Source organism: Condylostylus longicornis, unplaced genomic scaffold (assembly GCF_029603195.1).
Source record: "Condylostylus longicornis isolate FDR11 unplaced genomic scaffold, ASM2960319v2 ptg000018l, whole genome shotgun sequence".
Lineage (NCBI taxonomy): Eukaryota > Metazoa > Arthropoda > Insecta > Diptera > Dolichopodidae > Condylostylus > Condylostylus longicornis.
Genome location: NW_026577987.1, coordinates 3,199,868 through 3,344,046, shown reverse-complemented (window position 1 = coordinate 3,344,046; position 144,179 = coordinate 3,199,868). Strand labels below are relative to the sequence as shown.

Sequence of the window (144,179 nt, the reverse complement as noted above, 5' to 3'; positions counted from 1 at the left end):
ACATTTTGATAGAAATTTTACGATGGAGGTGAGATTTCGTTAAAGTTAAAATATAATTGGTACTTGGTGAAAAGGCAGACATTTTGAAAAAAAAAATTAGTAATATATGTACATACACAAGTATATATGTATATCAAAAATAAAATTCTGGATTAAAAATAATTTTTACATTATATATTTTGAATAAATATTAAAATTATTATGAAATGAATTGAATTAACTTGGAAATAAAAAAAAAGTGAATTATCATAAATAATTTATGTTCCCACGTATGTGTGTACGTAAATTGTGGCTACACCACATCACTTATGTATGAATGTATGTATATATGTGTGTATGGATATGTGTATGTATGTATGTATGTATGTATTTATGTTACAGTTGTGTAAATGTTCATATCCAGTACAATATAAATTTATACGTAGCTTTGCCACATAATAGTTTGTTTGAACGATTGGTTTCGTCTGAGTCATTTTTAATATTGATTTCATAGCTTTACCAGTAAAGTAATAACAAATATTTGTTTATAAAATTGGCAAAATAATTATTTTTTATAATTTCAATTGGGTATGTATGTACATATGTGTATATTAGAATGTGGCTTCAAAAAATACGTATGCATAGAAATGGAAGTTCCCGTTTTCATTTAAAATTTATATGTAAGAAAAAAATTGTATTTGTAAATCTTAAAAGCAAAACAAAACTTTGCTTTGCTCTAAAATTTTAATTTTAGTTCTCGATACCTTTTAATTATTGTTATTTATCCGGGAGATATTAATTATTTTTGAAAAAAGAATGCCTTATAATGAACAATTTGTATTTGTATAAAATTAATGGTGCCTGGCCTAATTTGTTCAAAAAATTATTTTTAATAACGAAAAAAAATCAATATAAATACATACCTAATTTCTTCTGTTAAATCAAAATAAAATATTCAAAAAATTAATTTACTATATTAAATTTTTTTTTAGTGTTAAGGATTGTGTGTAAATAACTAGATATTACGGACACTTATAATCGCTACCCTTGTAAAATTTATAAAAATTAAATTATTGGAAAAGGAGATGGATAATTCAGAAATCGACGTTAATGCTATGAAACAAAAGATTGCCGAGGAATATCTTTCGAGCTTGGCCGATTTAAATGTTAATAGCAAGCCATTAATTAATATGTTAACAATATTGGCAGAAGAAAATATTGAACATGCGGAAGTTATTGTAAAAGTCGTTGAACAACATATCGCAAAGGTTTTTATTAAAAATATTATATATTCTTTTAAAATAAATGTTGAATTAACGAAACTCAGTTAATTTTGTTACAATTTCTTAAAGTTAAAAAAAATAATAGTAATTTGTAGAAATTATCTATAAACGAAAAATTAAGGTTTCCCAACTCGAAGCTTCTGTTATGTCAATTATTAAAATGTTACTTTATTAGTTTTATTACAAAAATAAATTGCTAAATCATAAGTAGATATATGTATAATGTAGAAAGATTCTTTGAATGAATCAATAAAATATAAAAAAGTGGTTCACACATGCTATACGATACAGGTATAAATTGTTACCGTATTTTTTACACACTTCACATGAAGTTATTGGCTATTTAAACATTTTGCATTTTCCAGAATAAAATAAATATTGCATTTTGATATTATATGCTAAATTCATTGTATTATTGAATAATATTCTTTCGCATCATGTTATACTTCTTAGAGGGTATATTTTATGGTCACATGCTATGCAAAAAAATTTCGGATTTTTGTCTTGCAAAATTTATAAAAATCAAATTGTTTGTTTTTACATATGTTTCTATTAAGCATTTTACAAAAGCATAATAACTTTCAGCTTAAATTTTTTATTAAATATGTACCTGCTGAAGTTTTACTTACCTTAAAAGTAAATTATATTAAGAGTTATGTAATTTAGAACATTCAATTTACCATAAAATTTTCTATGATGTAGGTATGTAGAATAACCCTAAAATTTCTTTGAAAAAAAAACTTGGTTCTATTAACTATGTTTACCTTTTAGTGTGGAAAGCATTTTTCAAATACATTTTGAAAATTGGTGAATTTATTTTTATTATTTTTTTTCATTTCAAAATGACGAATTGTAGTCAGAAAAATTTCTTAGTTTCCCTAAAGGAAACTTAGTCGAAAAGGTAAAGGCCATATTTGGAAGACTTGAAATTCTAAACTTAGGAAGTTGAAACAAATCATTTGATACTGGTTTGATCCGAAGAAATATAATTTGGTTCTCTGAAAATATAAATATAATTCTAAAGTTTTTATAACGCATATTGTGTTAATTTTTAAAATTTTCTACATATAAATATGCATAGTATTTAAAAAATTAATGCAAAATAAAGAACATTTTGTTTTATTAATTAATAGTTTAAAATTTATTGCTTTCATAAGGAAACAAAATTAAAAATTTTATTTATGAGAAAAATTTTAATGTAAGAAAACAAAATTATTTCTTTCTGTAATCCATTTTCTCGAAACATACAATAGGTAAATCCGGATATAAAATTACCAGTTCTTTATTTAATTGATTCGATAGTTAAGAATGTTGGCGGTCAATATATACAGCTATTCAGCCAATGTATTGTAAACATTTTCGTGGGAGTTTTCGATAAGGTAATACAATTTTTTATTTTAATGATATATTAAAAATGGATTAAAAAATATTGATTATAATTTAGGTGAAAGAAAACGTTCGAGAAAAAATGTATACTCTGCGTCAAACTTGGGTAGAAGTATTTCCACCACAAAAATTATATACTTTAGATGTTAAAGTGAAGTGCATTGATCAAAATTGGCCAATTACAGCAAAAGTTCCAACACCTTCTATTCACGTTAATCCAAAATTTTTAGCAAAAGAGGTATTTATTCTTAAATATTTCCATACATTTATTCTTCAATACTCAATATTGTTAATATTTCAGCCTTTTTAGTCACATATTTATTTTTAATGCATGCTTTAATCATTATTTATTTAGTAAGAAAACTGTTAGTTTTCTACTACTCAATATTGCTATAAAAAGTTATTCAGATTTTCTTTACTTAATTCGTAAAACAAATACAATACTTTTGCCACTTTTTTTTTGTTTTTAAATACAATATTTTGCTAATTCTCTATTTGTTTTTAATATTCTGTTTAGAGTACTGATTCGTCTGAAATGCAGGCAAAACTATTAGCAAAACAACGAGAATTATTAGAACTTCAAAATCGAAAATTAGAAATGGAACTAGAAGCAACAAGATTGTGTTTAAAAGCTCAAGAACAAAAGATGCAATCAGAAAGAACTACAGAAACTTCTTTAATATCTCCACCAGCACCAACAGCACTCGGTGGAATAAATACAGAAAAAGCCATTTCTCTACAGACTCCACAAATTAATGTTCACGTTAATAAAAATTATCCATTTAATCAAATAAGAGGCAATATAAAAAAAAATCCAGCTCAAAATGTAATTTACTGCTAAATGTATAAATTCCACCTAACCGTCTATTTTTTATAATTCTAGATGTTTCCTGCAGCTTCGAACGCTTCAGCTAACAAACCTCGAGTGGCTCCTGTAAATTCTGCCATGTTAAGCGCTTTAAGTCGAAGAGATCCACGTTTGGCGCGTCAGCAGCAACAAATTCAACAAGATCACAATATAAGTAATGATATTCCAGAATCCGTTATATCAACGCCCATTTTGCAACAAAAGATTGATTCTGTTAAACGAAGTGACGAAGACTCAACTTCATCTGGGCAAAAGAAATCTGAGAGCCGAAGCTTTGATGAGCGGAATAGTAACAAATCAAGACCAAAAAGTGATGCACCTACGTCTAATAAAGATCGTCGTTCACCAACTTCAAGAGAAAAGGGATTAAAGAATTCAGAAAAATCTAAAGGTCTGCCTTTAAGTAGAAGTGAAAGAAAAGATAAAGATCGTCATAAAGATAAAGATAAGAAATTTTTAGATAAAAAGCTGAAAGACTTGAGTGACGAAAAATTGAAGTCAAAAGATGAAAAATATCTTAAAGATACTAATACTGCAGTCTTAACAACTGATGTTCCATTACCACCTAAAGTTGTTGAGTTATCCTTTAACGAACGTGTTAGTACAAAACGATCTCCATCAAGAAATTCAGGAAATCATAAATCATCTCCTTTAAAAGAACTTAAAGCTAAAGAAATTAAATTTCATAATAAAAGTCCAAGTCCAAGTAAGGAAAAAGCAAAATTAGAAAAAGAGCAACCGGAAAAAAAAATAAAATTAATAAGCACAGTAAATGCAACAGCAACCACATTGTCAACAACCATGTCGACTAGTACTTCACCTGCAAGTACTGAAACTACAGCGTCATCATCAACCGTCACTTCAAATATAATAAAAGAGAAATTGCCTAAAATACCAAAATTAGAGCAGAGTAAGGACACTTATTTAATAAGATTTACTTATCCAAAGCAAGTAGTGCACATTTGGTATCTATGTAAACTTGTTTTCGGAATCCTTAGCGGTGATTGTTTTAGTCTTATACTTTTGAACTATTTATCAGGCACTGCAAGTTTTTATAATTATTTATATTATAACGTCGGTTTTGTGACTTGATAAAAATTTTAATGACAAGTAGTTATTTTAAGACCTTTTTTTATTTCAATTTTAAAAATGAAATTTTTAAAATATGAAAAAAAAAGAAATTAAATTAAGAATTCAAATGCAGTTCTTCGAATGGTAAGCTATTTCATTAAAAAAAGTAATGATAATCACATTTTAATCAGATTTGTGAACAAAAAATGGAGGAGAACAGATATACACTAATAAAAAGAATTTTTTTTTAAATATTAAGATTTGAAAAGAAATAAAATAATTATTTACAAATTGATTGTCTTTAAATATCTATTTATCTGTATAATTTGCAATATCGCTGTTTCGATATTTTATTTATATTTTATAAAAATTATTCGCAATTTCTAAAGAATTTTTCCATTAAACATGTGATAAGTTTTGTAGCTGAAAAATAGTAATTATATTTAGTTTTGAAATTAATAAAGAATAAATTTTATTACAATTTAATTAGTTACAAAATTATTAGTTTATTAGATATTTAAATTGAATATTTCTAACTGATTTTCCACTTAAATTCTATTGCTTTGAAAAAAAAAAATTATTCAAATTACAATTGTTGGTAATTATTCTATCCCTTAACTTTTCTAAATAAATTTAATTTCAAGCCAGTACTTTGAAACTAAATAAATAAAAAATTTCTTCGTTTTATTTAGGCAAGAGTTTTTTATTTAATCTCATACTTCGTTTTAAATCAATTTTTGCAACTATTTCAACACTTATATAAAAATTCAGAAAAATTTAAAGCAAAACTTTATATTTGAAAATTTTTTTATTTAAGAAATGTAATGCTAAATTCCATTTCTCAAAAATTAATCTAAGAGTGTAATATTTAGAACTTTTCAACAATCTTGAAAGCAATTGTGTGTTACCTAGATTTGCAGCTGATTATAGTGTAACGTAAAGGACAGTTTTAAGATGTGCACGATGTATTGATTATAAGGGGGTATGGAACCTCTGTTAAGCATTTGATGACTCGAGAAGAACTTTCAGTTTTTTAAAATTAAAATTAAAAAAGTTTAATATGTAAATATAACATAATTTCATATTATAGGAAAGTTTAATTCAAATTTTCCAATTCACTAAACTCTTAGAAAAATAATAAATAATTTTTAAATTTTTAAAAAAAATTAAAAAACATAAAGTTGCAATATTTTTAATAAATGGTGCGGTTAATAAAAAAGAAAAACGTAAAAAAATAAAAGAAAAAAATTAAGTAGCTGTGAATTAAAAATTGTTAAAAAAACAGATGAAACAGAAAATAAAATCAAATGAAAAAATTAAATAATAAAGTAAAATAATATTAATGTAATAAAAAATTAACTGTTAACATAATATTAACTATGCAAAAATAAAAAAAAAAACAATTAATATTACAGACATATTAGATAATAAAATTTTTTTTTGTTGAAAAGCTGAATTACCATTCTAACAGACTTTTTTATATTGCTATTCAACTGCCAAAAGTTGTTTGTTTTAAGAAGTATAATTTTTATGACTAATTTATAAAAATTATTATAAAATTTATATTAATAACATCTTGCTAGGTTTCCTAAAAAAAATTTGCACCTTTTTTTTTTTATTTTAATTTTTCGACTGTTTATAATGAAATGCATTTAAAACTTTATTTACATTAGAAATAAATTGGTTATGAAAAATGGTGCAATATAAAAATTGATTTATCAATAGTTTATTTTTAAATTTATTCAAATTATTTATTCCTGAAGAGTTAAAATCAGTATTAGAGTGTTCAATATTATTTTCTTATGTAGTTAGTGTTTTGACCGCTTTTTAAGTAATTGATAATAAAATCAGATATGATTATTGTAAGAGAAAAATTAAAGCAAGTAATCAGAAACACTAAAAATATTTGAGTTAATTATCCTCAAGTCTTGCGAAACTTTATTGAAAATCCGAAAAATTAACTGTTCTAATTTAAAGTTTTTCATAGTTGTAACCAAATGGCACATCGCCGACAAAGCTGCCCGAGGCCTTAAAAAAATGATGACTTAGCAATTATTCAATAAAAAATTAAAAAAACATTCTTGTTGTTTTATTTTAAATAATTTAACATATTAAAAGTCTTTAAACTGAATTTGTTTAAAAAAATATGCAAAAGTTCTGTTTTGGTTAGATGTGCTGTACTACTTGCAAGAAATATGAAAAATTCTTTTTTTTTTTTAACCTTAATTGTAATTTTTTAATTTTATGTTAAAAAAAATAAAACACAAGAAATGAAAAGTAAAATATATTCAAAGAAAAAAAGAAAAAAAAAATTTTTCAATGTGTGTTTTTGTATGTTTAAAAAAATGTTTGATTCTTTCAATTTACACTTTTTTTTGTTCGTTTCTTCATTTGAATATTATTTTTTTGGTTTTTTATTTGTTTTTTTTGTCTATGAAAAAAATTTTTTGTGTTATATTATGAGCAGATAAAGATGATGGACTACCGGTACCTTTACATAATTCGAGCAAAGATGTTGATCTTAGAAATATAACAAAAATGGATATTGACATCAGTCCGATTAATAATAATGAAATAATTGATAAAATTACTAAGTCTGATGAAATGGGTCAAGAAAATTTGGTTGAAATTCATCCTAATGTGATTAAAAAACGGCCATCTTGTGATGAATTTTCGTTAGGGGAACCAATAGTAAAAAAAAGCAAAGTGGAGGAAATTGATGAAAAAATTGACATGTAAGTAATAATTATAAAATTTTCAATAAATCGATTTCGGAGTATAAATTTAATTTTGTTGGTTTTAGACTTTTTGGAACAGAAGATGTTGATTTAAGAAAGTTACCTGCACCTGAAGTGTCGCCACCGCCACCACCAGTAATATCTAACGAAAGTGAAAATTGGGCTAAAGTAAAGGTAAAAGTTTCTATAGATATTCATTACATAATTTGTTAACCATTTCTTTTGAACATTTTCAGGGTATAAAACAAGTAGTCTCATCACTATCTACTTCATTGGAGAAATTTTCAAATAAATCTTCACTAGATGACGTGCGAGCCAAATTAGCGAAAGCAGCTAAAAATAATAATTATTCTTTTGGTAAATACATTTTACTACCTTGCATTAATTATCAATTTGAAAAGGTTGTTAATTTAATTTTCTCTAAAGGTAAGGGAACTAAAAAAACAATAAAAAAACCTATTGTTGAAGAATTTAACGAAGATTCTCAAGATGGTGCTTCTGAAAATATTCGCACCATTATTAATCAGGCACAAGAATTGCTTGAATCAAAAAGCATCAGTTCCGATCAATATAACACGCTTGTTAAAACGGCAATGCAAATAAATGAAACTAATAAATTGAAAGAAGCTCAAAGGCGTGAATCTTTAACGTTACAAAATGATAAAGAGAATAAAAATGATGATACTAAATTAAAACTTTCAAATTTATCTCCAAAAGAGCAGCGAAAGAAACTTCCCAAAATACCAAAAACAACAGACTCAAAGCAAATTGCTTCTGATACAAAAGCATTAGAAACTAAAAAATCAGAAGTAACACAAGAATTTAAAGATATTGTTTCAAAACATAAAAATTCACCGTTAGAAAAGTCAGATGAAAAAGACAAAGACACATCAGGAAATATTTCGACGCGTCGCAGGAGAAAAGAGTCAAAATGGTCAGCTATGACACCTTGGGAAATTCAGCAACAAAAACAGCAAAATTGGATGATGCAACAACAGCAACCAGGTGGTATACCACCACCTCCATTTCCACCGAAATTGCTTGCTATACCACCAGTTCCAACGGCTGGTTTGCAAGGAACTCACAATCAATGGCAAAACCCACCATCAATAATTTTTGGTGGTAATGCTATACAACCAATAGCTGCGGCTTCTGTACAAAATTTAAACAATAATTCTAGTTTAGTTAACCCCGGAAACGCAATTTCTGGTCCCGCATTTAGCAATTCAGTTAATAATCCACAAGATGATATAGTACGTACCATTCCTATTGATGGCGTATCCAAAGAGATAAGAATTTATGACGATGTTGCTATCGTTTTTATGGATTGGGATCAACCAAGAGAAATAGGGTTTCAGAATGGTCAACGAAGAATAATTATCGATAATCAGGATCCCATAGCATTAAATTTTAACGAAGATTTCGTAAATATAACTATAAGTGGTATGTTTTTCCATTACACCTATATTTTTTTTAATTGCAAATTTTTTAATAAAAATTTTAGTTTGTAAATAGACCGTTAAGTTCCTTGAATTAATTAAACGACAGTCTGCCGTAATTTTATCGTATTTCTTTGTGTAATTCTAAACATTTTGAATAATTATTGCAAAGAACAAAAAATAGACTAAAATTCATGTTTGTTTTTATGTAACTTTCTTACGGTTCTGACCTTATTAAATTCTGTTGTAGATGTAAAAATAATTTTTGTTTAGAAAAAATCAAACAATGTTCTTTTTTCCCAAAATTTTTAGGTTCTATACATCGTATAAAATATGGTTTTCCATCAAGAGAATTATATATAGACGCTAATTGGTATGAATGCTATTTCGGGGGACCACCTTTTACTATCCCATTAGATGGAAAATTTCACGTGTTGCAAATAGAGGGACCACCTCCTCAAGTACACATTGGTCCCATTAGGCAGGATTTAGTAGTTGGAAAAATAAATTTAGTAATTGATGCGCATGTTGTTATCCCAGTTTTTCTGGATTCCAGGGTTCAAAGTTTTGAATTGTATAATAAAAAACATGTTATACAGTTTGCTGACGCTCTATCTACTGCTCTAATTGATAACGAACCAATTGAAGTTGAATATGGTGGTTTACCGAAAAGTTTTGATATGAATGGCGAAAAGCATTTTATTCGTTTTACAACATTGCCAAATGGCATTTTACCTGGAAAAGTTAATATAAAAAATATGATTCATGTAAAATCAAAGGAAATTGCAGTTGATAGTATAAAACCTGATCTTGACGTTAAAACTACAACAATTGCAGCTTTACCACACAATTTACCACCAATCGGGGCTGCCCCTTTGCCATTAGATATTTCAGTGAAGGTAACAGAAACAACAAATCATGGAACTGAAACAGCTCTTAGTTCAACCGCTTTAATCAATTTAAATTCAAATACGGCAACATCATTAGAAACAGTTCCTGGAGTAAATTCTTTTCCTATATCAAACCAAACAGCACTGCCAAATGAACAAACTACCGCAATTGATTCAACTCCCGCACCGGTTTTGCCATCTCCTTTAAACATAGATGAACTGTTTCAAAAGTTAATAGCATCTGGAATTCTAAATAAAGAATCTAAACCGGATGAAGCGAAAAAAGAAGAAGAGAAAGAGGCAAATAAAATTGTTCCAATTGATTTAAAGAAGTCTGAATCAATCAAAACACGCCAAGCTGGCGTCGTAAATACATTATTTAGCGGAATGCAGTGCAGTAGTTGTGGTCTGAGATTTCCTCCGGAGCAAACAATGAAGTACAGTCAACACTTGGATTGGCACTTTAGACAAAATCGACGTGAGAGAGATTCAAATCGGAAAGCTCATTCGAGAAAATGGTACTATGATCTCAGTGACTGGTTGCAATACGAAGAAATTGAGGATTTAGAAGATCGCGAAAAGAATTGGTTTGAAACCCAACAAGTCGAATTAGAAACTGATGAGAATTCAAATCAAAAATGTCCGTCTCCACAACCCAGTTGCCGCGCTGAGTCAGATGATGTTGATAGAGGCTGTGAAATTTGTTTAGAAAAATTTGAGCATTTCTATAACGAAGAATTAGAAGAGTGGCATTTGAAATCAGCTATCAAGGTTGATGATCTTTTTTATCATCCTATATGTTACAAAGACTTACAGGTAAATAAAATGAAAAATAAATAATAAGTGTCATTGAAAATTTATTTAAACATGCCAAATACAGTTATTAACATAAATATTTGTAGGATGCTATTGCAAAGGAAGCAAAAGAGTCTAGCGTTGCAAAGGAAAAATCTGAAGAAAAAGAAATTGAAGAAACAGAATGCATTGAAATCGATGACAGCGTCGTAATGGTAAAGCAGGAAAAACTCGAGGACAATGGTAAGTTAAATTTTTTGTTTTTAAATTTATTTAAGAAATTGTGGAAAGGCAAGTGCAACAATAACTGGTGTAAGAAAAAGACAAACAGTTAGTCCACAGAAATTTCATGGTATTACGAAATGCTTTGTGTGAAAAAACATTTAAGAGGAAAACAAGCATGAGTCAATAATATTCAAATTTAGTACAATGCGGTCAACAATTTTCAGAGTAGGGATATAATAATAATTTTTTTAGTATGAAACTTGGAAGTTCTTTTTTTAAACCTTAAATGGTAAACTTTTTTTATTTGTTAAAATTTGAAAATTGGAAAATTTATAACTACACCTATCCCTATATGTTATGTTTTGTGTTATAATTACACTTGTCCCTAGTGTTACATGTGTCTACGTTCACCAAACTTGGATGATCATCGAAAACGTCTGCAGAATTGATGTACATTGGTGGTAGTACATTCTTTAATAACCTTTTTTTGAAAATTATAAAAAATAATCGCATAAAAAATAATCTTTTTTGAATGTACATATGCTTTGTCCTTACAGTTCAGACTAAAATTAAAACGTGTTCTTTTTTGTATCTCTACTTTTATGCCTGTCACAGGATTGTAATCTCTTTTAGTGTAAGAATTCTATTGGTATTGGTAGAAAAGTCTTTCTGTGTATTCAAAATAAAAGTGTTTGAAAAATGGCAAGTTATATATTAGAGATTCAGTGATTTTGAATTGTCGTTTTCTAATAAATTCCAAATTTTCATATGAATTCAAAATTAAATCAGAAATTGGTTACTTGTGCAATCAATACGATGATTTTAGTATGATATTATAATATAGGCTCTTAGACATTTATATTTTATATTGCGATTTTCATTTCTGTTTGTTTTAGTATTTTGTATGTAATAAAACAATGAAACCATTTTGGAATTTACGCGTTTTAGCTCTTTTTAGAGAAAATTATGTCTTTATTACATTGCTGAGAACAAGTTTTGATGAAGAAAGTAGCTTTCGAAAAGCATAACCTGGAAATGCTAAATATTCTTTTACCTTATGAGAACACTTCTTATTAGAATATTTTTTTCGTAACTACGTTGTACGTTCTCTCGTTTATTTTGGAATATCTTCTTTTGGTGTGGAAATTTTGCTACTTTATACGATATATTTGATCAAGAACTATAATGTAATAATATAAATACTTAATCCCAATCTATTCGATTAGACGCACATTACTATTTTGCTATTATTTTTGATAATTTATTAAATAATGCAATTTTTTTGGTGATGTAGGTAAAAAACAGTCTGAAATCGAAGAAGACGACGATGATGTGATTGTTTTACCTAATGAAGAACCAAGTATCACAGAGATTCCAGATGATGACGATGATGAAATAATTGTATCTGTAAATGAAGACTCTGCTAAAGAAAAAAATAACCAAACTTCTACAGAAAGCGAAAAATCTAGTCAAATTGAAGTTCCATTAACAAATGAATCAATTGTTACTTCTTCTGAAACAGTACCTAATACCGGAAATAAAGTTTTAGGAAATATTTCTATGGAAGATGATATACTTATAGAAGAACCGCAAATTCCTTTTCAAGATTTGGATACTTATGTAGAAAAAGATTTGAGTCATTTAAATGAAGAATCTACTCAGTCTTCATTTGCCAATATCAAAATAAAAGAGGAACCAAAAGATGATGACGAAGATGCGATTATCGAAGAAGATGATGTTTTTGAAGATGTCGGAACAGTAGAAATAATTAACGATTCTATAGGTAATTTACATTTACAATGTTGCCAAATCAATTTAAATTTATTTATTTCTTTTAATTTTAATTATTTTTTATTAACTTATAGATTCGCCTCTAATAACGACACCAATCCTTGATGTTGAGGAGGAATTGAGCGATAGTAACAATACAATTACTACATTGGGCAATGATGTGTCTTCCTCTGTAAATGTATCAATAGATGGTAATATTAGAATTAATAATGTACCATCCCAAAATATAGGTGTAAATAAAATTAAAATAAATATTACTAAAAATATTGTAAATTCTAGTAATAACTCTAATTTAAATAATGTTAGTTTAAATGAAAATAATAGTAGTGAAATAGATACAAATAAAATTGATAAGATAGAATTGCAACATCAACAAAGGCAACAAAATTCACAAATTTCAACAATTCCTGTCATAACAACAAATCAAAATTTTAATAGGCGCGAGTTCAGTGTTTATAATAATAATATATCAACAATGTCACAAAGTTCAACAGCTACAACAACAATAACAAATGCCGCAAGTTCAATCAACGTAATTAGTAATAATCTAAGTAATAATAATAATAAAATTACCAGTAGTAGTAGTAGTATTAGTAATAGTAATCAAACAATTTCACTTTTAAATAAATTAAATACATCAACTCCCACGTCGAGTCTTCTTTCAAACTCGACTACTTTAATAAGTATTCCAACAACGGACATTGAACCAACTAGTACTGAAAATAATAAAAACGATGAAAATCAGAATGAGACACCAAAAATGGAATTTAAAGTTAAACCAGAATTGCAAAATGTAGAATTTAAAACTGTAGAGAAACTTGAAAAAGGTTATGAGACATCCGGATTATGTTCCATTATGTAAATTATTAAAAGTGAAATTGAATAGTTTAATCGAATTTCTATAACATTAAAAAAACATTTGGTAGCTCAATTTTGGATATGAATTTATTTGAAAGTAAATCTTGTATAAATTTGAATATATGTATATATCTTGAGTTATGCATTTTTAGGATCGGTTTACCCCATTTTAAATCTAAATTTTGAAATATATCCTTTTTATTTAAACCAATATAAAAATTTAAGATTGTTGTTTTCCGTAAGTTTTCAATTTTAAAAAAAAGAGCAGATTAATTTACATTTAATCATGAAATTGTGATAAAATATTTTATGCGAAATAATAAAAATTTTTACGAAATACCTTTTCTTAATTAAAGGTTGAATTTGTAAAAAAAAACAATAAAATCATTTGAAGTAAAACAAAAATTTATTTGCGTTTAAGTTTTTTATTTTTATATTTTAACTTTGCTACAACTTAAAATTTTATTTAAGCAAAGAAATTTATGATTTTTGCAATATAATAAAGCTACATTTTAAAAAAAAAAATTAATTCGTTTTCTTTAGTCACAAAATATGGTATACTAATATAAAGTATAATACGATTAGTAGTAGATATTTAAAAATCTGAATTAACATTTCTGAAGTTGGCAAATATTAGATATGTTTTTTTACTGCGAGTTTGAGAGAAAATTTTAAATGAACCATCAAATATAACTTAAGTAACTAATTTGTAAACAATTAATTGTATTACACGTTTTAACTATTTCATATTTATCATCAATATCCTCTACGATATTTCTATTTAAAATATGGTAGAGGATATTGACTTTTACTAGAAAGAGCTACTTTACGTGTGCAGATTCTCTTTTTTGTGCAAATCATTTGTTACAATGATTTAATTCAATATCTCAGTATTTACTGGGTAATTTTTAGACAATAAAGTGATTTTATGTCCTTTATTGATAAATATAATCAATTCTTTTTTTAAGAACATTAACTTGAACATTTTTTTAGCAGTTGGAAATGCGATCAAGGATGTGAGTGCGTAGAAAAGAGAATTCGTCTTTCTTAAAACTATCCAAAATAAGGGCAATACTGTGAGCAATAAGGGAATTCTCGAAAATTTAAATTTTGAAAAAAATCACGTAGAAAAATTTAAGAAATGAAGGTACGAAAAATCTAAAAAAGTAAACAACTCATTTCCTGTAGATTTGTAATGGTGCAAAAAATAACGGTAAAAGAAATTTTGTATAGTAAAACCCTTTTCAGAACATCAGGATTGGCGAGAAATTTTTGCATATTTTATGCTATTATACAGGAAGTTACTACACAATAGCTAGTTTTACTTTACATTTTTATTTCAATATCTAATTGAACTTAGTGCTAAACATTACTTTAAAATTAAATTATTTTCACTCAACTTTAAAGTACAATTTACATTTTACAACTATGGGGATATCTTGGAAAATTAATAACATCGCGAATATTTTTTATTCCAGTTATAAGTTGTAAAAATCGTTCGAGACCCAAGCCGAATCCTCCTGTTGGAATGCTTCCATATTTTCTTAATTCCAAATACCATTCTAAGCCAACAGGCAGGCGCTCTTTTAAGGTTTCATAATCATTTTCTCTTAAGCTTCCTCCAACCAACTCACCTACTTTTGGCATTAAAAGATCCACACCAGATACCTTAAAATATACATATTTCAATAATTTCTTTTTGATATTCTTAAATTACAAGTTTATGTCACAATACCTTGAAGGGATCATTGTCTACAATTCTCATGTAAAAGGGTTTCATTGTTTTGGGCCAATTAATAATAAATATGGGACTCTGCATAAGCTCGACTAGCAATAATTCTTGTTCTTTGGACAAACCTCCTTCTGGGTCTAATTCTGTTTTGAATTTTTCCCTGTTCTCTGCCAAAATTCTCAAAGTTTCGCTATAATCCATAATTTTAAAATCTTGTTCTAAATATTTTAATTGCTCATTGATATTGTTCAAACCAAGAGCTGACCTGCAATTTAGAATATCTTCTTCACATATACTAGTAAGTCTTTCTGTAACAGTTTTTATCATTTTTTCAATAAAATTAGTTAAGATCTCAATATGATCGCAAAATGCCAATTCTGCTTCAAACATATAAAATTCAGATAAGTGAAGCGGTGATTTTGAATTTTCTGCTCTAAAAGCTGGCGTTAAAGTGTAAGTATCTCCTAGACCATGACACATAGCCTCCAAATGAAGTTGACCAGAAACTGATAGAAAAGTTTTTTTGTCAAAATAGCTTTCTTCAATTGGTATTCCTTGTTTTTTCATATTTTCTAATAAAGTACGACAATTTGGTTTAACTAAAAAAATCTGTAAGATTTTGCGATATTCTTAAAGGACTTGAAAACCTTAATCAATATACAATACGTACTTCTCCACCTCCCTCACAATCATTTGTTGTTAAAATCGGTGTACTGATTTGAATAAAATCATTTTCATACATGAAATCATGAATTATTTTGATAAAATGATGACGAATCCGAAATACTGATCTCATAAAATTAACGTGAGTCCGTATATGAAGGTAACTTCTTACGTACTCAGGATCAGGAACTTGTTTTGGGGTAAATGGATAAACCCCGTCCGAAATATTGCAATTTCCTAAAATTTTTACACTTGATGCTTTTAATTCCAGTTCATTTTTGGGATTTATCTGCAGTAACCCCTGCGCTTCTATAGATTGGCCAACATGTAGTTTCTTTTCCGACTTGGGAATAATGACTTGAAACTTTTTACATGTTGAACCGTCATCAATATCAAAAAATATATCTTTTTTCATTTTGCGAATATTTTGTACCCACCCCTAAAATTTGCGAAGTATCTGTTTAAAAAAAGTATATAAAATATAAATGCTCATAGCTACCTTTACGGTTAAGTTACTTCCTACTTTATCTAAACTTATGTGTTTTATTTTAATTTTATTATCAGTTTCCTGCAAGTCTTTTACGTTTTCGATTCGACAAGAGAAGTACCTAAGACATCTACCAGTTTTGTTAAAAAAATTTAAATGCCGTATGAGTGTATTATACATTTTAAATTTTTAATCAAATGAAATCAAATAAAGTTGGGCTTAAATTTGAAAAATTTATTTATATTTACATAATTAGGATAGTTATAAATTAATAAAAAAAACAAAACAGCTGTTATTTGTTTGTGTTATATCATTCACAATATCAATTTTTATTATAGTACTCATTGTGAATGAGGTTAAGATTATAATTTAAAAAATTTTTCCAGCGGAGGTTTTTGAAATTATATTTATGATGTGAAATGTTTCTAAATGTAATTTAGAACGCACACAGGGAACGGGATCGAGTGTAATTGAATAGTGCGTTATTAGTAACGCAATCGATTTAAGTTTGCGGAATAGTTTAGTTGCGCAACGAATTTACAATCAAGCAGTAAGTAATTGAATAAAAAAAAAACATGTCAGCTCTTATTTCCCAATTTTTTGGGATGACGTTTTTGTTATCTTACAAATTATTTTGAAACGACTGAAAAATACTTCATAGAATGCTTACATGTCAAATGAAAAACATGAAACGACTTGAAAAATGATCGAAGTAATTTTTTTTTTTTGGAGAATTCGAAACAAGTTACCTCGGGTTGAAAAAAAATTTGTTGTTGTGTCACTCAGCAATGTATTGTTAGTCATTTATTCTCAGACTACTCGTTTCCGTATTACAGCTGTTTAAACATGAAATTTTAGAAAATAAAAAACTCAAAAATGTTCCAAAAACGTTAAATATTGCAAAATGTTTTTTTTTTGATGGAAATTAAATTAATTTTCAGTGATTAGTAATTAATTTAATAATAAATAAAATTTTTAAAAAATTTGTCATCTACTCAGTAACATTGTTATTTACTGAGTGTTATTTTGAGTAATCGCAATGTGGAAGTTATAGTGATTACACGAAATTGCACATATTGGTTTCTGAAATAACGATTTTATTTTAGAAATTACTCGAAATTAATAAGAATATCTAAAATACATAATTGGTGAATGAATTAGAAATACTAAAGAAAGAAGCATCTTAAAAAACAACGGAGCCAAATTTTTTCTAGTGGTCTCTTTCTTTGCTCCGAGCATTGTCAAAGCCGTAATACATATTTATTTTATTTTCTTGTTTGGCCTCTACTATAAAATATATTGTTATTCGTAAGATCAGTTGAAAATTTTTTTTAAAGTAAAAACTAAAAAATATTTCAAAATATTTTTCATTTGAGATATATGTAAAAAAAATCAAATTTAAACAAAACTCATAATTTTTTTTTCTCTTTGAATAAATTTATTTTATAAATTGCAAATAACTAAAAATATTTTAATATCGCAGTATTTTATTGCCCTCGAACATCATAATATAAAATATTTTGTTAAAAATTTTTTTATTTTATTAGTTTTGTTTGACATTATAATTTTTAATAAATTTTAATTAATATCATGGTTATTACACACTGAAGTAGACGGTATGTTGCCGTATTCTTGCTTATACATTAATTGAGCTTCACATACTAAAAAAAATATATTTTTTTCAACATTAATATTTTATTTTACTTACTGAATTCCAAGACATCTGGACGTTTTCATAGACTTTTTTGCTGACCAAAATTTCGCTCTATAAAGGGAAATATATTTCATTTCCTCATTTCACCATTTCTAAGAAAACTGTGATTATACAAAAAAAAACAGATCAATTTAAAATATTTGTTTGTATGCTAAATTCTATTAAACACAAACTTATTTTTCCTAAAAAAAATCCGGTCCTGGTGAAACTAAGTCATCCGAAGTAATTTTAATTTAAAACAAAACAAAAACAAATGTTTTCTTTGCAAAAGTAAACACTTAATAAAATTACAAATTATGAATTAATCAAAGCATTGAATATTTGAAGTAAATTAATTGAATAAATATTTCTTTTAATTTTATTTTAAATTTCTTTTATTGTAACAAAAGTATTTGTTTTTACAAATGGGAGTAACAATTTGGATCTAAAAATTTTTTGATTTTCAACTAATTTTATTCTTTTTTTCACTTGTTATATTGTTGTTATAAGTTTTTATAAAATAATAATCTTTTTTTAACACTTATTATTAAATATTTTGTTATGTTTTTTTTACAAACTGCACTAATTTTGTAAATAAAATAACAAAATCTTCGCGGCGTACTTTTCTAAGGAGAAGAAACAACATTTGGCGTTTAATGTTAATTTCAATTTGACGATGCTTGGAGCAAAGAAAGAGACTTACCTGAAGTGGATTCACTATGTTTTTTTTTTAAAGATACGATTTTTTAGGGAGTGTAAGCGAAATATGCTCTTTCCTTTAGTATATGTAATTCGTTATAATTGGTTAATATACTCTTCCTTTCCCTTCTACCTGAATTCTTTCTTTCTTCCGCTGTCATTTTTATAATATTCCCTATTGATCTAATATTTAATGATTTAATAAAAAAAATCTATAATTTTTATACTTAAAATTCAACTTAAATTAGAATCAAAATTTAACTAAAACGCAGAAGTGAATTTTAGAATAGTTTAGAATAGTAACATTTTAGAATAGTCATTTATTTATATTGCATCTGTTATATATTTTAAATAATATAAGTGTGCTCTCATATACTTTCAAATGTCCTCATCACACTGAGTTCTCAAACGAAAAATCATTACTTTTAACTTCTAAAAATAAATTAAAAAGTCATATTGCATAATTTTGAAAAAAAATTTACAAATTTTATTAGAGAGAGTACTAATATTTATATGTAATTTCTAACTGGTTATAAGTATATAAACAAATGGATAAAGTATACATCATACAATAAATTTAAAATTACAATTTTTATTTTAAAATTATAATACGAGATTTCTTATTAATAAGTATATTTATATGTACGATTGAAATATTTACTGTTGATTTTGCCTGTTAAACAAAAAAATAAAAATAAGTCAAGCTTTTTACAAAATAATATTTTTGTTCTTTGAAAATAAAAACAAAGAAGCAAATATTGCTCAACAAGTTTTTTAATTTTTAAGAATCTATAATATTATGGTAAGAGAAACCAAGTTGTGATTGGATTCATGGATATCAATGTGAAATATAGTAAATAAAAATTTAGCAGATTCTTTATAAACAATATTTTACGAGAATATGAAATATGAAAATATAATAAAAGAAAATAAGTGATCAGATTGATTGTGTATCTTCTATTTCACTCAGATTTTTTAGTTAACTTCCGTTTTTTTGATTGGATTTTCTCATTTTTTGTCAAAATTTCAGACAAGATAACAGGATCGTGGCAAAACTAGATATTTTTTGTGGTAAAAAACAAATTACGCATTAGGATAAATTTCTTTATTACAAAAAATTACATTACACGGAATATTTGATATTTATTCACTTCTATCTCACCCAGTGAGTAAAAAGTTTAAAAGTTGAGATACACAATCAAGTCCTGTATCTTACGTTATTTATTGAGACATTTATTAACTTTTATTTTCGTTATTTATTTCTCTATTTTGTGTTCGTTTTCTTTTAAAATTGCGAGGGTCGATTCCCATTTTATGTCTTTTATTTACACAGTACAAATTTTATTTTTTGTTTACATTGTTTTTTTTTTTTTAATTTTATTTTTTCAAATACACACCCTCATTATAATTATGCTTTATTAAAGTATTATTAACTAATATTTAAAGTTTTCAAACCTAATATATATATATGATTTTTTGTAATATACATAAGTATGTACATGTATCCAAATACAATAATAATATACGTAAATAGTCGAACAAAATATTTAACTAGTATTTTTATAAGCAAATTCCCTTAGTAGCAACAAAAACAGCCTCGTTCAGGCTTTCATCAAATATGAATACTTGTGGGATAATATCAAACAATATTTAAAAAACCAAAAATTCGAAATTATTGGTGATAAAAAGAAAAAGTTATCAAATTTTGATGAATTTTGTGGGCTATTCTTTTTAAATAAAAACTTTGAATTTAATATTTTTGATAGTAATAATATTATTTAATATTAAGTATTTTATTTCTAATATGTTAAAATTATATTTACAATATTAATTTTGTATTATGTAATTAATTTACAGATTATATTTAATTTTTTCTTCAATTTAATTATAGTATCAAATATTTTTATAAATATGAATATTTTTTTCTATTTTTAAGATAAATAAATTTTTTATTATACATTTTACGAATATAATGAACATAAACAATTTATTGAAAATATAAAAGCTAACAAATATTACATTGAAATAATTAAACTGTTGCAACTTTAAAACAGAAATTTATTTTAAATCCTATGTATTTTTTTGAAAATTATTTAGTTTTCTTATAATTTAAAATTTTAACTTTAATGTATTTCAATTTACTTTATAAAGAATACCAACATAGAAAAATTTTCTACCCGTTATATGAAAATTTAAGTGAAGTTTTAAAAAAAAAACAATAATATATTATTTTATTTTTAAAATAATTGTATGACGCATTACCCACATATTATTATGTACATTAGTGCTTGAGAAATTTGGTTCTGTTGTTGTTAGGACGAGTGTTCCGAATTCCTGTTGTGTTCCTAATTTTCTGCCAACAGTCAAATACTATTATTTCTTATATTGTTTATAAGATTTCGGAACACTTCGGCAATTGTTCTAATTTTACGTGTAATAATGTTTACGCATACAAGCACGGGAACACTTTATTACTAAACTTATTTTAACTTGAAGTAAAAGAAAATGTTCATATCTAAATAATTTCATGTGTAAATTATACTTTTGGCTGACAATAATTTTACAATAGAAATCGCCATCCTAAAAATACATAAGATTAGTTTATATGGAAATCTTGACAATTTGTTGTCAAAATATATGATTCATGTTTGTTGCAAAAATGAAGTTTTTCTTAAAATTGATGTTCTTTGATAATTCACTATAATAAAACTTACGTAATAATTGAAATTTTTAAAGTTTTAGAGATTTTTTCTGCATCTCATACATTTTCAATCAACATTTCAAATTACATTTAAAAAGTAATTAAAATTGTTAAAATCATTATTCTTTTCAATGCAATAAATCACGTTTTTATAAAATGTCTGATGTACTCACGCATTTATGCACATATATTATATATGTACATCAATATACGAGAACATTAAATTTTCCCTTTCAACATTTCTTTGTATGAGGACGTTGTACACGACATATGTATGTGTAATGTATTCAATTGAGATTCAATTATGCAGAATAAGGTCCCTAAAATTTATGCTTTCCTTGCCTTTAAAGTTTATATTTATTTAATATACATACATATGTATATTGAATTTGATTAACAGGAAATTGTATTATAAAAATAATTTTTAAAATTTTAAAATAAATAATTTTTTAATTTTTGAAAAAAAATTTTTTTGTTGAACTGTAAAAAAAATACCCGTACAATTTAAAATATAAAATTTGTTATTATAAACGTTCAGTCAAACATGTTAAACTAATTTTAAGTAGTTTGTGTCCACAGTTGCAACTTTTTATGTGAGAATTTCGCAAAAATTTTTAATATTATTTTGTAAATTTCTTATTATTTTTCTGTTAATATGTAAGTTAGTATAAAGTGAAAAACTATTTTATTATGTTTTACATTCTAATATTTATATTACTATTAATTACATAACTACTATTTATGTAAAGGTATGCTTTATTTAAAATTTATGTTTTTTTTTTTTTTATTTTCTTTGGCTACTATGTGGTTACGTTTTATATAAAATTTTAAATAATAACATCAATGTTTTTTTTTTATTTATTTATTTTACATTTATTTATTAAATTTTACCCCTGTATTGAATTTTGTATGTTTCGGTTGAAATTTTTTCTTATTATTATTGAGTTTTTTCCCTCTCTATATAATATGTAGGTGTAATGAAAAATTTGTAAGTTTTTTTTATTCTATTCTCCTATACGAAATGTTATTTAAGTATTTCTTGAGTGAAAAACTCTTTATTTATGAAAATAATAAATTTAATTATGTAAAATAATAAATTGTAATTTTAAATAAATTAAAAAGAATTGTATTGTAGGAAAAATTAAAAAAAAATATATTTATGCAATATTGATCGAATGTCGAATAGAATGAGTACTACGTAAATAATGTTTTGCTACATATTGTCTTTGAACAAAAAGATTTATTGAAAAAATTTGTTTTTGTTATTTTAATGCTGAGCTTAAACAGCAATTATCTGAGTTTATACAGTAAGTTTAACAGCATAAAGCATTTTGCATTTGATCTTTTATAATATGATCCTTAGTCTTGTGCTGAGAAGAAAAAGTTTAAAATCAAATTTAATCCTTTTTTTTTAAAGTTTTATTATAGAACAAATTAGATTTTGTTCCTTGCTGTTATGAAACTGGTACGTGAACTACAATTAAATGTTTATATCTTAGATTTTTTCTTAACATTTTTCTAAAAAAGGAAGTGTGCTTTTGGAAAAATATGGTTTTTTTTGTCTAAATCATCTATTTTTTTAAATATTTTAAATAAAATATAAACTTCAAATTGTCACTTTATGAAAATTTTTGTATAATAGATGCGTTGTGTTGCAATGAAATTTTTCCTTGGGATTTTAAGAACATTTTTCAGAACATTTAAGTCATGTATTGTGAATGTTTAGCAAACTGCAAAACTATTTCAATTACATTAAAAAAAATTATTTAAATAAAAAAATATGATAAAAACTCAATGTATTCAATTCTTATTTGAAATTTTCTCCATATGTTTATACTCGTATGTGCGTAATATATAATATATAATGTTATAAGCGCTTAATGATTTTTAAAAATAAAAAAGGTTCAAAACCTATCGAATTCTTGCCAAAGGGCAAACATTTAATGAAATAAACAAGAGCACTGAAAAAAAATAACAAATACAAATAAATTGTATTCAACAATTTTATACTAATACAAAAAAAATGGCGTTTCAAATAATTGAAAACTAAATTAAAATAAAATTAAAATTAGAAAAATAAAACTAATTTAATAAATTTTTATAATAGTTTATTCACATACATATTATAAACTTAAAAGATAATTAAGTTTTAATAAACTTAATAAGTATGTACATAATTATTATTATATTTATCCTTGTGAAAATAAAAAAAAATTAAAAAAAAAATAATAATACAAACAAAATACAAACAAAAATAATGTGCACAAGATTACAATTAAAATTTAATTGAATTTAAAAAAAAACTAAAGTGAAAGCACCATTAAGATTTCAAATTCTGTTTTTTAACTTTTTATTTGTAAAAAGGGTTGAAAATTGTGTTGATAAATCAGGTAAATCTCACTATAAATTAGTTGTAGAATTGAACAATTTTTTTCTCTTTGATACGACTTTTTGCACTTTTTCCAACTGCAAAGTTCTTGTAATACGATAATAATTTAGCAGTTATAGATCATAAGTGGATAAGCTAATAAATTCCGTATTAATGCGATTTTTAAGTGAAGGTTAGCTTGATTAAATTTATAAGTACTTTTACAGTGCATATTATGAATCATGTTACATCAAAGATTTGTAAGAATAACGGCATTAATTAAAATATTTTACAAAATGTAAAATAACTTTATTAAATATTTTTTAATTATGTAATAAAAAGACATTAATTAAATAAAATAAATCAATGGTTTTAAACTTATTAAACAAATTAATTCACAAATACTTGTATTTAGAATAGAAAATATGGAAGGAAAAAAATTTATTAAATTAATATTTAGTAATTGAAAAAAATTTTATGAATTTTAAATGTTGCTTGTGTACATTTATAAAAAGCCATGCACAATGTTACCTATGACATATTTAATTTGAATAATTAACAAAAAAATTTTGATTCAAGTTGATTTCATACTTTTTTATAATGATAACGAAAATATAATAAGAAATTCATTAACATTTCCAACCAAAAGAATTTTTATTGAAAATAAATGTTTATATGTATGTATATACATTTGTACATATACAGTACATATGTACATATATGTAGATGTATACATATTCATATTTTGTATTATTGTTTATACTAACAAAACCTTTATTTTTTTTTTGAAATTTGATCTAATTATACTATTTACTTTATTATAATAATAATTAAATTTTTACAAATATTTTTATTACAGAGCTCTAATTCTCAGCCAACTTTATAGTTTTTTGTTGTTTTATTTTTTTTTTGTATTTTTTTTTTTTTGAGAAATTATTTTACTTGTAAATATTTTATACAATAACTTTTTACATCTATTACTATAAATATATTAGATTATAATCTAAATTTAATAATTATTATATTGAATTTACTTAATGATTATTTTTAAACTATAATTGCATAATAATTAATTATACATATATAAAAAAACATACATACATAAATTGAGTAACAAATCTGAGAATTAGAATTAAAAAAAAACATTTATATAATTAAAAAAAATTGTATATAATTTAAAAATAAAAATTATGGAAGAAATAAATATTGCAATTAAAATATATTTTTTTTTTGTTTTTATTGCGAGTGAGTATATAACACATTTTTACTTATGCATTTTTTTTATTGTTATACATGTCACAGTCTAATACTTCTTACTTAAACTCAAACTTACTTATTTTTTAATTTAACATTCTCAAATAATTCTTGATGTTTGGTATATTCAAAGATTCTCTTTTATAAGATTGATTTCGAACACATTTAGAGAATTTAAGTTTTGTAGAAGTTTTACTGAATTTATGTAAATACAATATATACTTTTAATTATATGAAATTAAATATAATATATAGGAAACAAATTAATAAATCTCTTTACATCTTATACAAGGTAAATTAATTATTTGCTTTAATTAATTACAAATTTATTTTATTTTATTACTTATTTAATAATATTTCGTTGTTTTGAACATATAATAAATAAAAAAGGACTCTACTAATACAATACATGTTAATTAATTTTGATTTGATATAAAAATTTTGTACACATCCATACATATAATATAATGGGTATATTATGCATCAATGTATGTGTGTATTATATTGTAAGTAAAAAAAAAACAACTTAAAAATACTATTATTATTTTTTTTTTAAATATTATTAATTATTGCAACCATTAATTTTTTATATTCTATATTATTTTTTATTATTATAAATTAGTTAAAATAATAAAATTATCTAAATTAAAAACTAGCCTCATTTATTGTACGAAATTTAGCTCGTTTAGCTCTTCTCATTTTACGTGCCTTAAAGAACGTATGATGAGGCATACGAAGCTGCTGATGTTGTTGTAAATGTTGATGATGCGGATGTTGTTGTTGATGAGATATTTGGTGATTTGTTATAAAATTTCCTAATTTAATGCGATTATTATTATTCATGTTATTATTGTTACTATTGTTGTTATTGTTGTTATTATTAATGTTGTTATTATTAATACTATTATTGTTATTGTTGTTATTAATATTATTATTTGTGTTTATGTTGTTTGATTGAATTGGCATCAAGATTGGATTTGTAATCCAATCTCGCCAAAAATTTCAATCTTGCCCATTCGGCTGCATCAGTAATTCCCGTCTATCTAAATCACGATTTAATGCTAATGGTTGTGGAAAATCATCTTCTAATGATTGCTTAGAACGATCCGATTTACAATCTTCATCCATATTTAAATGTAATGCGGCAGCAGCTGCAGCAGCTGCAGCAGCCGCAGCCGATGATGATGAAGATGAAGATGATGGCGGATGTCTTTCGGGTGGTAATAAATTTAACATTCCAAGGGGTAATCCAGGAAAACCGCCACCAAAATCTGGATAAAATCCAGGTGGAAACGGGTTGAATAATGGATTTGCACCTTGTAATAAATCAGCTTCATTTTGTAAATTTCTATGTATTGAATTTTCTAATTCATTTAATTCCTTTGATCTACTATCATTTAAATGATGATGATTTTTATTGTTTTTGCTGCTACTGCCACCAGAATTATTACCACTACTATTATTAATTCCCATTTGTAAAAGTTCAATAGGTGGTCCAGAAATACAGTCTTTTCTTAATTGTTCTAGTTTTAAACTTTTTCCATATTTCCCTCGTACATACATTAAAAGCGAATTGTAAGGAATTCCAAATATTCTTGAAGCTTGACTTGTTGTCATTTTTTTATTCCATACATGTTGCAATGCCTCTGTTAATTCAGCATTTGTCCATGAACGTGGTGGGCCACCTCGTGGAGCAGAATGTTGACCTTTGGGCCGGGGCACTATAAATTAAAAAAGAAAAAATTGCTATTTATTGTTATTTGAAAAGCAATTTTAAAAATTTCTTTATAAGCTAGTGAATTTCTTTAATTGTTAGTTCAGTTAAAAAAAACCTTTGTTAGAACAACCTTTGAAAACATACTGAATTAAACAAAGGACGATGATGTTTTTCGATAAAATGCAAATCAACTACGTGCTGAAAGTAAAGTGCTTAAACTTTTTAATTGAATAATTATTTTTTCTTTATCAGAATTTCTTTTTTATCAAAAATTATTTGTCAACAGATGGAAAATTTTGTTTATGGAAGCCGAAAAAATAAACTTGAAAATAAATTCAGCGTTTTCACACATTTTGCCGTTAAATTGCTAGAGCCAATTTCAAATTTCAACTTGTCATCTGATTCTCAACTTATGCAAGTAAATTATATGTTAAATATGTGTATACTTTATGTAAATGTATATTGTTTGTACACTGAAGATAGAGATAAGAACTCATTTTATTGTTTAAATCAAAACATCTCGACTCATGGAAAAGGAATAAAAGAAAACACTGACTAATTCAAGAGTTGATAAGTCGATATTTCTATTTGATTTTACGATAATGTTATAAAGCTCATTGCAACAATCATCTACATAGTTGTTTTCCCTTTCCTCCCAACAAATCTACTTTTTAAACATACAAATAATATATTTAGTATTTTGAGTATGTATATACTTGTATGTTTATATTGGTGTGCATGTTAGGATTGAAAAGAAAATTATTTTGTCTGTAATATTACACAGTGAATTCATGATAAATTGAACGTTTTGTGTAAAATAGTTCGAATTAGTAGCTCATAATTGAATAAGCCCAGTATATTTTAACCGGAGGTTATGAGAAGCTTTCTGAAGGTAAACAGAAAGAGAAAAGTGATAAATTTGCCGTTATACAAGTAATTATGATTTATCATTGATTTAAGCAATTTGATATTATAATCCGAAATATGGTAATGTTATTATCCATTTTATTATTGTTATTCTATTATATTGCTATTTTAATTCTATAATGCTCATAAACATGTTATTGACGAATGGTGAGCGTTTTACATTTATTTTGAATAATAGGCTTGAAAAGTAAAAATCGGTTTAATGTACTTATTAATATAATAATTTTGCAAGAATTGGAAATTGAGAAATTAACTTTCTATATTGCTAGGCTTAACAAACTGAGTCTGTGCTTTTACAAAACAAAGCTTAGCATTGTAAGCTAAATATTTTTGTTGAATATAGGATGATTAGACTTTAAGGCTGAAGAAATAAATTTGAAATATATTTCGATCTAAAGTTTTGTAAAGCTGCATTGCCTTCTCTAACAAAAGGAAACATTTTTGAAAAAAATATCATACTTATTTTATTATTTAAAATAAAATTCTTATATAATAATTACTGCATTTAGGAAAGCAGCAAAAATTCAATAATAAAATAATGGTCGAATTCGATTGCGGATTAAATTAGTCAAGAAAATATATTATGTTTTAGATATACATGTCTGTAATAAGATATATACGTTATTTGCTGCAAACTTTTTGTTTTTATTAAATTGTGAAAAAAACCTATACGATTTCTGAAAAATTAAAATTGCCGAAACTCAATTTTGACTCCTGAAGCTTACCATATAATAGAAAAGTAATTACTAAAATTTAACAAAAAAAAATTAGTAGAGTTAAATAAAATTTTTCCACAGTGTTATTAGAAAAAGTAGTACTAAAAAGAAGTTCAGTAGCGAAATTGAAAAGATTTAATTGGGCGTAGCAACCATGACGACCTTTGCAACAGACAACAGTTTCAGAATTTCGACAAAACTTGCTTAATCGTATTAAAGTTTTCGCTTTTGAAATTGAATTAGTTTGACAGGGCTGCTATAAATTTAATTTCAAAAAATGGTACAGAAAACCTAAAATCATGGTACCACAGAAAAAAAAATGGTACAATTTTGTGTAGTCTGCAGCAATTAAATAATTCAAATCAATATTTTATTTATAAAAATTTTATATTAATTAATTTTGGTTCTTTTCCACATTTTCAAATAAAAGTTTGACCCATTTAATTTGCTAAAATATTGTACTATATATCCATGTAGATTATTTCACGTTGTGGTACCACCAATCACTGTCATAGATTTCACAAATATCATAAATATCTGTATCGTGTTTGTTGTTTTATTATTTGTATACTTAACTTTTCATCATTTATTTGAGGAAAAATGTTTTTAAGAAAAATATCGACAGCCAAGAATTTTTAATTTCCATTAAAAAATTGTACATTTTAATTTAAAAAATAGTAAATTTAGCGTACCATGAAAAGTAAAAATTTTTTATAGTACAAGAGTTTAAAAAATGGTATAACGTAAGTACCATGTAAATGAGAGTCACTCGTAAATGATAGGTTTGGTAGCACTGCTGTATGCCGTAGAAATGATTTAATGCATGTGAACGATATTTATAAGAAAATCACACCCACTTTAATTCATTTTATTTATATGGTGAAATACTTATATAATAGGCAACGTTATACTTTTATCTACTACACTTTATATCATATTATGAGTTCTTATGGGATGGAAAGAAATCGTATAGGATTTTTTATATTGTTAAGAATTGATACAACTGTTTTCAATGCTGTTCTATCCTTTTTTATAGCTAAAATATTTAGATAAATGTTTATTATTTTTTTTTGCCCTTATTTAATATATGTGCATATACGAGTTTTTATGTTTTGAGAAAACCTTTACAACATATTATCTTTAAGGTAATTTTTCAACAATAATGTGTCTTGTTTAAGGAAAAAAGAAAAATAACAAAATGTTTAAGTAATGAACAAATAAAAGCAATACACAACGACAACGACAGCGACAGTAACAAACAGCAATAAAACTTTGTTTTTGGCAAGGTCTCGTTTTGTTGTACATGGTTTTTGTTTATGTTGGCTTTTTTTTTTGCTAGAGCTTATGACGTTTAGGTGGCAGTAAATAAATAGATCGTTTTTTTTTGTTTTTATGTTTAATTTTTGTATTTTTGTAATTTCAGTTTTCTTTCACATCACGATTTTTATGTCGATTTTAGTGGCAGCAAAATTTTAAGTATTTTTTCTTCTTATTTTCCTAATTCTTTTTGTTTAAATTTATTTTATTTAAATTTTGATTCCTTGCAAATACATGTACATATATGTATGTATGTATATAAATTGTTCTTTAATTTAATAATTGTGATAGGGAAATTAGGATTATGATGTTTAAACGCGTTTGTATTTTGCTTTTTTTGTTTAAATAAATTGCTTAATTTTTGAAGATTAAGTTTCATATTGCACATGATTTTATATTCTAAGGCAAAAACGTATTTTGAAATAATATATTTGTGCTAAAATTTCTGTTAAATAAATGTAAAAATTTTTAATATAATTGAATATAGAAGGTTTTCATTTAAAGGTAATTGTTCTGGCTGACTTAATTACATATTCATCAAATGAACAATTAAAAGTAATGAGAAGAAAAAATTGGTTAAATGAATTCGATACCTGATGGATTTTGCGAATTAAAATAATTTTAAAACGAAATATTTACGGATATGTTCTTTAGAAGAATTTTAGATCAAAAAATGGTAATTGTTTCGGAATCCGTAGAATGCAGTTCCATAATCTATATGTTAATACAACATGCACTAAATGCTGATTTAAAGAGTGTGATTAATATAAAAATTGTTATAATGGATTTATAACCATATATTTCTCGATTATTCTATTCTCTTAAAGCTTGCTCTAAGAGAATAGAATCAAAAGATTGAAAAATATCAAACTAGCTTACAATTAGAATAAATTTTTAAGTTGTAATTTGAAAATGATTTAAATAGAATAATTATATTTAAAATAATAGAATTCGGTAGAATTTCTTTTTGTCCGTGATAATAATGTTTTGATTACTTGTTAGGGGTTGTTTGAAATTATTTACGTGGGTATTTAGAAGTCAGCACAAAAAAAGGCTCCACATAATACAATGAAATAAATAACATGGAAATTTGAATAATGGGAACAACTAAAAAAAGTCAAAGTTGGTCATGACAGAAAAAGACTTTCAAAATAACATTTTTCAAGCAGCTCAAGTTATAATGTAAATACAACGTTTCTACTAACAATTAGTTAGTTTTTGTTAATGAATTTTAATTCTAATAAAACTACATCAATGTTTTATCAGCTGGAAACCAAAATCACGGTATAATTAAATAATAAATAAAATAGAGTTCTTATTTTCAGTATGATAAGTGTTCTTATCATACTGAAACATTAGCGCTGGTATAAAATTTAATAACGTTGGGTCCAATAAACCAATGGTTTGTAGTGTAGCACTTTTCCCCTCAATAAGTGAAAATACTGCTTTGCAATGAAAAACAATCTATGTATACCTACAACACTATTAAAACTGTTTTCTTTCATATATGAAACTATTTCTAGGATTGCATATATTTAGAATGAGAGATTTACACAGTCTTTGAAATAAAGCAAAAATTAATTTTAAGAGAGGTTAATATAATACTCGATTTTAAGAGTTAGTTGCTTAGTGTGTTAAGAAAAATAATTTTATTTTTTAATGTCATGGAATTTATCGTTAGCTTTCTGCGTTTATAGAAATTTGAAAAAGCTTACGGTTTCGGAAATATAAGGCGTCAAAAATTCAAATTTTACAAATTTTAAGAGGCGATAACTCGAGAGGGGGTGGAGATGGAAAAAAAGAAATGAACCATTTGTTAGTGCCTAAAAGCTACTAAAATTTCAGGCTCTCACAACATAGAGTCTAGAAGAAAAACAACATCAAATTTTGAAAAAAAACGAGCACTAAAGAGGAGCACTTACCAATTCAACCAATCTCTCAATATAGGTTAACAAGTTAAAAAGTTTACGATTTTGTTTCAATTTCAAGTTTTATTCAATTATTTTGTTTCAATGTATAGGTACAATTAACTTGTCTTAAGTAAATAAAAAGAAATAAACTGACAATACTTTTTTTACCATTTAAATTCAGAATATTATATGATATGTGCATAAAATGACTGAAACAAAATTCTTTCAACAAAGTTTCCACATTTTTAATTGAGTTTTAAATTGTTACTAAAGCAAATAAGATAAGAATTCATTATTCTTTTAAGTTGTAATATAAACTTTACCCAAAAATTTAAGCTTAAATTCGAATACACCATTAGTTTACATTTTATATTTATATCAAGAGGTGTGCTTAATAATATGTCAGCATTATGAAATAGACGTATTCATTTGAATTTATTAACTATTAAAATTATTTTATGTAATTTTTAAAAATTCCTTTCATATAATACAATTATATAAAATGAAAACAAAATTAAAAAATTAGTTGGTCAAACCGGTAGGTTGTAAAGCAGCACATTTTCCCTTAATAAATAGATCTATGCTTTCCTATACGAAAGAAGAAATATTTCGTTTCCTTTCAGTGTTGAAGTTCTCAGTAAATTAAAAGAATTTGCTTTCTAAAAGCTTTTAGAGCTACAACTTCAGATGAATAGAGGAACAAGAGAAATAATATGATCTGGAAAATTTAGGCTTTCTTGAAGGAAGTTGATAAATGAAAAATTTTGATAAATGGACGGGCAGACAGAATCAAATCATAAATGTGCTTTTTTTTTCAAATATTTTGTAAAAAGATAAAACAAATTGTTTGAGCTTTGAGATTGAATCATTAACTGATTTTAAAAAGTTGATAACCTTTTGTTATTCAGGTGGAGTCTCAATTTAGATCGCGATTGTGTAAGTATGTGATTGAATTGATTTCACTTCGTTTCATAGATTTTAATATTATCTTAATGTTATTGTATTTTCACATATTTTGATTTTTCATTATATGTTCATATAACAATATAATAATGATACACATTGTTACGTGTTATATATATATGTATCTATTTACATGAATATAAAATAAAGGCGTTTATATTTTAACGTATGCAAATTTCAATTTGTATACCATTTGTATGTTCTAATATGCATTTATCTTTGTAAATGTAAAAGAAATTATGTTTTATGTATAGTTCGTGGGATCAACTATGCATATAGAATCTATATTTTTTTAACGAATTTCATTATTGTCTGTATTATTTACATGGAAACAGTGGTTTTTGATAATTGCTCTTCGCTTGTATGAATGAAACGCTTTTCTGGAGAAATATTCCGTTACAAGACTGAAATATCAGAGGTTTAATGACCAAAAACCTGCATTAATTTTCACACATATATAAGAATATTGTAGCCATTAATTTGGATACATGCTCTCCTTCTAAATATCTTTTTAAAGGTATTTACATTACAAACATTTCCTAACACTGTTAACTTCCATAGTTTAAATGAAGAAGTAGTTCAGAAGTAGCGCATAATTGTTCCGAGAAAGTTGTTTTTTTTTTAATATAGAAATTGTAGATTATAGATTGTACTAATTAGGTATTAACGCACCGCAACCAGCTTATGAGACACATTCCACCCCTTCCATGTGCACGACTCACCCCTACAACATCCCTCACGATCGACTCCCTGGCTAACTCGAATAACTAGGAACTCCGCTGTAGTAAGTAATTATTTCCCCATTATTTCCCTTCTCTGTGGAGGAATAGATTGTGATTTTTAAACAGTTCCCTGGAATATGCACTAAGGTCTCCTTATTCTGCAAATACATCAATTTCTAGTTCCACATATGGAAATTATGAACAGTCTTTTCTTCCATCTTTTTACCAACCGCATTCCATACAATAAGGTAAGTTATGTGATGGCAACAAATTTTGCATATCGGGCTTTCGATGGCAATGCACTTCTTCATGGTAGGGAAGTGTAAATAAGCTATTTTTAGCAACCTTGTAGGTCTGTTGGTTTGTGTGTACACGCGTATCTCTAGTACGGCTTAACCGATTTTGATGAAATTTTATATATGTAAGTTTATTTTGCCTATGCCACGGATTGATCAACTTTTGGGATATATCAGACCTCTGAACTGCACGTTTTTGCGTTCCTGTTTTGTATTTTTGATCATTTTGAAGAAAATATTCAACAGATTTACTTGAAATTTCATATCATTTTTATTCGACCGTACGCGAAAACTACTAACTTTTAGAAAAAATTAGGTGTCAGAAACTGGACGTTTACTACAGGCCAAATATACATTTTTGCGGCTACCCGATTTCATTGAAATTTAATATTTAAATTCAAGGTGTTAAAACAATGAATGTGTAAATCTTTTTGAAAGGTCAGAACACGGAAACTGATCTGGGGGCCGATTTTACATTTTTAACCATAGCTACGGAACGAATTGATAGAATTGAAATTTAATATTTGAGTTCTGGTTGTTCCCAGAAACTACTGACGAACTTTTTGTATAATTTGGACAGCACGAAATGAAACTCTACTAAGAGCTAAATTCACAATTTTCTAGACATGTTAACTAAAAGCTTATTTGTGTCTTTAAAATTGTAAAAAAGTGTTTAAAACGCAATTTCAAAATCTTTTGCAATACTTTTACCAATTTAGACAAATATACATTACGGCCGTTTATGTGCTGACCACATTAGATTTCTTTTACATATGAACGAAAAAATTAATTGACGTTTTATACCCTGTTCTTTTTAAAATTTAAGGGCCCATAAAATAATTAGTTTCAAATTTTCCACACTCTTTTAGCGTTTACATCGTTTCTCATATTGACGCATGTACTATTTATTTCAAATATGAAAGAAGACACTCAAACAAAAATTAAGTGTCCGATGGATTTATTAATATTCTCGGAAGAGTTACAAAATTAACGATTAAGTTTTCTGTACTATTTTCCAACTAATCACTCTTGGTTTACAAATTGCAAGCGTTGATAGTGATAAAATTCCATAACTATGTACGTATTTATGAAATTTTGTTTTCTTTGTATTCTTCTAAATATTTCAATATCCGGTTATAATTTTACATCTAATTGTTAATTGTGGTCAATATACACCACAAATTTCTTCTTTTTTGCTTCATTTTGAACTATTATTGAAAAAAGAAATTTAATATTGACATTATAAAAAAACCAAATTTTTCATTGCAAAAACATGGTTTAATTTATATTTTTATTTTAGCTACACTTACTCTTTTAAATGAATTTCTATATATGTATATACCTAAACATAACGTAAATTACGCAAATTATGAGAATTTTGTTGAAAAATTTTAGAAATTTATTGAACTGTGATATTTTTTATATATTTCGATTTTACTCGTTATTGTAAATAAGAAAACATGAAGAAAAAACAATCATATGAAAAACATGCCTAAATTAAATTAACTATGAATAAAAGAAAATCATTCACACAGGAAGAAGGAATTAAAAAAATCAAAATAAAATAATGAAATAATAAGAAAATTGTAACATGTAACACTCTCACCTGGTAAATTTTTGTAAAACAACTTAAATGTGTATGTATATATATATATAAAAGTACATGTATCTAATTTTTTACTGCCAATACCAGGTAAATAGAAATTTCACATGGTTTTTGTTTTAAAGTAACTTAGTTTTGTTATTATAAATCTGTTAATGTAACTGATACGTATCACGACAATGTAATTCCGTTTACTATATTAGGTAAAGAAAAAAAGGGCATATTTAAAATTATTGTGGAAAAAAGAAAACATTTTTTGGGCATTTCATTTAAAATTTGCGATTTTATATTTGCAAATTTTATTTCTGTGGTCAGATCCATGGTCAGAAATTAAAACATCCTTTAGGTTGAAAAATCATAATTTCGACAAGGAAAAAGTGTCCCGCCTCAATAACTTGTTATGTAACAACTTTTTTTTATTTTGAACACTTCGAAATTTTACACAAAGTTGTTACAAAATTCACTGTTTTTTCAAGTTAATTAAGATTTACTATTCGTTGACACACAAAACTCTAAAAATTGTAATTGGTTACGAATATAGATTAAAATTTTATATTTCATAGAACATGTCTAAAAAGAGGAGCGAATATAGTAAAACTAACAAAAAATCCTTAAAAATTTTTAAATTGTAGTTTTTATAATATATTACAATACGGAAGAAAATTCGGCATTAAAGAGCTCTTTTTTTTGAACTGCAAGTTTTTTGATCAAATCAGGATAAAACGAGCCAGACTTATTTGAATTCAGGCGTTGATTTCGGACTCAAAATTCAATATTTTTCCAACATAACCCAATGAAATCATCTATTGTTTTTTTAAAATGTCATATAAAAGATTCAAAATATATGATATGGGATTTCGTCAAATTTCGTCAAATATTTCATGTACTAAAAATCGTATAAAGGCAAGTAGGTTAAAAACCTATTAAACGAAAATTTTAGAATTTGAAGTTATATTTGAAAAAGGCAACAACATTCTTATTTCTGATATAATAACTGTTATCTTATAGTTCGCATGTTTAACTCTTTTTTTCTTCCTTAATTTTTTGTTTCACTTTAAAAAATGTTTTTAATGCGTTTAAAATATGTTGTGTTTTTTGTTTTTACTTTAAGGGAAAGTAACAAAAGCATGGATTACAAGATTAGAAAAAAAAATCGAATCGAATAGTAAAACAAAAACCAAGTTATATGATGTTAAAATTGTAACATTATTTCGAGGAAGATAGAATGTTTGGTATCTAGTCGTGCATAACACATGTGGTTTACGCTTTTGAATGGAAGACTGCACACCTTTAACAGGTGATTGATTGTGTAATTTCACCGATGATGTGATAATGTACAAACATATATGAATAGTATGAGAGTATAAAATTAAAAAACAAAAACACAAATTGAAAATTTAATTTAGATTTAAGTGAAAAAAAAAATAAATCATTTTATTTTGTTTATATACGAAATTTATGCAAGTAATCATGTGTGCTCTATAAGAAAATTCATTTAATCTCATAAGTCATACAACTCTTTTGTTTATACAACAAAATTTAATCGAAGAAACAGACGTTCAACTTTTAATTAAATATTAAAAAAAATATTTAGGATTTACAAATTTCAACAAAGAATTTGTTTAAACTTGTACAGCACTTTACTTTCAATATTGCTTTTAAAAAAATGTGCAAAATAAACACAGCAATATATATATAATTTTAATATACATGTATGTGTACGTATGTATAAGTATAAATTTATTCAAGGAGAACAATATTCAAAAGTAAAAGTTAAAAGAGATTTTTCACACTTGCACAATCCAAACCTTGTGATAATTTGCAAGTAAATTTTTTTGTTGTTGTGTTAAAAAATATTGTCAAAACCGATCAATGGAACCATTTCGAAAATTAAAGAGAAATTTAATTGATATACATATATATGTTCGTATGTATGCTTATGGGTTTAATTTTATAATAAAATTTAAAATTAATATTGAAAATGCTATGCTAATTATTGGCCCCTTTAAAACAATTAACAAAAAAAAGGAAACTTTTCTAAATGACATTATTAATTTGCAATCGAAAATATAAAATGAAAGTTCAAATAAAATATAATTATGTTAAAAGTTTTTATGTAAGATAAATGTTTGTGCGTATGTATATATAATTATGATTTTTACTTACTTTTCTTTTTCATAAAAGGTGGATGATTGCCAGGTAAATCACGTGGATCTGTAATATCCATTAATGGATTGTAAAGTTTTCCTGGATCCATGCCAGGTGGAAATAACCCTAATGGTGAATCTAATCCAAACACTGAAAAATAAAATTAAATTTGATTTACAAATTTCTCTTATATAATTTCAATATTAATATTTTATAATTTTTGTAGTTGTAGAAAATTTTTATATTAAATTAAAATATTTTTAAAAAGCTTTAATAAATTAAATGATGAAGGATTTCAAAATTAATTTGGTAATAAATATTTAATGGTAAAGTAATTGATTTAAGAATGTTGTCTAATTTTTACAACATACTTTGTAGAGTGCATTATTTAGCGTTGACGTTATCTTCTGGAAAATGCCAAAGTGTTGGCGTCTTATAACGTATAATGCTTTTGATCTCTAGACTGTATGGCACCGCGCTTTAGTGTTTTGTCACTACGCAATATATAGTAGAGGAATAACAAGCCTCTGCAGGAAGAAGAAATATACTATTCACATTTCGTTTAGTTCTATAATGTCAGGTCTAGTGCCTAGACTGGTACAAGTAAAGCTCTCGAGAATTTATTATAAAAATAAGAACAAAAGAACTTTATTACTTATATGATTTGGTAAATTTTTTAATGGTTTTTAGCAGGTTTATTACAAATAAAATATTGGCCTTGAGAAAAGTATATCGACAGTTTTTACGATTTTTATTTTTAGAACATACTATAGGTGGCGAAAAGAGTAGTAGAAAAAGGAAGGAAATTATGTTTTCGATAAAATATAGGGCAATGTAAAGAAAATATAATTTTGTCATATTTTTTGAAAAATTAGAAATATTTTAAAAAAATTATTTATGATCGTGTCTACAATACTCTAATTGCTAGCTCAACACGGTTAAAGTATAAATCAAAAATTTTTATTGTTAATTTGCAATTCATTCAAATTATGGTGCTATTTTTCGTGTAAATTAAAATTTTAAAGCCAGCACAAATACTTTATCAATTAGCGATGTAGGAGTAAAAGACTTTGTTGTTAATATATTTTTTTGCTTTGAACCAGAACTAATTTGTTACTTAGAATGAGAGCGTAGTGGGCCCGTAACACATTACTTCTTTTAAGAACCATTAAATCTACTTTTTAAGCTCAGCAAATCTCCCATTGATACTCTTGACAGTTTCGTCAAGATATTTAATTGGTACTCTCTTAAAAGCGTCTCTTCCTTTACATTAGACAAATACGAAGAAACTATTTCAAGGAAACAAAACTAAGTAGTTCGCTATCCCCTTTAGCTACATTACCACATTTGCTTGCTTTTGCGATTAGCATTCTGATAAAGATTTCGATTATTATTATTCGTCCTACTTAAAAGTCTATATTTTTATGTCGTATATATTGCTATTTTTTGAATAGCGAATAATACAATTAAAGTTTTTCTATGTTTTTTTTTAAGTTTTATAGTAGAATTTGACATGAGTCCGGTAAAAAATTGAAAACTAATTTATATTAAATAATTATCACTTTTAATTCTTATTGATCATTGAACTTTACTAGATGAACTAGTTTTATTTATAGAATTAAATAACATTAGAATTATAAAATTAAATTTCTGCGTATTTGCGATTTGAAAAGTTAAGTGTCACCAAATACATAATTCAAAATTTATTGCAATAAAATTTTTTGAAAAATCAAAAATCAATAAAATTACTTTTCTAATCCATACACAGCAACATATTCTTCTATGTCCGTTCTTCTCTATATTGCAGGAATATACAAAAAAATAAAAATAAAATCGCCTGAAGGATATCAATTTATTTTATCACGTGCTTCCAAATTATTTCCACCAAAGATAAAAACAAACAAAATATTTTAATATTAAAATTTTTTACTTCTTACCTTGGTAATAAATTCTAAAAATAAAAGAAAATTAATCTGTACTGTAGAGAAAACAGTTACTCATAAATGGTGTGTGGGACTGAGAAAACAAAATTCTTCGTTTTCATATTTTTATTAATATAAAAAAAATAACAACAAAAACAATATTTTTAATATTGATATGAGGTAGTGTAAAATTAAAAAAAAATCTCCACACATTTGCAAAAATTTCCTCACTTATTTCATGTTTTTATAATTTTTGTGAAGACATTTGCGATCATTAAGAAAATCCAGATTTTTTTCAAGGATTTCTTGTTTTTTGTTTGTTTTTGTTCTTATTATAAATGCGCATTTTATATGGAATATTGTATATTTTTTTATAATATTTACAATACATGTGCATATTTATAGTTAAATTATTCGCGTATTATGATTGCTTATATCCATACAAACTTCTACACCCCACATGCATACTGAATGTAATTCACGTTCAATTTTGTTCAGTTGTTTTTTTTTTTGAAATATAAAAAAAGGAAAAATCCCACCTACATTAAAAATAACGTCACACTTGAAATCTTCAAATAAAAAAAAAAAAAATAAAAATCTTAAAAAGAAAGAGTCCTTAAAAATCTAAACGAAATAAAAACGGAAAAATAGGTTTTCTTTTTATATTTTTTTTCACAATGATTTTTTCATTCTTTTCCTGTATGGAAGTAAGGCACTTGAAATTATTTCGTCGTTTTCTTTCGTTTCTAACGTATAAAATTTATCATTTAAGCTTCTCATCTCATATATGCTCCAGAATTTAAAAACCAGACCTCCATTCCCTTGTAACAAATAAATGTTCCAAAAATATATTTTAAAAATATTAAAATCACATGTAGGTACAGAATTTATTATCCTTGTTTAGCATACAAAAATATTTTGTATATAAAATGATTTTCCATACTATTACAATAAACTATCAGAGTGGTAAAAGAATTTTTATTAAAAGGAAAATTTTAAAGATTTTTAAGATGTTTTAATATGAGAAAATTGTTTTTCGAATTACAGTGGAGCAAAGTCGTTATTTGATCATGAAGAATATTACAAAATGTATAAGATCTGTGATCTCACCAAATTTCTTTAAAAGGAAAGGAATAAATTTTTTCACGATATAAAAACTCAAGTAATTTTTTTTTTAGCGAGATTTAAATCTGCCGGCATTTTTTTTTCTACATCTGTCTATTTCGAATTTGCTTGGACGGATTTTCAAGATAATTTAAATTTGAAAATATGATTGATTAACCAATTTTCTAATAATTAATTAAGGTTAGTGATAAAAAATTTAATAATGTAAGTCCAAAAGCATTCAGTTATTGTACAGAATTAATAATAAGATAATCTTAATTCCGGAGTTTTAACAAAATTCAAATATTCGAATATTCTGTATAAATTTTTTGCAGAAAACGGATGAAATATAAATGAAAAGGCAATTGTGTAAGAAAAGTGTAGAGAAAGTAAAAACTTGATATGGATTGAAAATTAATAATAAAATTAAAAGTCATTTAGTACACACTATGTACATGGCTACAGGAATAATTAGTTTATTATCGAAAGATTTTAAGAGCAGATCTCTCTGCTTAAATCTTATTTACCTTCTTTAATGTCCCGTTTTGCCGTTTTCTATACTGAACACGAATAATACAATATGATTTCCCTATTCCATTTTAAGGATTACGTATTTATTTATTACTTTTCGTTTTTGGTATACTCTGCTATTTTTTCTTTCTGTATTTTAATTTCCATCCTATATATGAAGTTACCTCCTACCTTTCATATATTCATATATGCAAATATACAAACATACATGTAATATTATTTTTATGAACGAAAAAAAAAGGAAACGAAAATACAATGTTGCCGCGCTTTACGAAAAAAAAATTAATTTTAAATAAAAACAGAACTGAAAAATTTATTGAATAAATTGCAGCTCCTACTCCTTTTGTATTTCAAGTATCAAATAAGGATATTTTGAAAATTTTTTTTTTTATATTTCTGAATTTCCTATCTGTAGATATTTTAAGGACTTTATGATATTAATGATTTATATACATTTATGTATCATACGTATGTAATGTATGTATTGGAGTATGTGACTTCGTTTAGTTATGTACATACCTATATTGTCTCTTTTGAACAGTAAACAATTGAGAATAACAGTTGATTTTTGGAAAATGTTACTGTTTTGTTATTTTTATTTGAAAGTTTTTGTTCTTTCGCCTATGATATATGCAATTAATTTGTATCGAATAATAAAAATAGTTTTTTTTGTTTTTAATAAAAATGTTTGTATTATTTCTGAATTTTAATATAAATTTATTGACTTATACTTTATGCAATATAAAATTTGTGAAGTGTGTCTGTTTTGTTTCTTTTGTTTAAATAATACAATGCACGTACATAAATATGTGCAAATAATTTTTCTTTGTCACTATTCAATTTTGCATACCATTTAGTGTAAAAAGATCAGGAGAGCTTGAAAAAATGAAAAAAAGGAATAGGTCTCATCAATATTTTTCTGTAATACCTTATCCTTCAATAATGTTCGAATCCATTTTTATTTATGTTTGTTTTATCCAACTAATGATGACAATTTTTGTATTGCGGATCTTAATAATACCTTTTTCTTTTGAATGTGTGCTTTAGGAACATTTATCATATGATTGTAATTTTGCGTATATTATTCGTTATAAATATGTAATAATACAAATATTATATGGATAAATATAGGGTGCTTACAAAAAGTGTATAATTCTAATTTTATGGTTTCGTTTATATTTCTCTTTACAAAAAAAGGGGTTAAAACACATTCAACTGTTTTCTATTTAAAATCATTTTAAATTTGTCATATCCTTGAATAGTTTTGGTATTAAGTTGATTAAGCGGAAGCGATTGACATAATTATTTAATTGAACTTTTTTCCTGAGTTTTCTTTGCATTAAAAAAATTATAGTATTCAAGTTTACCGTTGTTACTTAATGCAGCATTTTATGGAGTGAATTATTGGTCAAAATTGCATGACTTTTCATACAAATTTATATAATGTTGTAGTTTCTTTGAGTGTCAAGATTTATAAGAATAAATTTAATGAAACTTTTTTTTATATATTTACTTCTAAAACCGCCCCTACCGCTTTTATCACAAGACCCTGTATGTTTTTATGCATATGTAAGAAATTACAAATTATTCTTATAAAATTAAAATAGCAGTTTTTTCGTCATAAAAAATTTGAAAAGATATTTATGTTATCCCTTATTTATTTAAATAGTGATTGATGTTATCTTAAATAATAGATTAGATTCTGTTATAGATGTTTATCGTAAAACATTTATGAATTGAAAGTTATTTATTTATGTTTATTATAAAGCATGTGTAATTCTTTTTTAAAATTGAAGACATGTAAGGTTTCGATCACCGGAGATTTTTTTATATCAAAGTTTCATAAAATGTGTACAAATAAATCAAGATACAGACATGCTCATATTTATTTAGAATTTTTGGATTAGGTAAATTTCTCCATAAGTTACAATTTTAAAATCGTAACATTATGGAAAGCTTTTTAAGTACGATATGCAATTTGATACCACGATAAAGGAACTTGAAAATTTGTAGCAAAAATGAATATTTGATTTCTGAAGAAGGTGAAACTTAAGTTCTGATATTAAGAAGGTGAAACCTTCTTAAAAACGTTTTTTTTATTTATTTTTTAAATTTAGCAAAGATTTTAGAAATGTATTTAAATTTTTAGTTGTTGTAAGAAAGATTTGTCGTGGTAACAATTGTGGCCCATTATTAGTTAAGCACAAAAATATTCAATTTATTTTGATACATTTGTGCGATATTTGACAAACTGAATACTTGCTTTTAAATTTGGTCTGATAGTATAGCATATTAAGTTAAAATCTTGTTTGAGTTTGAGCATGTTAATTGTATTTTAGTTTTAGTTAAGTTTTTAAATTTATTAATAAAGTTCGGCCTAAATTGTATTTAAATTATATGTTTGAATTAAGCATTAAATAAATAATTAATTTAATTTTGATAAATTTAATTTAGAAATAATTTGAATAATTAGTTTTGACTAGAGAATTTTATACCTTTCTGTCATTCTTTTCTTGCTGTTACAAATGAAATTCACTTGTTTGAGTTAGTTTTTATGTGTTACGATTTTTATCTTATGATTTGTTAAGAAAATTTTAATTATGTTGGTATTCAAATAAAATTTTTTTAAAGAAAACTTATACAAGGTTTTCATTTCTTTGGCATTTTTATTTTCTACTTAAATATATTTACGAGTATGTAGAAATGGGAAAGAAGTTTTCGTATTTTTCATATATACGAGTAAAATTGCTAAATCCGCAAAGGAAATAAAATAAAAATTATTTTTTTTCCTTTGAAACTTATTTTGTGCCCCTTTTTAGCACTTTTCTAAAAAATTTTTGAAAAAGAGTGCTTATTAGTTTCACTATGTCCGTCCATCTGTGGACATGCTTGCAAAACTTCTACACCTTTTAAGGTAAACAACTGAAATTCAACATATGAATAGATGTTTACTAAAAACTTATTTCCGTACAAGCAGATTTTTATCTATCTGCCCCCCCCCCCAAAGTTCTATTAAAAATATAATTCTATAAAAATGCCAATTGTTGACAAGCCCACATTTATTGTAACAAAACAAAACTACAAACATTTTTAAGTTTTATAAACGTAGAAAAGTAATGGTTGGCTTCTTCTAGCGCTTTATAGCATAGTTGAACTTTAAAAAAACAAAATTACCATTAAAATTATATTAAATTTTTGATATCGTTTTTCTTCTATGCCGGAGATATTAACAAATGGATACTAACGAAAAATTTTTTTTATCTCCACTTCCTCTCAAGTTATCGCCTCTCAAAATTTGTTAAATTCGAATTTTTGCCACCTTATATCACCGAAGCTGGGAGCTTTTCCTAATTTCTATAAATGCAGACAGCTAACAGTAAATGCCATACGATCAAAATATATAATTATTTGTTTTAACTCACGCAACTAACCCTTGAATAAGAGCATATACGCGTCTTTCTTTTTTTTTGTTTTCATCTTAAATGTATGCAATGTGAAGGAAAAAGTCCTACTTAAAAAACATTTGTTTGACTCAACTTAATTTTTTTTCGATATGTGTATGAAAGTTTGTATCGCAAATCTTGCAAAGGTTATGTGAAGTAAATATAGAGAAATTAAAACGAGAAAAAAAAATTAAATAGCGGAATTTTTTTTTTTTTCTTAATTTTTGTTTTTATGTTTCCTACTGTCACTGTAAACTTTTTTTTGCGGTAAAGTCTTGTTTGATTTGATTTTAATGTAACGATGCAACTTGTGAAAATAATGCCACTATATTTGTACAATATATGTATATACTATGTAAGTATTTTGCATATAAACTCAATCTATAACAATTCAGTGGGAATGCGTGTGTGTGTATGGTTTCTTGCATTTTTTTTTTTCGTTCTTTTTTATTTTTTTTTTTGTACAAAATTTTATTTTTTTCTATTTTTTTCTTTATTTTACTGAAGGAAGTATAAGACGAAAATTGAAGGCAACAGCATAAGAACATTGTTTTTCCATACATTTTATTTTGTTTTGCGTAAAGCAGTTTTGACAAAACAAAACAAAACGAAAAAATTTGAGACGTTCACTAGAAGTGGGTTAAGAAGTTACGACTGCTATGGTATTTTTTTTTGTTTCTGTTCTATTTGAAGACGCGTAAAGGAAATAATAATCCTTGTGTTCATATGAAAAAATAAGGATAAATAATTTATTTTATTTTTTTTTTTATTTTTCATCTATTAAATTCTATGTGAAAAAAATAAACATTCTTGAATGTTATGTATAAAGAAGGAATATACTTTGCTTTTGTTTTCTTATTGTGCAGAACTCTTTAAAATTGATGAAGAACGCCAATGTTATGATGTTTCGTTTTTCACTGTGTACTTGAAAAGAGAAAATGGGAAGCTCATTATTAAATTTGAAATTTAATTTTGATGTTGAATTATTTATTTTTTTGAGACATATGAAATCAAATTATTGTTGAATATATGAGGAAAATCAACCATTCGATTCGATTTTTTTAAAATCATTATTAAATTATTTTTTTTTTTGATAGGTTGAGCTTTATTTTCAATACCAATTGATTAGTGATTATTTTTTTTTAGTTAATACACATGGCATTCTAGAATTTGAAGAAGTGCAAGCACATGACCGAATCTAGAGCTAGAAGAATATGTTATAATAAGGGCAAGAAGACAATTCAAATCGTGCCAAATATATTCCTTATCAGCAGAGTTCATGAATATTTACATAAATTAATACATATATGGAAAAGCTGTTATATTGAAGTAAAAATGTAAAGCTATCTGTTAAACCTTCATATTATTTAATATATAATATAGTTATATACACAGTTATGAGTATTGTAGGTTCGTAGTGCTTTTGTGTTTGGAATTAAATGCGAAGAGGCCACCCTGAGATATAATTTGAGCTTGTATTGCCATTTTGACAATAAGTCGCTGTTACGACTGCATTCTTATTATTACGTTTAATTGTTAGTAATGTTAAATAGATAAAGAATTAACTGCAATCAAATGTTGATCAATTGATCAACATTTCGTTTTTTTCAAAGGTTTGATTGATGATTAATTTTTTCCTTTCACTTTTTATTAGTTTGTCCTTTATATTTTTTTTTCAGATTTAGAATCAAAAATGAATATCTTATAAAATAATAATAATTTGGAAATTATAACAACCTATAGAATGAAACTAAAAGAAACTTGTGTCCTACAGACACATTTTTATTTTAAAACATTATTAAATTTCCTTACGCTAATAATTTTTTTTTAAATAAAATGCTTAAGGCCTGATATTTTTCTTTGTTTTCCTTTTTTTCTTGAACTCATCATATTGAATTGTTTAAAGACTTTATATAATAGCGCAATTTTGCATTTTATAATTTGTGAAATTGAAAGTTTATTTTGTTTTTAATTCTGATTGAAATGGAAAGAAAATTTTAGGGGTCGGACATGAATTGAAAAAACAAAAGCAAAACTCGTTTATGATAATTTTTTATTCATAATTTAAGATTTCTTTATTTTTATCATGGAATTTCGATTTTATATTGCAATTGATATTTTTTATACAGGTTTTCTAAGTCCTGATTGTTAATATGAAAAAAAATTAAATCAAGATCAGTGTTCCCACTTGGTAAAAACAAAATGTATCCAATTTCAAGGAAAAAATGTATCCATAATGTATCCAAACTCATAAAGTAGAATTTTTATACCAAGCCGTCCTATTGTTGGTTTTTTTATTTATAGTAAATTCTTTAAGAAATCATATACAACTTCTATTATATTTTAAATGTGAAAGTTAAGGTCAGAAAAAACATATGCATATATGCCTTCTGTAGTAGTTGAATTATGTGCTAAAGACATTTCACCATTAAAACGGAAAAATTTAAAAAAATATGTACAGCCAATGCATTTTCTATTACAACTAGCTTACACCAAAATATTTCTGGTACGTTCTTGTCTAAATGTTCTAGATTTGAATACAGGAAGAGGCAGTACTCATTTAATAAAGCAGATTTCTTACTTTCTTCTAGTAAACTCGAAAATCTGCTTAGAAATGCCAGCAAATAACACTTTTGAAAGATAAAGCAATTACGCGTTTTAATATTAGCACCATTTTAACAGTTTTGTAACATTTATTTAGTGTTTAGACAATAAATGTATCCATATTTCAGCAAAATTTTGAAATGTAGCCAATTTCGGCATTTTAGCAAATTTGAGTATCTTTGTATCCAAGTTAAATTTAAAGCAAAAAATGTATCCAAATGGATACAATTGTATCCAAGTGGGAACGCTGATCAAGATTCAAATTTCACATATACACACACATTTGCATGATATATTTGGCTTTAATATGCATCTATACAAAATATACATACATAAAAATATTTCATCGATGCTATTTATTATTTTTATTGTGATTGGAGAGGTTTCAAAGAACAATTAAAAGCCTAAGGCTACAAAAACTCTCTTGTAAATATTCAGTTTATATTTCATGAATAAATGTGGCCGAACCCAATTTAAAACTGAAAAAAAACAATATATCCGTATGTGAGATAGAATAAAGTTGGTTTTTAAGCACATGTACATAAATATACATACATATATCCATATAAATGTACGTATACAGACTTCTTTTACTTTTGTTTGGATTTTAATTTATAATTGCGGTGCATGTGTTCATAATATTTAAAAGAATTTATAAATTAATTCTACAAAATAAATGAATACAAATAAATGCAATACTGCAAAAGCATAATGTTCTTGCAATGTATTTTTAACAATTCTATGAGCAAAACAAATATGACTTAATTGCGATACTCGTAACAATTTCATTATATTGCTGACTTTTTAGCAATGTTTCTGAACAAAATATATCAGCAACATATGTTTATGAACATAAATAATATAGTCTATCGCTATACAGGCTTAGTATCATTTTAAATTGTAATTATATTTCAAATAGAAAAAGCTAGAATTTGTAGAAATTTTAGAGCTCTACACAATATTGGGGGATCAATGGGCAAGATAGTGCATCCGATGTTCTTAATATACATTAGGAACATTTTAAAATAAGAGTGAAGGCTGATTGTCTATTAAATTTAATTAATAGCATGTAAACTAAAGCAACATGTCTTTTTGCCAAATTAATTAAAAAATAATTGTTCATGCAGTTTGCCGCTTTCTTTAAAATTTCTTAAAACGCTACAATAAGGCATTAAGATAGAATGAAAGTCTTATAGCATGAATTTAATAATACTGATAAAATGAGAACTAATTAAGTTTCATTTGAGGAACTTTTTCATAAGTTTATTGAGTACTTCGAAGATTATTATTTGAAATTTAATTAGCATTTCTCTTGAACTGAGTAGTTTCAAAATTGAAATCCCTGTATTCTGTTAGAATATCCAAAAGATATTTTTTACTCGTCTTTTTTTGAATGTAAATAAAAAAATCTATACAGTTTTTCAATGCACTCTTCTTTAAATATATTTCTTTTGCAGCCATTGATTTTTTGCATTTTAAGTAATAAAAAAAGAAATAAACATTTGGTTAAAACGTTCAACATTTGTATAATATTTTAATATGTTATCCAAAGCCTAGTCACCCAGTGCCCCATGGAAAATAAAAAAATACCCAAATTAACACACCCTGGTTTTGTTTTATTTTGTTCTTTTTTTAGATCATTTAATTTTGTAATATTAAAACATTTCATCAATTGTTTTGAAATTTTCTCTAAATTAAAGCATTTTTAACTTGAAACTGAATTAAAAAAGTGTAAAAATTAGTTATTACTTACTGTGAGGTGGTGTAAGTGTTAAAGCCGATGACATTCCAGGAAAAGGTAATGGTGATGGTGGATGTGGTGGTCCATCTGACGGATTAAAATGCGGTGGTAAACTCATAGGTGAGCTTGGTGCAAATTCTTTATTTAAACGGTTGGCTAAACTTTCTTCTAAACGTTCTAATTGACCACGATGATGATGTGGTGGAGGTGGTGGTAATGGATGGTGATGTGGTCCTCCAGGACCTAATAAATGGTTTGAATTCATTTGATTTTGATGATGGTGTGCTGCAGCAGCTGCTGCTGCTGCAGCCATGGATAAATCCATATGGTCAAAATTTAAAGGACTACCGTGATCTGGAATTGATTCCATTGGATTACGAAGCATATCTAAATTGTCGTTTTTCATACTATCTCGGCTGTGATCGCGTAAATGTGGTTCACGATGATGTGACGGTGGTCTTATTAAATCAGGTGGCGGTTGAAATGGATTGGGAGGAGATCTAGGTGGAACAGTTCCTTGTTTATTCAAATGTCGAATATCTTTTAAAGATAATACAATTCGATTGTTATTTGGCGTGTTATTGTTAGCACTATCCTCTTTCTGTTTTTGTTCATTCTGCTCCTTTCCATCATTTTCAGGGCATTTTATTGAATTAACGTCATTATTCGTTTCCGCCTCTACCTCGTCGTCGGATTTTTTCTTTTTTGTACACAAATTTTCGGGACCATCTAAAGGACTACAACTTTGCCTCTTATTCAAATTTAGGTTGATTTCGTCACTAATTTCTTCAGGCGGCCTTTCTGGTTCACTTAAGTTTATAACGTTATCATCAATTACATTTTCAACATTTTCCGTTGGGGTTGTTTCATGGTCAGACGTTTTCTTTTCTGATTCGGTATTTTCGACTAAATTTCGATGTTTATCTACTTCGATTTTGATAGCTTCAACATGATCTTCAACATCTTCAATTTCATCTTCAATTTCTTCTATTTCTGCTTCTTCTTCGTCTTCATCATTATCATTTTCTAAAGGCTCATCACCTGCCGGGTTGTTTTCTGGCACCGGAGTATTTGGTTTACTATTTGTGTTTAAATCTGGTACAGGACATTCGCCAGACCTTCTTCTTGGTCGTGCTTGTTTTCTTCTTGGCATTGGTGATGTACATAAATCTGATCTTGAACTATTCAATTGTGTTGATGATTCTCTATTTGTTTCTGGAGTATTTGCAGTTGCTGATGCTGATGCTGAAGCTGCAACAGCCATCGCTGCTGCAGAGAACATATGTTGTGAGAGCATTATTTTTGAACCACTGTTATTAACCATTGTTGGACATTCTTCGTCAAAGCTACTTGAACACCGACCATATTCTGATGATAGCAATGATGTATCTAACATACCAAAATCATCCGGTGAAGCAGCAGGCGTTGGGTTGTTTTCTGGTACATTATTTTCAACTAACCCCCGCACCTGTAGTGATTCGCCAGCTTGTATTAAGGTTTGAAGACGCTCTTGTGGCACAGAAATTTCACCACGATACATAAAATCAACAATTGCTTGAACAACCCATCCTCGGAAATCTTTTAAAACTATAACTGGATGTTTACATGGTGTTTCAGCAAACACACGCTGAAAGAATGGTGAACATGCTGACAAAACCATTTTATGAGCTTGTATACTCGTTTCAGCACATACTAATGTAACATCTACTAGAGCTTTTGTCTGTAGCAGAGTATCAAACGCTCTTAATATATGATTTTGATGATTATTCCACCGGAGACTATAATGATCTTGTGTCGCTGTCATGGTTTCTAAACTTTTAGCGAATTTCTCCATTTGGAACTGTGTAATATGATAAATATTTTCCAACTGACCTTTCTAAATCAATAGTAACTTCAATATTTTTTTCATAAAATATTTAGAGTTTCATCTGTAAAAAAAAATAAAGGAAAATATTAACTTAAAACCCATTTGTAATTGCAATTGTTTGAAATACATAAAATAAATATTATTTTTATATGGGTATAACAATACCACTATTGTTCAAAATATTATTAATAATAATGCCAACAAGAATATAAGATATTGTTAAATATTATGAATATAAATTTTATATAATATGTAATCAGTCACGTTTGACAGTTTGTTTGACAATCAGATTTTAGCTTCAAACAACATTTTTTAAATTAACAATATTTTTCTGAAAACCACAGAAATACTCTTTTTTGAACATTAGTCACATTCTTTTTCAAAAATCTATGACAAATTTTTTATAACATTTTATAGTATGTTTATACAGAATCATTTATTCTTAATATTTTTAGCAATGACTGTTATTATAACTGGCTTAATGTGATATTTTCGGTCCGTTGAATAGAAGCTTTAAAATTATCAATTTTAAATTTGATTTTTAATTTTTGAGAATTAGGAAGGGCAGTACTTCTGATGCTTATAATACACAAGCCATGGCTTTAAGTTCATGTGTTGTACTTTTAGCATTGCTTCTAGTGAGAGAATCGTGAAATATTTGCAAACGCTTCGATAATATGATAATCCCTCAAATTGTTATTAGTAGATATTTAACGTAAACGTTTGGTAAAATTTTAGTAAATGTCTAAGGAATAACATTAGTTCCAATACAGAACACCTTATTAATTTATACATACTTAATACAACTATTATTAAAATACACATAATTCCCAAGCAATAAATTAATTTACATATAAAACAATTAACAATTGTGCTTGTAAATTAATTTACTATTAACTACTGCAATAAATAAATTACAGAATTAAATTCAACTAAAAATGTCAGGGCATATATGTATATGATATGTATTTCAAAAAATTTTGTTGTCACTAAATATTTTAGAGGCAAACATTATAAAAGCTTTAAAATTCGTATCTGTAAAATCAAATTTGTATATTATGAATAATTTATTCTCAACGAATATGTGATTTGAGACTTCAATATTCTTTCGGGAATTAATCGAACTTATAACTTTTGCTCGTCTTTTCTTTAGCTACATAATACATTGAAAAAAAATATTTTTTAACCCTTAACTAACCTTAAAGTTAATGAAACGAACTTATAAAGTACATATTGCAAGTTAAAAAGGACATTTGTATCAAAAAATGATATTCGCTGGGCTGCTGTGTATTGGCAATAAAAAAGATATTGAGTATAAATAATCGTAAAGAATTTCATGTAAATAAAAAATGTTAATTTTGAGTATAAAGTTTATACTTTATTTTTAAAAAAATTAAAATTTTAATTTCAATAAGAAAGATAGTTTCTTTATACACCTGATGATCTTCTCCATAGAGAAGAGCCGCACGGCATAGAAGCCAGAACTAATCTCAAAACTTCTCCTTGGAAAGAAGTCGAACTAAGCAGTTACAGTCGAACCTTTCTAAATAGGTGATCTACTGACTGAGCTATAGAGTTATGATGAAAATGCTTAAAATTTTCGAATTAAATGATTTCCGAATTTGACAAATTTAATACGTTATTGTTTTATATTTAAAATTAAAAATAAACGCACAATCCAGGGAACTTTATACTTTACTTATTACTTAATACTACTTACAAACCTTTTTAACAAATTCTGAACAATTCAGATAGTAAAAGAAAGGGGTAAACAAATTCTGCGAGTTAGTGTTATTTATAAAGAAAATATATTGCTAGTTTTGTATTCGATGCTTATAACTTTAAGGAAAAGAGAAAAATATACAAGCATACTACATACATACATATTGGTACCCCATTATATTGTGCAACATTATACATTCAGGTGACTTCTATTAAATCGTTAAATAATTAAAGTTACGTGTTTTTGTGTCACTTAGAATAATTGCAAAAAAAAAAGAAAAGAAAAGAAAATTCACGATTTTTTTTTATCTTTAAAAAGCACATTTTTTAATGTTTAAGTTTTTCTTCCGAAAAAAATTACAAAACCTTTATGCATTGCTCAGATGTTTCGGTTTGCTTTTTGTTTTTGTCTTTTTTATGTCTCTGGTTTACTTTAATTGTTTACATTTAACTTTTAAATATAACATTTAAACCAATCTCACAAACTAATTAACGTGATAATTATGCATGCATGTATGTATGTTAAGTAATACAGAAATTTTTTCATCAATCCCCAATCCACACTTCTTAAATATTATAAACGTGTGTATACAAATGTGTACATTGTGTACATACTCAGTACATTCACAGTTACTGTTGTCTTATTACTTTTTTTTTTTTTTTGAAAAATTTAAACAATTATTTATAACTTCTCATTCTCTTCCTCCATCTACTCTCTTTTCTCTTTCTGCTTACTGATAATGAACATAAGAACAATGTAATGATGATGAATTTATTCGTTGTTATCTAATGGGAATTTTTATGCACATAAATCTCTCTATACATATGATTATAGGTAGGTTTATCTTCCTCCTTCCTTATATTATCGACTTGCTATAAAAAAGTGAAATAAAATATTCCGTTTTTTAAAGAAATGTTAAGTTGAAGTTTGATGCGTTTTTGTTTTGTTTTTTGTGTACCTTTGTACTAATTTCGTACGTTATACACGGGTTATGATCCGAAAAATCAAATTTTGAAGTTGATTTGGAATAGTGAGGTAGGGCGACGGCAGCAGTGGCGGTTTTCTAGGTAAAAATATTATTTTTTCTATTTCTTCTTTTTGTTTAAAGGGAATTTCTGTCCTTGAATATCATAGACTTTCTTTTTGGTAATTTCAACTCAACAAACTTATAGATATTTTTCTTTTATGTTTTTTTTCAATTTGATTATTTTTTTTAGTTTCAATTGAATGCGATGCTCCGATGATATGATTTCGTTTTTACGATGATAATATGAAAAGCAAAAACAAAAAAACAAAAAAAAAAATTGCAAGTATATTCACGTGAGAATAACCAAAAAATTTGAGTTTTTTATTTTTTAATTTTTGATAATGGTACTGACGACGTTTTTTGTTGTTGGATATTAAAACTTAGTGTGTAAGTATTTATAATGATGATTACTTAGATTATTTACATATACGTATAATATATACTTGGTACCTTGTACTTTTTCTAGGTATAGAAGATCTTTTGTATATGAAGGAAGACAAAATAAAAATAAAGATTTTTTTTATTTGATTTTCCTTGAATTTATGGAGTTGAAATTTTCATTTTGCTGTTATTTTTTGTTTTTTTTCCTGCTGTTAAAAAAAAAACAGAATTTTTTTGGCAGAAAATTTATCTTCTTTATATATACACACATATACATATTTATAATTTTTATGTTTATGCATTCGCAATTTCTTTAAATTTCTTTTTATCCTGCTATTTAAAGATTTCAACTTCAATTTGGAACAAAATTATTTTGAGAACATGAAATTCAAATGGATGGAGAGTAAATTTTCAATTCATCATGAGTGAAGTACATATATAAATAATACCATTCATATTATTATGTATATTTAAAGAATAAACACACTTCTTATATTTATTCCTTCAAGGATTAAACAATAGAATTAAATTCAAGTGTATGTATGAAGAAGAAGAAGAAAAAAGAAATTATAAAATTATTTTTATTTATTTTTTGATTTTTCGTACACCTTGCTTTTTCTTCTGTTCTTTGCTATTTGATTTCTTTAATAATAATTTTATTGTTCGGTTATTACTTTAAAATTTTCTATCTAATTTATTTGTAACAACACATACTTACATACTTTGAAAGAAAAAGCAAACAATTCCTCTATATAGGATGTACAAATTTATTCCTCTCTATATAGGATATTCGAAGTATTGTAATTTTTTTATATGTACATATTTGAATTTGAGTAGGTTGATCATTGTATCAAACAAATTTTGTATAATGCAATTTATATAATATGGAAGGGTGAAATTTCTTCATGAAAATTTATTGAATCAATTAATAATGAAATTATTTTATCTTAAATATTTTGATTGATTCGAACTTCTTTTTTGAAATTGTAATAATCTAAAAATCAATGAAAAGTATAATGCAAAAAATAATTAAAGCCTTCAATGAACATAATAATGTATGTATTTTCTAATATATATAAACTGCGCATATATATATATATATATATATATATATACATCAGTTATTATATGGATATGAAGATTGAATTGTTTGGCATCAGCAATTAGTTAAATGTGATGTTATATAGCAAAATAAGCTGCTCTTAAATACTTTAAAAAGATAAAATTTTGTCAAATAGTTGATATTTCGAAATTCGCCAAATTGTCATATGTATATAAAATATACTAAGATTTGTAAAATATGTTATTAGTTTGGTTGAAATAGGTATGTATGTGCGTTTATTGGTGAATTATTTTAGTGGGTAGAAAAAATTGATTTCTCAATTGGTAGGAAAAATATAAAATAATGGAAACGTTGTTAAGGTTGTTTTTTACTAAGCTATTGGTATTAATATATCAAATTATTATTTACACATAGTTATTGCATATATTTAGGAAGAAAAATTTATTCGATATTAACGTTAGTTTTTTGCGCTTAACAATAAGGTGCCAAAAATATACCTTCATTACGTAAGAGGTAGGCAAAAATTTACTTCTGGAGAAAACCAGTTTCTCAGCAAGATCTTATTGTGAATGAAACTTACGAGCGAAGCTTTTTTAGCTCATCTTTTGGCTCCATTATCTTTTGTATCATTAAATTTTCTGTAAACTTTTTTTCGTTTTTTTTTTTTTTGAAAAAATTGATTTTTTCCTATATCAATGGTCAGTTTAAGTTGACATTAAAATTTTTCCTATCGATTTATACTAAAGGATTGAATGTTATTTTTGGTCTAATTTTCATTACTAGTAACTAATGTTCAAAAATTGAAATTATTGTTAAATTTGTTGATGAAAATAAAGAAATTTTGCAAACTTAATGTGATTTTTTATGTGTCGGGAAAAAAATTTGATCTAATAAAGAAAATAATAATGTTAATTTCTTAAAACTTCTAAAATATTGCAACGAATAATTGGAATTCAGATCGGTGTGAGTAGATTTATTTCAAGTTCATGATATTGAACATTTGGACACATAATCGTAAAAGTAACTAAGAATTTCGGGATTTAAAGCCGCATTTCAGAAAACAATTCAAGTTGGTCTAGTAATTGCATGTAATAGTTGATAAAAAATTGAACGTCGGTGCTTTTAATTTTAGATGAATTTAATCATATTATTATTTGAATATTAAATTTTATATATGTGTGTATTTATATACATATTTTAATTTGACTAAGTAAAATTGAACTATTTAGTATACATTAAAATGTATTAATAAGCCTATTGTTGGAATTAGTTTTGATATCAGAAGGGTTTCGCTCAAAAATTAGGGCGAGCACAGTAAGAAACTAAGCCAGCTTATTTACTTTTACATATGCTAAGAAGAGTGTATTATCAGTACTTGTGTGTAGATAACATAGGTATTTTAGTTTGAAGTAAAAATGCATTTATGTAAAGTACAGTACATGGTAGCTAAAACTTATTTATAACAACAATAACTGCAACTTGTATTTTGTTGAAATACAAATGCCTATAGTTGATATTTTTTCCACCTGAATCACATTATACTTGTGGATTGAGCAGATGGTAAGTTATATTTACCGTAATAAGATTTTATTATTTTATTATGTATTAATGCTGCTAGTTAAATGAAACTCAAAGAATAGAAGAAATGTATGAGGTTGAGGAATTTTTAAATCACAGCAAATTTAAATTCAAACAAAATTAAATTATATTAGTAAATGAATTATCAAATAACTGGAGAAAGTTTGGGATTTTTCAAGAAAGTTTAGAGTCACAAGCCTCTTTTTGATTGAAAAGCAAATCAGACTCCAATCAAATATTTCAAACAAATCTTTGAATTAATTTGTGTACATATACATATACTTATATCCGTCATCTATTTAAAGAATCAATTCAATTGCCCAAAATTGTTATTTTGTTTAAATTTTTATTTCTTAACAGAGGACATTTTAACCCCCTTAAGAATTTTTCACTTTTGCCAGTGCTTGAGTATAATACAGTTGTTAGTTCAGTTTAAAGTACCTGAAACACTCTGGAATAGGGTGCAGAGGAAGTATATTGCATACTTTTTATTATTTTTTGTTTAATATACTTACATTTATATGGTAATGAATTCACTTGTCCTTGCAAGTTTGGAAGTATTTCTATTAAGTAGTATGCAAAATTTTGTAAACAAGCAGGTAGACAGATAAGAATAAACAAATAAACAGATTTTGCTTACATTCTTTAAAAACGCACAGAAAAAATTTGTGGTGCTTATTTAATTTATTATTGCTACCACTTTTGACCTATGAAGGTTTGTCTGAGAATAAAGTTTTGTATAGTTTTAAGGAAATAATGGCTAAAAAAAAGAGTTTTTGTTTTTGCATTCTAATGTTCTTTTTCTATGTAATTTAGATTTTCAATTTTCTCTAATTTAGATGCCTGTCAATTTATGTATTAAATCTAAAATTGTTTATACGAAATTTTTACAAAATATCACAAAAAACGACAATGTTTTTGTACAATCATAAGATTAATAACAAAAATGATTCAACTTAAAAAATTTTTCTAGAATAAATATGACATTTAACACTCAGAAATTGAAATGACAATAAATTTACTCATAGTTGACAAAACTTCAGAATTTCTGCATCTTGTCTCCTATGCATACTATTGCCAAACCATAAATTTTGAATATTAAATTTTTAACAAAATGTCGAATGATGAAATTTCGAAAAATGTTAAATTTACCTTTAAATGTTGGCAGTTGTGCTTACCGCTTTCTCGTTTTTTTTTCTATTTTTAAATATCCTTAGAAATAAACTGAATCTATGAATATATGTATATATATAGCGGTATATATGTATAAGAGTATTGATTATAAAAAATTCATTATTTTATTCACAATTTTCACAATTATTTTTCTAAAATTAAATTGCAATTAAAATTTTTCAATAAAAACTTTAATATTTTTTTTTTATAAATTTTCCTTCAATTTATTGCAGAAATTATTCATTTTCTTTCGTTTAATTTCTTTTTTTTAACACTAGATTAAGTTTAAGATCTATAATTAATGTTTAAAATTTTTTGTTGGTTTTGTTTTTTTTCAAATTTGCAATTTTAAATAATGAATAATAAAAATTTTTACAATTTCACATTTTAATTAATTTTCTTTTTTTTTTAATTAAAATCCAAATCGAATAGTTTTGTAGCAACTTTTTTAAGAAGTACGATTTTAAAACTATTAAACATTATCACTGATATTTAAAATCCTGTGAATTACAAAAAAAAACAAGTACAAAGAAATAAGTTAATAAATTTCTTCGAATTTTTTTTTATTTTTTGTTTTAAATAAAGGAGCAATAATTTTTTTTTCTTCTTGGAAAATGTCATATATTACATGTGTAAACAACCTGCGAATATAATTGCTATACGTGAATTCCTTATAACTAATTATGGACAGGTTAGACAAGTTCTTTTATTTATATATAGTTTTTTTAATATATTCTTTTATTGTCCTTAAATTTATTGTTGTAGTTTAAATTTTTCAAAAAAAAAGCAAGAAAAATGGCAATTAAATCTTGGCGACACAATAGCTTGAAACACATGCTCTTAAACACACATATTATATACACATACACATGTATATATATATGTACGTTATGTGAATGAGTGGTTATAAAAATTACAAAAGGATATATGCAAATTGTAAAACTACATATATACTTATAACAATAAAAAAGAAAAATAGTGCAATAGAATAATGTGAGATCCTTTTTTAAATATTCTAGATTCTCTTTCTAAGTAAAAATATTTGGATAAAATAAAAGGAACTATTTAACTAGTAAATCAAATTTTTATACTTATGTGAAAAAGATATTGCCTATGTTTAATGTTCATTCAAATGATTATAACATGTAGACATGTAGGTATTTTTTTGGTATTTTTGTTAGTATAAGTAATTTTATATTTTAGTTTTCTTTAAATATTTGAGATTTAATTTCAGGTGCATGGAATTTCGTTCGTGCATATTCAGAACGTTGTAAATAAAGATTAGAAAAATAAAAGGTAAACCAAATACATAATACGGATTATTTACTTTCGTATAGGTATTAAAATTCGAATTTTAAATGAAGAATTAAAAATTTTTTCTGATATTTACAAGTAAAAACAAAAATTTTAATCTGTTACAAAAATAATTTAAATGGTTTTAGTGGCTTTAATTTTAATTAAAAATGATATATGTACAAAATTTTTCGTTTTCGATTTAAATGTATGAAAATTAAGAATAATAGATAATTTACTGAATTCAATATTTGGTAAGCATAAATAAAGGAACCTTTTAAAAGAAATAGGAAATGAAGATGTAAGTGGTTAACTTACCACAAAGGGGTTAACTTACATTTGCATTGTGACACATTTTTCATTGACAAATGGTAAAATTATTAATTTTTTTGTTACTTATCTCCTATGTGCACTTTCAATCTGGTCTTCTATTAAGTTTCTAGCTATAAGAGTAATCATAGTTGAAAACATAAAAAAATTTAATGGTGTTCTATCCGAAAGGCTCGTTTTTCGTCAAAATGTTAGTTACAAACACAACGCTTTTGCTAAAAAACTTTTTTTTCTCCAGGAGATAGAATGATGGGAATTTCACTTAGTTAATTAAAATATTTTAAATTTAATAACACAAATTTTCATCTTCATCAATCTGATTTTATTGTTTTTAATGTAACTTATAAAAATGATTTTTTTCCTTTCTTTTAAATTTAGTAGAGAACGAAGGAAAAATTCAAAATTTAGAAATAGATGTGTAATTTTTATAATTTTTTGCCTTAAATTAATTTAAATTTTCCGAAATCAGGTTAAGTGAATTTTTGATTTTGTTTTGAATTTGTAATTAAATTAATATAATAAGATATGGTAAGCACAAAAATTGTAAGTTGCTGCAAAAATAATTAAAATTTTACCAATATTGAAGATGTAAGTAAGTGATAACATTATTGAGGAATCAACTATTTTAAAATTTCATAAAACATTTGATTGAGGAATATATGATCCAAAAAATTTAATTTCATCTATATTATAGCTGATAAATGTGATAACAATTTTATCACATTATTGCACCTAATTTATTTGAATTTTTAGTTTGTGTATAAGTTGCCTATTGTAAAAGATTTTAGTTTTATTTTTAATAGTTGATTTACTCATACCGGCCAAATTTATGTTTATATTTTAAAATAAAATATTTCTGTTTGTAAATATTGTATGGAAATTTATGCAAAACTACATTTTAAAAAAAATTGATTTTTACTCTTTAATATCGAATTTAATCAAGAGCACTTATATAATAAATATAAGAATTATCATTTTCATTTAAATTTATTTATTATAAGATATTTAATTAGTTTAATTCAAATTAAATAGATTTAACTTTATTAACTAATTATAAATAATATTAAAAACATTATCTATAAATTTAACTTTGTTATAATATCAAAGAAACAAAATATTCGAACAATTAATGGTTCGAATTTTGGCACTGCTTTTAAAATTATAATCGAATATTTTTTTTTTTTGGAACAAATGGCAGAATCGAAAACTATGAGAAATATAAAAAAAAATTTTATAAAAAATGAAGATAATAAAAAAAAATATTTATTTGCAAAATTTAGATTGAATCAAGAATAATTTAAATTTAACATAAAATTAAATTTTCTAAAGTTAAAAAGTATATTATTTTTTCTATTAAAAAAAAAACAGCAATAAATTAAAAATTTTTTTTTGGTATTCTAGAAAATTCTCAAAAACTCTACAAAAAATATTTTAATTTGTCTTTTAGTTAACAATAAAATTTTTAATAATATTTTTTTAAAAAAAAAATTAAGAAGGCCCTCTCACACTTGAAAATTGTTTTCGTTACACTATATGAAAATTATTAGATTTTAGAATTAAATTAAATTTTTTTTTAATTCAAACATTATTGATTATTATACACGCGTTTTACTTAATAATCCTAATTAAATCTTAATTACTATTTTTTTTTATACTAAGATTAAAATTTTACTGATATTAATATTAAAATTCAATATTTTTCACTTAATTATACTTTCTTAAGTTTTATTTAATTCCTTTTGTACTCATTTCATTTAAATTTAATAATTTTTTTTTCTTTCAATTTTATAATAAAAAAATAATTGCGTTTATAAATATTGTGTAATTAATTTTCACATTAAAAATATGTCATTTTCCAAGATTAAATTCTTAAAATTTCTATAAATTTTTTTTAATTAATAATTTTATTTTTAATTTTTGATTGCATTTCCAATTTAATTTTTTTAAAATTAATTTTAATTATTAATGAAAGAAATTATTTACTTATTTCAAAAATTATTAATAAATTACAATTTTAGTATGTAATGTATGTGTATATTTAGGTATGTAGATATATATATATATATATAAATAATTTAAATTATTTGCAACACAAATTGTACATAAATAAAAATGGATGCACTGCAATATTTCCCGATTTTATTTATTATTTTTTTTTCTATTTTATCCAATTTCATTTACTTAAAGATTTTCAATTATAGGAAAAAAAATATTTCTTTCTTTCTTTATAACCGAAAAATATACGTTTCATAATAACGGTAACATCACAAATGTGTTTTAATTTTTTCTATATTTAATATTTAAACCGTTACAATTCATATTCAATTTTTTTTTATCATACATGTGTATATCCTTTTTTTCTTACACATATACACATATGTTTTATGTACACCTAAATATATGTTTATAGATATACATACTTATCATATCATATGTATATGCATAATGCATAATAATATATTCAATATAGAAGCAATATAGTATGTATTTACGTATGTATATTTGAAAATAATTTCAAAAAAAAAATACAAGATACCGATATTATGCGAGTATGATTGATACTAATTACACACGTTCATATATAAATATATCTCGTATATGAACATATATGTATGTATATATCAATATCATATATATAAATATATATATATGTATGTATATAGAGAAAATAAAAAAACAAAACGAAAAAATTATACACGTATGTGTCGTATGACTGACTTTAACTAACTGAACTTATCTTATTCCTTTTTTTTTATGTTGATTATTTCTAGAAAAGGAACAGAAGAAAATACACAAATATCACATCAACATTTTTTTGAGTATAAAATAATTTTCACATATATTGTACATTCTTTATCACATACATATATACACATATTGTATATATTTAAATGAATGTATTCTTTTTTTTTTAATTTTTATTTTGTTGTTCTTCTTTTTTTGCCATTATTATTATTATTGTTATTATTTTGACTTGTTATGTTTTCTCATCATTCACAAAATATGTATGTATCCTTCGTATTATACACACAATACATCATATGCGATATACGGGAATAATATATAGAAAATAAAATAACAAACATATATAGAAATTTATTTTTTCAGAATAAAAGTATAGCATGTAACGTACGGGGTAAAAAAAAAAATAACAAGAGAAACAAAAACAAAAAAAAAATATTGAACAAGAAGAGAAAAACAAAATCGTCGTATTCGTATAATTTAAACATCCCAACACATACAATATAAATACGTATATATACGTATATATTAAGTATTTTTTATTATATGAGAGAAATTTTTTATATTATTGTTTTCTTATAATAAGATATATCGAATATTTTATAATATGACGGTGTGGTGGCAGCACCAACAATATTATAGAATAAAAGTAATAGCAGAAACGGCAGGAGAAGCGGCAATCAAATATTCACCATCCTCCAAGTCAACAAAAAAAAAACTGTTTTTTATTAATTTTAATTTTTTTTTCTTATTTTATTTTTTCATATTTAGAATATGCATATATAGAGCAAGAGATACATTAATGTACACATTAGGTGTAGCTGTACATATATATAAATTCATGCATATGGCTCATATATATATATATATATATGAGTATATCCAGTTAAAAGGATTCAAAAAAATGTACGCAAAAGAAAAGTAAGTCCTTTTTTCCCAATATTTTTCATAATATGTATGTATATGTGGAAAATTTTTTATTAATGTACATGTATGAATGTATGTACATACTCATCATATAAGTATGTATATTTGTATTAACATAATATTTTCGAATAAAATTTTAAGAAAATAATTTTTTCGTTTCGTTTTGTTTATTTTTTTTGGATTTACACGATATTAAAACGAAAAGAGAAAATCAAGTAAAACTGACAACAATATATAAATAGCAACAACAACAATATATATAAACAATAATATGAAAAAAAAATGAGAATTAAGTCAAATATAATCAACAACAGTTAAAGAACAACAAAATAATATTCATGTATGTATGTATGTATGGATGAATATTGAAAACTTAAAGGATATTTAAAACAAAACAAAAATAAAGAAAAAGAAAACAAAAAAGACAACAAACGAGATCCGTTTTATTATTTTTCTTACCACATTTCTCTCTTTTTCTCTTTTTCGCTTTTATTATTTCGTTTTTTTTTTTTATTATTTTCGTTATTTTGCTATACATAATTTACACAATATTCGTAAGCTCGTATTCATATCGTGTAAGATTTGTGATATGAAAAATAATGTATTCCATATCGTATATTTATATGCACATATATATATATGTATGTATGTATGTTTGAAAAATAAAAAAAAATTAAAAAAACTCGTAACCGTTTCATTTTTCGTATAATGTTAATTTGTATGCATATACATACTTATTATATATTTGTATATAAATAAATATATTGAATTATTTTATTCATATCGTAGTTGCAACTCTGCTTTTTACAAAAAAGGAAGAAAAAAGAAACAAAACATTTTTTTGAAAAAGGGATAAAAAAGACTTGTGTGAGTCCTTATATGTTTATGCCTATAAACGTATGTATGGATGTAAATATATATGTATATATAGATATATATATATATATATTGTCTTTTTTTATGTTTTGTTTTGCTTGTTTATTTCGTTTTTTATAATATTCTTCTTATACATTTTTACTTATATGCTCTTATAATATGTGTGTATCGTTTTATTTTTGTCCCTTTTTTCTTATATCTCTCTCTTGTGTGTATGATATGATATTAGAGTGTTGTGTGTGTGTTCTTACTTTATTTGCACTTGTTTTTTTAACAATATTTTTCTTATTATGTTTTCATTTTTATTATATTTTGACTAACCAACCAAGTTGATATATGTGTACAAATTCACATACTTTTATGACACAAAATATGAGAAAAAAAAAGAATAAGAAAATAAAAAAAAAGCTTAATATTGAAAATACACTCATACAATGACGTACAGAAAAAATTTATATACATGTGTGTATATAACATATTTATACATTGTAGATATATTAATAATATTTGAAATTTTGTCGATAAAATTGTGAAAAAAAAATAAAAATAAAAAGTATGACAACATACTACATTGGTATGTGTATTTCATTCGAATAATAATATGATTTTATATACATATGTACTGTTCATTTCGATATTGATGAAAGGATACAGAAAAATATAAAAAACGGGAAAGATACAAATCAAGGAATACAATGTGGAATCCTTTTCAGTTACTTCATATCATATGTGTGTTATATGTTTTTGTAATATTTTGTTTTGATGTTTCCTTTTTTATGTTTTATATCGTAAATATTTGCATCGATCCGTTCTTCAACTAAGCTTAGAGATTATGCTGTTTTTTCATATAGAATTTTTTTCTCTCACAGTGTATTCTCTTTCTGATTTTTCTCATTTGTTTTGGTTGATTTTTGTTTAAATTTATTTATTTTGCATGCATGTGGAAATTAAAATAATATTTAATATTTTGTTTATAATTACGTATATTAATATTATTTGATATTAATATTAATTAACAAAGTTTTGGTTACGTGTCTGATTAATTTTAACAAATTTCAATATTATAAAGGAAGATTTTATTTTATTTCTAGATCAGTTGTTTTTCTCCAAGTAATAAAAAACGATAAATAAAAAAAATAAAACAGAAAGGATACTCTATAATTAGTTCTAAAGGATTAAAACAGAAAGGGTATTGTAAATAAAATTGTAGAGAAAGTGCGTAAATCCGGCTGTACGGAAATAAAAATGAGTTACTCGTCTACTTTATAATTGAAGAGATTAAATAAATAAATGAAGCTGAGTAGATTTTAATTTTTAAAATTTACACAAAATAGTGGTGTAAACTAAACTATAGGAAAACGAAGGGTATCTTGTTCAGTATTTTGGGTAGTCAATATGTGTAAAAAATAAATAACCTATACATGCATGCCATTAAAAATAACAAAAAAAAATTAACTGTTCTTATTTTGTTTGTCCACACATGTCTTTAAACGAATTTTTTTTTATTGCATTAAATAAGAAGTTTTATAATAACATAGGCATCACTTTTTGTTTTTTCATTTTGAATTAAAAAAAGTCAATAAACAATAAAATTCATATTACAATTAAATTAGAAAAAAAGGACCTTGCGCTACTCATGTATGTATAAATTTCTTATTTTATTTTTCATTGTTATTGTTTTTCCCTTGAAAGGAAAATTTTTATAAATTACTCTTTTTCAATGAAAATTTAAAAATGTTTTCTGTTCCTTTTTTTATTTTGTTCCTCTTTTTTTGTTATTAATAATATTTATCCTCTAAGTCCGAGGGTTGATGACTTTCAAGAATAGGTTAACGCTTTAATGCTAGTTCAACTTTTTTTTATAACAATAAAATCCTTCTCTAGAAAATAGAAATAAGTAATTATTAAAGAGAGAAAATTTTATTTACGAGTTTAAAGAGAATTTTTGCGCATGCTTGTAGTAACGAAAGATTTGTTTTCCTTTTTCTGTATCGTGAATTCTGTTGAGATGTGAGCATGTGACATATTTATTTTACGTTAAACTAATGTTCGTTGCACGTATATTTATTTTTAGATCGTATATTTAATGAAAAAATAGTTTTGTTTATAAGTGTGCATAAGTGATTTTATTTATAAGTATATATACTTATGTAATGTCATATACATATATGCAAACATATATTAGTATATGAGTATAATGAATAAGAGAAATTGTTTTAATTTCTTTTTAACATTTAAAATAAACTATGCATATGGGGAAAGTAAAAATATCAATAAAATTTATAATTTAAATAATTGGTATGCATCACAAAATGAAATAATTAAATACATTTTTTGATTTGAGATCATTTATTTGCAAAATTTTTGTGAAAATATCGTTCCTTTAAAATAATGAACAAATTAACAAAAACTAATTGTTGTAAGGTTTTAACTTTCAACTATTTAGTTGAATCAGTAATAAATTTGATTTTTACAATTTTGTTAAAATTTCATATATGTAAGTATGTGAGGCAATTTGAACATTTGTTGTATGGCTTTTATATTGCATTTCTTCAACAAGGTTTAAGGAACTCGTGAGAAATACTATTACATTGTTAACATTTATAGTACAAATAATGTAGGTTTACCGCATTATGCCTCTGCTAAAACTGCTAAATTTTTATTAATTTTTCTGAGAATTAAAAAGTGTAAGAATGTAGCAATTTTATTAAGACAAAGATGCTATTCTTTTTAAGATATCTTATTTATAACAGTATATATAAAGCTCCTCTGCGTCAGAGCAGAACAATAATTCGATAAACCATGTTTAACAGAGGGCGATGGAGTCGGACTCAAAATATGCGTATTCATATACCCTTGAGTTTTACAATTGATATGACTTTAGCTTTCCTTAAACTTCAAATTCGATTTCGAGCCCGATTTCCACTTCGATATCTAACAAAAAACTAACATTTTTTTTAAATTTATACTTTTACCTGAACCCCGACATCAATACTTAAAAAATTTTCGTGTACCAATCAACATATCAACAAAATACTTATTTCTGAGAAATCAGGCTCAAATAATCCCAAAAATTTCATTCGATTTCAAACTCTTAATATAAAACATATTTTAATTATAAATGTTGTTTTAAAATTATTTTGTTTAACAAATTTAATTAAAGTATTTTATTTCCTTTTAAAGTGAACAGCTCATGCGGAATAATTTTCACATTTTCTGTTTCCTACTTTTGATTTATTTTTTATGAGTTTAAGGTTAAAACGAGGAAAATTAAAATATTTATCAAACCGCTAGCTTATAGATTTTCAAAATTTCAAGTATGAACAGACATGTCAAGCAAGGCAAGTCAAATTTTTGATCGAAATTTCAAGAAAACTTTCTTATATTAAACATAAAGATTTTACACACGGAACTCATATAAAATTGTTACTATTTTTTCCACCTGGCCCTACAATTTTAATGGGAATTTGTTTTTAAATTTGTTTGAATTTCAAAAATTAGGTAAGTAAGAGAATAAATTTTGTTCAAAAAATTTATTTTTCAAATTTTTATTTTAATTTTAAAGTTTTGTTGCAAAGTATCATATTATTGAATTTTGCATTGTTTACTGCCACTAATAGGGCTATGGTTTCTTTTTACTTAAAACAATTGAATTCATAATGGACAAGTACAAATTTATAAGGTGATTATATTTTCTTTCAGTTCTTCAACATATTATACATAAGTATATAAGATATTTCATAAAAAATAATGTCTTTCATAGAAGAATAAAATTTCATAGAAAATAATAATTTTTACCCACATTTCATTACTTTGATTGCATATATTAACATTTGAATTATTTTTACTTACTTTAAATGAGCTTATGAAACGAATTTTATTTTTATATATTTGTTACAATAGTCCAATATCTTATAATTTTTCAGTCTAAAACAGATAAGTAAAAGTAATTAAGTATAATATATAAACACATACAAAAAATATAAATATAACTGTAAATACAATTACTATAACGTTATTTAAAAAAGATATCCAAATGTGTTTATTGCCTTCTTATTCTCTACACACAAATACAAATGCAAATAGTGTAGCTATATAGCCCCTTTTCAGTACGGTTTCCCCTGCTTAATCGAAATATTGTTTTAATTAAAGAAAAAATAATTTATATGTGTACATTTGCGTACATAAGTATACTTTGTTGTGTAGTTGTATATGGCAATATTAATTACATTATACTAAGAAAGGAACACTCCTCTTATTTTGCATATTTATAGGATACTTTAATATTGCCCTCAAACTATATGTGCGATGTCCGTATACCTCTAATGTTTTTATATAATCTTAATATTATATATATATTTTTTGTGTATGTACAACAGACTATAAGGTCCAAAAGAAGATATTTTTTTTTTAGAAAAATATTTCAAATACGTACCGTACCCTCTTCTCTATTATTAATTCTTAAAGAGAATGAAATTTTTCTATTAAGTTCTTTTAAAGAACAAATAATAAAAAAAAAAGAAAAACAGGAAAACACAAAAAAAAAAATTAAGCAACAATACAAAAGAACGATGGGAAAAAAAACTTAAAATAAAGTAAGAAAATTGAAAATTTTTCATTCATTTTCTTTTTTTTTTAATTTTTTTTTTGTTTTATTTTTTTTTTATAAAAAATAATAATATAATAATACCTAGACTAGAATGAATCCTTCTTGTTTTTATATTTTTTATGTTTTTGGTTTGTGTTTTTGCTGTTTTTTTCCTTTTTTGTTTCCTTAGTACCTATTTATAAAAAAACGAAAGTAAGAAAAGAGAAAAAAAACGGTCGGTCGATTCTTGCACATTTTTACAAAAGGATCAAAGGCAAAAAACAAATTTTCGCGTTCAGTCAACTTAAGGACATTATCAAAAACGGCTGACTGGACATTTGAGGTCAGTTTGTGTTGTGAAAAGAAAAAAAAACATAAGAAAAAAAAATTCACTAAACTATTCCAAAAAACTGAAAATACGTGTTCAAAATTTAAATTTAATAAGAAAAATTGTAATTGAAAAACCAAAACAATTATAAAATGCTATACGCCATAATTTAGAGAGAATTTTTCACAATTCAAAAGTGTTATAAAAAATATTATGGAAAAAATTGCATTCTTTTTGTTGTAATATTTTTTATGTTGCACGTATTAACCATAATATAACGGGTAAATAAACAGAAAAAAAAATGTGCGAAAATAAAAAAATCAAACCATGTGGATAAATTGATGATAAACAAAATTTATGTGTGATGTCCTTGATTTCAATGTGACCAAGATTAGAATGTTAAACTTTCCATATACACAAATATGACATTTTTTTACTTATTCATAATCAAGCACACACTGAGAAAATCACTTACGGATTATTTTACATACAAAACAATATAATATTATATTTTGACTAAAAAGTAAGTATGTAATCATATATATATGTGTATGTATATGTTATTATATAAATAATTTTAAATATTATATCGTAACTGAGAATAAAATAAAAGTTATTTTCCCATAATTGCTTTTCCTATTGTTGTCATATAGTTATTTTTTTCACATATAATTTGTATTGCATGTGTATGTATGAAAGTGATGTGCCGTATGTTTTTACATTCTTTGATGTAAAATATATGTACACATATCGCATATATCGTAAATCGTTATTATAAAAATACGCATATTATTTATACTTATATAGGAATTTAAGTATGAAAAATGTAAATATGTGTATTCGTATATATACAAAAATAGAATAATGCGAAACGGGAGAAATAAAAGAGGATTTTATTTTTTTAACGATATGTGAATGTATTAGTGTGAATTAATATGTAATATACATATCTAATATATGTATGTATAAACATATTGTATTGCAAAAAAAAAAAAACAATAATAAAAAATATAAAGAGTGGGTGGCATCAAAAATAATTTTCTTTACTGTTTTATCGCGTATATGTAAAATACATGAAAGCATATATAAACACATATAGGTGAATTATGAAAAATGTTAAAAAAAAATTAATGTTTTTTTTTTATGGAAAAATAAAATGTAATAAAAAATAGTGGCATTCAAATAACTGTTGTTTTTTTTTCGTTACAAAACGAAAAATATACCTACCCCTTTAATTTTCTCTCTCCGTTTAATTAAAATGAGCTAAATTGGACAATGCGACGGTAAAAAAGTTAAAAAAAAATTTACTTTTTTTTACTTTTATTTTTTTTTTATAATTATAAAAAATTTAATTTTGTTGTTGTTTTTTTTTTCATTTTATATCCAAGTATTTTGTAATTTACGGATAATTTTCATTGTAATTATTTTAATGCGATCAAAATGAAAAATAATTTTCAATGAAGAAATTTTTACTTAAAATGAGGAATAGTTTTTTCTTTCGAATTGAATGGTTGTTACGAAATGATTTATCGCAATTGTATTATAATTTTTAAAAATAAAATCCGAAAAATCTGAAAATTTTTTTTCCATAATCTCTAAAAATTTGAAATTTTTTAATTAATTTTAAAAATTAATTGCCGACGGGAAATTTTATATGAAATTTATTATGTTGTTATGCTATTTAAGAATTTTTACTTAAATTAATTACAGAATTTTTAAAATTAACCTAAAATTGCAACATCGCAGTCACTACATCTATATACTCTATCCAGAAATATTTGATTAGATTTTAGAAATTTGTGTTTGCAGTTCTTGATTTTTCTTTCATTCAGAAGTAGATGAATTACATATATACGAAGTTTCGTACATACAAACAATTTTGAAATAAGCAAAATTTTTTCTTATATGCTTATTATTTCAATAGAGTTTTTAATTTAATAGAATTTTGCTTTTAATAACAAATTTTTAATAAAATGGAAAAATTCGATAATTAAATAACTTGATTAAAAGTTTATAAATATTTTGTTAATACTTTCATATTAAATTTTTTACCCGTATGTTTTAAATTTTTATTTGTACCTACAAATATTTGTTACTTATATTATAATTGATGTTATTTGGAAATTGTTAGTAATTTTTACTTGTTAATTGCTGTATTATTCATACATGATTTACAATTTAAAATTCAAGACTTAAAATATTATCGTAGAATCAAATATGACAGTTAAATTAGATTACAGGCTTATATAAAATTCATTGATTTATTTCATCACTAAACCTTTATTTTCATCGCTAATATGCAATGTTTAAATATAGGAGAACTACAGCAGGCTAGTCACCTACCTAGTTAAAACTATGTGACGCAATAAAACTGGGGCATGATTATAGTCTATGGTATCATGCACCAGCCCTATACTCCCCCTAGTAGTGGAAAAGTAAAAAAAGAAAATATAGGAGAAAGTAAAATTGCCGCTTTTAAAATTAAATTTATTATTTTTTAAAATTAATTTTGTAGTTTAATTAAAAAAACTGTATCAGAAAGTTTTTAATTTAAATTAATAATCTTGTTACCTTTCGAACATTAAATTAATTTAAAATTAGTATTAATAAAATCCTTAATTAATAAACATTTATATAATGTATATAAGTATATACATATTTCCAAATGATATATGAAAATAAAAATATTGAATTTGTTATTGCTTATATTATGTAATTAATTTTTCATAAGTGAATCAATTCGTAAAGTAAATATTACATAATATTAAAATAAATATGAATATTAAAATAATTTATATTTAATTAATATCAAGTATTAAGTTAATATGAATTTTTTGTATTTATATGTCTATAGTTTTTAGGAAGTTTATAGTTATGAAATAAAATGTATGAAATTAAGTACGGGCAAGCGTATTCATTCATACAGACACATACTAATCTTCTTTTTGTTCTCATGGCTCTAAAATTATTTAAAAAATAGTTTTAATTCATAAAAAATATATAAAAGTCATAAAAACAATATACAAGTAAATTTGAGTATATCATAAGCAATTGAATATATTAATAGTATAATAAAAATATTTCTCAATAAATGTTAATTTATTTTTAAACATATTAAAAATTAAATTGGTAAGAAAATTAATATTACAACGCCAGAAGCAGATTATCTTAAATTCGAAATTCAGAATCATTGAAATTCTGAATTAATTATGTTTCACTAGTTTTTACACAAAATGAAAATTTAAAGTAATTGCTAACTATGTAGCTTTAAAACTTATCCAAATATTTCGCGTATTAAGACGTCAAATATTTTAAAAATAGATTATTATGATGTAGGTTAAATTTATGCATCATTCGAGTTTAATACATATAAATATTTTCAGATCTTATTGATCGAAAAAAGTCTCAAAATTGGACCTATAGAATTCACTACCTTGAATTAAATTGTGGTCAAGATTTCACTTTAAATTTGAACCAAACATTTAAAAAATTACAAATTATTTTTAAAATATTTTGAATTCATTTTAATTACTTTTAAAGTACACGTAGGTTTTTACTATTCGGCTTTCGTTTTCGACAAAAAATAAAATTAAAGTAACTTTCGTTTTTCTCTTTGCTGTAAACAGTATAAAAATCATTTCGTGAAATAAAAATTTAACAAAAGAAATGAAGCATGCGAAAAGTAAAACAGGCCTTTGTCGAACGAGTAAGGGATACACAATTAATGTTGCTCATTTTTTTATGTTAAAAAAATTAAAACAAAAAAAAAATACAAAAATAATTTAGACAAACAAAAAATTCTGTCATGACATCTTTTGTGACATGTCCACCAGATGACTTTTAATTGAAAGAAAATGAAATAGAAGTGAAAACAAAAACAAGGAAAATGTAAAAGAAAAAAATTTCCCCCCTTTCATAAAATTTGAAATTTTTAGTTTCGTTTTTTTGTTTTGAGGTATTTTTTTGTAGAATTTATCATTTATTTTTAAAATTTTGGTTAAAATGAAAAATTGTACACAAACAACATCGTCGGTCTGGCTGTTGTTACTGTAAGAATTGTTTACAGTTATTTATAATAAGTAGGCATAAGTATAACTTTTTTTCGTTCTAACCCGTCTCTAACCCGTTCCAAAGTCTTTCTTTTCTATTACACTCGTATTATATAGTTTTTTTCTAAAAAGAATGAAAATAAAATTAGAAACTTTCCCATAAACTAGAACAAAATTAAGATTTGTATTTTTGCTTGTAATTTTCTCCACGTTTTTTGGCAGACAACCAGTAAATCAGTCTAAAAAATTCACATTTTTATAATCTACTGCAATATTTGAAAAACACGAATATTTTTATTGTGTTATTTATTCGTTTAGAAGAAATGCTTGTATTTGAACAAAAATTTAGGTGATTTAAAGTTTAACATCAGTTTTGTAGATGGAAAATGGCGCATTCAAATCCAATTGAATCCTAAAACGTTAACAAAGTCAGTGAATTACTACATTAGACATTTTGAATAACGGGAACTATTTGAACTAAAAGTTTTCTTAAAAAAAATTTTAGTAAATTTTTTTTGTCATTAGTTCTCTGTCTACCTGATTACTTATTTCCCTTTCATTTTAACTTCATATTTTTCTTTTTTTTAATCCTTCTGGGTATATCTTTCTCTTTCTTACAATTTTTCAACATAGAATTTTCTGAAAATTTCTTAAGATTTTCTGTACTCATTAAAATTTTTTGTTTTTATACTAAAATGCTTTTTGTTTTTTATTTGTTTTTTACCATCTTGTATGAAAAATTTTTCATTTAAAATATGAAAAATAAGAAAAAATAAAAGAGAAAAAAGAAAATGTTAATTTTGTTTTCCTTTTTAATTTTCTATTTTTTTCTTTAGTTTCTTTTTTGGTTTTTCTCTTATTTTGTCGCAACTCAGTTTTCTTCTTCTATATACCCATTTTATTTTGTTGCAATAAAAAATATAAAGAAAACCCCTAAAATCCATGATGATGAGTAATTTTTTTTTTTTTTACAGTTTTCGTTTACTATACGACGACTGTTAATGATTATAACTGTAAAAAGTTGCCATTTGCTTTCTTTATGTCATTGGCGTCCTGAACGAAAAACTGACACAGGATGTTTTCTTTTCTCTTTTTTTTACAAATTCTTTTATAAGAGACTGGAATGGGAGTAAAAGGACATTAGGGAACATAAAAATGTTGGTTTTTTTGTAAAAAGAAACAGACACTTAGAGCAAAAACAAGCTCATAGAAAAGGCATAGAGAGGACAGCGAGGAAAAAGTAAAATGAGAATAATACTTGAATTTTGCTTAGCGATGTTTTGTTTTTATTGTGGTTATTTAATTTTTTTCCTTCAATTTAAAATTAAGAAAATTGTCAGTTAAAAATATTCTTTTCCATTTTCGTCATTTTATCTGTAGTATGTATAAATGTATATCTGTTTATAATTACGCACATACATATGTGTATAACATAAGATTAAAATTTGAAATGTCATTTTACTTTGTGGCATTTATACCATGTTTCTTGATCAACTTCATATATTAATAATATAGGAAAAATATTATTATTGACGATGATGGTAGTAGTGGTGGTGGTTAAATAATTTTCTCTTTATCTTCTTAATGTGTATATGTATATAGTAAAAAAGAAAAGCAAAAATTAAAAATTAAAAGCAAACAATATAAAAAAATATGACGTTTCATAAAAATTGAATTCTTGTATTTCTGCTAATTTTTTTTTTGTTTATTTTTCATTTCTTTTTACTTCTTTATTTTTTTTTTTTAAGATACAATTTAATTTTTTTATGTTCTATGTGGATTCCGGTTAAAAAATCCAAGAATCGGGTATAAATTATGATGTGGATTAGGACAAAAATAAAATTTTTTATTAGAATACAAATTGCAATCAAATTTAAATTCTAAGTATATTTTTGCAAAAGTTCTATTAAATTTTAATGGATTAAATGGTTTTAGATATTTTTTGGTTGAAATAATTTGTACATTGAAATATCTCAAAGATATTCAGTGTTACGGTAAACTGAAAAGGGTTTAATAATATTTTGATAACCTAAAAATATGCAATTTTTAAAACGTGTTTAAACATTTTGAATTCTAAATGTAGCTGCTTAAAATGCAATATAAAATTGAGAAAAAATTAGAAAAGAATGGCTTTTTGATTTGTTGACCTTCGAAATAAGAAAAATGCTATTTTTGACAATTTATTGTATCCCTCCATTACTAAGTTTTCTTCCTTAAAATTTTAATTTTGGACACTACTTTTCCGAAACTATTAACCTTTTCAAATTTATGCAAAAGTAAGATACTGCCGATAAAATGTCCTTTCATTAAAAAATATGAAAGTTTTTGCTAACTAGTTTTATTAACCGTAAATTTTGACCATTAAGTTAGAGTTTCTTTAAATTAGGAATGTAAGAAATATGAATTAACGTTATGACGACGGTAGTTATGGCTAAACTCCTGAGCAAATGCATGTGCTGATATATGTTAAAATTTAATTAGACCGTAATAATGAGTTAATATAAAATGTGGAAAAACTGAAAAACTAGAAAGAATATTCAATAACACTTGACCTTACCATAAGACCCGGTCTTATATAGTCAGTATCTTTAATTAGTGTTTCGTTTTAGTAGAAAATTTTCTTAAACTTTCCACATTTGTTATGAAAGTTATTTTTTCGGGCCTGTATGATTATCAAATTATATAAGTACTAAATTTGTTCCCATTGATAAAATTTCGTCATTGCAAGAAGTTTTTCGTATGCAGAAACAAATGTGTCTTTTTTTGCGTGTAAAAAAATAATAACAATTAAATTAAGCAAGTGCATTAAATGGTAAGTGTACCCCCGCCAGTGAAAGAGTGAACTTAATAAATACTTGATAAAAAAAAAGTTAGAATTTTTCCTTTTTTACAAAAACGCAAAACTTTTTATTTTTTATTGCGGGTTGAGTTGTACGTGATTTCCTTATTATTTTGTTTTCCAACTTTTTTTTTCTTTGTACACGTGTATAAAATTTCCAGTGGATTGATAAATGTATAAATAATTTCATTTGGTGAATTTGTGAAAATTTAAAAAAAATTGAGTCGAACGATTAGAAAAGAAAAAGAAATTTTAGGAATTTTCTCCTTTAAAAACAATTTTCTTGTCTTCTTTAAATTCTTGTTTAAATTTTGGCTAGTTGAGAGTTTTTTCTCTTAAATTACATACTTTATATGCAAATCAAAAGCGTATATTTATAATATTAATTGAGATAAAAAAAATCAAATTTGCAATTTGCGGCATTATTGCTTGTGATGGAACCAGAAGCTTTGGTTTTACCATTTTTAGGAACAAGGACAAAGGTGATCCTTATATCTTGAAAAGAATATAATATTATGTTTAATCTTAAGTTTTACCGCTCGCGTTTAGTTGTTCTTAGAAAACACAATGACTTGAAAGCTATCAAAATCTGTTTCGTTCTTTCAGAACATTCATCGCCAAAATTCCAACCCCATCATTAGCTGTGAAGTCAATAAATAAGATTCGATTAAGTTTAAAATTTCTACACATTAATTGTGTAAAAATATTGTAATGAAATTATTTTACTTTAGGAAAATTTATTGATTAGCTTTTTTTAGTATTTAAAAATTGTTGTTTAACGTTTCGAATTGATTGGTAAAAAATTAGATTTAATTCTGGCACTTTGTGATAAAATGGAAATTTTTATTTCATTTTTGCATTATCTTTTCATCCAATTCAAGTATTGTGAAGTAATTCAGAAGTCCAACTAATTTCTAGTCAAACTGAACTCTTAATTAACGGCGATTCTTTTTAACTTTAAACCTTATGAAAATTTATTTCAAATTCCAGAGGCAGATTGTAGTACTCAGTATTGTTGCAAACATTAGAAATAAATTGAAATTTTCCATTTATGTTTGTACAAATTATACTTAGGCAATCATATAGAACTCTTACCAAAAAAAAAACAAAATCATATTGCGACTGATTACAAATTTTCAAAATTTTTAAAGAATTTTTATTCAACTCTAACTTTTTTTTTCACTCCTTTTATTTATTATTGTTACATAATATCGCCGAACCTTTAAGTTCTTTGTGTATACACGTACGTATTTTTGTTAATTTTGTCTTGCCGAATTTTATTTTGATTTACAGAATCGAACATGTATAGCTACAACTATACAAATTATAAATTATGTATAAACTTTTGGGATTGAATTTTTTCAAAATTTACGTTTCTCGCGATAAGAAATTTCATAAGAAAATTATGAGCTCGATATATAGTTCATACATGTAGGTGTGTAAATTAGAATTTTATATACATACGTTGCGTATTTCATGGATGTACGTTTCTTTTTAAATCAATTTTTGTAAAATCAAGCGTTGTTCCAATATACCTACACAGTTTTGTATAATTATTGACCATAAATATGTTTGTATGTATATTAAAAGAGAAAAAACGCGTTTTTAAGTTTATTTAATTCTTGAAAAAACAAATGAAATTTTTGCTTCATTATAAAATTGTGTTCTTTTCTTTTTTTTACATATTTTTTTTGAATTTTTTACAATTTTATTTATTTATGAACTTTTTTTTTGGGAAAACTCGTTGTACAGAAAATATTTTTTCATACTATATTTAAAAATTGTAAATTTATGTATATATTTCGGATATACTGGAGCATATAACTGTATATATACTTTTATGGTTAATGATTTTTATCATATAAAATATTATGTGAATGAAGAAAGGAAAAACAGAGAGAGGGTCTAATTTTCAAAGGATGTATAAGAAGAAGGATATTATATGAAAAACTGTTGTATGTATATATATGAATATGTGTACAAAAAGTATACGTGTAACATATTAAGGGGTGGAAACAAATATGTACAATATATGGTACATACATTGGCGCACGTACATTAGAAAAAGAAATTTTCCAGCTTTTTTATACATATTTTTTTTTTGTTTTTTAAACTTTTTATGTAGTATATATGTATATACATTTACGTATGAACGAATATATAAATAATACAATACACATAATATTAGAATAAAATATACATACATCTATATATATATATGTAGATTCACATTATAGAATATTTATATGATACCTTTTTATTCTGGTGCGAATCCAAAAATACAAAAAAAAAGTGAATTCTTTTTTTTTGGTTTGGGGATACCAAATGGTGGGTGCGTTATTTTGTATACAGAATTTTCTTTTAAAGCCAACGTTATGATATTATTTTGATATGAATGTACGTGTGTATGTACATATATGAGTAAAATTTATGTATTACATACGTTTCTATTGGAAGAATTTGTTATTTACATAATATGCGAGTATCTGTTATATATAAATATTATTCAATGTGGAAGCGTTTTAGGGGTTTATAATGGAGTTTTACTATAAAATACAAGATATACGTAAATTTATATATCAAATTTTTTTTCTACACACATGCATATACATATTGTATATAAATATATGTACATATTAAATATAATAAAAGTATAAAATGTAATGATAGGATTGGATGTGACAAAAAATATTTACTTATGAGTATATATAAGGTTATAAAATGAATATATAAGGTTTGTCTATATCTTTTAATATTTGTAAATATAAAGGAGTAAAGTAGAAGATACTATACAAGTAATGTTTTATGATTACATAGCTTACATGATATTTTTTTTATATAATAATTAAGTATAGGTACTTTTATACGTAGGTAGAGCGTTTTAAACGTAAATAAGTATAAAAATGATTATGAAAAGTACAATAATTTTTGAGGTAAAAATTTTGTATGTAACTTTATAGCTTTATATACAATTCTGGGTTTTCAATTAAAAATTTATTGATTCTTAATATAAATATGAAATTTTTTTATGTATTTTACTAAATATTAAGTACTTCTTATAAGTAAAATATATACAATTTCATATATACATATAATGTACACATAATATATAATAAAATATATAAAAATGTATTATATATACATATATATAATAGATCGATATTAAATAAAACTTTTTATTGTACACACATTAATGATAATTTTTATATAATATTAAACTTTCAAGGAGAATTCAAGGGTTTACTTGAAATTTATTGAAACTATATGTTATGAGTATAGTTTGAAACCCGAAAAAGTATTTAAATTACTTATTTTTTCTTAAATCATTCTGTATTTCATTCTTGTGTTTTATCGGTTGAAAAATAAGTGAATAACTGTCATTGTTGATCGAGAAAATTGAGCGAGTATCGTCATTGGTTCAAATATACCTATATTCTCAATTTATCGTATAACACATTCGTATAACAAAATTTTTATGTAAGATGACAGACCATTCTCTTAATAAGTATCTATAATTTTGAGGTGAAAAGTGTAGATAACATTATGAATGATTTATTGAGAAGAAATGTGAGATCTAATTTAAGGAAATGAGAATATTGATGCGAAAATAAAAAGTTTTATTAAAAGAGTGAGGTTTTTTTCATAAAAAAAGAAAGATACGGACCTCGCTTAGAAAAATATGTTTGAACAAATTGAATATCAAATTGGTTATCTATACAAGAAGTTTATTTCTACATTTCATTAATAATTTGAATATGAAATTTTGCTACAAATATTACAATTTTATACAAATATTACAGTAAAATTTGTTTGAAATTTTTGTTAAAATGCAATGTTGGTTTTCACAAATTCATTTGGGTTTTATAAAAGTATATATTTTGCACACAAGCTTAGACCTACAAACTTTTTACATTTAATATACGAAAATTTCTTCTGTTTTATCAAGTGACATCTAATACGAAAATTGTATAATACAAATTACGTTTTTCCTCCCACTCTCAATTTAATAAATAATCGTCGAGTGGACGAATTGTTTTCAGTAATCAAATGAAATTTAAGTATTCTTTTTGATATCCCTCACCATTTGCTTAGAAAAAAGCAAAAATATTATGCCATTAATGCAATATTCAATGTTAAAAAATTTTATATTTTTGGCGATAGTTTTAAAAACTTACCTCCTAGGCTTGCCATCTGTGCAATATAACATAAGAACTAGAACTTTGTTTTGTTTAAACAACTGTAGACGTTAAGTAAAAGTTAAAATTAATAGACGATATTTCAACTTTTACAACGAATAAAATAACAAAAATTACAGGATTTTAAAAAAACGTTTAGGCAACCCTCAGTTACATCCCACTTTAAATTAAAATGTGTGAATTTCACAGGTGTTTTCAAAAATCTTTAACTTCAAATAAAAATAAAGTTAAAAAAATTGTTTTATATCTAATTGTTATGTATGTACATATATATGTGATATTAAATTGCAGTATGCCGCATTTTATTTTTTTTTTATTAACTGATAAAAAGTCGTGATCACCTTTATATATAATATCTCGAAAAGATCTTTCGTATCTGTATTGTATTCGAAAATATTTTTGGATTAGCTTTTTTTTCATGAAACGGTGTTGCGATGTCGGCATTTAAAATAATAACATAGAAGGTAGCATGCGCACACATAATGTTATATTGTTTATTATGTTTACAGATCCAAATATATATAGGTATACATATATACATACATATATAGATAACTTATGCTTATATGTAAGCATATCAATGTGTAAATGATTAATTACCAAGGAAAACATTATTGTTGTAAATTTAACTAAAATATTTTGACAGTCATGACAACAATAATATACTTAATTGTAACTATAAAATTATTGACAGACAGACATTTTACTATCACAAATACAATTAGACAATATAAAAAAAAACAACAAGCAAGTAAAACAAAATCTACATTTATGAACGTCAAAGTCTGTTTTAGTAAAATTAAAAAACGAAAAACAAGCGAAACATAAAATCAAAATACAAACTTTAACAATAGTTTAAGTCAAAAATCTCTCCACTGGCCTACAAATTACACGTTGAAGCTAAGATTTGTTGTTGTTTCCTAGTTGTGAGAAGTATATTTTATATGTAATGGTTGAATCATGTTCTAGATCAAATTATTTGTGTTGTATAAGAATAATTTATCTTAAAAAAAAAATCAAGTAACTGTTGTGTGTTTATGTTTGGGGGTAAACGTTTTATTTAGAAAACATTTGTAATTTTTCTTTTGTATTGTTATTTAACTGCTGCTTATAATTTTTATTGATAATTGTCCGTTTTTATGGCATCTGATCAATCATAAGATAGAAAAGAAAGTATGAACAAAAAATAATGAGTTTTTGTATGATTTTGAATAGAAATTTTGATTTGAATCAAGATTAAACGTCATATTCTGTCTAGAAAAGTGGTTATATGTTAAATGAATTGATAAATTATTTAGTTATAAGCTTCCTGAGAAGGCAATTGATAACACTTACATATATGCTGTTAAATTAAAATTGAAACTGAAGTTGCCTGCATAGATAAAACTACACTCAGTTCAAACAATGTTCAATTTAAATTACTTATATTTAAGAGTTCTTTATTTTATTTTATAACCGATGCAAAGGTGCGTATTTTTAAAACATTTGAAGTTTATAGTTGACCTTGATGAATAAATGGATGGTTTAGAAGTTGTAATCAGTCTAAATAATTTCAGATTTTTGAATCAAAAATAAGCTTTTGCATGCAAATGTTGATTTATTCTTAAACCTTTCTTGGTATTGTCATTTTTTACCATTCTCGTGTTGTCATTTTTTTGAAAATCATGGAAATCAAATGGAATAAAACAAAAAATTATAATTATATTGATTGAGCTGAGAAGGGGTGAAGGCCAAGGTCCACCAAGGGAAAAAAACAAAAAGTATATCTTTTATTATATTTGCAAATAAGACAGTAATGCAGAATGAGCACTCAGAAATGAAGAGCTCCGCTATGACACTTCTCATTTTGAGTTCTAACCCTTAATCACCTAAATGTTTAAAATACCCATATGTTCCCATATAAGAGCTTCAAAAAAAATTAGGAAGCTTTAAAGACTATACATACATGCTTTAGTATAAACATATGTGCTGCATGTTTCTCCAAACTGTTATAACAATATTTTTCTGGAAACTTTTCTTAAAATTTAAACAAAATAACCACATAATTTGGGTTTTTATGACAGACAGACAATTTTCTTAAATTTTACTGATGTTTCAAAAGTACTTGTTTTTTTTTATATTAAGTGTTAAACTCATGTATGATTAGGAAATTATGACATGTAAGAATCTAAAACTAATAACATTTATTATAAAAAATCATTTTTTTGCTTTTCTTTATCAAATCGTGATTTACTGATGTGTTTTGTTATTCGTATGGTACTTTATAAATATGGAAAAGCAATATAATTTAGGTATTTAGTGAGATTTTTATGATCGTTTGCTTTTGAAACTTCCATAAATAATGCAGGATCTGTGAGTTCAATGGAGAAAATTTTTGTGCGGGTACATGTGTATATCCACAAGCAATGTATTTTATTTTAACTCTTTCTGCCAAAATAATGGTTTTGAGAATATGTTTGATTTTTCAATATTTTCTAATGGGTTTTTATTTTGTATAGTAAAAACATGTAACTGAATTTTGTTTAACTTTGAAAATAGCCGAAAGTTTGTGTGTTTTTGTTAAAATTTCGCTTTCTAAACGAAAGTTCAGGTTGGTATGTTGCGATAGAAGAAGTCAGCAAAATGCAATTTTCATTTGCAAAATGCTTATGGTTTCGCTGCATTAAATAGTTAAAAAATGGTATTGTTGGGTTTTTTGGGGCTATTTTAATTATATGAAATTTCAACCCACTATCTTCAATTGTATAAAAGTTTCGTAAACATACAGACGGATGGATGGACGGACAGAGTAAAACTAATAAGCACTTACTTTCAAAATTTTTTTCGAAAAGTGCTAAAAAGAGAAAAACGGAATATTCCTCGTTACAGTTTTTGAAAATTGACAAATGTTTAAAATTTATTTTAATTGTTTAGGTTTGACTGTTCCGAGTTTGTTTAAAAAAATTAAGTAAATTTTTCAATCTCAAATGAACACATGATAGCTTCTTAACAAATTTTTTGAATCTAAATGTATAATTTTTATAATTTCTATAATTGTAATGCCTTCAAAAATTGTAATGCATGGAAAGTGCTTTAATGGAAAATTGTCGAAAAAATTTTTACCCTTATAATTTTGTGTAATATACATAAGTTATATTCTTAAGTGATTCTTCACATTTGCTTAATTCACACATTTATTTTCTTACGTTTGCATACTCATTCTCCTACACTTTTGAACAATTTGAGGAAAAAAACTTGAATAATTTTTTAAAATTTGTCAAAATTAGGTCAATTACCTAAAATTGTATGAAATTTTTATAGAAATGTGAATGACTGCCAAAGAAAAACCTGTGTTTAATGTTGATGTGCTGAATAATATTCTTTATACGTACATATATGTGTATTATGCAGATATGTATTAAAAAATAAGTGAGAAAAAAAATTACCATTAGCATTGTTTATTTGGTGTCCATCAAAAATATCAAAATCTTAATTGGCAACATTACATTCTTTTTCAAAGAAGGTCAATTATAAATTCATATATTATGCACACACAAACACAAATAATGTGTAACTTTATTTTGCACGAAATTTATATATTCCTATATACACGCATAAAATTTATCATTTTGCCTATGAGGCTATGTGGCATTAAAACTTAACGAAATTTCATAAATGAAGACGAAATTCATTTATAATAAGATGAATGCATTAAAAACACAGTACATTCACTTTATATTCAGCATTTCTTTTCATGAATTTGCAAGAAAATTCGGATTTCCTCTTAGTATATATGGAGTGCTCACTTCAGCGGTGTGTTGACTTATATAGCGTGTAGTTTTTCTTTAGAAATAACTGATTGCGATAGGGGCCTGTTTTATTGCAGGGAACACAAAGAACTTTCGAAGAAAAATAACGTTGAAGAGGAATGATTAACGGTAATGAAGCAATATTTGGGGCGATATTATAATATATTTAAACTATTAATAGTTTAAGAGTAAATTAGAAATTATTAACAATGCCTGATAGGGCTTCACATAGGTTCTGATATATTTTGAAATAAATATTTTTGACTGTTAGAATAGACTGTTTAATAGAACCTAGTTAATTTACTTGAAAATAGTGAATGCTTTTCTGATATTTTAGGCCTTGGAATTTTATGATACGTTCCAGTATGGGCAAACAAGATGGATTTAGTGGACTTTCTAAATATCTAGTACATGGTTTTTTCTGTGTTTGGTACGCGTATAAGAGTCGGATGTTTTATAACTTTCTTTTCTAATTCTTTCACTCGAGCAATCTGGTTTGCCGTTACTTTAAACTTATTTACTCATATCATATCGTTTTACCGTAACACATTTTGCGACGTAAGCCATCTTACTTCGTATCCTTGATCCCCGGTAGGAAATTAACATCAATAAGAAATAGATAACAGTATAATAACCAAAAATAATTAAGTGGTGTCATCAGTTATATATTTCGTTAGTTTGAGGAGGAAACAGTATAAATGAAAATTACTCTTCAATGTTTTCACACAAGAATGGGTTCACACAAGTTCGCAAAACAACTACATGACCCATTTCGAGTGGAAAACACAAGTTGAGAAAGTACTGTATTTATACTTAATTTTATTGCAGATACAATCATAGATTATGTATTTTTGTATTACTTTTTCGTACATACATAATATTGTATGTACGAGTATGTTTTGTGTACGTATACAAATTAAGGTACACTAAATAAAAAATTTACGAAATTTTTATGAATATTAAGGAAAAAGAATTCAAATTTATGTATATGCGTATATATATACAAAAACCGAATGAACATAATAAATCCTAAATTGCTATCATATATCAAAAAATAAAAAAAGAGAAAAAAAAACACTTGAAAAACAATAAATGTAAAAATCATACAAATATGAGAAAATTTTTACAGAAAACTGGAGTTTTCCCCATTTCTCTATTTTTTATTTGGAAATTAAGCAAAAATTAACAAAATCAAAAAAAAAAAACAAAATTTAATCTCTTTTTGATTTACTTTATTATCTGATGGCCAAGATCGCAACATAACCTATATGAGCCAGGGAATCACCTATTGTTTTCTTGTCAAACAAATTTTTGTGTGATTTTTATTTTCATTTCATTTGCTTTTTTTATTCTTTTATTGTTTATATGGTTGTTGTATGTTTCATGTATGTAATGTATTAAAAATGTATAAAAATTATTCATCTTTTTTTATATTTTGGTAAATTTTTGACGCTTCATTTTTCCCACGCACTTAAAATCTTTTTTTTTTTGTTTAATCGCATCGCACATCACTACTGTATTTTAGTTAATCATTTTCTATGCCACCAAAAAATGAAAAACAGAATTTTCTCTTCTTATATCTGTACAGATTGATAAATGCATTAATACTGATATGGGGGATGTATAGTGGCATTTTAGTGGAAAATTTGAATAAAGAGAAAAGTTTATAAGTAGGTTTTTTTACATTAATACAATGGTTATAAGTAAAAATAACAGCAATAATAATAACGTTAATATATTCCAGTTATTTTAAAGAAAACAATAGAAATCATATTTTGCGTGTGCTGCTAAATGCGTACAAGTACAAGTAAACAAGTTTTTTTTTATTTTACTAATGATTGAAATTTTTAATAATTTTTATTTATTTTTTATTTTTGAATAATTTTCATTTTCTATGGTGGTTAGGTAACAAAGTTTTTCTAATAATGACTCCATATGTGATGAAACTAAATAGAATATATTTAATTTTTGGAGATAATAACCAAAGTTTTAAATAAAATTTTGAATAATTTTAGAAACTTATAACAAAACGTTATAAATTTTATATATATATATATAAGTCATATACTAATATGATTAGAAACAATGAAATGAATTGCTACTTTACCAGAGGAGCTACAGACATCAGAATTGGGTGTTCTAAACTAAAATTTAATGGGTATGATGCTCTGATATAAAAATCTCAATTTAAAAAAATTAAAATTAAAAAAAAAAATTTTTAAACAAATTAAATGAATTTTATCTATTTAGTTCTAGTCTATTGTGAATTGCTATAATCAAAATAAACTAATAACATTTTTACTGACCGTATTGTGAATACAATAGATAGGTTGTGCGATTGCAACAAATTTTGCATATCGAGTTTTCAGTGGGAACGCATTTCTCCATGTTAGGGAAGTGTAAATAAACTATTTTTAGCAACCTGTCGGTCTGTGTCTGTGCACGCGTGTATCTCAAGTTTGGCTGAACCGATTTTGGTGAAATTTTATATGTAAGTTTATTTCGACTATGGCACGGATTGATCAACTTTGGATTTGATCAACATTTTTTACCATATGTACGGAACGAATTGATGGAATTTCTTGAAATTTGATATTTGACCCAAAATTTACTGGCGAGCATTTCAGGGAATTCGAGTAGCACAAAGCGAAATTCTACTAAGAGTCAAATTTATATTTATCTAGAAAACTATATAAACTTACTAATGCCCTAAAAATTGGAAAGAAGCCTTTAACAGATATTTTTATAATATTCTGTAACACTTTCACTTAACTAGACAATACACATTGCGGCCGGTTATGTGCTGACCACATCAGATTTTTTTTCTATTTCTGCATAATGTACATTGTATCTAATTGTTGAATTTTAAGTTTTATTTGTTATTTATTAACTTTTTTCAATTATTGCACTATTTTAGTAGATATTTTACATATATTGTTTAGTTTTAAATAATTATATTGAATTATATGCTCTGTTATTAGCCTCATTTGAGATAAAACTGGAATAAATAAATTAAAAAATATAAGTCATATATAATAATTAAAATATAGACTAAAGAAAAAATTTTCGAATATCGTTTCTGAGAACTGCGTTTTTAGTATTTCCAATAACCCAATTACATATTTATAAATTGACATTATTTGTTTAAAATATTCTTCAATTGATCTTTAAAATATTTTGTTCAAAATGATCAAATCAGCACATTTTATTGCATATGTTCAGGAGGAATATTAGAGATAGAATTTTGAGAGGTTGTGTTGAGAAACATAAACTTGAAAATTTCAAAATCGGTTCGAAGATAGCCATTTTCTTTTTTACTACTTTAATTTTTTCCTTGTTTGAAGTCCAATAAACGAGAATAAAAAGTTGTCTCAATAAAGTGAAATAATGGTGAATATTTTTAGCCTGTATAATTTAAACTCTTTATAAATGTGCTTAAAAATATGCGTTAACCTTTAGAATTTCGCTATGGTAAATATTGCCCATTTTAAGTGATGGCTTTCTAATTAACTAGTCTACAGCTACAGTACCGGTTGCAGGTTTTCTAACTCTTTGTTGATTAAGTTTACATATTGTATTATGTTTATGTTTATATTATGAAAAAGAATAGAATATTAAGTTGAAATTATTTAAAAAAACATATTTACTATATAAGGTAAGTGTAGCTAATACTGACAGTGGCGGTAATACTGACATATATGAGGTTTTTTATAATTATTAAGAGATTTTCTCTATACAACATATATATATATTTTTATTTCTAGATTAATTCAAATTATCGCAATACTTCCTTTTATTTAGTTTTGGAAATAACTCCAAAATATTGAACATAAATCAGTTTTGTTTCCACAGACATAGCAATGGTGGGTTGAATTGGAGAATTTCTTATACTTTTTGCTTAATTTTTCCGATTTTGTTTTTATTGCTTTTTGACTTATTTGAGGGTTAAAAATATATGAATTTATATTAAATTAAATATTTTGATTATTTTTTATCTTATTTTATAAGTAAATCGGAGTAAAAACATTAAATAAATAAGAATTTTAACAAATAATTTCTGTCAGTATAAGAAACATCTAAAATTCGACCATGCTTCTATTACTGACATATGTGTCAGTAATACGTCAAAAATCCGTATTTTTATAAATTACGTCATTTTTAAAATATTTAAATTTTTATTTTCGTATTTATTTAATTAAAATCGAATTTGAATTTTCTTTCCAATGTCCGAATTCTGACACTAAGAATTTACTACAGGTTCGGAGTATTTTACCTTTAAAAACTGGTGTCAGTAATACGATCTAAAGAGGGTCAATATTATGTACAAAATTATGTCAGTATAAAGTTTTAGTTTTGATATTCATTTTAATTAATTAAAATAATTTCTTTATACTTTAAAATTGTTTAAACTATTTCAGTCAAATGAAAATCGATTACATTTGTGAAAACCTATATCTGACTACGACCTTTTTACCTTTTTAATAGTGATATTCGTCTAATAAATTGTGTATCAATATTGTATACAATACTGTCAATAAAACAGTACAATTCGGTTTCTAAAAAAATGCTTTAAAATTACTGTAAACGTTAACGTCATAACAAATATCACAACGGAAATGGTTCTCTTTAAATAAGAAAAGTAGTCCTTTTTAATAACCCAAAATGTTGTTCTAAAAATTGAGAATGGGTTGCTTTCGTTACGTACTTAATACATAAATAGTCTTTGTTAAAGCAAAAAGCAGCTTTAGAATATATTGATCTGATTTCTTATAATTTCGTGTGATATGGTACATCATATTTTAGGTATTATTTATAAGAATACATTTGTAGCAAATATTACTTATAATACTTTATAAAATATTATGTAATTTCGAATTAGATTTTCATAAATTTCTTTTAAAAATTTTTATTTATTCATTGTTGCATATTAAGACTACTAGTAAAAGTACATTCTACAGTAATAATAAATTCAAATCAGCGGAAATTCACATATTTTTACCTTTAATTCAATAAAAAATATGTTTTTTATTTTTGTTTAAATTATATTTTGATTCATTTTTAATTTCTTTTTTAAATAAGATGAAATATCCGTAGAAATCTAAATTATTATTCCATTTTTATTGAATATTATCACTTTAACCATTTGAACCATTATTCATATATAGAATATAGATACAGCATATGAAATTACATTGTCAGTATTAGGAACACAAACTGTCAGTAATAGACACAAACATTTGCGGTTATGTCAATATTAGGAACATTTTTGCTTTTCATTTTTAATCGAAAAATTATGAATTAAAAAATATTTTGATTAAATAATTTTATAAAAAACATTATTCTCAATTATCCAAATTATTCAAAAAATCGGAAACACGATCATTTATTGTATCGCACATATAAAATATCTCACACCAAAGTTGAATTTGTTGCGAAGTATGTCAGTAATAGGGACACTTACCTTATATATATATATATATATATATATAATAGTTGATCTATTTGTAGTCAATACAGTGCCACAGTCGCTACAATCAATACAATCGTAACACAGTTGCGTTAATATTAATTTTTTATTAAGAAGGAGAAAAACATTATAACATGAAGCGTAGCATAAAATCAACTCAAATTAAAAATTGTCTCTGAATTATCTTCAAATTTAAAATCCTTTATATTCATTGAACAGAAACTATCTCAGAAGTATCTTGTCTTATATAATTTATTAAATTATAAAGTTAAATGGCAAAAACACCTAACAAAAATACCACATTTTATTTTGACAATGTCTTAAGACTATGTCAGCTCTTCTTGCTGATCAATTTAAATAATTCACTAACAAATATGTTTAATATTGTAATGCTATATAGAATATGATCCTTTTAGCATATTTTTTTTCTAAACACACTTGGCATACAAATTAGAATATCTTATAAATTCACAATTGATTTCATATTATGCATAAATCATAGTATTGTTGTTCTTTATTTATTTCACATCATGCAAAATAAGCAATAACGAAGTTGTCTCTACATACATATAGTTTCTATTTATTACTAATTTTTTACTTTTGTTATAATGAAAAATAAAATTTGAAAATGTTTTGTTTTACTTGTATGTATGTATATGAACACTATTATTCCTATTATATAAGAATGTTTTAAATTAACATAGATTTCAATTTTTATCTCCTTAAGGGATTTAATATTCATCCACTTCAACCAAAATTTTTCTTTTTGTTGGTGCATTTCATAAAATTGATCCTTATTACCTGTTGACTCACTTTTCAGAAAACCAATTTTATTTATAACATTCTTCTACCTTCTTTCAAGAATAGATTTATTCTATTTTGTCGAAGTAAAAAGAAAAACCACACAAAACAATTCAATTTGGGGTGTACAATACAATTTATACAATAACATCATATTATAATTTCGATAACAGCAAAAAAAATCAAGTCTAAAAATTCCTTTATAACTACACGATGACACGAAAACCATGGTTATTGTAGCAAGTTTTATTTTAATTTTTCGGAAAATATCAAATTGAAATCTCATCAATATTGTCTGCAGTGCGAATATAAATCTACTATAAAGTTATTTATGTCATATTAAACATTATTTATATACAAAATATATATGTACATACCCATGTATTGTGTATGGAAATATTGCTGTCTTTTCAAAGTTCCTAATAAAAGTTACGATAATATTTCATTAAAAAAAACATAAAAATTAAATTAAACCGAGAAAAATCGAATGAAATATGAGCAGTTTATATCCTTAGGTAAAAAAATTGATTAAGTTTTTGGCTACCGTGTGTTATTTTGGCATTTTATTCTCCTTTATGTATATGTAGTTATTTTTAGTAAGGGATGAGGGAAAAAACAACATTATAAAAGAAATTTTTAGATTAACCACAAAAACAAATAAAAAGGAGCATTGAAAAACTTTCAAATATTAAGCAATGAATTATGATTAACGTATACAATGGCATGAATGTAAGTATCAAAGTCTGAAATGGCGTAAATTGCTAAAATTTTGCAATATAATAAAAATAGAGTTAAATTTTGTATTAATTTTGTGTCCAGTATTAACAGTTTCAATTATTTGCAACTAATTTCTAAAAATATTTTTACAAAATCTTCTCCTGTGTCTCGATCTGTTTGATTGAATGCAAATAAACGAAACAATAAGCTGATTTCAAAGATTATTTTTCATGCATGCAATTATTGTTCTTTAAATTTAAAATTAATTCATTTGCGGCCAGTTATTAGCTTTTCTGAAATTTATTAGTTTAATTGTATTTCCAGTAAGGTGAAAGTGTATCAAACCTATGTTAATTACCAGTCTAATTTGGGTTGATCCGATTTTAATTAAATTTTTGGAAGAGTTCATTAAGTCAATCCGCAAATTCTTAGTTTAGTACAAGCAAAACTGTACATAATATAAGCACATAAAATTTTCCAATTGGTCCAAATGTTTTTCTTAATCAATATTTCATCACATATGCATTATTATGAACAGAACAATGTAAAACGCGAAAGTAAAATATTTTTCGTACTTCCCTTGACTTCAATTAAGTGTTTATTTTTAAACGACTTCTTAGGTCGAAATTTATGGGAAAACAACAAATAAAACCAAAGAAGAAATAACCGCAATTGAAATTAAAATAATAAAGTTATTCTTTTGTTACAAATTTTATTTTAAAAAAATCATGTGTTACTTTGAAAAAAAATTTATCTTCTTTTTTAATATTTGTTTTATACCATAAAATATTATACTCGTAAGTATACACAATTTCCAAAGAAGAAGTGTTATAAAAATTTTTATATTATAATGAAAGTTGCTTTTAGACTAAATTTAATATTACAACTTTGTATATGACGTTGTGGAATAGAGTAGATGACGAGTTTTCATTGTTTCTAGTAAATACCACCAGTAATAAGTTTTGCGGGTATTTATGAGTCTGGAGTCATATACATAAATAATTGAAAATGCAAGTTATTGAATTTCTTTGTTTAAAAATTATGACTTAATTAAATTATTATTTTTAATAATATTATATGCTTTTATCACAAGATTCAACAGTATATGCGAGCATGGCATAACATAGGTTGGGAATTCAACTAAAAATTTAACATTTTTATCCGTGAATAGTTCATCTTGTGGTCAGATTTGAATGCATTACTTTGAAAAATTTTTCAATGATGAAAAGAGACTCGAAAAGAATATTGTAAAAAGTTTTTTAAAATATTTTAAAATTAACCAAATAGTTTACTTATTAAGTTCTCAAGTGAAATTCCCGAAAATATAACAAATCAATTTTTAATACAAGAAATTTCTTACATTGTTCAAAAAAGTACTTTTTACTTTGTAATTCTAAAGTGAGAAGTTGGCACAATTTAAAAAGGCATCTGTTATTTTTTTCGAGATCATTTTGGTGATCTTGAGTCTGGTAAAATTAATTTTTAAAAACATTGTTGTTGTTAGAAGTTGTAGAGTTTTTAGGGCATTTTACCTACACTTCATACAAAAGTTCTTAGAATTTGGAAAGGGTATACTCAGAACTCAGAATTCTAAAATATTTAGGACTGGGCTCTATTATATATAGCCATATGAGTGACGAAATATAAAGTTATATAATAGGCTTATATTTAGTCACTCCATAAATGGGGAGATAGGAAGACTCCTAAAACGAAAATTATTATCTATACTTTTAATTTCCTTTTAAAACATGAAAATTTTTATAGCCCAAATGAGAAATGGAAAATTTTTAAAACATTCATATTATTGGGGATACAAAGAGCTATGTTATTCCAAAAATAATAATAATAATAAGGGTACTTCCAGTAAGGTACTGATAATACGGACAAGTTTTTCAGAAACTAGGTGAATATTAATTTGTCTTTTTGAGTTCGTTGCCTGGGTTTATTTTATTTTTGTACGAATTTTGTCATTACTTGTATTAATCTTTTTTTTTTACTACTTGTATTTTTTTGCTTTATCAAATTGTACGAACATGTACATGTATACTTAACGAATATTTCCAATTTGTTAACTCTTTAGTATTCAAATTGGAGTTTCTGAGTGCCTCTCTTGCTTTTGATGTCGTAAAAGCTGGCGATGATTTAGAGTGGTTAAAATTTGCAGTTTTTAACTGGCTTGAAGAATTTAACGTAATTTTACGGAAACATACATATATAGACATACTGTTTCCGTGATTTTTTTGAATTCTTAGATAATAATTAATAAAATATTAATGAGTATTTAAATTTCAGGAGAATCTTTTTTACAATTGAAAGTAATAATACCCGTTAGTTAACCTGTATCAACGTAGCAGATCAATCCTTAACTTTTTTAAAAATATAATTTTGAATTCAATTCGAAATAGTTTGCTTGTTTTTTATAAAATAATATAAGAAATTTTCTTATATATGAAATGTTGGTTGTGTTTAACAATGATAACCAAAAAGCAAAACAGCACAAAAATTTTCTAACTTAATGAATAAGAATTCTAATTCTAAATCTTATACTCTTTCTTTTCTTATACAATATTCTATACATACATTTAGATGTATTAAATTTTGTGTTGTAAAACTAATGATACATAACTTTTAGAAGAATCACATTACCTTTGAAAAGTCTTCAAAAATAAAAAAAGTATGGTCATAACAAGGATTTACTGCCAGAAATTTTCTTATAATTCTCTATCTGCTCATATGTGCTTATGTATATATAATAAAGATATAACATACATTTTGTTCATAACTTTGTATCACTTGTAAATTTTGCATAAAACTTTCTCCCAGACATACTTAGCACTTATCAAAATTTATAATAGTTATTCTACTCAAGACTTAAGTTATTCACATACAGAATTATGAAAAATGATCCTTTTTTACACAAAAGTTTTTATAAGGATATGATGTTATCTTAATATATCCATAATCATTATGATGAAGGACGACCACAAAACCTTATTCACAAAAAATAAATTATAGCTTGAATTTTTATATTGTACATTATTAGAATGATAGGTTACCGAATACTATAAGAAGCTGTTTTGTACTGGATTGATGTGATGTTTTATCCACATATATATCTACATACAAATATATTGAAGAAGGTATAAAAATATTATAAAGATAATGTGCTTTAACAAAAATTGAAGAATACTTTTCATAGACAGTGATCCTCGGATAATTGCATTGCGAGAAATTTGATTCTTCTTTTGTTCAGTTTTATCTTTCTGTACAATAACAAACAAAATTCTGTAGATAAATAAGGCTATGGCTAATAAATTTACCAATTTAAAAGACCATTATTTTAATTTCATTCCATATTGTTACCGATACAAAATATTGCAATACTAAGCTGGTGCAATTTGATTTTATAACTCTTTTCATATAAAAAATGAAAGCTTTTTACCAGTCAATGGATTAACGTTAGCGAGGTAAACGCTATATTAAGGCAAAACAATTCGATTTAGAGGAAATTAAGGAATTTGTTAATTTTGTAAGTTCAATTTACAAACGTTCGTAATTTATAGTCGACGTCGACGCAATTATCCGGACATTACTGTATATGCAATATATTGTATACATAAGATTTATGTACCCACGTTCATTTAGATATCTAAAACATCTTGTATAATCTGTAATAAAAAAATATGTTATTTATTTTTGCCTTTAAGGTTTTAATTTTTTATGTTTAATTTTAATATCATTTTCAGTAATTCTTAGATAAGTTTTACACATATTCATGTATATATACATAACCATATATTTGTATTATATGAATGAAAGTATTAACTATGTATATACGTAAATTTTATTGATCCATTTTGGATAACTGAAATCCAAATGAGAATTTTATTAAATAATTTTTTGAGTAAATCTTATTTTTTAACGAACATCTTATAATATTTAAAAAATGATAACATTACATCGTATGACATAACGAATTTTTGTAATATCGTTAAGTCAAAGGTTCCATTGAATAGACTCAGTATTTTCTATAAGAAAAATTAAAAAAAAATTCAAAACTTTAATAGATTTTGAAACTCAAATAATATGAAAAATGTCATAACTGCAGGTATTTAAAAAAGAAAATAAATTGAATTTTTAATAAATTAAATTTTAACTACTTAATTAAGTTGTAAAACAGAAATCCTATCGTGTTTACAAGAATGAAGGTAGTGTAAATATCTTTTAAAGATAAACCGAATTAAGAATTTTACAAATAAATCGCACGTACAAAAAAATTTGTGAAGAGAAGGGGAAAAAATGAATAAAATATATTAAATTTCTTAACTACAATTCGTTACGATTTTAACCTTAAAATTAACTTTTAAACTGAAGCTTTATATACATGCATATAGATTCTTTGTATATGTAGATAAAGGGTGTTTTTCAAACTCAACAGAATTTAAAACTGTGAAAATTTATTCAAACAATTAGAAATTTTTTTATTAATCAAAATGCATAATATCAAGTTCAAAAATGATTTACGTCCGATATTAATTTCTTCTTAAACGTAAGCTTGGAAGCGACACGTTTATTTTGTGAATGCAACTTATAGTACGACGTACGTAGCGACATTTTCTTAAATACATTATTTTCAAACAAATTTTGGAGAAATAAGGTTTAATTTTCAAGAAATAAGGTTTAATGATACAACGAATGTTCAAACCGCATCAAATAATTCATTTTTATAAACTTAATAGTCAGCACAGCTTCTTCTTGATTGATGGTATTTACGGAAATAATGCTCATTCTTGCTTCGAAATAAAATTTTATGATAAAATCCGAGATCGGCTCCCAATTACTTTGGAACCTTACCGCTAAACAAAAGACGCATATACAATACACTTTTCTCCATTTTTGTTAAAGTAGATGAATATTTATATTGTTTCTTCATTGAAGTGTTATTTTATGAAATCTATGCACATATATATACACTTTGATGTACGGTTGGCTCACATGGATATGAGCCATTGATCACGAAGCCATTTATAAGTCGCACGAATAGACGAATGATTTCAGTACGAGTGTGGACAAATCGGGAGTCTTGTTGAAATGTTACTTTATTTCTATATGCTATAGAATAGCGACCATAAATGTTATTGTTACAAGTCGTCCTTGGGTAAATTTTATAAGAAAAAGCACCTTTTATATATGTATACCAAAATGTTACACGCTTAATAATTTTTGCTTACACAAAGCGGTTCTCAATTTTTTTGTATGGTTTCAAAACTAAAAAAAAAAACGAAAGCATCATTATAAATATGTGCATGTTTGTGCACACAGCTTACAGATATGCAACATATATACATACATATAAGTAAGTATATGGGTCAAAATTTAAAAGTTTGCACAAATGAAATTTTTTTTTTCCAAATTTTTTTTTTCGAATTTTTTATTAAAATTATTTTTTTATAGTTGCCTATTATATAATGTACAACCTTCTCAAGTGGTTCGGAGTTTTTGTAAATATTTTAGAAATTATAACCAAAAAAGTAAGCTCAGGTTTGAATTTAGTTCAACTTCGTTACCGATAAAAATTGCTTAAATTTTTCGATCTCTTCAATGGAAACTATTATTTTCATATTTAACTCTCATTTGTAATTAAAGTTATAAATAAATTTATTCTGTAATATTGAAAAATCATTTTTATAAAAAAATAAATTATAAGTTATTTCAACTGCGTTACTAATTTTAAATTTAAAGTTTTTATTTTTAAAATAAAACTATTTAATAGTTTTTTTCTTGCAGGAATTTTTACATAACTGCTTTAAAAATTAATTGTTTATTCTAAAAATGTCCATAACAAAAAAATTAAGAGCTTAAATTTGAAGAAAAAAGTTTAAAACAATATTTTTTTTTGATTTTTTTTGTGACAAAACAGTAACGCAGTGGAAAATATAGTAACACTGTTGAAAAATTTGATTCAGTCCTCAGTATATTAATAAAAAAAATTAAATCAAAAGCAGTAAATTTCATGCTGTTGTTTAATATGCTAAGATATTAACTTTTTTCCTCTCGAAGAAGTTGTATATATTCGGTTAAGTTTTTCATTTGCATTTTTAACAATATACATATTTAAAATATAAAATAGATAGCGGCATTTTGTCTAATAATCAATAAAACATGTTATCGCCTATTTGTATGTAAAATTATTAAGAATTTATTCACCAACTTAGAGTAAACTGCCTTAAAAATCAACCTTGTTACCATGTCCTCAGTAGCATTACTTAAATTTAGTAACACAGTTGAACAGTAACGCAGTAGAATATTTTAAAATAAAAAGTGTATTAATATAAAACTACAACATATTTTTGCATTTTAAAGTATACAGTTGGTTAGTTTACTTGGTTTGCTTAATAATATGCCACTTTTTTGAATTTTTAAAAATAATATTTAAAGAAAAACCACATAACACAGTTGAAAAAAGCGTTTTACATTCACGGCAAAAAAAATTCAAACTATCTCCAGCGATGTGTTTGGAACAACATTCACCACAAGCCCGAATAGACTTATTGCGTATTCTTTAAAACAAATAATGATGCCAAAATATTTAAAAAAATGATTAATTTTAAAAAGTTTTATGATGTAACATAGTTGAAGTAACGCAGTTGAACAATTCTGGTGACACACTTTTTTTCTGTTAAAATGACATTAAAATAAATTAAAACTTAAAAACTAATTTTTGATTTTTGTTTAAAAATAATGAAATAATTTTGCAATATAATTTAAAATATATCCTTCTGTGGAGGAAGTTCATGAAAATTTAAATTGAAAATTAAAAATGTGGTCTGTGACAAGTTTCATTTATATGAAAACAGAAAACGCGCTCCGACAATTTTCCAAAATTTTCCAAAAATACTTACTTTTGCAATCTAAAAATTTTTTTTATTTAAAATTAAAGATTTTATAATTTTTATTTTATTAATTAAAATTTGATTTATTTTCTAAAAAAGTATTTATTTAAGCTTACTTTTTTGTGACGCAAATGTGCTAACTTTTAAATTTTCACCCATATACGTATATAATGCTTTTTATCTAAACAAAACACGACCGATTATCGATTTATTATTAAAACAAAAAAGAATTATCTGGTATTTTTCATTTTTTTTATTATTATTAATATTCGGATTTGATATTACGAAACTAGACATTATACGCCCAATTCACCATATGATCGATACGACTGTGTATATAATCGAATAACAGACAATTATTATTATTATTATGTTTCAAAACACAAAAAGGCAAAGAAAACAAATGCAAAAAGAATCTATGAGATTGAAATTTCATATTAAGTTTAGACACGGATAATTTACTATAGACAATTTCTGAATACACATGTACTTATGTGTGTATGTATATGACAAGTAATTTTAAATAATATCTGTATTGAGTGTATTACACTCGTATTAATCTATGTAGTAAAATGAAAAATTTGATATAGAGAAAGAGAGTGAAATTGAGCAAGAAATGAAATTAAAATCAATTACTAGAAGATCACGATTCAATTCATCCCATTACAATTTTTCACATATTCAATTTAATATGTTCGACATCATTAAGATTGCCAGTTTAATAAATTTTATAAAGACTGAATTCAAAAGGCATGCTTATGTCATTTGGGATTATTCCAGAACTATTTTTTGGAAACTAAATAATTTAAAAACCATAGGGCACGTTTGAAGTATTGTGATCGTAACTGAAAATCCTTTAGAATTACAATTTAGATTTACTACATTACAACACAAATTTTACAAACACTTCTTGCACTTGTATTTCTTATGTATCGAGAAGTTGAATTGAACGAACAAACTAAGAGTATGAGAGTAACATATAAGCAACCGTTGCGGTTTCATAACAAAATCAATATTTTAAAATAATTTATAACAAAATTAAGAACAATATTAATTGACCCTAATAAGTATTATATGAATAAAATATCACCTACTACTTCATTTAGAATTTGTGGAAATGTTAATGGTTATGGCACTATTTTCAAAAATGAATAGTTTAGGTATGAGTACATGAAGACATCGTTTGTATATTTTTATTTTTACTCAGCATAAATAAAAATATTCACGCATCTACCTGTATTGGCCCACCTGATTAAAGATTTATTGCTATAGTGATTTGACTGACAACGCGTTCGTAAAATCTTTCATACAGAGCAAGCGTTTTCAATTCCGCAATGAACCGTAATAAAAGGCATAAATTTTATATTTTCCAAATAATTTAAAGCAGGCGATAACCTTAAGGATCTATTAAAAAAAAACAAAAAAAAAATAAAATTATTATAAAAATCTTGACATAAGAAGTTTATGTTTACAGGCGTGCGCGGCGCACCATATCAGCCATACTATACATACGATTATTAATGTATTGAACTTATACTTATATCGTATTCAAAATTCAATTCAATTGATTCGAGGACATTTGCAATAATTTTTTTTCTCATCCGTTTTAAATTCTATAAATCTTTACTTTTTATGGTTTTAAGTTCACCTTTAAGGTAATTGTATTTTACATGTTTGTATGTATAAATGCAGAAATTAATTTGTGAGCGGCACTATAGTACATTCTCGGAATGGCCATTTAGTTAATTAATTTGTCATAAACAATATTCATTTGTGTTTTTTTTTTTTAATATAATTTTTTCAATATTATATAATAAAAATAAACGAAAAAAAGTGAAGAAAAAATAAAAAATAATCTTACAGTTGCAAAGTATAAATAATTCACGGTTGTATGTTGCGGTTAAGCTATAAATAGTAAGAAATTTTGAAGCTGCCGATAAAATAAAAGTATTTTAATTTAAAAGCTGGGGTTTAATAAAGTTGGTTTTGCTTACAATAGGATTAATTTAGGATAAAATAAACAAACAGTGAAATGCCTTCTAAACGACTTGAAATTGGCATATGACTCTGCTTTGTTTTCATGCACTTTCGGAAATACAAGCAATTAAACTCTAAGAAAAATTTTTTAATCTTTTTTTTAAACTGTTTTCCTTATTCCGATACTTTCGTTTCAAATTTTTGGAACCATGAGATATTATAAATCTTTTATCGTTTTGGAGATACTGCGAAACCATCATTTCAATTACAAAATTTTAAAGGCATTAATAAAGAGTATAAAATCACCCAATGGTCGCGATTTTAGATTTTGATTAGTTTATTCTAAAAAGGAGTCGATATTTTTAAGAACCGTTATTTTCTTAAAAAAAATACAGTAAATTTCAGAGAAAAATTCTTATTGTTTTATTTTTTTGGAATTTTTTGCTACAAATAAACCCTTGCTATAATAAACCTAAGCCTCAGCGGTGTTGCAAGCAAAATAAGTCACCGGAGATCGAAGAAGTACTTATAGAATCCAATTGCTGTTAGTTCTTTGTTATTTTCGCTCTGGGGATCAGTCTTTTTGTCAACAAATTTTGTGTTTGTATTTCATCTCATTTTTTACTTCTTTCATCCTTTATTTTACTCCTGACATTTGTAGCAAAAAGTTGCAAAACAAAAGAAATAGTTATTGAAACATCACAAATAAAAGTGTGTATCTAGAGGAAATCTATAATTCTAAAATAAAATTACGTAGAGATTTTGATATAAGAAAAGTTTGGAATGAAATTCACAATAAAATTAAAATTTGTAAAAATTTTTGAAATAATTGATTTTCACGTATTTTTACTAAGTTTTTAATATTTTTTTTAGTTGTAAATAAGTTTTGTTTTTTTTTTATATTTTAATCTGAAGTATTTTGTGACCTCAAAATTGATTTTATTTCGAATTGTTTTGTTATTGTTATGCATCACTTTGTTCTAGCACTTTTTTTTAGCAACAACTATATGCACACTAATTTATAATTATGATGTGTGATTAAATATTCAAATTGACAGGTTTTGTGTTATTTTTTATACTCTAAAGCTGCGGTGGAGTTATGCACTGTGATTTTCTTCTTTGTTTTTGTATTTTACATTAAAAACCTTTCGCATGTTTTCATATTTTGTATATAAATAAATTAACATACAAAAGTTGAGTTTTAATTGTGCATTTATGCAAGTGAATTAAGAAATGAAAAAAAAATATTTTTCGTCTTATATGAAAAATATTAAAAGATTATGCCGTGTGCCCTTCATATTTTTTTATTTCGTGCTTTAAACATGCACATATATATTATTTGTTTATATATTGTACTGTATATACATATATATATGCATATATTTATATATAAATTAAGTATATAACTTATAAACATATTTATACAAGTATTTATCATATTTTTATATTTATTACGCTAATACAACCTTTTATACATATATTGAAGGTTTTAGAAATTAAAATGGAAATTTTTTTTATTTTTCTCATATTAATATTTAAGTTAAACAATATTGTTTAATTTATTTGATCTTGACAAATGGTTCATTTATATGAAAATGAATTTTTATTTTTACAATTGTTTTAAGTTTTAGGTTTTTCCTTGTAAATCTAATTTGCAAATAATTAAATTATTATTAATTAAAATTAAATTTGCTTTAATGTTAAGTGTATATACATATACTGGTGTGTTTTAATTATAATAAACATTAGACGCACAAAATATTATTTGTAAATTGAAATTATAAAATATGAATAATGTAAGAATAACACGTCATATACTTAATTGTATATGTTTTACTTTTATAAGGTAAAAAATAACCAATTAAATTACCATCATTAGTTGGAGTGTTGTAGTGATTTCATTTAAATTATTGGTTTGAATGTATAGAGATTATTTGGGGCAAAATGTTAAAATTTTTAAAATATTGCACTATATGAAAGCTGCAAATTATCCGCACTCAAATTAATTTCAGAATGCAAATATTTTATTGGTGGAATTCCAAACTTTTGCATTAAGTTTAGTATAACAATGTTGAATTCATAAAATTAGTCTAAATATTCAAAATACTTTTTGTCAAAAATACTTCTCAAACAAAGTCTATTACAACTGCGGAGCTTTGTGTCGTATTTTCAGAGGGTATAACAAATCTGTCTTTCCTTTTACGCTAAGAAATTATGGTCTGAAATATAGACGAAATTGTATGTTTTGATTAGCGTCGATTTAACTATGTTTGTTCGTCAGTGCGTCCATTAGTCCGTCCGCCCACGAAATTTCACATAAGAAAATATTTTATGATGTCATATTTTATAAGACTAGTAGAAATTTCTTGATTTTTTATAAGACTAGTAGAAATTTCTTGATTCGTGGTGAAAGCTCCCATACAGCATCGAAAGTCATTTGTTCTTATATCATAGAAACTATACTGAAACTACAGTGCTTAAATTTTGTATGAACAATATGGTAATATGGCTAATATTTTCAATAAAAATTTTTGAGATGGGAATAACTTATAATTATCATACGGTTCTTAAAATAACTTATTCGAACGGGTATTATAAAGTTGCACGATAAACCCTAACTATTCTCCTTTTATTGTTGGACTATCGAAAAGAAGTGATGTATAGAAAAAAATGCAAGGTAAGTATTATGAAAAAGTTAAATTTAATTTTGTTTTAAATTTTTTTTTGGGAAGTATTCGAAAAAAAATATCGTCAGCGACATTTCAATTACTTTATTATTTTGTTATTTATATCATTATTTAGGCACGTATGATATGATATTTAGGCACGATCGATTAACGGAAGGCACGATCGTTTTGAAAATTTAAGAAAATCTAGTCTTACAAAATTTTGCTAAAATTATGAGTGGTAAATATACAATTTACGCATTTTTTAGATTTTTTTTTGAAAAACTTTCCTTAAAAATATGAGGGCCTAATTGATTTTCGGTTTTGCAATTAACTTAGACATAAATCTAATTCTTTTATTTTATATAAAGATTTCCATAAATCTAAATCTAATAGTAAGTTATTCATACTAGTTTTTAGGACTTTTCCAAAAATTTTTTGAAAAAAGTGCTTATCAGTTTTACTCTGTCTGTCCGGCCGTGAACACTTTTTTTCTTTACAAAACTTCTACATCCTTGAAGATAGAAAACTGAAATAATATGTACATAGATCTTTATTAGAAACTTTTTTCCGTTAAAACTTAAAAAAAACAAAATGGCCGTTCTAATTTAACGTTATCTAAAATAAATTTTTTCCAAATTTTTGATGTCGTTTTTCTTCTAGACCCCAAGTTGTAGGAGCTTTTAGATGATAATAAATCGTTTATTTCGTTAGAAGAAAATTTTTTTCAATCTCCACCCCCTCTCAACTTATCACTTCTTGAAATTTGAATTGTTGACGCTTTATATTTCCGAAACCGCAAGCTTTTTCAAATTTCTATAAACGCAAAAAGCTAACGGTAAATTCCGTGACATTAAAAAATATAATTATTTTTGTTAATTCACGCAATTAGCCCTTAACATCGAGCATTGTGTTAAGCCCTCTTTAAATTAATTTTTGCTTGCATAAATGAAAGCAAAAAGACTGCATAAATCGTTCATCCTAAATATATGCAATCCTAGAAATTGTTTCGTATATGAATGAAAATATTTTTAATAGTGTGGTAGATAGTAATAGACTGTAATTAAAAGCAGTATTTTCACTAATTGTTGAAGGGCAATCCGATGTACTTGATAAAATTCGTTAAAATTTCTTGGCTCTTTCTGGTAGCTGCCATATAACTTCAATAGTAGTTTGGCACACACAGTTTTTAAAAAACACAGTACTGAAATTTTGCATAAATTAATATGGTAATACGGCAACTTAAGAATATAGTCTGTCCCATAGTCAGTTATGGCATATTTATTCGCACATAGGATAACAAATTCGTATGGGTATCACAGAGATGACAAGGTCAACTCTATTTTTTCTCGTTTTGTTTATAATTAATTGAAAGTTATATAAAAGTATAATATATAAAAAATTAATAATACATATTTATGGCGAAAGGGTAAACATATGACATTTTAAACTGATAAACTCTCATTCAAAACGTTCTTTTAAGAATTTCATAAAAAAAATATATGTACGATTTTCTATTTAAAAAAAAACATTTTTATTGTTAATAGAAATTTTGAAAAATGTCTTTCTACTAATACTTCCGAAAAATTAGTGTACAATGTAATTGTACTGAATTGGTTGACACATTGAAATTGCATTAAATGCATCGATACATTAAGTAGGACCCAAAATAAAACTTAGTACACTAATGGTAATAAAATTTCTTGCTAATCAAATTTCGAAATTTTTATAAATGCGTTTCTGTCTCATAATCTGCGTAAAGTTGCAGCCTGGGAATTTTGTATGAGAGAAAACATTACTTAGTTTTATAGTAATTTTGTAAAAAGTAGCAACGAAATATAATTTTTTAACTATGAGCTTCTAGACGTTAACTATGAACTTCTAGATGGCTAACTTTATTTTAATTTAAAAGATTTCATTATATTTTTAAATTTTACGTGTGTTCATGAAAAAGGAGATTTCAATCCTACAGAAAAAAAAGTAGCAGTATACGTAAAATATAATTTAATGTTGTCCATAACTGCTATATCATTGTATGAAATTTTGCCCATAAATTAAAATACAGAAAAAAAAATAATCTAGGATCAAATCAGTAAATGAAAATAGCAAATTTCCTTTACATTACTGTTTATTCTATAATTTCTATTCACATTATTCCCATGTGACCATGTCATTTATGTGTTTATTTTTAAGTATAGATTAGATAAAAGTAAAAGATGCATTGTCTTAATAGTGGGATATAACACGATAAGTTAGGTCATTTCCATATTATCTGATAAGAAGATAATGTTGCTTTACTTTGGTACAAATTTGAAACAACGAAGTCGAAAATTTAAAGAAAACGCGTTGAAGCTGACAAGAAAGTTCAATGGTCGTTTTGTCATGTATAGTAACCTTCACGTTATTTATAGCTTTAACAAACGGTACTTTATCTTTAGAACTTTGAGAGACCATAATTTTTAAAAGCATTGGGATATATTTTCTTTGAGGGAAATAGGTCTCTTGCAAGGATTCATTTTTTATTTTTCAAATTTGTTGGAAATTTGCTAAAAATGCTTCAATAAAAGTGGAAACACAATATAGGGTATATTCCTTTCTCCCAAAGTGTATAATTTTTACGAAATTTCCACTTTATCATGCAAAAATTTTTATATAACATTTCACTTTTTATATGCAGTCTGCAGCTTGTTCTTCTTACAATTATTTCAAAATAAGGTAAAAGGTATTCAAGCTTTAACAACAACTTTAAATTTATAAGTATTCGGAAGGAGAAGAACACATCACAATCGACTTTCGTTTCGTATTAAAAAGTTTCTGAAATTCTTCTTCTATAGAGAAGTTTAATGTTTTTGACACCAAATTTTTGTACTATGTCTTAAAGATTTTTCACAAGATGATAAAATAATAGACATAATTTTGCATATTGAAAAAATTTTTAAATTCGACAAAATTACTGGCTTTTCTAATTTAAAATTTTTCTAGCCTTTCTTACCTAAATTTTTTTAATGACCCTTCTGTTATCTAAGCAAATTATATAAAGACTGTACAAATTTATTACTTTAACATAAACTTAAGTTTTTGTATAAGCATATGCATATCTGCAACTTTACTCTCATTTTTTATACCTTCTCCATTTTTCGTCTACATAAAAATAAATATATGTATGTACGACTGCTCGAATTTTTTATGATCTAATAAGGTTCAATAAGAAAATAGGGTCAAATTTAAATATTTTAAATATTTTACGTAGCATTAACCTTATTGCTGAATATTTGTGCGAAAGTTTGAATTCATTCTCAATAACAATTATTATAAAATAAAAAAATCTGCTGAGTACTCACTTTTTTTCGACAGTCCTCAAACGACTCACTGATACTAAATTGTTTTGATTTATCCAAATTTTCATATTTTGAATTTTAAATTTCCTGGTGTTGTTTTTGGCTATCATTTGCCTTAATTCATCAGTAATATTTTAATTACAATAATTTATACACAAAAACTATTTTAATATCACATATCAAGTATATTTCTAATTTCGAATTCAATTTGTATAAATGCAAATTAATTTTTCTTTATAAACATTTTCATTTGTTGTGAATATTTTTTATTTTTCTTTAAAAATTATTCATAAAAAATAATTTTTTTTTAAACATTTTTATTGAAATTTCTTCTTTAAATTAAAATTTTAAATTTATGCAATATTTTTTTAAATTAAAATCAATAAAACATTTAGTAATTACTTTAGTCATAAAGGAACAAAAACACAAATAAAATAACTTATACACCGTAGGTAAAATAAACACGTTATAATAAAACGAAACTTAATTGTTAAACAAAATCCCGCTTTGATTTTTTTACCAAACTTTCATGGTATTCCAAAAGCGACCGGTAAAGTTCGATATAAAACGAAAACTGAGTATTTTTTATTAAAATTTAAACAAGTTGCACACCTTTTTTTAGTTGTGTATTCGTCTGAACTGATATTTTTCATGAATACATACACAATGCGCGCGCGGTTTTCCTTTTTCATAAATATTGGTGAATTGCGCAAGTGGATTGCGTACATATAAAGGCAGGTATAATAAACTATTGTTAAATCTTACCACTAATACCATAATAAGTAAAATAAAATCCAATCACTCTAAACAAATAAAGAATAAGAAGTAAATAGAGGAGATTTCAGAATTGAGCTTTGTGTAAGTAAATATTAACACGTGTATAATTGCATATGAAATGAAGTTGATATTTGAAGTAGCTACAAACTATTTGAACTTATGCTTATGTATAATTTTTTAAAAATTTAAAAGAAGCAGAAAAAAACTAGTCTCTTGAGTATACTGTTAAATCGTTTCGTTTTTTATATAATTCTTATACATAAAGTATAAAGATCTTTATAAGTAGATAATTTAGTATATGCATATAATACATAATATGTATATATTCATGTGTGCAACTCAATACAACAGCTTCTAGTATTAAAACTCTTCGTATGAATAATTTTAGTAAATTTAGATAATGAACACTTAGGGAATTATTAATATTTAAGCGAATATTTTGTTTACAATTCGAATGCTTGGAGTTATTAAAGATTTCTGATCTGATCGTTAAATTAACTGAACAAATTTGATTATGGTTTATTCACTTGTTTTGGGTAACTTATTTAGTTCAATGACATGTTTCAACATGCTAATAAAAAAGTATTTATTAATTGAAAGAAATTAAATACTAGAGCTGTGAAATATGATCGACCATATACATAGAGTTGTATAATAAAAATGGTTTGAATTTGTGTTGTAGAAAAAACTAAGAGCAATAGTTGAATACTATTTTATAAGCTTTGTTTTTTGATAGCACAAATTAATTGAATTCTGGCAATGATGATTTCATTTTAGAATAATGTTAGAGAAAGTAAGAAAAATATTTAGGAGTTTTAGTAAAAAACAGATTCTAAAATTCATTGATAAGTTAATTATGATAACTATTATTGATAAATTGTAGAAATTGAAAAATTTTTTCCATTTCGTTTCGAAAAATATTTTCAATATAATATTTATATTGAAAATATATTGAAACCTTCATAAAGTAGGAAAGTAGTTCTTAACTCTAAAAATTCCAAATAGTACCGTAGCAATTAAATAATTACCGTTTAATTTTGCTTTTTCCAAATTTTTAATTACGTGGTAAGTTTTCGAAGTGTAAATATTTTAACAGTTTGCAGAAACTGTTAAAATATTATCAAATAATATGATTAACAAACTTGAGTAAGCGTCGATTTCGGTCATTATTTTAATATTTCTTTTGTATTTCTTTTGGTTTTGGCTCTAATCCTAAAAGTATACAAACATTTTTTTTGCTTAGTATAATTTTAATATAATACATATGTATGTGTGTTGTGAGAAAAATTTAATTAGGAGACTGTTTTTAAAAAACCGCATTTTAAGGAAAAAGTTTAAGGAAAAGTGCTTTTTTTTCAAACCATATTTGTTTTATTAAAACCAATGAGTTAATTTTTGATTATTTATCACTACATTTACAATTCTCTTAATATCAAATTTGAATATGCAGCGAATCTTTCGAGAAATATTTTGTAAAAACACAATTTTTCATTTTATAATCTCGAAATAATTGTAGTCATATTAATCGTTGCAATAGTTCAGTATATTGTTTGAGTTACAACAACAGTCAAAGAATTTCAAGTGACGTATTTAGACAATTCCAACAACTCATTTGAATTTAATTTATTATGTTGAACTGGAACTGGATACGATTAACAAATCTATACTGACTGACACTGAATGTGTGCATTTTTTAATAAAATCTGAAATTTAATTAGCGTATTTCTTTATTTTAAGTTTTAATATTAGACTAATTAAATTTTGAGTATTTTTGTTTTAAGCGTTATGAAAGATTTCAATATTTAATTGCTATAAAATTACTTTAAAGCCGTCGGCTGTAACATTTTTGAATTTTTTTCTCTTGTCTGCTTAAAGTTAAAAATGGAAAAGGAATAGCAAATTTTTCTTCAAATTTCATAATTCCAAATTACATACAAAATTTAAAAGATTTTTACAAACAATTTACTGATGAAATTATACCAACAACTCCATATATGAGCAATTACCCATATTTTTGTGAATTAAATTACATCCAATTGAATTTGATTTCTCATTTGTATAAAATATCACATATTCGATCGCAATTTGTTTATATAATACATAGATTTGTTAGACAGAGTGTTGGTCATATATATTACAAGATCATCTCAAAATGTACCGTAAATGAAATTTATTATGAGAGCGTTTAACAATCATTATAGTTTTTAAGTTTCATCTTTACGTTAATTTTCTTCATAGAATTCGATTTATGTAAGTATATGTGTATTTGTCGGTTACGTTATTAGTATAACAGTGCTTTGTTTGTGTTGTTTTTGTTTCGTTATTTTAGCACAGAAAATTAACTTAAAAAGAAAAGCTGAAAAGAAATAAAATATAAAAAAAATAGTCACATAAAAAATTAAAACCGATTTTTCTTTTTAACTAGATCGAGATTGATTAACGCTTTATAATAGTTATGAATGCGCTCCTCGATTTCATATTGTTGTGTATTAATTTTGGAAAAAAGACAACAACGAAAAGAAAAAAATAAGTTTTCTTTTGAATAATTTTTTTTTGTACTTTATTCCGCGCTCTTTAACATTATTTTTTATATTACACTTTAATATAGAAGCCAATGGGTAGCGAACTGAGTGTTTTAAGCGCAATTGCCAAAAAAAAAAACTGTAAGAAATAGAAAATGAAATAAAACATGATAGGCAAATATGGAATATAAATGTTTAGTTTAAAGTTGTGTCTGACTACTCTATAGATAGAGATAAAAAAATGAATTTTGAAATGATAAAAATATAAGAAAATCTTAGAAAAATACTAAAACCTAAAATCAAAATCAACAAGAAAGAAAAATATGAACGAAAACTAGTGTTTTTACACAACAATAAAAAGTGTACCAATTATTTTGTTGCGCAAAATTGTAACGAAAAACAAAATAAAAAAAAAAGTTGTAGAAAAGGAAACGTTGTTGAAAATTTTTTTCTTTTGCTTGTAAATATTTTGTAATCTTTGTGAGAATGTTGTTTTTTTTTTTGAGTTTTAAATAGAAAAACATGTTTACATATTCATAATAGGTTGGAAAATTTTTACAAATTTTACAATAATTTATGTGTTTTTCTCTTCATCTTTACCTTTTGTCTTTCTATTTCTTTTTTGATCAATATCGAAATATCAAATTTAAAGAAGTACAAAGATATAAAGACGTTTTATTTTAGGTTATAATAAATTGTAAGGGCACATAATTTCATATATAATTTTCGGTATCACAAAAATCTTTCTTTTTATTTAAAAATGATAAACAAAATTAGTTTTCGAAATAAAATTAAAAAAATAATATGTTATTGCAAATGAAAAACAACAAAAAAAAAATTTTTTTAAGTGCATATAATTAGACGCTACCAAACAATATTAAAATGTGATTAAAACTAAAGGTAGTTTTAGACACATTGTAATTTACACAACGTACATACGAGCGCTTTCATAAATCGTTTAAATTATTGCTAGTAAACTACTGAGTATTCTAAATAATGGTTGTACATATATAATAGTTTACAGTAATGATGAATTAATAAGTATTATAACAAACGTTTCAATTTAAGCAATGCATCAAGTCTATCTGAGATTTATCATATTAAAACGTCTATTATTAAATTCACATATTGGACTAAAATTTAGCAAAAAATATTGAACAAAAAATTTAAAAAGTTGCAAGCTTGTACAAAAACTTAATCCCAACTATAAATTTAATATTCTTGAAAATTAGTTTCAAATTAAGTAAATCTTTATTACAGTTTTAGAGTTACAAGATGGTGTTCTATTACTTATATAGAGTAAAAATATATATAGAGTGTATGTACATATATAAAATTAACATTACCCTTATTGAAAAATTAGGAGTTTTGTAAGGGGAGGCGTATTATTTGATCATATCGAGGCGATTAAAAGAAAAACTTTAAGCTATCTTTCAGTTTGCTTCTGATTGTTATATGTTCGGCAATAAAACCATAATATTTATGAGACGATGTCCGAATCCATTCGTGTAATAAAATATCATGAGCTGTTTTAAGTCAAAATTTGAATTTTGAACAAAACTTTCAAAATTTATCAAAAATTCAATTGATTGTTTATTAAAAAGATTGACTGATATTTTACGATTCTTTGAAAACAAGAATCAGAGCATTTTCATTTCGTCGTTTTATTTCATGCATTTTTGTCGCTTTTGTTACTTCCCGTTTGGATCTATAATCAGCAAACATCCTGATAATAAAACCATGTAAAAATAATAAATCGCAATTAAAAATGAAATAAAAAAAAAATAGTTAAAAAATAGTATTTGGTAGAACAACAATCAGGTTTGAAAAAATGTTTGTTTTTAAAAAAAAGGCCCGAAACACCACTCTCTCTTTCTCAATCTCAAACTTTACTCTGAAATATCAATTTCTCTCTATGAGTTGCCATTACTTTCGAAGTTCTGATTATCGACATTAATTCAACATTTAGTAATGAAGTTAATTTTAGAATTCCCTTGAACAGTTTAAGCTTTGGAGTGCATCACAAACTAATTTTCTATGTCAAATAGATTTTTAAAATGTAACAATTTGCCATTTCTTAACATTTCTTCTAGCTTTTGCTCAAATTTTGTTAGTAAGGTATATTTTATACATATTGTATGTATGTATGTATAAAAATATTTTAATTTTTATTGAATTTCAACGCCACACCTTCCTACAGAAATTTTTCTAAAATTATTAAAGTTCTTTAGGATTTCTATATTTCTTAGGGCCTAAATAACTTTTCTAAAATGTAAATGGCACATGAAAATATTCACTATAATCATTGACTCCGCCATCAAACATAAAACTTTATCTGTTACAAAGTCTTGAGATTTTTGAATAATAAAAAAGTACACCTATGCAATGCTCTCGGATATTATTTTCTTAAATTTTTCTTAAGATTAAGATTTCTTAGGATATTATTTTCTTAAATTAAGCACCTAATACTTAAGTTTTTCATCTAGCATTTTGTCGAAATATGAATTTTCCTAATTTTAACTTAATTTTCATTTTTTTACTTTCTAACCCTGATTATTTTATACTCACGTTAATATGTAAATCTTACATTTTGTACATGAGTATACATTTTGAAACACCCAAGTCGTAAATTTGATAATGTTCAAAAAAAATTCGTAGGAGTGTGCATGAAATGACCAAATACACTGTTAACCGTTCTTTATATTTATTTTTTCATATATTTTCTTGATTTTTTGTAATAAAATCTTTATTTGATTTTCATATTTCATGAAATTTTCATTTTTTTTCTCTTATTTGTACGTAGAAAATAATTTTTATTGTTTTCATTTGCTTTGTTGCTGTCATTTCGTGTACATCTTTTTATTTATTTTTAAATAAAAAGATTTATATATACTTACATATATATAAATAGAAACGGCATTAATAGAAACAATAATGAAAATAGTGATACATAATTTAATATATTTATATATAGACATGTACATATATATACAGAACATAAATTTATGTACAAAATATCAACATATTTAATATTTCTCTCTCGTTTTTTTAGACTTTTCGTTTTTTGATGGATGTGGCAGTGGCGTTATGTAGAACTATTCGTACACTATAATGAGTGTGTGTGAACTAACATACATACTGTCACATACATATATATATATATTACATATATTTAAAATTTATATGGTTTTACATATGAAGTGTATCCACCTTAATAACAAAAAAAAAGTATTTAAAATAATGTACAGGAGTGGACGTCAGAAAAAAACATAAAGAGTTGAAAATTGTAAGTGGGTAGAAAAAGAAAAAACAGAAAAACAGAAAAATCTGAAATGAGAGTACATATAGCGGCTGCACAGCATACTAAACAAATTAAAAAGGGAAAAAATAAAAACGTAACAACTTGGAAAATGGAAAATCGAGAAACACAAAAACTTAAAAATTTGTTGAGCGAAACAACGCGAGATTTTGTTGGGCACCGAGACATTTGTGAAGTAGGTATGGTAATTATGAAAATTAAAATTCTACTAAAGAAAAACTTCCAAGTGAAATCAATGGAATAAAAATCAATTTTTCATAAAATAAGTAAGGCGGATCGCTCAAACTTGGCTAAAAAAATTCACTACAAGTTCTCAGAATTTAGAAAAATTCAAAAAATTAATTTTTATAATAATATGTTTTAGATAGCTCCGAATTTTAGCAGAATAGTTGTGGTAAATAGTGATAAATTGATTGATATTTTTTATTGGAATTAGGCTAACTTATTGGAATTCAGTGACCGACCGATGGTGCAGTGGTTATTGCAGAAACCCAGTCAGGTCCCTATAAAAATTATATTCAATATTATATAGCCTTACACACTTTAAAATATAAAAAATTAATATTAACCAATTGCCATATTACCAATTGCAATTATATCTAATATTAAAAATACCAGCAAAATAAAGTATGTAGTAAATATCAATAATCTTAAATATTTAATATAATACTACGGTAGGCTCGCAACCTACCCAGTAAAATCAATGACGTAAGAAACTGGTGTTCCTGGTTATCTACAATATTGTGTACCAGCCCTATGATGCACCCAGTATCTCATATTGTTTGTGTATGCAGGTATAAAAACGGCTACACGGTATAAATTTTAATTTTGTTAGAAATTCAAACTTTTGACCATAATTCAAGTTTCTTTTGAGTGTTTAAAACTTTAAAACTCTATTAACTTTAGAGTTTTTAAAACAATAGAATTATTTTAAAAAAATATGAAGGATAGAGTTCCAAATGTTTAAAGAAACTCATATGAGAGGAAAATGTAACATCACTGTTCCATTAAGAGCAGTAAAAAATATTACTCTTCGATTTTGCAATGCCAAATAAATTGTAAATTGAGATTTGCTGGTTAAAAAGCTGTTTTTTAAACAAAATTTCTATATAGCCTCAAAAAATTGTAAAGTTCAAAGAAATAAAATAAGAAGAATAAGTTCAAGAATGCGGTTTTCCATCCTTTTCAATTTTCCATCAAAATTTGTGTATTTTTATTCGCCGTAACATTTTTCTTTATCGAGTTTACTGTGGGGATTGGAATCGGTGTACGTCTGAATTCTCAAAATGTGTGCAATTAAACCCAGAATTATATTACATAGAGCCATACAAAAAAATTTAATGATTATAATATTAAAAACTTCATATGTATTTTTCAAATTAATTTCAAAAAGTATTTTCAATTTGCTTTTTTGCTCTAATTTTATTATAATGAAAGCACATTCGTTAATTCGTCAATGACAGCTAGAAAAAAGTGTACAAAAACAAAAGGAATTTTTATTTTACTTTTGTAGACTTTCAGTCGCCGTTTTAACAAATAAAAATTGATAAAAAAACAAAACTGTTTTTGTGTTGCTTGACAAATTCCATCGCAAGCAAGAAAACAATTTGTTATTTATGATCTCGAAACTATTCATTATATTTTTATTATTATTAAAAATGCGATATTTGATGTCGATTATTTTTACAATGTCTCCTACTTCTAGAATTTATAATAGTAATGTCCTAGTAGTAATTTTCTTAAAATAATACAAAAAAGAAAAAATTAATAAATCATAGTGTTCTTCGTCAGTAAAATGTGTAATAATTTTTTAAGTAAACATAACATATTTTTCAGCATAGTGGGTATATTGAAAAACATGTGAAGAAAAATTGATGAAATTACATTATTGTATATATGCATATGTATTCACATATACACTCAAATACACATAAACACACACTTAGTGATATTTTAACAATATGAATGTGTTAGAAATCTAGGGAAACATAATAAAGTAAAATGTACAAAAGAGCACGCTGTTCTCTAAAAACGGCAAATTAATCTTAATCCTTTCATATTTAAGAGAAATGTGTATGTATTATAAAAATGAGAAAACGTAAGAAGAGAGAATGATATTCATAAATATAGAAAAGCATTTTTAAGAGAATTTAAAAAAATACTCATCTACTCAAATGAGAGTGTGTTTTTATTATGTCGTATTTGTATATTTGTATAAGAAAAAACAACACAAACATGTTGCGATGCCTCGTTAATCGTCAATCTTCATATTGGGGGAATTTTTAATGTTTTCTATTAAATGGAATATCGTAAATATTGCTTTCTTCTTTTTTCGCCAAACGGTATAAATATAAATGTGTGTGTGTATATAATGTATAGATAAACCGTTATTTTTGTAATATTTACATAAAAAATGTTCCTGTGTTTAAAATATTTTTTTGTGATTTTTTTAACACCTTCCCTTGTTTCATTTTGCTGTTATTAGATTTTCTTTTTCATTATACGTAATTAATTAATATTACACACGCACACATACATGATTATTTATGAACATATGGGGAAAATATAAAAATATTGCGTACTTTTGTAAGAAATTACATTAAAAAATATCATTTTGTTAGTGAATTTTTCCAAAGAATATTTATGTATGTATGCATTAATATGCGTTTTAATTATACGTATGTGAAATTTAGGAATATATGTAATTAGTCTATTTTAAACGTTCATAGAAAAATTTAGGTCCGTATGTTGTGTTAATTTATAAAAATACGTTCTTATGTATGTGCAAAATTTAGCTTAAAGTTTTATTTCAAATTATGTAAGTATGTACGTCTCTACAAACACATAGAGACCTATAATTTTTATATCAGTATAATGTTGAAAATTCACATGTGAACAAAATATTATATTTATTCATCCTCATATGTAGGTATATAGTGCTACGTTTATTTAAATACAATACATATGTGAAAGGAAGAGATAGAGAGAGAAAAATTGAGTTCAATGTATGGGTGGAGATAAAATTTTGCTCCCACTTTCACTGGTTTTTTATTGTGTATACACACATATATGACATGACATGAGAGAACTCTATGCATATGCATATCCATCTATGTGCGACTATATGCATATGACTTTTTTCTTTATTCATATGTATATGTTTTGTGTAAACGGTAGCTCCGCCTTCATTCATTGGCGTTTTTATTACACTTTATATTTCTTTTTTCTTGTTATGTTTTTCGCATATTCATTGTTATATGTTTTCATTCGTTTTATTATAATTCGTTTGCTTTAACTGTTATTTTTTTTATTCCATATAAAATTCATATATGATTTTGTTGTTGTTTTTTTTTATTTCTATTTGTTTGTTTTTACTCTTTTTCATATCTCACATTATGAAAACCTATATGTATGTATGAATGTATTTATTTGTAAATATATTTTAGTAATACATACGTTTGTACATGCATATATTCATATGAGTGTTCATATTTTATGAAGAAGTATATAAACGCATTTTATATAGAAAAATTGTTTACAAAACTTAGAAAATATGAAATAAATAATGAAAAGTGAAAAAAAATTTGAATAATTGAAAAATTTATCCGCTATACATTTGAAATAAAAAAAAGTACTTATAAGGTTAGAAAGAAAGTGTGTGTGGAGAATAAAATTGCTATGTATGTATATATTTAAGTACATAGAAAAAAGAAAGAAACAAACAAAATAAACAGGGCAAAGAAAGAAAGAAATGAACGAACGGGCGAACTGCTTTTTTCCATATTCTTACAATAGATATGCATGCATATGTATGTACGTATTAATATAATACATAAATATGTATCTATACATACAACATCCATACATATGTGGGGAGCTCAAAATATTATATAATAGGATAATTTTTATAGCTGAATATAAAAAAAAAAGACGATAGGTGGATGGATGGAGCTTAAATAAATTTTAGTATACAAACAAATGCTGCTTATTAATACTCATTTAAAAAATATATAATATGCATATAGATACATATGTATGTATGGATATGTAATTTTCACATGTAAATTATAAAATATGTAAGTACAAAATTTATGTGTGAATACTAAATATTGTTCTATTGCATGTGTTTATGCACAACAGTAAAGAAAATTTAAATTATCAATTTTTTTTTAATATACTATTAATATTTTTTTTCTATTTAGCTATCTAATGCGGTAAAAAAAGTAAAAATGTATATAGAGAAAAATATAAGAAAAGTGATTGAAAGTAGTAAAAAATAAGTTAAAGAAAGGTTTTATTCGTTATATAGAATCTAAGTTTATGCCAGATCAACATTAAGTAGGGATATGAGAAATAAAAAAATAATACGATCCCATATATGAATGTGTATGTATTCATACAGTATTAAATTTATAGACACTATAATTACAAAAAAACAAAATTTATAGGGCTAATCAGAATATGTTTTCAAATATAAGGAGAAATCTCAATTCTTTTTTATGGTATTTTTACTATTGGCCTCCTCTTAAATTGTAATTTTTTATATGTTCTTAATGATGAGGCGATGTTCTTAATGATGAATCTTCTGTATTATGAGGCGCAATTAATGGTTGTAACGTTGTACCGTTCCTAATGTATTGTATGTAAAATGCGTGTATAATGTATTGTAACGTTTTTTTTATACTAAGTAGGTATAAATATGCAATTCAGTAACTTTCAGTAACTGTAACTATTTTAGAGTAACAGTGTTTTTACTTAAAATACTTAAAATTAATGATTTTCTATTAGAATGACATTAATTAGATAATGTTTGAGAATGATAAATAAGAAAAAATAAAATTGTGAATAATAATCACAAATTTTTAAAAGATTGTTGTATATATATTTTGTTAATATGTTATATATCGGTATATCAAAATATGTCGCATTTATTTTGTATTCCCCTCTTTTGTTTTGAGTTTCTTTTTAAATAAAATTCTAAAATTTGTGTTTTAGTAAGTATTTTTATTAAATTACAGTAAACAAACAGATTTTTGTGATCATGATAATCAATTAATACCAATTGTCAATTGGCATAAGTATGTGCCTGATATTGATATACACCTTCTCTCCGAAATTATGTAGTTAACTGACATTCTCTTTTCTATTTCCAACCTTATTTACTCTTTTTATAGTTATAGCAGAACTATACACGCAAACAATTTGTTATATTTGATTTTATACTATTTACTATATAAAACTACTTACTGTATAAAATTTACAAAAATATTAAATTTTAATATATTCTTAAGAAAAATTTAATTAAAATAAAAAATTTTAATAAAATTGCATTTTTCTTTTTAAATTTAATAGTAATTTGGCTCAGATTATTATATTATATTATGTATAGCGGTTTTCAAGCACCCTGTTACGTTAATGATAAATATCGTAGTATTTTCTACAGAAATATATACATATGTATGTATCTATGTGCATGGTAAATATGTATAATAAACATACATCTATTGTTATATTTAGTTAGCTGTTAGTTAAAAGATATTAAATCCAATTTTGTATAATTTTATGTATAACAAGTTAAATAGTAAAGTTATAAAATAAGTTATACTCTAATGTATTCGTATATATGTATTACTCATTTACTCTAATGTATTTGTATATATACTTACTCACATATTAAATCAGATTTTTGTATACAGAAAGTTATAATTTATACATAAATATAAGATAAATAGAATATTTGCATAAATAGATAAGTATAAAGTGGAAATATAAATACATACATACATACATATGTGTGTATGTATATTGTGAAAAGGCGAGCATAAAATTTCTAGAAAAAAGGTATTTATAATAAATTATTTTTCCTTTGTTTTTTTTTATTTCTTATTCTCATTATTCTTTTTTTTATTGTTTTTTGGTGCTTTTGGTTTTTTTTTTTTGGTTATTGTTTCATTTTCTTTTGTGTTTTTCATTTTCATTTAATTTTTTTTTGTGACGCTTTTTGTGTATATTAATTATGCATGAGCAAACATTATAATCATTTAAATATGTATGTATATAAGTGTGTGTATATGTATGCATAATATCCTTATAATATTTTAGTACTTATATGTATACATATATGTATACACATACAGATTGTTGCTATAAAAATTATGGTATGAATTGTAACAAATAAGTTAAAAAAGAGAAAAAGAAAAATCTGGTCGTTGTGATACTACCGAATTAGCGTTATAAAATTTTAAATTTAATGAAAAAAAAATTCTTATGAATATTTCTTAATTTTTATTTAAAAATATACTGTAAAAAAGAACTATTAAAATATTTCAATTTGCTTCTTAATTCTTTTCCCTTCTATCTTCTTTAAAAATTTCAACAGGAACATTTGAAAACTTGTTGAAATTTAAGAAATTTGCAGATATTCGTGTTGTATTCAATAGTTATTGAGTAATTATTAAAAAGTTTTTTTTGGAATATGGTTTGGGTGTTTGTTAATTGTTTAAGTTTTTGGACGAAATTGGACTTCAATATAAACTTAAAACGACTTAATTCTCCAATTGGTTTTCAAATTTAAAATAAATATTAATAAATTAGCAGTTATTCTAATTTTTGTTTTTAATTTGTAATCTTGACCGTTTATAACCTTCAGACTGACGCAGTGTTCGCTAAAGAAGAACGTGTGTCGTATTTTTGTTTTATGACATTTAAAATCTGATAACGAATTCTTGAGATTTTATATTAAATATAAGATTTTATTATGCGTTTACGTTAAGTATAATAGTTGAGACTGCTAAGTGAATGAAAATTTTTCTTTCGAATAAAAATATTATATTTTTTTATAGTTATAAGCAAATGTTTAACGCTTTTTCCTAGAAAAAAGGTTTACAGAATATTTCGTATGTTTTTACTAATTTGTCCATTTTATGAAAATATATTAATTAACAGTATTATGACAGCCATATGTTCATATATTAGATTTATTTCAAATAGGAAAACTAAAATTATATATGTATATGAATTAGTATAATAAAATATTTTATCATTGAAAAATGATTGAAAATAATTTATTGGTCGAATGAGAATTTTGTCTAATAGGACAAAAAAAATATAACCCCATAACAAAGTAATATTTCCAAAAAAAACGGGTTATATCGAAAACCAAGTATGGGAGGCAGATTTTGTTTCACACGTACTTATGTATGTGAAAGTTTGGAATATAAATTTATGAAAAATGGATTTTTCAAACTATTTCATACAAAATATTTAAATAAAGTATTTAATTATTAATATTATTAAAATAATTTAAAAAAGCTCAATGGAAAGTTGTTTAGAGAAATTGCTAAAATACCTCATCGATTTGAAGGTTTTAGCAAATTTTCTCTTATTAAAATTGAAAGCTGATGAATGTGTCATACAAGCACTGCTCAAAAAGCCCCGGCGAAATCAGCAATTTTTGTTTCCGTAGATTTTTCCGTAGACCATTTGGATTAAATTGAAAATGGGACTCACAAGAAAGGAAAAAAATACGTAAATATATAGTTTTATTCAGATTACAGATTTATATTTGATAGATTGTAATAAGTTTAGAAAGCAATTCATTACCAGTCCATTCACGATCACAATCACTGGAGATTTAAAACATGAAATAAATTTTAGCGTAAACATGTAAGGAACAAAATCACGATCTAAATATGTTTGAGAACTCTGTTTAAAGCGCTTTAGTAAATACAAAAAGGAAAAATTACACTTCATTCCTTCATAGATGGCAGCAGCGCGCGACAGGTAATTTCTTGCTATGTTTCAAACGATAGTTTCTTTTATTAGAAGAAATATGCAAAAAATTTTAACAAACATCTAAAAATTTGTTTTTTATAAAACTTATAAAATATTTTTCAACTTTCTTAAAGTACTTAAGTACAAATTTTTCTACACTTGCAAGTTTTGTTAACAATATCGCGTTTAGATCGTTTTACTTTAGTTGCATTGCATTCAAAAAGCGAATAGAAGCTCCATGTGTTTATATGTATGTAGCTCGTATAGGTCAATTAAAGATAATACATAATGAAAAGCGTTAAGTTAGAAATGTGTCAGCACAAAATTGGGCCTTAAAATCTTGTGAACATTGTTTCTCTCAATTTATTTTTTCCTAATCATAGAATTTTATTGTTTTATTTATTATCATTTTTTTTTAAAACTATCGAGAATATGATCTTAAAATTTTTGACAAAAACCCAGAGTATATTATTTTAAAGAACAATTTTATCTTATATGGATAATAAATAAAGTTACACTTAAATACTAAATACACATATAAATATATATACGTACGTACGTACGCTCAATCACGTTGAATAATAAATTTAAATATGTACCGCAATTTGTTACATAAAGTTTAAAAATGTTGAAATCAAAAGAAAAAATAAGTATAATAAGTAGATTGAAACCTAAAAAAATAAGGTTATGTTGAATTGAACTCAGAACTTAAAATAATATGTTCAAAAATCACATCCACAATCCATATATTAATTTTTTCAAATTAAAGAATTTACTTTTAAAATATTGCATTCGGAAACAAACTACCGATATGGTTGTAGATGATCACGTCTATAAAATAAAATAAGGCATAATGTTCAAATACCAGTAACCATAACATTAAAATAATTTTTATGAACTTCTCTACTTGAACTTTATTCAAAAAACAAAATACCGCATTAAAACATTTTGAATTAATCTTAATTTTCATTCATCATCGGGGAATATGTTTAAAATGTGGTAAAATCACGTCCTTTTTTAATTTACATTTAATTTCTCTTATGATATTTTTATCGTCTTTTCTTTATTTATTTGAAATCAACTTTCAATCAAAGCTTGTACTATTTTTAGTTTATTACAGCTTCTTCATCATTATAGTAAAATATTAAATGTAAAAAGAAAAAATTACTATTTTTCTCACCACCTCAAAAAAATTTCATTTTATTAAATGTATTTGATATGAAAAAATTCCATTAGCAGGCATTGAAGTTCGAACCGGTAGCTTTAGATTTATTTATTGAGATTCGTTAAAAAATGAAGTTTTTCTTCATATTTCTTATTCGTAAAACCGAAACGAATTGTTTTTAGATTTATTCGGAAAATTATTATTTTTTTCTTCTCAGTTTCTTAGTTTTTTTTTATTATTTCTATTCTGAAATTATCATTTGAGTATATATGGGGAAAATTATTTTGTATCTTTTATTCGCAATATAACAATAATAATAACGTTATTGTACAGTATGCATGTGCTTCATAAATCTATAATAACTTTTCTACTGATGCATATTTGAAGTGATTCGAATATAACATACTTATATGTAATTTAATAAATTATGAATGTATGTAACTATGTGTACATAGTTTTACTATAAATAATGGTGATGATCACTTAGAAAGTATAGAAAGCACTCCAAAAACAAAACATGCTAAACTAATATGTATTCCTTAGTTTATCTTAGCTTATAAAGAAAAAATTGATAATAAAACGCACAATTATTCTGGTCATCCAGGCTTAATGTTTTTATATAGAAAATTTCTTTCGAATTTTTACTCTCGTATAACAGAATTTTCATACAAAAAATTTTCTGATTTATTTCTTGTTTTCTTCTATAATCAATTTAAAGATTATTAATTTCTAAAAATATTAATTATAATTTGACACTTTTTTCCTATATCCTTGCAAACCTTGATGTGCTGAGCATATCACATAAAATTTTTTAATATTTAGTGGAATTCTTTCAAAGAGGAAAGCTATTCTTGCATAATGTATAATAATAAAATTTTTTAATTAAAATTCATGATAAACGTATTACAAGAATGAAATAAGCTATGGAAAGAAAATTTTCAAACAACACAAAACAATCGAATCTCAAATTCTTTATTTTTCTAGTCCTCATTGTTTATAGTTAATATTTTATTTTAATTATTGTTGTAATGTTGCTGAATTCTTAGCGAAATTCTTGTCAATTCTAATTGAAGTTTGAAAATTCCTGGCTACACTAAGCAATATTGATTTTAAGAAAAAGCTTCAAAATCAAATCATTTTCGTCTCCTAGAATATTTTTTATCAATTAAATTGCATTGGCCGATTGCATTTTTGCATTTTAAAGTTTTAAAAAAAATAAAAAACAAAAAATTATTAAATTTTAATTTTTCTTTTCTTTTATTTAAAGAGGAACTCAGATTTAATCAAATTTCTCTCACACCCTCAATTTTCCTATAATTTACTTATTTTTACGCAGTCTAGGCTATTATAAGAATTTTTTATTTTTCCTTTTTTCTTTTTTCATTTTAATTTTTATTTTTTTCATTGTCTTCTGGTATTTTTATTCACGTCGCGATTTTTTCTTTATTTAAATTAAAAAAAAAGAAAAGTTTTTCTCTTTAAGAGGGAAAAAAAATTACAGACAAGAAGGTCAGTGGTCACCGCGTTAGATGGTGTCCTATTTATAAATTATAGGAGAAGAGAGGTGGAAAATTGAAGATATTTTAATTTTTTTTTTCGCCTCTTTTGATTTTATTTTTCATTTTATATTTTTAAATTACTTAACGTGGCCATTTTTTCTTCTTTTACTATATTTGGGTATAGGACCTAAAATTTTCTTTATATTTCGTCTTTTTTCTTATATATAGAACAACTAAGCGGTGTATATATCGAATGATAACAATATTGGAGAAATTTTAATTTTTTTTTTGCAATTTTTGTTTTCCTCCTTTTTTTAATTTATTTTTTAAAGTCCTTTAATAATACAGGGGAGAAAAAACAGAATAATATTATTATAAAAATAGAGTTTTTATAAAAAAAGCAAAAGTTATATAAATGTGTATAAGTTTGTATATAAGGTACATGCTATATATTATGTAGAAGTGTGTATACACTTCCAAATTTTCAATATTGTTCTGTGTATAGGTATGTAGGTAGTGCAATATAATTTGATTGAATTCAACAAGTCAAGTTCATTGTGTTTTGTCCTGTTTAAAGTATTTTTCATACAAAAACAAAAATTTCGATTAAAACTGAAATTTAAATTTACAAAAAAAAAATATCAAAAAAAAAAAAGAAAAATTAAAAACCAGACAACTAATGAGGTCAGAAAAGGAAAATTTAATTTGTAAAATTGCACGAATTCTTTAAAAATTCTTTAAAGAAAATTTACTCAAAAATTTTAAGTAAAAAAAAATTCTATTGAATTCTTCTATGTAGGAAATTGAAATTATTTAAGAATAAACGGGTTTTAAAAGTAAAAATATGCAAATTTGTGCGCTTAGTGATTTCTAATTTTAAAATTAATTATCTAAGTACGTACGTATTTAATTGAAAAGATATGGGATTATCCAAAAAAATTAAGTGTTTTAATAATTGCCGTTTTGGCATTATTGTAACAATAGATTTGTTCCATTGTTGTTATGGTGTTACTCAAAAAACTCAAAACCCTAGTTCTGAGTTTTTATGAATTTTAATGATTTTGGTAAAACTAATTTGGAAAGCTTTGTTGAACGTGGCAAATTAAATTTATTTTTTAAAAATCATTGTAAGTTTTAATTCTATTTTGAATTAATTTTTATTGTGAATGTTAAAAAAGAAGATTAGTCTAAATTACTAATATATCTTAAATAAAGTTGGGTCAAACCAATAGTTTGTATTGTAACACTTTTCCCTTCAACAAAAGAAAATACTGCTTTGAAAAACAATCTGCGTATACCTACTACACTATTAAAACTATTTTCGTTCATATACGAAACTGTTTATGATTGCATATATTTAGGATGAACGATTTATGCAGTCTTTGAAATAAAGCAAAAATTAATTTAAAGAGGGCTTAACATAATGTTCGATTTTAAGGGTTAATTGCGTGAGTTAAGAAAAATAATTATATTTTTTAATGTCATGGGATTTACCATTATACTTTTGCGTTTATAGAAATTTAGAAAAACTTGTGGTTCCAGAAATATAAGGCGTCAAAAATTCAAATTTAACAAATTTCAAGAGGTGATAACTTGAGAGGGGGTGGAGATGGGAAAAAATTGTCTTTTAACGGAATGAACTATTTGTTAGTTCTTAAAAGCTACTAAAATTTCAGAAGCCCACAACCTCGGGTTTAGAAGAAAAACAACATCAAAAATTTGAAATTTTTGCAAAGAAAAGTGCTAAAAACAAATCAGTTTTTTACTAATTGTTGGGGACACTGTAGATCCCAACGATCTTCTCTCTACGAATCTAATTAAGAATATTGCATGAATCGTAAACTTAATAAATTAACAATAAACCTGAGCCTACACATGCTATTATCAAAATTTTTTTTTAAATATTTCTGAATGAAATTTCTCTAAATTTAGTTTTCATTATTCAGACCTGAAGCTATACTAATGCAAGCATGAGATTTAAATTGTTGGAGGGAAATGTACAATTTCCTAAGCTCTGGGCTGGACAGACTAAATTATGTGATGATTACCATAATTTTTTTCATTATTTAAATATAAATTTCCCATATATTTTGAATACTAATCAAACATTTTTTTCTAATTCACATCTTGTATTATTCTTGTCATATTATAGCTTTAATAAATAACACCTATTATAACAATTTATTTTTTTAGGCGTAAACTTTAATTGTTGAGCGTTAATTCGAAAAACTAGCAAATGAAAGCTTTACACAAATGATGTTGAGGAAATTCCAACAAAAAGTGTAATTAAATTGATTTTAATTGATGTTTTCTGGCCAGAACGTGTTGGAAAAACCTAACAAAAGGTAATTTGCCATTATAAGAACAATGCAACTCGATTTTTGATTTTCGATTTTGTATATTGTGTAAAAATAAAATAAGTTTAATGTATTTTAATTTTTTTACCTCTAACATTCTTCTTTAAAAAGGTTATCCATAAAAGGGTAGAAGGTCATTTATCAACAAAAAATATCAAAAACGAACAACCAGCATATTACATACATGTTAAATATAAAATTAGTATTTTATTAACATTGGAACTTACCGGATTTATCTCTTGTTCGACATCAACATGAAGAAGAATAAAGCAAATATGTGAATTTTTTTCTTACATTAAGAAGAGCAGCAAAGCACATCTTTATACGAGATGAATTTGTTTTTATTTTTCTTTTTTACAGATCTTTAGAGTGAAATATATATGAGAAATTTTATTGGTAAGGTTCCAATTTGCCATTTATTATGTTTCTTTTATTTTTTTTTTTATTTTTCTACAGGATTAAAAATTTTGTTTATGTTATGGATTTTGGCGCACGTACCTTTTCAAACATATTGTTTTTATATCACAAGAAATCAGCAGTAATTTGTAAATGATTTTTATTACTATCGAAAATATGGGTTGCCAGATGTTTTAAAATTTGTTTTATAAAGAAAAAGTCAAATTAAAATATTAAATAAATTGAATTTTAAATTTGAACTTTAACATTTTTTTATCGTCGTAATTTTCAACCGATTCATTAAATAAATCAGTAAGAGAAATTGAGAAATTACTTAATCCGTGGCACACAGTGGTGGTACATTAAGGAAAACAGTATAACAGTCTGCCAAAATCAGGTATAACGGTCTGTTAGTTTGTTATTTTAAACTTTAAACTTTAAACTTGTTATTTTAAATTTTAAACTTATGCAAAATCCTTTTTTAACACGTTCAATAAACTTCAAAATTTTCTAACTTTCTTTATAAGTTAATAATTCTCTTAGTTTTCCTATAGTAGTTAGACACGATTTTTAATACGACCGGTAATAACGGAAATTAAATTACATATTATTGCATATATTAAGGCAAACAAATTTAAGTTAAAAAAATGGAAGCTTTTATGAAGAAATGTGAAAATCTCAATTCTGAATTTTAAAACTAGTAAATTTTTTTGAAACATCAGGGCTGTGAAATCGAACTTTTTCTAGATACAAATTTGATGCCTTTTGCTATATTTGTGGAATCAGATTTTAATGAAAATTTGATCATAGAGTGTTAATCTTTTGTTTCTTTCTAAAAATTTGCTTTGTTGAAAGTATATTAAGTGATTGTGTTTTGTTAAGGGCATTTTTCTAATCTTGTGCAATATTTTCGTGACTAGGTACTTCACTTTGCTGATGACATCAGATTTTCTACTTTTAATTGCATTTTAACGTATAAATACTTGGAAAAATTTTGTGTTCACATTATTTTCGCGACACGAATTTACCAAAAGATAAAGCTTATTTGCCTGAGGCACTCAATCGATGCGGAGAGACAGATCTTATGAACGAAAAATAACGAAGAACATTCTCCTTTTTCCGTTTTGGGTTGCATACGGTAACCTTTAATAAAAAGCATTTTTTTCCGATAAGAAAATATCACCGAAAGATAAGCTTATAGGGCAAATGATCTCATATAAAAAGAGATAGACAAAAAAAAATAGAAGTTATTTTAAGCAATGTTTTCGAATATTATATGAATCCAAAATACACACAGCATACATTGGCAGATACCTTGAGATCAAAAATACATACACTCTATATATTGAAACTGTTCTTTTCAGTAGTAATCAACTACATAGGGGAGAAACTGGCTGTGAATAATCAAAACAGAAATGTACCCACTTTGTCTATTATTTGTTTCAAATTTTAAACTACTTTTGTTCATATTTCTTTATTATTATGAAATAAAAAATAAGAAAAGGAAAAATTTTATGCAAAATCATTTTTTCAACTTAAATGTTTTTATTTCGATGGGAATTTTTTAACTTTTTTTCATAATAATCTATAAGTAGATAGCTAATATGTATGGAACCCACTTTTAAATTTCTTCTTTAGAAAAAAAATATTGGGTATAATAATTTTAAATAAATACGAGAATTGCCAAGATAGAAAAAGACAGAGTGCGTTTTTTGTGTTTTATAATCGGTATTTCAATAAAGACTCCTTTAATCTGAACAATTAGATAATCGAATTCGTAAATTATTCAAATAAAATTCCAAACAGGTTTTCTTTGCCTCATAATTACTGCATTTTACAATTAGGTGTTAAAACCGAAATTCTTATAATGTTGAAGATTTTAAGTTGAAAATTTATTTATATTTGATTTTTTCCAAATATTTTACATATTTTAGAATTTTTGTCCTAAACATTATCATTTTCGCTATTCCAATTAATCAAATTTTGTGTATTTTTCATATATTTGGATTTTTCTTATTTTACGTCAATACTATTAGAGGTTTGAGGCTATTTGAAAAAATGAAAATAGTTTTATTGAAGCTATCAAAGAGATAACAATATGAGTTTTGAATTCTATGTCGGCAAAATTCAGAATTAATAGTTTCGAGCAAATCGAGCGAAAAAATAGGTAATTTTTTTACAAAACTTTAGAGTCTCAAAGAGAATTCAAACATTGCAATATTTTACACAGGACCATTTTGTCCAATACGCACATTGTAAAATAAACAAAAATGCTAAAAATTAAAAAAATAATATTCGGTACCAAACTTCAAAGTTCAGATTTTAAATTTAGCAGTTTCTATTTAAAACCTCAAAGTCTTTGGTGGAAAAAGTGTGGTGATACAATTTTACAATAAAATTTTCATTTAGGGCACTTTATTCAATCGAAATTCAAATTTTTTGTTGGAATCGCAAAAAATTTCAAATTTATAATTTAGCAACATTTTAGATTTCATTCTTCAATGAATGTTTAAGAATTCTTTTATTTCTGCATTATTTCTAAAATGTAACACCATGTATTGATAAGTAAATAACTAAAGAAGAATTCCGAAAAAATACCTTATAATACTCGAAAGAAATGAAGCAGCAAAAAAAATTTATTTTTTTTAATTAAATAAGAATTAAGCAATGCACCACACGACTATATTCAGATTTTGATCAATTTCGCGCATAACATAATCGAAAAAACAATAAAAACAGAATACAACAACAACAGAAAACTTAAAGCATACACATAAAATATAACAATAAAAGACTAATAGGGAGCAAGGGAGACAAAAATAGAGGGGCCAGCATGATGATCATCAATATTTTCTCTATTATTGTACATGTATATATACCAGCAAAGATTTCCACTTTTGTACTATCTGTGGCGTCAAGGAAAAACTATCAAAGTCTTAATTTTGTTCCTAATTTTATTCTAGATTCCAGTTTTGCACAGCTAAAGTTATAATTTGAAAAATTAAATCCAAACTTCAAGTTTAATTCGCTGAGTCCAGTTTGATCATTCCTTTTTTATTGAAAACTAATTTTAATTTGAATTGCTTATCTTTATTCCAACATACTTGAAACAGTCTAGATATTTAGTTCACTCAAACACAACGTTGTGTATTCCATAATGTAAAACTCTAAAATTGTTTTCTAAAATTAAATCTAATTTTTAATTAACTGAACTAAGTATATGGAAAGATGTTCTTTCGACTTATCAAGTTTTTCTTCTAAACAACAGAATTAATTTTACACGCTATCATATTTCTAAAATGAATATTCCCTTGTATATTGAGATGATAATAATAATAATGATTACAAAGATCATGATTATGTAGGAATGATGATATTGATGATGATGATGACGATGATAAATGATGATAATGTTACATAAAACCACATATAACAATAAAGAAAACTTATACTCGTATATAGCTGGGGCGCATATTTTTCACTTAAAATGCTGTTTTTATAATATGTTTGTTTTAATACGTGATCTCAACTGGAGCCCTGCCGATCATCCAATTTTGTTAAACTATATGCAGTGTATTATATATAAAAGGAAAACACACAGCGATATATTCGCATATAGCGAGAGAGGGAGAGAAAAAGAGAGAAAAAAAAAACAAAATATAATTTCGTATTGTTCATATGGTCACGTTCGAGATCAAAAATTATCCATATGTGAAATGAAAATTATAATATTGCAAATATACAAAAAAAAAAAATAAAAATAATAAAAAAATTTTACAATGGTGCTTATGGCCAATTGTACCATATGAAGTACAAAAAAAATATTTGAAAGAAATGAATTACGTGGGGCATAAAAGGGTTTGATTTGTAAGTACCTAATCCATGAATTTTAAAAGAAAAAAACAAGATTGAAAGGTAGTAGAAAAATTTTTCTTATTCTTCAGATTAGTTTCTTTTACTTTATGACCATTAATATAGGGTAAGAAAGCATTTTTTTTGTTGTATTTTAAAAATTAACCACAAATTACTGCACAATATGTAAGAACAAAAATATTTATTATAATTTTAGACAGTTGATTCAGTTTAACTTTATTTTTTGAACGTTTGTTTATTATGGAAAGATCGAAAGTGCAGGATAAGTGAATAAAAATATGAGAAACTAATAAAATTGTGGAAAATGTGTCGATCTGGATAGATGTTAAGGTGCATGTATAGTAGGAATTAAGAAAATAATATGTTTTAACTTATGTGTAACAATAAATAAGAAAACAATTAGATTATAGAATTTTTCATGGGATTTCTTTTTCAAATAAGAAAAAAGAGGAAAAAATTTAAATTTGCTGAACGATATTGTGATTAAAATGATTATTTTATAAAATCTTAGTTTTATTATTCCTGCATGTTAAATTCGCATATTCGAATTTTTGATCTTTATTTTTATATTGGTATATTGTTAAGTAAACTTGTTCATAATAATTTGCAAAATGCATAATATTTGAGTTATGTTTATTATATACTAAATATGTTTTAAATTACATACTAATATCATTTGGTTTGAATTTGATATAAAAATAAAATTATAATGTTTTATTGAGTGCATTGTATAAACTTTGTAATTATATGGATTTGATTTTTTCTCATCAAGATTTTTTTTTAGAAATTATGTTAAACTTGAGAAGCACAAGTCTTTCATCTTTTACAAAAGACATTTTCTAACAGATACCTATGTACTTCTCAAGTTTAACATGCTTTGTAAAAAACATATTAGAAGTTTACTATCAACTATGCATTTGTTGATGATTAAATTTTGAAAAGCTTCAATGAAAATATTGCATAGTATTTAATTTCTTATATAAGTACATAATTTAAATGGAAATCAGATTAATTATGCGATAGATTTGAAAAATGAATTTGGAAAATAGCTAAAACAAATTCTAAAAACTTATAGAATACATATTACTGCATTCAAAATGTTAAACTATACATTCTTAACATAAGTTAGTGGACAAAATTTCACAACTAGTCTTTATTTGACTTAGTTACTGCTCAATTATTGCGTTTATTTTTACAAGACTAATTCCAATTACATAATTACATCAAAATTATCATTTAATGGTAAAAGTAGTGAATTTATTTGAAAGTGTTAAATTAGCAGTACAACTTGGCTTTTCATAATTCTAACATAATGCAATTGAAAATTTTTAATTTTGTTATTGAAGAATATTTTATTTCATAATTGTTATATCATTTTAGACCTATTCAAGTTTACTCTTATCGTTTACTTAAATTTAATGTCATCTAATTTTTTCTTCAAAGGGTTAATTAAAATTTAAGAATAAATTTTATTTTAAAACAAACTTCAATTAAAAAATTCTAATTTTCACAAATTAAAAACAAATGAAATCGAATATTACAGATTTCCATAAAAAATGTGTTTTGCATACTTTCAGGATATGCTAAAAATAATTTTGAAATACATGTGTACATCTTGTCTTTTCGCTATCAAGGCACTAATCGAGTTTTTTTTTCGAAAAAAATGCTTTTTTCCTAAACATTGCAATATAAACCAAAACGGGAAGTAAATCGAAACATTTGTTTTTTATTATTAAAACTCTTTTTGACTGTTAAATGGTTTCGATTTATACTCGCCATGCAGGTTTATTTTTCTTTAATGCAATTCAATGAAGTAGCATAAATTGTTAAAATAATTTTAATGTAAATTGCAAATAAAAAAATTGAAGAAAGCTACTTTGATTTGTGAGGTTAATCGAAATGAATATAAATGAGAATTTTTGAACATTTTAAGATGATATTTTTTTTATTAAGATCACAGCCTAAAAAAAAATTGCACTTCTTTTAGGCCCCGGCGAGATTCGAACTCACGATCTCCTGTTTACTAGACAGGCGCTTTAACCAACTAAGCCACGGCGCCTATATGCTTGATTTAAACTTACAAGTTTTTAAATAAATCACAAACATTATAGTCAGTACAATTGTGAAACCACTTCCAATTTATAATTAGAAACAAATGTTTCAAAAAAAATTCAATAATAATGTGTTTTTAAACACTTTTTTAAATACACCTGTGATCATAATTTAAAACAAATAATAAAAGCTTGTATAATGTTGATTACAGGTGTATAAGAAGAATTTATTTTATGACTTTAATATTAGACATATTAGTTATTTACTTATTGATAGTATTTGGTATATGGGGTGAAGAGGAGACATGACGAATCGTATTGAATTTGGTTATCCATTCACAATGTTAAATAGGTGTGGCGTGCCGATTTCTACGTATTCTCTCAGTTGAATTTGATCTTCAGTAACAAATGTAAATATGTAATAATTTTCGTGACTTCAATAATGCGCTTACGACGTAAACTTTACAAAGTATCACATTCGAAAAAGTTTGGTGAAAGCTCTTGACATTGTACACTTTGCCTAAATGCGTATTATACGAAGTGGATACGTAGAATAAAATTTACTTTTCGAAAAAATCGAGCACGATTTCCTTATACATTCATATAAATGTTGCCAGAAATTAATAATTAAATAACCTTGCTTATATTTTCTGCAATAAAGTGCTAGTTATTAGGTGTTTTTCCTAAAATGCAGCATAAAAATACTATGTCTTTAATGATGTGGTCTTTAACGTGTGCTAAAAATTAACATTTGCACAGAACTTTAAATTGAAATTTTCAAATAAACGTCAAAGTATGTATTAATTTTGAAAAAATTATATTCCAAAATGTATCAAAAGCCGTAGCAGTTCTTCTTACAACGTAAACGTATTGAAAGCTCTGAGACGGTAGTGCAATCGTATTAATACCGTACTTAAATTTTTTATAAAGCATTATTGAATTCACGGTTTATTTAATTTCTTTGATATATTAAAATTGTAATGAATACATAGCTGTTATGCTTAATTGTTCAATGATTCAGAAGTCATAACGGTTCTTGTTCTCAAAGACAATAATGTTTTACAGAAATTAAGGTCCGCCATTTGTATAAGTTTCATTGCAGATAATTTGCAACTTAATATTATCTATTTTTAATTAAAAATTTTCGTTTGTGCTCTTGATGAAGCTAAATAAAACTAAACCAAATAAAACTTTGAAAAAATTTTTAATTTTTCATCAGCATAACTGGAATGTTTATAACTTCTTTAATTAATATAAATATTTAGGTAAGTAAATTTTCTTTAAATTAAATAACAGGTTTCAAATTATACTATTTAAACAGTTGTATTTTATAATATTTAGAAACCTTTTCAATTGAAATTAAAAAAATTAAAAATTTAAAAAAAATGGAAATAAAAAAAAAATTTGAATTAGTTATCTACGCAACAGTAATTTAAGATACTTATGGTCTATAAAAGATATATCGGCGCCGTGGCTTAGTTGGTTAAAGCGCCTGTCTAGTAAACAGGAGATCGTGAGTTCGAATCTCGCCGGGGCCTACTTTTGTTAATCTATTTTTTTCTAAATAATAATTTATAAAATAAAATATCTTTAAATTCTACTTTTATCTATCTGGAATATTTCTGACTCGCACCAATTCAGAATTAATTCTAGATGAATTAAGTAAAGATGTTGCTTGGGTTAGGCTTTAAAAGATCTGAAATTTATTAAAGAATCTTTTTGTGTTTTGTGGTCCATTCTAAACTCAGTTACCTTATTATTCTTAAAAATTTTCTAAAAAATTTATTGATAAGTAAAATTAAGAATTATATGAAGCGCTGATAAAGGCAAAATCAAAGTTAAAATCTTCAATAAAAAAATCACATTAAAATTTGAAATGTTTTGTGTGAATTCCTTAGATTTTAATCTTATCTAATTAAAGTTTTAAAACCTTATATGAAATTAGGATTTTTTAGGAGCTAAAAACCAGAATATAAAAATAATGGCTTCCTAAAAATGGTTAGCATCGGCAAGAAATTGAAACGAGTTGACTTGAATGTATGGTAAATTTCTCCATGTAAATATTTCTTAAATTCGTTAAAAGTTATTTAAAAACTTGTATTTAAAAATTATTCTTTAAATTAAAAATCGCAGAAATAATATCTTTTATCTACCGATGATAGGATTTTTATTTAAACTTCATTGGAAATTTTCTGTCAATTTTCTGTTTAAATTAAATGTAGGAATGTTAAAGTTAAATTGGCCTTAAAGTTTTCTTCAAATGTATCAAGATATATATATATATGTAAGTCATTTTTGTTTCAATTTGTAAAAACATTTGTGAAATTTAAAATTAGTTAAAATTTTTCTTTAATTTCGTTGTTTCGTGTAGCTTGGATTAGTCAAAAATAGATTGCATACTTCTTGGATTACTTGATTACTGCAATTCGGATTTAAAAATTAGCCTCTAGTTCTAATCATTCTAGATGTTGAAAATATGTTTGAATCAGTTTGATATAGAAAGAAAAGAGAAAATCTAATATTATAGCGACAAGAGTTGACACAACAAGGATTTTGGTCTTATTAAGAAGAGTTTTCAAATGGATTTCAATTAACTAAGATTGATTTTGCCTCAATTTTTTAATTTTGTGGGTAGATTGGTAAAAGAATAAGAATCTTGTGACGAGAAATCAATTCTTAAATTTAATTAATAATTTTAATGAGCAAAGTAGGAAAATATTTTCGTACATTGTCCTGATATACATGATTCAGATTACTTTAAAAGTTATACAGTATCGTCATGTATTTATATATAAGTACATAATATACGAATATGCTCATACATCTTATTATATAATATGTTTATATAAGATATTGTACATTTTTCATCTAATGAATTATTAAAATCCACCTTATTCTTATCCTTCCAATTCAACTCTTACTCTTTTTATCCTTTTTCAAAAAAAAACGAAAAGAGAAAATGTGAAAAAAATGATATAACATTATCCTGTGAAAAAATCCTGTACAATAAAAAAATAAAAAACAAAATAATAAATTTTTTTATATTTTATTTTTATGTTTGTTATGCTTTAGTTTGAAATGTTCATATTTAGGCGGAGTTTACGATTTTTAAATAAAAAAATTTATATAAGTACATACTTTTTCTTACAAAAAAATTTTTTTACATAATATTTATTTATATATTGTTACACATGTATGTACATATATTATATACACATAACACATTTCTCACATATATCTGATATATTTTAGATATGAAAGAATTCAAATTCAAAACAAAACAAAAAAAGAATATTTTTGGAGAATAATAAAAATTTACAACATTCGTACATAACAATAATAGAGAATTCATATTGTATACATAATGTGTATATTAAAATCTGTGGTAAGAAGTCAAAACTGCTTAAGTCATCTTTGGACAAAATTTAGTTGTTATAAAATTTAAATTCTTTGTAGTGGGGTCTATACTGCAGAAAAATTTTGTTTAACTGGGACAATCATATAGCGATAATTGATATCCGATAAGTTTTGTTTAATGGCTAAAAAAATTTCTAAAGATATAAACAAATTTTTCGAAACATAACAATTTTTTTTTATATAGTTACTGAATAAAAATCTTGATATTAATGAATTTCATGAAGTTGGTTACAGAGCTTATACTTAAAATAGAATTGACTGAATAGAGGCTTGAAATTTTTCAAGAAACTACTTCAAATCATTTAATCCGTTTAGGTTTTTTATTTGTAAGCAACAAGGAGGACAGCACATTCAAATGGTTAAATTTCTTTTATTCGAAACTAAACTACATCTAATTTAGTACTTTTGCCCGATTGCCACAGAAATAATATTCACATAAAATAACTCTTTTACTTTATTTGATTCTAAATGGATACTTATTTATACACATACACGAACATATACACTTGCATGTGCACATAAACAAACAACAATACATAAAAATTTTATAAATTATAAATTTGGTGTAAACTTTTTACCTAAAATGTGGCAACGACGACGACGACGACAACAACGACTAAGAATAAGAAACCGCTGGGGAAACTGTAAAATGAGTTTTTTTTTCTTTAATAAAAATAATTTTTTTTTTCTAATTTCTCATTTTATTCTTATCCATTTTGAATAGTAGTGTATTTTATTTAGACATTATATTTTTATTAATGTGTACATATTGTATAACGGTATTTATATAACTATGTACATACGTATGTATTTGGATTTGTTTGATAAAAATTAATATGATTTCTTAAGGAAAAATTCAAGAAAAAAATATAAAATTTTTTTTTACTTTTTGCTTTTCCAAGAAAATTTTCCTTTTCTTTTGTTCTTCTTTATTTTGTTTTTCGTTATTTTTTCTTGTCACTTACAATACATATTTATCCCATTTACCGTTATACAATATATTTTCTTCTTCAGTATATTTTTAAGAAAACGCGAATTCGAAAGTTTTCTTCTTCTTAATTCTTAAAAAGAAAAAAAAAAAACTGAAAACCTTTCTATGTTTTATAGGTACAAGAAGATGGGGGTACGTACATAGAGTATGTGTGTCTGTAAAACAGTGTTTTTGGGTGTAACGAAAAAAATAATATTCTTATTTTGTTGTTATTTTTATAAAATATTCAAAGGATTTGAAAAATAAGAAAGAAATTAAAAAAAATATAACAGAAAAATTTTAAGAAAAGACCATGAGGAAATTGCCGAGAGTATGAAGACTACACAGGATGAAAAAAAAGCAAAAATTATTAAGGATAAACAACTAAATAAAAAATCTTTAGTAAAATGAAAAAAAGTGGTGAGTATAGGTGGGAAGAAGAAGAAACGAAGATGCCTGGATTTTTAATCACAATTTTTATATTTTTTCTTTTTTAAAAGTCTTGGCATCGCATGTTGTTTAAAAACAAGAAAATTCAAAATTTATGTGAAATTTTTTCCTCTTCTTTCGTATGCTTTCTTTCGGTTTCTATCTTAACTGTTCTTAACCCTTTTTTCCATAATAAACAAAAAAAAAATTTTTTTTATATTTTTGATTTTCTAAGTTTATATCCTTATTTTTTTTGTAAAAATAAAAATAAAATTTTTATACGCACATACACATTGCATACATAGTATACACGTATTAAGAGAAAGAGGATAGAAAACTTTTAAATGTGATGGACATGGACATATTTTCTTCTTTAAGACGGCAATACATGCTTAAATATACCGTTATGTTTGCACTTATTTATTTTATTACGAATTTTTTTGTTGTTATTTTTAATTTTAAGATCGCCAAGTTTTTTATTTTGTTGTTATTATTCTCATACATAAAAATCATTTAGTGGTTAGAAAAGGAGAGAGAAGAAAAGAAAAAACAAAGTAATGAGACAACACTTTTTTTTCTCTGTTTTTATTGTTTGTACATTTGTGAGTATGTATGTACATTTCTATTTGTAATAATATGTTTACATATATTTAGAAATTAAAGTATATGTGTTATGCATTTATTTATGTACATATGTACGTTATGTATATAAATAGGTACGTGTATAATATAAAAGTTTATAATTATAAATGGCGTAAACAGAAATGTCGTTAAAATCTCGCGGCTAACCATCTAAATTTATTGTTATAATTTATTTTTTATACGTCATATCAAATCAAATTTTTTTTTTACTTATTTTTCGTAAAAACTTGTGTATAGGATGATAAAAAGCACAAATAAAAAATAATGGTGAGGCAAAGTATTTTGAATCCAGGAAACGACAACCAGGAAAAAAGAAAAAAAAGAAGACTAATTTCAAAAAAAAAAAAAAAAATTATGTTGAATAGTTAATCAAAAAGGTTTGGCTTCAGGTGAAAAGTTAGAATTTCTTCGTAAGAAAATTTGAAGGTGAAAATTTCAAAATGAGAAAACGTTCAATTTTTTCCTATTTATTAAATTTTTTTTTTTATTCTTTCGAAATTACGACAAAATTCTATTTAAAATCGTGGAAAAATAATGGGCTTTTCGGTATCATTCAGCTTTTGAAACCCTTATTTTCTGACTCACATATTTAAAATTGTTCTTTTCTAGTCAAATGTGAGTTTCTTCAAAGAAAACATGAATTTTGAAAAAGTAATCAGCAAAAAAAAACAACTTTAATTTTTGATTTTTATTACTATAGCCTTTTGTTTTTTATTCAGATTATTGTTCTTGTATTTTAAATATCTTAAAAAAACTGTTTGTTCAGTTTTACGACTCTATTTACTATTCGATTGTATAATAATTTGAATTTTGCTGAAATACTAAATAATTTGGATATGTCATGTAAATCCATCAAGACCTTATAATTTAACTAATTGTACTGTAATACGAGAAATTTTATTGTATAAAGAAATACATAGGTGAAAAATTAATTTGATTCAATAAAGTTTTTTGTGGGTTTAGATTGAATTCAATATCTAATTGTTTTTTCAATTTCATGCTGTATGTTGAATGATGCTTTAAAATTCTTTTGTGAAGTGGAATCGTATGTGATTAAAATTCTTTATGTCCTAGCGTTCTTATAAAGTTTATTTAAATAACTTTTTTGGCGTTGTTAAAGTATATTTAAAGAAGAAAAAATTTAAAAACATCAAATGACTTCCGATAAAGATTCCTGAGTATATCAAATTTTTGATATAGTTAGGAATCTTCATCGCGGCCCAAGAGGCTTATGGTCAACGCTTCTAAATTCTCTAACAAACAAACAGTTTCAAGTTATCGTTTCAACATGTATGCTCATAAAATGTTCCTGAAATACGAGGGAAACATATTCTTATGAGAAAAATTATCTATTGATAACAAAATCTACAAAAAAATCTTTTATAAGATATACGCAAAATAAGGATTTATAGATATGTATGCATGTACATGTGGCAATATACAAACATATAATAACTATACCTTGTTTATCAGTATAATGTCCTAAAGCTTAGAAAAGCATTTAAAAATTTTAAAGATAAGTAAAGTGTAAAAATTAAAAAACAAAGATCAAAATATCAAGCAAGAGAAAAAAGAAAGGATAAAAGGACATGTGTATATTTTTATTGAAAAATACAAAAAAAGGAGAAAAAGATTAAAAACATAAAATAAAAAACAAGCAAAAAAAAAATAAAAGCTAAAAAAGGGTGGAGCTCAGATATGATTCGTTTTCAATATCCTTACATTTCTATACACATGTTGTTTACATATAAAATATCTGCACATAAGATGATAATGATTATAATGACATACAATGATCTTGATTGATTTGAATCAAAATTTTCATGTACATACGTACATACGAATGTATGTATGTACAACATATTGTATTAATATTTATACATAAAACACATATATGAATTTTTCATCCAGTTATGTATGTATACATCATAAAAATCCACATTTTGCAAAAAAGGAGAAAAAAAAATAAAAGGAAAAAATTGTAAACAACATGAGTATAATAAAAAAAAAGGACATGCGAAAAGGACTATACATAGAAGAGAAAAAAGTAAGGATGATAAGAAAAAAAAAATGTAAAAATGGAGCGCGTGCGAAATTTCAATTTGCAATTTTTTTGTTCGCTCACTTTCGTGTGTTTTCAATCTCTTACATACATGTATGTACATACATTGTATATTATGTGACAAGGTGGGTAATTTTAACTGCTTTAATATTGACGATGGAATAATATTATAAAATACCGAGAACTTCCCATTTAATGTCTTTGCCTTTTTTTATTTTTAAAAATTTATTTCAATTTTATATCATAAGAGCGGTAGTGTAAGTATGTTTATAATGGTGAATAAGCAACAAAGTAAGTAAATAAATAATTAAAGAATAAATTCCAATGCACCTCTTTCGTATACGCTTCTCTTTTCTTAACGTAACAGGCGTATGCAGAAATAAGTGTTTCATTTAAATTTTTGATTTACGAGTAAAAAGGGATTCTTTAATGTACGTGTGTTAAAAAACTTTGCTTGTAACAAATCATTGCTTTAGAGAGCAAGAGAAATAAAAGACCTAAATTGTATCACATTTTTGAATAACTGTTTGAATATTTAGTTTGAATTTATTAAATCACATTATAAACCTTTGGTTGCACAATGTGTCATTCGGAACTGAAAAGTTAATTATGTTGTAATTAATTTGTAATTTGTTCATTAAATTCATTTATTGATTTCAATTTTAGCATCGTAAACACAAGCTGACTTTTTTAGCTTTTAAGATTCTTGGTACTATATTTAGAGTTTATTGATATTCAAATGTACTCTTGTGCTTCGAATAATGTTGACATAAAAGTTTGCCTGACTCGTCAAATGTGACGGAAATTGGTATAGTTTCATGCAGTTAAGAGTTAAAGGATCGTTTTTAAAATTAAAACCGAGTAGCTGAATTTTTAACTGTTTCAACTTGGAATATTACGGATCTTATCCGTATTTTATATGAATTAATTAAAATGATTTTTTGATGAAGGCAATTGGTTAAGAGATCGGTTTACTATTTCTCCAGTATAATTTCACTCTTTTTCTTGAATAAAATGTATTTGACGGTTTAAATATTTATGAACTTAAAGATTTTTTGTATATAATTTTGTGTTAAAGTTTACGGAAGACTGTGTGTCTTCTTTCATAAAAAGTGACATGGAATCGGAGGTTGTGTTGGGGGAAGTTTAAATTTGAAAATTATTTAAAAATCCTTTATTATTTTAGAAATCTTCTATGTTGTAAGAGTAAAAAGAAATTAAATTTTATACAAACTATTATAATTTATATGAGAGTTTTACTTGATTTTCAGATAAAATTTAAAGTTGAAAAACCAATTGGTTCGATACTGCTTCTACATATTTTTACGGTGCTTCAAATAAAATCAAACAAAGCGAATAATTAAGAGAAATTAAAATTATAAAAATATACGAGATCAACAAGGATAAATTAAAATTACAACTCTATATAATATTTTCGAAGTTTTGCAAGTACGACCACATAAGACTTTCAAAAGACGCTTATTAACTTTACAAATTTGTTCTAAATAAATGATTGAATGTTTCAGATCGGATGTGTCGAGTCCGAAAACGAAAACAATACCAAATTTGGCAAAAAAATATTATTGAAAAAAAAAACATTTGCCTTAATATAAAAACCTTTTCCTATAACTAGATATGCCATTTGTAATTTGCCTGTAAAAACAGTTTTAATTAAAATGTGGCCGACTTCATTTAAAATTTTTGGCGCAGTAAGCAATTGACTGCTTTTCAATTTTAATTATGATGTCTCCGATTACCCGGACACTTCCATTTTGAGTGAATTACACATCAGCACCGCCAATAATATCGGGGAATTCTTTTAGATTAAGATTTTATTCAGCTCCCTTAGCAAATACGCAAGCGGATTCGCCCTTGCAAAAATATTTTTTATTAGAAATTTAAATTTTCATCTTAAACATTTATTTAAAATTTTTATTTTTCTTTAACAACAGTTTTTCTTTTCATTTTACTTCGTCTTTCTCCATTTTATATTTATTTTGTTGAGATTTGTCTTTTGAAACATTTTATTTAATGAATTCTTATTTACATTTAAGCCTGAAGGAGGAGAAATTTGATTGTAACTTTTTATTTGATTTTATTAAACAAGAATGATTTTTATTGGTAAAAAACAACGAAAAAAGAGGAAAACAAAAAACAGAAGCAATAAGAATTTTCTTTTTACTTTGCTCATTTACTATTTTATTTGTAAGCATTTTTTTGTCAAAAGAGATATGCAAATATTTGTTATTTTCTTAAGCGGAAAACTATTTTGTGATTTTGAAGAAAATCTGGAAAACTTAAAAAAAAATTGAGAAAATGATTATTTTAATTGAATCTATCACAGATAAATATTCTGCTTAGCATACAATAAATATAAAATTGATATTTATTAAAAATACAAGGATTGAATTTCTCTTACCTAAGCAAACTCAATAGTTGATATTTAATCTTACGACATTATTGTCCTACGACATAAAACTTTTAATTACAGAATGGTCAAAATTTAAGCTTTAAGAAATAAGTAAAAATTTCATCACACATTTATTTCCGATTACGTTAGGTCTCATATTTGCATTATGATATTTCGAAAGTTCTGCAGTACTATTGCTGTTGGTAGAAAACTTAAAAATTTCTTTGATCTACACAAAATTTTTTATAAATATTGCTATAAGATGGATACGGTATTCAAGTAAAAGTAAACGAGAAGGCTTAATTATTAGATCCTATACCACATATATTTTAAATGCTGACTAGAAATTAGCTAATAGAATATTACATGCTGGTGCATATAATTAAATTCTAAATTGTAATTTAAACTTACGATCATGTGGCTCACACATTTTCATTGGAAACCATTTTAGAAATATGATTCCAATATTTAAAAAAAAACAAGATTCAAATCTATTTAATAGATCTAACTAAGTCAACTGTAATTTTTTTCGCTTGTTTTTGTGCATCAATTTTATAGAAGAACTAAATATTTATTATATTTAGAACAAAAATTTAAAAATTTACGTACATAAAAAAGAACGCCAGCAAAAATACATTCAGAATTTTGTTTGCCACTCACTTACTATATGAATATAAGTATTACTAGATCTATAGGCATAAAATTGTGCTTGTTAACGTCAACAAGAGTAATTCAGTTTCCAATTATTTAAAATCAATTTTTATTTTGAACTTTACAACAAATTCAGCGAGGAGAAAAATATTTTTAACTTCCGGATGTTTTTTATTATTATTAAAAAAAATTCAATTTATTTTATTTGTACAAAATATTAAAGAAAAAAACTGTACGAAACTATTATTCTAGCACTTTTATAATTTCAATAGCTCATAGTTCACCTTAAATTTCTAAAATGATCTTTTAAAATATTCAATTATCTCCTCTGGCATGTCTGCAGCTATGGAAGCTACGTGTATAATATATAAAGTAAGTATTCGATGTATATATGTATGTGCTTATAAAGCAAATCGCGTATTAAAACTTATTTTTAATATTTTTGATAAATTTTCATTTAGAAAATTGCATTCGAATTCATTCAGGAATTTACTTGTAGCACTACTACACGTACTGTCAGATCACTCTGTAAATATTGTCAACTACTGTCAGATTTTATATGACGTATAAAATGTATTCTAGAAGGTAACTTTTGAGACGCTTGTCTGTAGTAATTTTTGAATTAGCTGAAAAGTATGTAGTTCTGTGGTTACAATTTTTATAATACGAAAGTGTTATTTTTTGTAAACTTGTGAGGTTTTTTTATTTTCTATAAGTTTTATATGGAAGTGATGAAATTAAAAATGGGATTAGGATTAACCGAAAGCTATTGTGCAATCGTAAATATTTAAGAATTGACAAAAGAGGATTGCGACTTTTAAGCTCATTACCACGAAATATAATTTATGTATAAAAAAAATTTTAAGTGAGTAATGTGCCAACCTAATAAATTGCTTAAAGAAAATGTATACATTTCGAGATCGGAGCTTTATATGACTATTTGAAACATAACCGGTGTCAACTTTAGAAATTGTTACAATAAGGTAATGAAAAAAAGTGCTCAATACCCAATGTTTGAAATCTTGATTAATAAATGTCGCATTTGTTCAAAAAAGAAAGTGCTTATTAGTTTCTCTGTCCGTCTGTCCATCTTCCCGCCGGTCTGTATTCTTTTAGATAGACTTTCAATATTTTATATACAAGTAGATTTTAAGTACGTATAAAATGTATTTCTATAGAAGAAAATATTTGGAAAATAGCTAAAAATTTTCTTTTACGGAACACTCTGCAAAGGTAGAAGAGTAACGGCCGGCTTTTTTTATAGCGAAATAGCATAGTGAAAAATTGGAATGACAAAATAGCCGTTCAAATTACTCTCCCAACTCTCAAGCATTCTCTTTCGAAATTCGTGAAATGTGATTTAGTACAAGATTTTCTAAATTTCTATAAAAGGAAAAAACTAATGGTTTTTGTCTGCCATCAAGACATATAATTATTTATTTTAATTTACTTATTTATCCGATCTCGAATTTATTATTTTATGGGTCAATTTTGTTTTATGGGGATAATTTTTAAAGGTATAACATTTAACGTTCGCATTTTAAAATATTTTTTTCTTAAACATCTCAAAATTGTTTTGCTCCGCCGTTTCGAATAAATCGTCAAAAACATGAGACGATTTCTTGCCTCTTCCATCTCACATACGATAAGACCGTTTAATCCCGTTTAAAAATTACTTTTTTAATATTTTTTTGAAATATGTAGAACAATTTTTTCATAGCACCAAATTGGTTTAATGTTCAAAGCTAGTAGTTCAAAGGTACTAGTTCATAAAATTATAAAAACTAAGCCTTAAACCAACAATACTCGGAATCGATAATCAAATTGGTGATTATTGAATTATTTATATATGTATGTAAATTCTTCTTATGATGTCAACAATGAATTACTGATTACCTTTTCCGCTGCCGAATCACTTTGTCTCAAAACTGTTTCCGAATTATGTTTCAATTAGAGTGAAAGTTGAATCTAAATTCTACCAGCTTTCATCATAGCTTGTAATAAATTAAACTCATTTTTCAATATTAAATTTTTGAATTTTCCTTTTTTAATATTTAATCGAATTCCAAATTTTCGCAACACATAGACCTTTTTTCTATAAATATATGTATATATGAAAAGTGTAAAAAATATAATTATATAAAATTGAAATACAGCAGATGCCGTTATATTAAGACGATTAACACCTTAATTTAATAAAATAATAGAACGCAAAAGAAAAAACTTATTGAAAATAATTTAAAAAACATAAAACCAAAAAAAAATTATTTTTCACCAATCTAAAATTTGTTTTTCTTATAAAAGTAATCGCATATCTTATAGATTTTTCACTTATAATCTACACCGTAAACTGTCTAAGTTGAATAGGAATAGGTTATCGATTATGATTACATTTAAAATATTGTAAAGATAATGATTGTTCTCTGACATTAAGCCGATCAATATCGAATATATTGTTTATACGTCATTATTTCTAAATTCACCTACCCATTAAGATGAACTTTAGAAAAAAAAGTGTGAGCTATGTAATTTAATAATATAGAAAAGAAAAACGAAAATCAAAACAGGAACAAAATATTTTAAAATGTGAATTTTGTCTTTTTTTTTATTTTTAATATGTTTGGTGTACAAAATATAAGAAAACTAAAAATGCTA

General features: G+C 24.8%; 3 protein-coding genes across 4 annotated transcripts in view; 1 reads left to right on the top strand and 2 right to left on the bottom strand.

Annotated features, from left to right (window-relative positions):
* The window catches only part of LOC129606180 (uncharacterized), a 13,912-nt gene extending 135 nt beyond the window's left edge, over positions 1-13,777 (top strand). Inside the window, exons 1-14 of the mRNA XM_055516328.1 lie at positions 1-28; positions 972-1,247; positions 2,516-2,641; positions 2,707-2,886; positions 3,166-3,474; positions 3,532-4,426; positions 7,055-7,322; positions 7,391-7,499; positions 7,562-7,682; positions 7,752-8,768; positions 9,077-10,470; positions 10,557-10,692; positions 11,969-12,457; positions 12,540-13,777. The exon at positions 1-28 is cut by the window's left edge and continues 135 nt beyond it. Of these exons, the coding sequence (XP_055372303.1) occupies positions 1,065-1,247; positions 2,516-2,641; positions 2,707-2,886; positions 3,166-3,474; positions 3,532-4,426; positions 7,055-7,322; positions 7,391-7,499; positions 7,562-7,682; positions 7,752-8,768; positions 9,077-10,470; positions 10,557-10,692; positions 11,969-12,457; positions 12,540-13,327 (6,015 nt within the window). The 5' untranslated portion in view covers positions 1-28; positions 972-1,064 and the 3' untranslated portion in view covers positions 13,328-13,777. The remainder of the gene's footprint in view (positions 29-971; positions 1,248-2,515; positions 2,642-2,706; positions 2,887-3,165; positions 3,475-3,531; positions 4,427-7,054; positions 7,323-7,390; positions 7,500-7,561; positions 7,683-7,751; positions 8,769-9,076; positions 10,471-10,556; positions 10,693-11,968; positions 12,458-12,539) is intronic.
* Positions 13,778-13,981: 204 nt separating this feature from the next.
* Positions 13,982-16,448, bottom strand: LOC129606372 (probable asparagine--tRNA ligase, mitochondrial). Its single transcript, XM_055516675.1, has 4 exons — positions 16,218-16,448; positions 15,726-16,157; positions 15,059-15,664; positions 13,982-14,991 (listed from the first exon to the last, which is right to left on the bottom strand). The coding sequence occupies exons 1-4, from the start codon at positions 16,383-16,385 to the stop codon at positions 14,737-14,739; spliced, it is 1,461 nt and encodes a 486-aa protein (XP_055372650.1). The 5' UTR covers positions 16,386-16,448; the 3' UTR covers positions 13,982-14,736.
* Positions 16,449-25,922: 9,474 nt separating this feature from the next.
* On the bottom strand, positions 25,923-105,299 carry LOC129606329 (protein jim lovell). Of its 2 annotated transcripts, none has more exons than XM_055516595.1 (4): positions 105,215-105,299; positions 48,597-50,512; positions 37,258-37,389; positions 25,923-26,641 (listed from the first exon to the last, which is right to left on the bottom strand). In XM_055516595.1, exons 2-4 carry the CDS (start codon positions 50,416-50,418, stop codon positions 25,923-25,925), a joined length of 2,673 nt encoding a protein of 890 aa, XP_055372570.1. In that variant the 5' UTR covers positions 50,419-50,512; positions 105,215-105,299. The 2 variants fall into 2 exon arrangements, with proteins under 2 accessions (XP_055372570.1, XP_055372568.1); XM_055516593.1 differs by lacking the exon at positions 105,215-105,299 and adding an exon at positions 57,376-57,465.
* Between the last annotated feature and the right edge of the window lie 38,880 nt (positions 105,300-144,179).

Bases quoted from the DNA above. Each gene is read 5' to 3' on its own strand.
- LOC129606329 (XM_055516595.1), bottom strand. From the start codon at position 50,418: ATGGAGAAATTCGCTAAAAGTTTAGAAACCATGACAGCGACACAAGAT. The intron at 37,390-48,596 runs GTAAGTAATAAC...TTTATTTTTCAG, and splicing joins AACACTTACACCACCTCACA to TGTTTGGATTAGATTCACCA. The intron at 26,642-37,257 runs GTAAGTAAAAAT...TTTAATTTATAG, and splicing joins ACCTTTTATGAAAAAGAAAA to TGCCCCGGCCCAAAGGTCAA.
- LOC129606372 (XM_055516675.1), bottom strand. From the start codon at position 16,385: ATGTATAATACACTCATACGGCATTTAAATTTTTTTAACAAAACTGGT. The intron at 16,158-16,217 runs GTAGCTATGAGC...CGCAAATTTTAG, and splicing joins GAAGTAACTTAACCGTAAAG to GGGTGGGTACAAAATATTCG. The intron at 14,992-15,058 runs GTATTGTGACAT...GTATATTTTAAG, and splicing joins TAGACAATGATCCCTTCAAG to GTATCTGGTGTGGATCTTTT.